Source organism: Rhinopithecus roxellana, chromosome 7 (assembly GCF_007565055.1).
Source record: "Rhinopithecus roxellana isolate Shanxi Qingling chromosome 7, ASM756505v1, whole genome shotgun sequence".
NCBI classification, from domain to species: domain Eukaryota; kingdom Metazoa; phylum Chordata; class Mammalia; order Primates; family Cercopithecidae; genus Rhinopithecus; species Rhinopithecus roxellana.
This window is the reverse complement of record NC_044555.1, coordinates 36729735-36873913: the sequence shown is the minus strand read 5'-3', so window position 1 is coordinate 36873913 and position 144179 is coordinate 36729735. Positions and strand designations below refer to the sequence as shown.

Genomic DNA, 144179 nt, shown 5'->3' with positions numbered 1-144179 from the left:
CTTTTGTATTATTAAAAATAATTCTTCTTAAAACATGTAAGATCAGCATCTGGAATCTTTGAAGTACAAATAGACAGCACAGATTTTACATGTGAAATCATGTAATCAGTCCTACTTACATCACTAGAATGTTGTGAGGAAAAATAAAATATTACATGCCTTCCTTATATCCTTTGGTAGTATTTTGGGCTGAGTTGTGCTCCACCCAAAATCATACATTGAAGCCCTAACCCCCAGTATGTTAGAATGTGACTATATCTGTAAATAAGTTCATTAAAGGAATGATTAGGTTAAAAATGAGGCCAGTAGAAAGGGTCCCTAACCCAATATAACTGGTGTTCTTATAAGAAGAGAAAGAGACATCGGGGAACCCACGCACAGAGGGACAACAATTGGTAGAGAAAGCAAGAAGGCAGCCATCTGCAACCCTCTGCCAGCACCTTGAACTTGGACTTCCTTCAGAAGTGTGAGAAAATAAACCTCTGTTGTTTAAGCCACCCAGTCACTGGTGTTTTGTTCTGGTAGTCCTAGCAAACTAATATTGATAGTAAATAAATATAAGAGGTGCATAATTATTGATTATGGTTCACTTTTTGATATTGGAGATTAAAAGCATGTGTCTTGCAGACTTTTCGTTTGGGAGGAAAGAGCAGAGGCCTTCTGAGAATGACAGCATTGTTTCTTCTGAAAGCAATATAAAGAACATTAAAAAAATTGTATAATTCCAAGTACAAAGATCTCATCTCTTTTACAGTATTTCTTACTCAGACACTATCCCTTACAAATTGATACATAGCAAGTTTATTAGCAAATCAAAGATTCCCATCAGTTATTAAATTTGAAATTAGTAAAAATTCTAACCAAAACCTTGAGCCCCTTAACTAAGTAAACCTATAAGAAAATCTGGTTTGAAACAAATATTTAACAAGCTTTTAAATTGAATGCAAACTTGCTGTGCCTAACTCTGCAAGGATTTTTAAATATAGAAATTACTAAATTGGGATAAGAGAGAAAGTGATGTTAGAGTGAGGAATCATTTATAACTTTCCTCAAAGTCCTATGTGTTTATAAAACTAGTAAACTGGGTATCGAAATTCCCACATAGTGATCTAAATTGTGTGTTCACTATAAATTCAGATTTATTCTGAGTCTCTAGATGGAAGATCAACCTGTCATTGTTCTTTCTTTGCAGAACAGAATACCAGGACGTGTTAAAGCAGAGAGTCTGTCCCTCAGAACTGTGATCTTTAAGCCTTTGGGGGAATAAAAACCGTCACTTGTTCCCCATCTTGTCTCCATTACAGGACATCTGATGGTGAAAGGAGTTTTCACTGAGGTGAGAGAGCATTAGAATACACAAACTTCATCCAAAAACAATGGTTTTTATTCCTTACACCCAGGAGTTCAAGGTTACAGTGAACTGTGACTGTGTCACTGCACTCCAGCCTTGGCAATAGAGTGAGACCCCAACTCTAAAAAACAAACACAACAAAAACAAAAACAATGTTTTCTGGACAGTGGGGAAATGTGACTTGGAGCATATCAGAGCTTGAGTTCTTCAGTTCATATGGGAGCTTGTTGTCAGACTAGAAGATGTGATGAGGCAATTAAAAAAAAAACTAGACAAAAAAGTATTGACCATTTGTGGCCTAATAATATTTTTTAATCTTTTTTTTTTTTTTTTTCTTTGCGTGGAGAACAGGGTCTCGCTATATTACCCAGGCAGGTCTCGAACTCCTGGGCTCAAGCTATCCTCCCGCCTCTGCCTCCCTGAGAGCTGGGATTACAGGCGTGAGCCACCGCGCCCGGCCTGTGGCCTAATAATATAAGAAATATTTTAACATAATAGCACAACTGTTTACCTACTGTTTACCAGATATCTAGAAAGGTGCCCTATATACCAAGATCAGCAATCTTCTGATCGAAAGCTTCTGAATTTATCACACGAAACAGATTTAACATTACTTTCCTTAAGATAAATTGAATAAAGATAGCTATGAAGTATCAAGTCCCTTAAATCTTTCTATCTATTGTACTAAGCCCTGGGCATTTAAGGAAGAATCCTACTTATTAACAAACAGCAAAGGAAGTAAGGAACCTATAAAGTTTCAGGGATCTTTGAAAAATGCATCCAAACTGCAATGATGAAACATTCTTTATTATGTATCCTGTTAATTCAAGCTACGTTTCGTATTCATTTATTCACTCAAACATCTATTGAGCTTCAGCTGCATGGTCAGGCATTGCGCTGGGCACTGAGAGAACCTAGTGAAGAACCTAATGGAGCTTGTAATCAAAAGAAGGGCAAAAAGCCAATGGCAACATGCCAAGTCCAAGGCATCATTTATATGCATATGCCAAATGGTAACCGTTGACCATAAAACTTTACATTTCAACTTTAAAATCTTATTATATTATCATCTGAATAGATTTTGTTTGAGGTGTCTTCTACAGAAATAGATGACTCATCTAAAGAGAAACACTTTGTAGCTGAAATCAGAAGTGTTAATTGCACCAGCTGTTACATAATCAAATTGTTCAAAATTATTATTTCCTCTTGTGTAACAGAGTTGTACATGCCCACACTAGCTATGCAATTTGCAATGCCTCCTCGTAAGTGAAATACACTTCCTCATTCAGTACTGGCCATATGAATTGCTTTGGTCAATGGGATGTGTGCAGACATGATTTATGTCATGTTCTAGAAGAGGCTTTAAATGTGATGGTGCATTTGGCTCTGTCTCTTGCCACTCCCCTTGTCATGAGAACAACCCATATCAGGTAAGGGCTCCTCATTTAAACAAGGTCTGAAAATTAGAAGCATATGCAGCAGAGCGAAGCAGAGCTGCAGATTGGAGCAGAGCCAAACCTGATCTATAGCCACTATACATCACAAGCAAGAAATAAACGAGCACTGTGATTTGAAGGCTGTTTATTACCATGGTAAAGCTTATGCTTGACTCTTACCAAATTTCACTTGACATAAATTAGTATTTTCAGAAATCAACACACTGAAGTAGAGGTGGAGAGGGATTAAAGCTCATTCTTCTTCCAAAAGAAACAGCAGACAAGAAAATCGATATTTAAAATGGCTATGTGAACCATGCTAATCAAGGTCTGTGAATGAGATTATTAATGGAAATAAACCATTACTTAATGATTTGATAGTTTGCCAAATTATACCAATCCATCTATTTTCTTCTTTTGTCCTTTTTTCTTTTTTTTTTTTTTTTTTTTTTTTTTGAGACGGAGTCTCGTTCTCTCGCCCAGGCTGGAGTGCAGTGGCACGATCTCAGCTCACTGCAACCTCTGCCTCCTGGGTTCAAGCTATTCTCCTGCCTCCGCCTCCTGAATAGCTGGGACTACAGTCACATGCCACCACGCCTGGCTAAATTTTTGTTTGTATTTTTAGTAGACATGGGGTTTCTCGGTGTTAGCCAGGAAGGTCTCGATCTCCTGACCTCATGATCCACCCTTCTCAGCCTCCCAAAGTGCTGGGATTACAGGCGTGAGCCACTGTGCCCAGCCCCATCTATTTTCTTTAAAGGTTTAATAAGTATATTGAAACCTCATGAGGTACATGTTAAATATATACAGTAAAAAATAAAAATTTGGTATGTAGATAGTTTGCTATGGATGATATAGATCCAGGTTTAAAAGTTTAATTTTGGGCCAGGCACGGTGGCTCACGCCTGTAATCCCAGCACTTTGGGAGGCCCAGGCGGGTGGATCACCTGAGGTTGGGAGTTTGAGACCACCCAGACCAATATGGAGAAACCCCGTCTCTACAAAAAAAAAAAATACAAAATTAGCCAGATGTGGTGGCACATGACTATAAGCCCAGCTATTTGGGAAGCTGAGGCAGGAGAATGGCTTGAACCCAGGAGGTGGAGGTTGCGGTAAGCCGAAGATCGTGCCATTGCACTCCAGCGTGGGCAACAAGAGTGAAACCCCATCTCAAAATAAATACATACATAAATAAATAAATACAAGTTTAATTTTGCTAGTTTAAAATTTACATGTTATTTTTTGAAAATAATTTTATACCCATTATCAAGAGCTCATAAATACATGTATGTCTAGGACAAACTAGATAGGAATTATTTGAGATGCTTATTAGAAATGCAACTTTACACCTATCCCTCCCCTTAGACTTGCTGAATCCGAATCTGGCAGTGAGTGGCAGAATGCTGTTTTTTTTTTTTTTTTTTTTTTTTTTTTTTTTTTTTTTTTTTTTTTTTTTTTTTTTGAGACGGAGTCTCGCTCTGTCATCCAGGCTGGAGTGCAGTGGCGCGATCTCAGCTCACTGTAAGCTCCGCCTCCCGGGTTCACGCCATTCTCCTGCCTCAGCCTCCCAAGTACCTGGGACTACAGGTACCCGCCACCACGCCCGGCTAAGTTTTTGCATTTTCAATAGAGACGGGGTTTCGCTGTGTTAGCCAGGATGGTCTCTATCTCCTGACCTCGTGATCTGCCCGCCTTGGCCTCACAAAGTGCTGGGATTACAGGCATGAGAAAGCTACATTTTTAAGAAAGCGTCCAACATTTTTTATGTAAACTATAGTATGAAAGTCACTGTTTTAATTTTCCTTTTATTGTTCAGATCAGTATTAATGAATCCAACTATTTCCTGACTTCAACCTAAGTGGCATGCAGTTGCAGTTGTTTTGACTAGAAAACATCTTCACAATTGAAGCAGCATGCAAAATATAAAGCAGAGAGTTCTGTTTATAGATAGAAAGTGTGAGGCTTGAAGTAGTTAATACTCACTTGAGACATGAAAAAAGGAACAGCTTTGGGAAGCTCGTTACAGAGGGAGAGACTTACAGTTCTTTGAACGGTGTTTGGAAAAGTGGAACCATTAAATTACCGAGATGTGCACATAAGGTTTCATTCATTTTAATGGCCTAGAAAAAGTGCACCATGAGCCCTGCCAAATAGAGTTCTCATTGCCTGAGAGTGCCTTCTTGTTCATTTGTGAGATACTCTGTTGTTTCTTTAACGATCAAATATAATTATTCTTCAAATGCACTGCCCTTCTAAACTATACTCAGGGACCAAGGCTTGCAGAATTTTGAAATTAGAAGGGACCTTAAAGATTATCTGGCTCAATGATCTAATCCAATAATGAACAAACTGAGATTTGGAGAGACAAGGTGCTAGCTAAACTGCAGACAAGATGCCAAATTATTCAGCACAATCTTATTAGTACTGATAATGTTTTTTGACAAGGAGCTTGAAGTAAGTGTTCAGGATCTCTAAACCACAGAATTGTAAAACGATTCATTTCTAGAAAAAAAAAAAATCTGGGAATTCTGAATTCATTAAAAAAAACAAAAAACAAAAACAAATATTGAGCTTCCAGTCTGTGCCTGGCAGTTTGTTAAACCCTTAGCTTATGAAGATAAAGAAAAGATAATCCCTGCCCTCAGAGCACTCATGATTGGTTGAAGAATAATAGCTGATACTCAATGAATGCTTTCTATGTGCCAGACACTATTTAAAAACCCTTAAGTGTATTAACTCATGTAATAATAATAACAACCTTATGTTGCAGGAACAAACCATTCTTTTTTTTTCAGATGAAGAAACTTAAGCACAGAGGGGTTATGCAATCTTCCTGAAGCTGTGCAGCTAGTATGAGTTTATATTAGTTTGTAGAGCTGCTATAATACAGTACTAAAAATTGGATGGCTTACAACAGAAATCTAGTCTCTCACAGTTCTGGAGGCTAGAAGTCCAAGATTAAGGAGTTTCCAGGCTTGGTTTCTTCTGAGGAATGTGAGGAAGAAAACGGATCCACTGCCTTGCTTTTAGCTTCTGGTGGTTTGCTGGGAGTCTTTGGCAGTATTCGGCTTACAAAAGATCACCTCGATCTCTGCCTTCATCTTTAAGTAGTGTTCTTCCTGCATGCATGCCTGTGTCCAAATTTCTCTTTTCTATAAGGACATCGATCACATTGGGTTAGAGGTCTACCCAACTTTAGTATGACCTCATTTTAAGTAATTATATCTGCAATGACCCTGTTTCCAAATAAGGTCATATTATCAGGTACTGAGAGTTGGAGTTTCAACATATGAATTTTGGGGAGACACAATTCAACCCACAGCAGGGTTAAAGACCAGATTTTATTTCAAACAATCTAGCTCCAGGGTTTGCACATTTAACCATTCTGCTAAGTATGTGCTGTGATACATTTCATGAAAAACACTATATGAACCCATAAAAAGGAGGAATTAATTCTGTCTGGTACACAGTGGTTGGGAATTGAAGAAGGCTTTCCAAAGATGTAATGGTTGTGTTGAGTTTTAAATTATGAATCACAGTTCACCAGAAAGAAAGAACTGCATGAGTGAAGGCACAGAAGCAAGAAGGTACTTGGTTTACCACCACTCCTCATCCATACTATTGCAACAGTCTGCAAACTGGTATCCTTGCTTTCCTCCTTACTCTCCTATGGCCAAATATCCATCAGCAGCCAGAATAATCTCTTTCAAAAAGGTAAGTTGGATCATAAATTTGTGTTGTTCTCAATCTTCCAAAGCTTCTCATCATATTTAGAAAATTACAAAGCATTTACCAGACCCACAAGTCCTACTTGATCTAACCTCTCCCTACATTTTAACCATCACTTCCTGTCTTTCTTACTCTGGCTTTTTTCTTTTCTTTTTTCTTTTTCTTTTTTTTTTTTCTTTTTTTTTCCGTCACTTTCATTCTGTCATACAGATTCAGGCTGGAGTGCAGTGGCAAAATCACAGCTCACTTCAGCCTCAATCTCCTAACTCAAGCGATCTTCCCACCTCAGCCTCCTGAGGAGCTGGAACCACAGGCATGTGCCACTATGCCCAGCTAATTTTTTAAAATATTTATTTATATTTTCTGTAGAGACAGGTTACGCTATTTGCCTACGCTGGTCTCAAACTTCCAGGCTCAAGCGATCCTCCTGCCTTGGCTTCCCAAAATGTTGGGATTACACCCTGGCTTTTTATACCATGATCACACGGTCTATTCCCCAAGCTGTTTCTCCTTTCAGAACACATTTTTCCAAGATTTCAGATGGCTAGCTCCTTTTCATCAGTCAGGGTTCAACTCAAATTCCACCTTCTCAAAGAAACCTTCTCTGATCACTCCATCTTACTAGCCCTTTCTCATTCTCTGTCACGTCATATGTTATTTTCCTTATAGGACTTGGCTGTGTCACACAAATTGTCATGCGTTTATTTTTTTACTTCTTTATTGTTGGTCTCCTTCCTCCAGAATGTAAACTCAATGAGAATAAGGACTTTGTCTCATTCATAGCTCTAACCCCAGTATCTCAACAGCGCCTAAAAGTATACAAAATTGTTAAAGATATGCCTTACTTCAAGGGCATTTTTGATGGAGTGATATGAGCAGAAACTATAACATAATAAGATGAGGAGTGGAGGGGCGTAAGGAAGTAGAGTCCTGGGTGTAGAGCTCTTTTTCAATAAATGGACTGCAAAAGATGACTAACAGCTAATTAGAGGTTAGGATTAAAGAAGGTTTATATAAATCGTGATTGTTACTGTCATTGCAAATGAGGGCATACACAGGTTGATTTGGAAAGAAAGGAATAGAGAGAAAGAAAGAGGAAGAAAAAAAGACAGAGATCAAGATCAAATATAGGGGAGAAGACGACAGTTGATGAAATAAAGTCTTAATGGGAATGGGAGGGCATGAGCTCAAGAGCACCATGGAGAGGTTATCTTTGGGATGGAGCAGGGACACATTTTCCTCGGAGGCATAATTAAGGCAAAAATAAGAAAAAAAACAGATGTACCTGAAGGCTGAGGGAAGGGACATTTGAAGAATATCAGTGAGGCAGGAGGTTAAACACTGCTGAGAGGAAAGCCTGTAAGGAGAGAGATTTTAATGAGATTTTAAAGTTTAGAACAGCTACTGTGGGGTACGAGAAAGGGATACAATTAGGGATCAGTAAAAAATTGTTGAGCTGTGCTGACAGCTGAGGTTGGAGATCATGAATTTGTAATAGATCCAATCTAAAAGGATATGTGCTTTTTCTCCAATAGAACTCTACTTCCCTGAAGCAGAAGTAGAGAAAAAAAAATGAATGTTGCAGAGCTGGTGATTGGGAGGGCAAGTTCAGCAGAAGATTAAGACAGCTGGAAGCAATAGAGTTGAAGTGTTTGACCATTTTCACTAGTCAGTGAAAGAAGTAGAGCAAGGAGGAAGCTAACAATCAGGAGAATTGTGAGATGGTATGCTGCAAGTAAAGGACTGCAAAGACAGTATGTTGTGGCCCAAGAGTTGGAATTTAGAGTTTGAAAAACCGAAACAAATGTGAGATGAAGGAGGGATAGATTAAAGAGAGTTAGCAGGAATGTGGGGAGGGGATGTTAGAAATGCTCTCTATCTTGATTTTGGTGGTAGTTTCATAACTTTATACAATTTTCAAAAGTTATTAAATTGTACATTTTTAATGGATGCAGTTTACTATACATAAGTTATTCTTTGATATCATTGATACAAATTTTTTTTTTTTTTTTTTTTTTTTTGGAGATAGAGTCTAGCTCTGTTACCCAGACTGCAGTGTAGTGGTGCGATCTCAGCTCACTACAACCTCCGCCTCCCAGGTTCAAGTGATTCTCCTGCCTCTGCCTCCTGAGTAGCTGGGATTACAGCCGCCCGCCACCACATCCTGCTAATTTTTGTATTTTCAGTAGAGACAGGGTTTCACTGTGTTAGCTAGGCTGGTCTTGAACCCCTGACCACGTGATCTGTCCGCCTTGGCCTCCCAAAGTGCTGGGATTACAAACGTGAGCCACTGAGCCCAGCCTTACAAAAGGATTTTTTTAAGTTGAAGGAAATTTAGAAAATGGCAGTGTTCAGATTGTAACCCTATTGCTAAAGTGTAATGTTGGAAAATCTCACCAGAAAAGAAATGGGAATTGTAGGGCCAGATCTTGGCAGTTACCAAAGATAAGAGAAGTACTGACTGAGTCAGATGTGGAGGTCTCGGTGTGTATTTTCTAACCTAGATGCTAATCAACAGGAGGTGGGGTTGTTGAAGAAAGCATTTTTAAATATTCACTTGTTATACAGGTTGAGCATAGGAAACCTGAAAATCTGAAACCCAAAATGCAGAATTTTCTGAGTGTCAAGATGACACTCAAAGGAAATGCTCTTTGGAGCATTTCAGATTTCAGATGACCAGATTTGGGATATTTATCTGGTAATTAAAATGTAAATGTTCCAAAATCCAGAAACATCCAAAATCCAAAACACTTCTGGTCCCAGGAATTTGAGATACGTGATGCTCAGACTGTATTTTATTTTGTTTTGCTTGTTTTTAGTTCCAATTAGCAAGTAACTTTTTATCAAGTACAGATTATATAGGTACAATACTGTCAAACTTATTTATAGGATTCCAAACATAGACTATAAAAGCCCAGGTTAAAAGTAAAGTACCAAAATCAAAATTAATAAAGTACATTGAGAAAAACAAAATAATTTTAAGAATCAACACCAAATACATGTATTTTGCAGGCTATTGCTGCTTTTAATAATGTTGCTATTTTAAGTCTTATCTTTTATGACCTACATTCATAACAAAATAAAAATGAAACATTCACTCTTATTACAGATTAAAACTAAATAGTTTAGGCCAGGCGCAGTGGCTCACACCTGTAATCCCAGCACTTTGGGAGACTGAGCCGGTCGGATCACAAGGTCAGGAAATCGAGACCATCCTGGCCGACGTGGTGAAACCCCATCTCTACTAAAAATACCAAAATTAGCTTGGTATGGTGGCGCGTGCCTGTAATCCCAGCTACTCGAGGGGCTGAGGCACGACAATCGCTTGAACCCAGGAGACAGAGGTTGCAGTGAGCCGAGACGGCACCACTGCACTCCAGTCTGGCGACGGAGCAAGACTTGTCTCAAAATAAATTAAATAAATAAATAAATAAATAAATAAAATAGTTTACACTTTGAAGTACAAAAAAGAAAAGGTAATTAGTTGCTGCAATAAAATGTGCTGGTTTTTATACCACATTTCTTGCCAGAAAACACCAGCTTTTTAATGCATGTTATAAAGATACATGTCTTGTAATTAGCAATATATCTTAAAATAATGATATCTCCCCTAGGAACAAAATGTTAAAGGATACCTTCAAGGTATAAAAATAAGATGTGGCCATTTTGATTTACACACATATTTCACAATGAAGAAATATCAGACCCAGTATCAAAAAGATAATGAAATTGTCATTTAATAATGATTAGTTAGAATTTGAATAAGAACCTCACTCCATTGTTGATTTAATTGTGTATCACATGGTTTAAATAATTACCTAGAGGATTTTCCCCTATTTCTTCTCTTCCTACCTACGTACACACACACACGCACACACGCACACACGCACACACACGCACATGCATGCACACATATTTTTTTAGAGCAGTTTACCAAACTACTCTGAAAGAAACCCTTTTGAAGGAAATCATCTGGACAGAAACATCTAGACATAAAAACTGTACTAAACTGGAATGCATCTTTAATACAAAAAAGTACAAATTCGCTTTCCATTATATACATGAACATAAAGAGAAAAAAACAATGGCCTGTAGAAAAATAAGATATTGAAATTTACTGGGATGATCTGACAACTCTTCCAGCAAATGTTAAGTCAGCCAGTTTTTACCTAAAAATATAAGATTTTAGAGAGAAAATATTTATTGGTAGCTTTAATGTTAGGTTAAAATGCTGTGAAACAATTATAGAAAATTAAACTCATCAGTAAAACCAGGCACAGTTTCCTATACCAGCCCTGCATTATCTGTTAAAAGAGGAAAAAAATGTTATTTGGAGATTCGTTATAATCTAATAATAAAAATAGAGCTCAATATTAAAATTGATCTTAATATTCATACAACAGTATTTGTATGCTCTACTAATCCATACAAATCCAAAATCCAGTGGGGCGGGACAAGTCAAGAAAAGAAACAATTGCAATAAAATATGATGTGTGGTAAAATATGAAGGTTTGTACACAGTTCGAAAACTCTGATTCATTCTAAGACAAAGAAAAAGAAACAAGACAGGTTTTAATATATTTTGAATACTATTTTCTGACTATGTTGTGTTTTTTAATACAGAAAAACACAATGAGGAAAAGTCACCTGTGTTACCACAACCCAGAGATAGTCGATGTTAATATTTTGTGTATATTTTTTCCATCATTTGATGAATTCAGAAGTCACTTCTTTTGAGATTCTGCTTTCTGCAATTTCAGATACATGCTGTCAACTGTGGTCAGAAAATTTTAAAAGGAAAAGTCCTGAAAAAAAGAAAAACAATGTATTAGATGGGTGCAAAAGTAATTGCAATTTTTGCCATTACCTTTAATGGCAAAATTTTAAATTGTGTGTGTTTCTGAGTAGTGTGATGAAATCTCACACAATCCCACTCCTACCTGTCCAAGACATGAAGAAAAGTGAAGAACACAGTACAATAAGATATTTTGAGAGAGAGAGAGGGACCACATTCAACTTTCATTAGAGCATATTGTTATAATTGTTCAATTTTATTATTAGTTATTATTGTTAAACCTTTTTATGTATTCAATTTTCCATATTTCCATGCTTCCTTATTATGAATAATTTATAAGAACTCTTCATACATTAAAATATATTAAGCTATTCACTATTGTTCTGTCATTTAAAAACTTGTCTGTCAATTATTTTACCACTTTTTTCATTTCACTTTTAATTCTATTCAAACTTAAAAAAATTATAGAAGTTTTAACTTTCATTATGTTAAATATATTAGTATTTTCCTTTAGGTTTTTTCTTTCGTTTTTTCAGTTTAACCTGCCATCAGATAAATATTCTTTCTTATTTCCAGATATCTTTATGGTTTAATTTATTGCAACTAATTAGTTAATGTATCTGGAATTTGTTTCTGTAAGTGGTGCGAAGTAGGGTTCCATTTATTTTTCCAAAATTATACAATCTCAATGCGTACTTATAAAATAATTCTTACCCTCTCATTAGCTTAAAATGTCTTCTTTATCATGTGTAAATTCTTAAAGCTTTCAGTTATTTGCCTGGTTTCCCTTTTCTAGTAAATCGTTCCAGTACTAGGACTATATCATTTAGTTATTGTAATGCTATAGTACATTTTATCTTGTTGAAGAGCAACGTCACCCATTACGTTTGATTTTTGAGATTTTTTCCTCATTATTTATATATCTTTATTCTTGCAGGTGAACTTACAGTAAATCATCTTGTTTTTATATCAACCAGTTTTTTGGGAAAGAGGCTTGAAAGACTCTTTGAAAGGTTGCCACTTTTTCTATTACAATGTTTTAACGTCAGAAATAAAATGTTGAGCAAAAAGAGCAAGCCACAGAATACATACAGTTTGAGCTCACTTACAAAAAGTTCAAAAAATGATATATTGTTCAGTGATATACATATATTTGCTAAATATGTATAAAAGAACTGACCCCAAGGATAATGATTTCCCCAGGGATAGGAACTAGATGCAATTCAGAATGGACACAGTAGGAATTCCAAAGTTATTGATAATGTCTTACTCCCAGAGCTATAGGAGTAGAATATGGATGTTTTTATTACTAACATTATTAATATTTTATTATTACTTTCTATTATAAATACTAATATCATTAATACCATGTACATAAGTTTATTAGGTATCATTAATATTATTCTGTTTAGTTGTATATTTCTGAAACCTCAAATATTTTCATAAAAGTTGTAATGCACAAAACTAAATAAAATTTTACAAATTGATACCTTATCTTCATAACACCATTCATGAGAAAAGCATGAATTAAAATCATTATAATAATAGGTTAACTAGTATATGACATTCCTGGAAATAAACTTAATGAGATACATACATATATAGAGAAACTACGTGAACTATATGAAGAAATTTGTATGCTCTCCTAAGTGAAGTTTTTAAAAATATTGCATTAATGAAAATATATAGCATGCTCTTCAAATTACTCTACCAACTTAATGCAATCTCAATTACGACCTCAACACAGTTTTTGAACTAAACAAAAATTACTCTAAACTTTTTTTGAGTAGGCAGACTGTACTAGTCCATTTTCATATGGCAATAAAGAACTGCCCAAGATTGCATAATTTATAAAGGGAAGAAGTTTAATTGACTCACTGTTCACCACGTCTGGGGAGGCCTTGGGAAACTTACAATCATGGCAGAAGGTGAAGAGGAAGAAAGACACCTTCTTCAGAAGGCAGCAGGAAGGAAAACTGCCGAGGGAAGGGGGGAAGAGTCCCTTATAAATACATCAGATCTCGTGAAAATTCACTCACTATCATGAAAACAGCATGGGGGAAAGTATCTCCATGATTCAGTCACCTCCACCTGGCCTCTCCCTTGACTTGTGGAGATTATGGAGATAATGGGGATTACAATTTAAGATGAGACTTGGATGCGGACACAAAGGCTAACTGTGGCAGGCTAGATCTAACTAACACCTGTACAGGCAGATGTCCATGACAACTGTTTAGCACTGCCTGAGTAGTTAGGTTAATTATTGAAAGCTGATAGAGCCAGTGCCCTTATACAAAGGCTTGAATGTAACAGAAGTCCACCAAGAGTCTTGCTTAGGCCTTTCCTGGGCCTTAAAGCTTGACAAGATAATGAAGGAATTCTTAACAAGACCCATTTAGCAATGAGCAAATTTATTGGAGGGTCTGAAAAGACTCCCTAGACCTCTACAAACATGTTTTATTAGGGGGGTTTAAAGAAACTCCCCAAACTTCCATGACTTAGTAGGAGACAAAATAAGGGTAATTATCCCCAGCACCTGGACCCATCTGGATTAAGTAAATTTACTGAAACTCCAGAGGAAGGTCTTCAGGACTTAGACCTTTGTTAAAGATTAGAAGAAGCTAATCACTTACATCTTTAGATGAATGCGCAGTTACACGTAGACACATAGCTTAGAAGGTATATAAGCTCTGTAAAACTTTGTAATTTTTAGTTGGTCTGGCAATGTTTCCCTGGTTTTCTCCCTGTACCTGGTTACAGAAATAAACCCTCTTATTTCCCAGTTCATCTGCATCTCATTATTGGGAAGCAAGAGTAATCAGCAAGAGTAAGCAAGAGGAATCTCCGGAGGGCTGTCCCTTGCATGAAACCGCATGTTCCCCCTCACTACTGGGGAAGAACAGAGATAAGGATCAGACATGCTCAAGGGGTAGATAAAATTGTATGATATGCAGAAAGCCTATTCTTTTTCTATCTGGATTTTTAAAGTCATTTGCCTGGTACCACCAGGGCAACAATAAGACTCGCTTATACACCCGCTTTGCCTTTGGTTAAAGTCAGGTTTTGAGTTGGTTTTGGGTCTTTCCTGCCTGAGTGCCTGTCGCTTTGTGTTTGTCCAAAATCTGTCTCCACTCGTTTGTGTATCTGTCTTGTCCCTTTTGATACCACATAAGCTTGAAAATCGGAGCTGTTGAGTCCATTCCTGCTGGGAGCCCTCTGGGAAGAATCCTGATGGATTGAAAACTATTTGGGTATCCTTCCATGGCTAAAAGGAAATTAGTTTACTATTGTAATAGGATTTGGCAAATGTACATTTTAGAATCTGACGGGAGATAGCCGATTTTTGGGACTCGAAACTATTCCATTATTTATGAGTTAGAGTCGTTCTGTAAGTGTTTGGGAAGATGGGAATAAATACCCTATCTTGAGACATGTGTGTTATTACATAATAAGGATGTCAAAGAGAAGGGAGATAAGCTAATGGTGCAGTGCTCAATCAAGGCTTTATCTGACTCTAAGAGAGAAGATAGGGACTTAGGAAGCCAATAATTGATAAATGTACTTAACTTGGTGGGAGCTAGCGGCCCACCTAATCCAGTGAGAGCTAATACCCAACCACCCAGCCAGGAAAGGGGAGAATCACCACCCTCAGAGTACAGGGAATTGGTACCCCCAGAGGATGGGGAAGCAGCAAAGCTGGTCTTTCCCTCTTGGATCAGACAAGGCACTACTTTTGGCCGGAGAACTATGGAACCAGGAGCAGGGCAATTTCCACTTTCACAATACCCTGTAGGAGTTAAACAGCAGGGGCTATGCAGGATATTACTGAGCCTACAGTCCTTTTATTACATCTGACCTGTTAAACTGGGAGAATTCTAATTTGCCCTGTAGGGAAGACATTCAGAAAATGAATGAGCTGTTTAGCACAATGTTTGCTATTCATCACCCTACATGGGCAGATATACAAGCCCTCATAAACATTATGCTCACTGCAGACAAGAGCTGGCTAGTATTGGATAAGGGAAAGGAGGAGGCAGAACACCTTCACTTGATCTTAGCCAAAAGGCAGAGAAGCAATGCAGAACACCTTCATAATGAAAACCCAGACAACACTCCAGACCCTGATGGAGCAGTACTCTATACTGACCCTAATTGGGATCCAAATGAGGCTAATGTGGGTTAAATGACCCACCTGGAGCATTACAGGAGTTGCAGCTCGGAGGGCATTAAGTCAGCGGTACCCAAGTCTAAAAGCTTAAACAAAGTGTAGGGGCTCCAGCAAAGGCCTAATGAAGATCCATCCGAGTTTATGGAATGTATTTGACAGACCTCTGGGAAGTATACAGATACGGACCCACAGGACCTTGAAAATGTCAGGATGGTGAACCTGACTTTTATAAGGCAAAGTTTCCCTAACATTGGGAAGAAGTTGCAGAAAGTAGAGGGGACCATTAGGATAAATGTCTCTCAACTGAGACATTGCATTTAAAGTTTACCAGACTAAGGAGGTGAAGAAAACTAAAGCCCTGTGGTAGGCAGCAATACTCATGGCCACAGCAAGAAAAAACCCAAGAGGGAAGGGACCTGAAAAGAGGAAAGGAAAAATAGAAAAGAATCAGTGTGCATAATGTGGAGAAATGGGGCATTGGAAAAAGCATTACCCAAAGTTAAGCCAAAAAGAACCAAAGCCAACTATGGCAATTAAGCCTGAGGATGAATCTGAAGAAGACTGAGGTGCCCAAGACTTCCAGCAGCTCCAATTCTATCTAACATCAAAATTTCCCCAGAGAAGCCTCAGGTAAAGTTAACAGAGGGGAAACAGCAATTGGACTTGTTAATCAACACTGGTGCTACTTATTTGATAGTTTATACACTGATCACTGAACTTTCTGACACAGTTGTTAATATAGTTGGAATGAGCAGGAAACAGATCAGAGCAGTTTCTGTGCCCCCTCTCATGTAAAGTGGACAATAATGTAACAACTCACCAATTCCGTTATGTGCCAGGATGCTCAATTTCTTTACTTGGCAGACATCTGCTATGCAAGTTGTAGGCTCAAATCATCTTCATCCCTGAGAAACATCAGATGCATCTCCAAGTGCCTCCAGAACGTGGACTGCAAGTGCAAGCACCTCTGATGAATGCTAAGACCTCATGTCCTAAGGTAGTGGCAGTTCCCTCAGGAAGTCTTTGACAGGTAAAACCAGAGGTCTGAGGAGGGCAATTAACATGGGAGGGACTGAGAGGGCAATTAATATAAGTTTGGTAAAAGTCAAATTGAAGGAAGGGGTTCAATCTATCTGAAGGAAACAATATTCCTTAAAGAGGGAAGCCTTGGAAGGCATCCAGCCGGATTTAGTCTAGTTCTTACTGTATGGACTCATAAAGCCTTTTCAGTCTTCTTACAATAACTCCCATCTTGCTGGTAAAGAAGCCTCACTCACATGAGTATAGATTTGTGGAAGATCTAACAACAATTGATGATATTGTGGAAGACAGTCACCCCACTGTAGCTAACCCATACACCATGTTTTCCTCACTACCTGGGAATCATGAATGGTTTATGGTGCTAGACTTGAAAAACTGCCTTCTTTTAGATACAAGTGAATATAGAGAGTCAGCTATCGTTTGCTTTTGAATGGACAGACCCTGAGACCACTGCACAGTTTCAGTATTGCTTGGCTGTACTCTCTCAAGGGCTTCAGAACTCACCAACTATATTCCAAGAGGCTTTGGTTCAGAACTTAAAAAACCTACAATTAAAAAATGGGGTATTGTTGCAATATGTGGATAATTTGCTAATCTCTAGCTCCTCTGAGCAAGAGTACCAGGATAACACCATTAAAACCTTAAACCATCAGGCAACTTGTGGGTACAAGGTCTCAAGCAAAAAAGCTCGAGGATGCAGGCAAACTGTGAAATATTTAGGGGTTCTTGTACAGAAAGAAACCAGAGCCCTGACCATGGGAAGGTGAAATGCAGTTGCTTCTATTGCCACGTCCACCACCAGAAAGCAGATAAGGGTCTCCTTAGGTATGGCCAGATTTTGTTAGATTTGGATCCCTATCTACAGACTAATAGGAAAGCCCTTATATGAACTGTTAAAAAGAGCCAACTGTAATTTTTTTGAGTGGGAAGTAAGGCACCAACATTCATTGGAGCAACTGAAGTATATGTTAATCTCCTCCCCTGCCTCAGGGCTTCCAAATTCTCATAAGCCTTTCCAACGTAATGTGCACTAGACACTGGGTTTAGCATTGGAGTTCTAATGCAAAGGTTAGGTGAAGTACTACAACTCATAGCATATGTTTCAGAGCAGCTTGACATGGTAACCAAGGGCTGGCACCCTTGTCTAGAGCAGTCTGCTACTACTTGACTACTACTTGAAGAAGGTGAAAAGCTGACCTTGGGGCAGCCTTTCACAATATATGTGCCCAATCAAGTGTTGGTGTTACTGCAACAAAAAAAGAGGCTACTGGCAGACAGCAGGTCAATTAAGCAGATTATCAAGCCACAGTTTTAGATGACCCCACAGTAAAGTTGCAAACTACAGGAACTTGAAACCTTGCAATACTATTACCTACCACTGAGGAGCTGGAAGAACCCACACATAATTGTCTAGAGGTCATAGACCAAGTGTTTTTCAGCCACCTGGACCTAAAGGAAGTGGCCCTCCCATGCTCAGACCGGACCTTGTTTGTAGACGGGAGCAGCCTGGTCCTTGACAGGAAGAGAAATGCTACATATGCTGTGGTGACCTCCTCAGAAGTAATAGAGGCAATAACTTTGCTGGCAGGAACCTTGGCAGAGAAGGCAGAGTTAAACGCCCTCAGGAGAGCCTTGCAACTGTCCCAAGGTAAGAGTGCCAACATATACATTGATTCCAAGTACCAAGCATTCATGATAATTCATGCACATGGAGTTATCTGGAGGGAAAGAGGGCTGCTAAAGGTGGATAACATCAAAGTTTGATATGCTAAACAAGTGTTAGAATTGTTAGAAGAGATAAAGGTCACATGGGAAATAGCTGTAATGCATTTCCCTGGCCATCAATGCAATAATTCTGAAATGGCAAGGAGCAATGCTTTTGCAGACCTTACCACAAGATATTTAGCTAGTGCCAGCATTGAAATCCAGGTGTCCTTAATTCCACAAATAAACTTAACAGCCTCCAAGCCCCAGTACACTTCTCAAGATAAGAAAGCCGCAGAAGATAAGGGATTCAAACTAAACAAGGAAGGGTAGAGAGTAAGCAGAGCAGGCCCAGTCTAGGAACCAGTGCATCTTGTCTACCCACTGTTAAAGTGCGTTCACAATAGTACGCATTTTGGGTGAGACACTTCACTGTCCTTTGTACAAAATTATTTGAAAAGGAAAGGACTAAAAGCCCACTTAGAGGATATAATTCAGCATTGTCATCTGTGTGCCAGGAATGAGCCTAATAATCACAGCCAAAGGCAGTCTAGGCAACAAAAAAGAGGAAGGCACCCCCTAGAAAACTGGCAAATAGATTTTACACAAAGGCCACCAGCCCCTGGGAGATACAAATACCTCCTAGTTCTAGTGGACACTTTCTCTGAAGCATACTCAGGTCACATCCAATAAGCAACCAATATGCTTAAAGTTTTACAGAAAAAAAAAAAAAATCATACACCATATGGGCTCTCTGATGTAATCCTAAGTGATAATTGACCTTCATTCAATTCTGAGATAACTCAACAAGTAAACAAAGCATTGGGAATAAAATGGAGACTGCACTCAGCATGGAGACCTCAATCTCCTGGACAAACTGAGAGAATGAACCACACCCTAAAAATAATAATTGCCAAGCTGTATCAGGATACTTAATTGAAGTGGATGCAGGTACTTATTATTGCACTGCTCTGGGTCAGGATAGCCCCCAGAAATGGAATTAAAATAAGTCTCTATGAAATTGTCTTCAGAGGACCCTTTGCAGCTAATCTCTCTGGTACTGAAGTGCCCCTAGATAGGGAGTCAGATATTAAGAATTAGGTTGCTCACTTAGGACCAACTCTTAGCATTTTGCATAAGTTTGCTTCCAACAGGAACACTGTGAATTCTGTAGAAGCCCCCCAACCTTTCCAACCTGGCAATCAAGTGCTGCTGAAGGAATGGAAGGACGCCAGTCCTGCTCAACTACTGCAGGAGAAATGAAAGGGTCCTTACGGTGTGCTAATGACCACAAGCACAGCACTGAAATTGGCAGGCATCAAGCCTTAGGTCCATAATGTGTGAGCAAAAAGATTCCCGCCAGCTGAGAACCCTGTGGCAGAGGAGAGTTCCAAGCCAGCAGATGGGATATAGAACGCTTAGAAGACCTGAAGTTTCTCTTCAGAAAACAATAAGACTTGCTCTTATAATGAATGCTCCTTCTTGCTGTGCCTCTCTTTGTTTCTGCTTTTACCTCTAATCATTTTTTACAATGAGCACAGAACTATGCAGATAATCTGCAACAAGGCTCCTGCTGGGTCTGTGGCCTATAACTCCTTTGTAGAACCACAGCATTGCCTTGGTGTTTGTCACCCATCCAAGGGAAGGACTGGATTTACCAGCAAACTTTTCTGGGAAATCTCAAATTTTGGACTGGGTCACATATGACAGGAGTAACCAGGGCAAATGTCTCAGAGTGGCCCATAAACAAAACTTTAGAAGGCCCAGGGCACAAAAAGCCATTCTAAGTAAACAAAACAAGGGATGACATAAAAGCTTTAGCTACTCCCTTGCTGAATGTGAAGATGTACAACTAGACTATATCACAAAACGTCCAGTATAAAAATGACTTTCTTCAAATTTAGGATACATTTGTTTGGCTGACTGCCTCCACATGAATAAACTAGTCCCTTCATGCTGGAAGCAATGCCGCCACTCCCTTGACATAACTCAAGTCATGGGATGAATTCCACATGAACAATGTTGACATATTACGGGGCTACAACAAATAGATTTGCTTGCCACCACTGGTCCCAACGAGCTGGCCTAAATTGGTATGCCCCTATGGGAATCCAGTGGCTTTGTGGTACCAATTTATGACCATGGCTGCCCTTGGACTGGTTAGGACCCTGCTCTCTAGGTCTCCCATGAGCACACGGACGCTGGATAAAAACCATCCAAAACCCAGCTAACCTCATGCATGCGCTTAACAGGTAGACCAGGTCAGTCTTTCACTGGTATAATCATCTGGCCATAATCTTTATTCCCTCAATAGGCTTAGAAACTGTCATACGACACACAGAGGCACTAGCTAATTTCATGCACTGAGCATTGAAGAACAGTCTCCAAAGTATTTCTCTTATGCTAAAATGTATCATATGCTAAAAGGTATCTTGCAAAATCAAAGGAGCCTAGACATTCTAACAGCGGCCCAGGGGGGATCCTGCACCCTTGTCAAAACCCAATGCTGTGTGTATATACCTGAAGATTCTGGGAGTGACTCTGGCATTAAAGGATATGCACCAACAGATTCAGGCAATCTCCAGGCCTAGGTTATCACTTAATGACTGGATTGCATCATGGTTTAGTGGAAGGCTTTCCTGGTGGCAGAAAATCCTCTCAGTCCTGGCCATCCTTGTAGGCATGGGCATAATTTTATGCTGTGGAATGTATTGCTGTTGCATATTGTTTCAAAACATCCCTTGAGCTCATACTATTATGTTTCAGCGGGCACTGTCTCTAAACCCCCAAAACAGAGAGTACTACCAGGAACAAATTGACCTCTTCCACTACAATGCTGTGTTTTGGGCCCCATAATGATGATCCCTCTCAGCAGGAAGTGACCAGAAAGATTATGACACCCCATCTCCCTACAATTCTCATGAGATATATATATATATATATATATACAAGCATAATGAAAACCATTCACAAATTGACAATGGGGATTGTGGCAGGCCAGGTTCCACTCACAAATGAGCAGGCAGGACTCCATGACAACTGCTTAAGCACTGAGTGATTAGATTAAATATTAAAACCTGAGGCTGGGCACAGTGGTTCAAGCCTGTAATCTCAGTAGTTTGAGAGGCCGAGGTGAGCGGATCACCTGAGGTGGGGAGTTCAAGACCAGCCTGACCAACACGGAGAAACCCCATCTCTACTAAAAATACAAAATTAGCTGGGCATGGTGGCGCATGCCTGTAATCCCAGTTACTCGGGAGGCTGAGGCAGGAGAATCACTTGAACCCGGGAGGTAGAGGTTGTGATGAGCCCAGATCGCTCCATTGCACTCCAGCCTGGGCAACAAGAGCGAAACTACGTCTTAAAAAAAAAAAAAGAAAGAAACAAAAAACCAGAAAAACAAAAACCTGAAAGAGCCAGTGCCCTTATACAAAGACTGGAATAACAAAAGCCCACCAAAAGTCTTCCCTAGGCATTTCCTGGGCCATGAAGATAACAAAGGAATTCTTAACAGGACCCGTTTAGGATTGAAAAAGTTTTGTTTTGTTTTGCTTTTGTTGTTTGAGGTGAAGTTTTATTCTTCTTGCCCAGGCTGGAGTGCAATGGCGCCATCTCGGCTCACTGCAATCTCCGCCTCCCGGGTTCAAGCAATTCTCCTGCCTCAGCCTCCAGAGTACCTGAGATTAAACGCATGCGCCACCACGCCTAGCTAATTTTGTATTTTTAGTAGAGGAGGGGTTTCTCTGTGTTAATCAGGCTGGTCTCGAACTCCTGACCTCAGGTGATCCACCTGCCTCGGCCTCCCAAAGTGCTGAGAATACAAGCGTGTGAGCCACTGTGCCCAGCTGGGATTGAATAAATTTTATTGGAGGTCTGAAGAAACTCCCAGGACATCTACAACAAGTTTTATTGGGGGGTCTAAAAGAAACCCCCAAAACTCCATGACTTAGCAGGAGACGAGATAAGGGTAATCATCCCTACAACCCATTAAAACAAAGATGAGGCCATGCTCAGACATGGTGGCTCACACCTGTAATCCCAGCACTTTTGTAGGCCGAGGCAGGCAGATCACTTAAGGTCAGGAGTTTGAGAGCAGCCTGGCCAACATGGTGAAACCTTGTCTCTACTAAAAATACAAAAATTATCTGGGTTTTGTGGTGTGCGCCTGTAATCCCAGCTACTCAGGAAACTGACGCAGGAGAATTGCTTGAAAACAGGAGGTGGAGATTGCAGTGAGTTGAGATTGTGCCACTGCACTCCAGCCTGGGTGACAGAGTGAGAATCCACCTTGAAAAAAAGAGAGAGAGAGATGATAACAGCCCTTTCCCACAACAACCCTCCTTCTTGCCTGGAGACTAGACTGCCTTTGTAGGACTAACCAATTAGCCACAAGATTGGAAATTATGGTTTAGAAGCCATGCAACTGTTGGTTACAAGATTCTGACCCTCCGTAAACTGCTCCTAAGATCACTGCTTGAAATATTTTGCAGACCCTGCACTTGATGGATCAGCTGGAACCACCCAGATTGATTAACTGGCTTATCTGATCTTGTGGCCCCTACCCAGGAATGAACTCAGTGCAAGAGGACAGCTTCTATTCTTTATGATTTCATTTCCTACCTAATCAACAAGCACTCCTGGCTCACTAGCTTCCCCCGCCCCCCCACCAAGTTATTCTTAAGAACTCTGATCCCTAAATGCTCAAGGAGACTTGATTTGAGTCATAGTAAAGGTCTGGTCTCCTGCACAGCCATCTCTGTGTATTACTCTTCCTCTATTGCAATACCCCTATCTTGAGAAATCAGCTCTGTCTAGGCAGGGAGCAAAGTGAACCTGTTGGTCAGTTACAAATTTGGGGTCTCATCCAGGATTGCCCTTGTGGCTACCTGTCCATGGTTCATTAGATCCCCTCCAGTGATAAATCCAGAGGCCAGCCCAGGTGCCTGCCTAGTTATCTTGGACTAGGGGCTGACTCTGGCACTCTCTCTACTAATGGGGTGCTGTGACCCAATGTGCAGGGATTTAATTGCAATAGAGAAATAGTCCTGGGGAGATGTCCTGTAACTGTAACCTTATCACAGGGTGTCTGTCTGTAGCCCCATTGCAGGCTGTCTGGATTGGTGAGTATCCTAGGCACTGCCAACACCTCCTTCCTTCTCCTGACTGGTTCTATAGCCCCATGGTAGGATGTCTGTCTGTAGTCCCATGGTAGGGTGTGTTTGTGGCCCCATTGTGGGGTATTTGTAGTTCCGCCATGGGGTGTCCGTCTCAGTTCAGCTCCTTTGGAAATCTCAGTTTGTCTGTAGCCCCACTGTGGGGTGTCTCTCTAGGTTTGGGTCCTGGGGATCTTGGTTGGCTCTCCCTAACTAATAGGAAGAGTCTTGGTGCAGGAGATTTTTCAATCAGGAAGATTTTGGGGAGATTTCTCAGATAGAGAACAGGAGGATAGTTTGGAAGGGATATTCTTGAAGTTCTTGGTTAGGAATCTAATTTGGAAGGCCTTCTGTCTGTCTTATCTTTGTGTGAGTTTGCAAATGTGAAGGGGATCTCAGAAAGAACTGCTGATAGAAGTCAAGCAGGCCTAATTCAGAGAACCCTCTTTATTTGTCTGGTCACATTCAGTGAGTCCTAAAGAAAACTCAACAGGCCTGTGTCGGGGTGATTATCTTCTCTTCGCCTTGCCTAGAGACCCCAATGTGAATTACCATCTGAAGGTCTTTTCTCCAAACCCAGAGTGGATCAAATACAACATGAACTAACAGGAGAAACTGTTTGCCTTGCTAGGTTGATATTGGGTGCTGATCGAGGTGACTAGTATCTGTTTTGTTATGTGTATTTTTCTGGGATGGAAAATGTTAATTCTGTTCCTTATGCAGCCCATTAGGCAACATCTTGCAAAATTGAGAATCTTTTGCCTATGGTTCCATAAAACAGAAAAGGTTAATTTTCTTTTGTAAAGTGGTGTGAACCCCACAGCTTTGGCAGAGCAAACAGGGTCATCAAAATCTGCTTGATTCTTCTGGAAGCTGAAGAGAAAGAGAACCCAGAAAACTGGTATGCCAGCCAGAAGGGTACAAAATTCTTACAAGCCACGTTTCTGGTTTCTCTCTTTCTCTCAATCTGTGTGTGTGTGTGTGTGCGCGCGCACATGTGTGCATGCATCTGTGTAAATGGAAAGCATCACTATTTGTCTTCCCTGCAAGGGTTTAATTAGTAGAAAAAAAGGATATATGATACTAATCTTAGGCTGTAGCAAATCTGGTGTACTTTGTGGTAAGAATTTGTATTTCTGTGTTCTTTTGTAATGGAGAGAGGGGTATCACAGGATAGAACTTAGGTTAGGGACCCCTATAAGCCTGCTTTTCAAGCCAGTTCAGCAGGCTGGTCAGTTACAACCTTTGCTATGGGTCCCTGAAACCAATACAGGGTTAAATTCATCTGTCTTGGTTTGTGTCCTTAAAAGCTTAACCTTGTGACCATGCGAGAATACTTTTTATTGGTTTCTACCACCCAGAGGACAGAAAAGTTGGGGTTCATATCAGAGTTAGCCCTAAAAATTATTTTGAGCAGTAAAGAGCTTTTGCAAGCTTGAAATTGGTTGCTCTAGACTTTTTCTGGGAAAAGCAGGAGAAATTGCTAAATGGTATGCAGGTCAGTTGCTAAGACTGTCTTTTCACAATGGTAGCCCACATTTAATTCTTGGATTGTGGAATAATTCCTTTCTGGTTTGTTATTTGTGTAACTTTGTCATTTATGAAGGGTTTATTTTCCCCCACGGATAGCTTCTGATTTGTTGCCTTGAAATTTCCTTTCTCTAAACTACCCTTGGGGAGATTCTAAATCTTGTAAAAAAAGACAAAGGAAAAAAAAAAAGAGAAACTGCTTACCATTGCTTTGAGACACCTTATGTGTCCGTGGTTAAGTTATAACCTTAGTTAAAACGCATTAATTTTATGTGGAAAGATACCTGTGGTAGAAATCAAAAGCCAGGTGGTGCCAAGATGGCCGAATAGGAACAGCTCCAGCCTCCAGCTCCCAGCGTGAGCAACACAGAAGACGGGTGATTTCTGCATTTCCAACTGAGAAACTCTACAAGCCAGAAGAGAGTGGGGGCCAATATTCAACATTCTTAAAGAAAAGAATTTTCAACCCAGAATTTCATATCCAGCCAAACTAAGTTTCATAAGTGAAGGAGAAATAAAGTCCTTTACAGACAAGCAAAAGCTGAGAGATTTTGTCACCACTAAGCCTGCCCTACAAGAGCTCCTGAAGGAAGCACTAAACATAGAAAGGAACAGATAAAAGCCACTGCAAAAACATGCCAAAATGTAATGACCATCGATGCTAGGAAGAAACTGCATCAACTAATCAGCAAAATAACCAGCTGACATCATAATGACAGGATCAAGTTCACACATAACAGTATTAACCTTAAATGTGAATGGACTAAATGGTCCAATTAAAAGACACAGACTGGCAAATTGGATAAAGAGTCAAGACCCATCAATTTGCTATATTCAGGAGACCCACCTCACATGCAGAGACATACATAGGCTCAAAATAAAGGGATGGAGGAAGATCTACCAAGCAAATGGAAAACAAAAAAAGGCAGGGGTTGCAATCCTGGTCTCTGATAAAACAGACTTTAAACCAACAAAGATCAAAAGAGACAAAGAAGGCCATTATATAATGGTAAAGGGATCAATACAACAGGAAGAGCTAACTATCCTAAATATATATGCACCCAATACAGGAGCACCCAGATTCATAAAGCAAGTCCTTAGAGACTTACAAAGAGACTTAGACTCCCATACAATAATAATGGGAGACTTTAACACCCCACTGTCAACATTAGACAGATCAACGAGACAGAAAGTTAACAAGGATATCCAGGAATTGAACTCAACTCTGCACCAAGTGGACCTAATAGACATCTACAGAACTCTCCACCACAGACCAACAGAATATACATTCTTCTCAGCACCACATCACACTTATTCCAAAATTGACCACATGGTTGGAAGTAAAGCACTCCTCAGCAAATGTAAAAGAACAGAAATTATAACAACCTTTCTCTCAGACCACAGTGCAATCAAACTAGAACTGAGGATTAAGAAACTCAATCAAAACCATTCAACTACATGGAAACTGCACAACCTGCTCCTGAATGACTACTGGGTACACAATGAAATGAAGGCAGAAATAAAAATGTTCTGTGAAACCAATGAGAAAAAGATACAGCATACCAGAATCTCTGGGACACATTTAAAGCAGTGTGTAGAGGGAAATTTATAGCACTAAATGCCCACAAGAGAAAACAGGAAAGATCTAAAATTGATACCCTAGCATCACAATTAAAAGAACTAGAGAATCAAGAGCAAACACATTCAAAAGCTAGCAGACAGCAAGAAGTAACTAAGATAAGAGCAGAACTGAAGGAGATAGAGACACAAAAAAAAAACCTTCAAAAAATCAATGAATCCAGGAGCTGGTTTTTTGAAAAGATCAACAAAATTGATAGACTGCTAACAGGACTAATGAAGAAAAAAAGAGAGAAGAAACAAATAGACACAATAAAAATTATAAAGGGGATATCACCACCGACCCCACAGAAATACAAACTTACAAACTACCATCAGAGAATACTATAAACACCTCTATGCAAATCAACTAGAAAATCTAGAAGAAATGGATAATATCCTGGACACATGTACTCTCCCAAGACTAAACCAGGAAGAAGTTGAATCTCTGAATAGCCAATAACAGACTCTGAAATTGGGCAACAATTAATAGCCTATCAACCAAAAAAAAGTCCAGGACCAAATGGATTCACAGTCAAATTCTACGAGAGGTACAAGGAGGAGCTGGTACCATTCCTTCTGAAATTATTCCAATCAATAGAAAAAGAGAGAATCCTCCCTAACACATTTTATGAGGCCAACATCATCCTGATACCAAAGCCTGGCAGAGACACAACAAAAAAAGAATTTTAGACCAATATCCCTGATGGACATCGATGTAAAAATCCTGCATAAAATACTGGCAAACCAAAACCAGCAGCACATCAAAAAGCTTATCCACCATGATCAAGTGGGTTTCATCCCTGGGATGCAAGGCTGGTTCAACATACACAAATCAATAAACGTAATCTAGCATATAAACAGAACCAAAGACAAAAACCACATGTTCATCTCAATAGATGCAAAAAAGGCCTTTGACAAAATTCAACAGCCCTTCATGCTATAAAAACTCTCAATAAATTCAGTATTGATGGAACATATCTCAAAATAATAAGAGCTATTTATGACAAACCCACAGCCAATATCATACTGAATGGGCAAAAACTGGAAGCATTCCCCTTGAAAACTGGCACAAGACAGGGATGCCCTCTCTCACCACTCCTATTCAACATAGGGTTGGAAGTTCTGGCCAGGGCAATCAGGCAAGAGAAAGAAATAAAGGGTATTCAAGTAGGAAAAGAGGAAGTCAAATTGTCCCTATTTGCAGATGACATGATTGTATATTTAGAAAACCCCATTGTCTCAGCCCAAAATCTCCTTAAGCTGATAAGCAACTTCAGCAAAGTCTCAGAATACAATATCAATGTGTAAAAAATCACAAGCATTCTTATACACCAATAACAGACAAACAGAGAGTCAAATCATGAGTTAACTCCCATTCACAATTGCTTCAAAGAGAATAAAATACCTAAGAATCCAACTTACAAGGGATATGAAGGAATTCTTCAAGGAGAACTACAAATCACTGCTCAATGAAATAAAAGAGGACACAAACAAATGGAAGAACATTCCATGCTCATGGATAGGAAGAATCAATATCGTGAAAATGGCCATACTGCCCAAGGTAATTTATAGATTCAATGTCATCCTTATTAAGCTACCAATGACTTTCTTCACAGAATTGGAAAAAACTACTTTAAAGTTCACATGAAACCAAAAAAGAGCCCACATTGCCAAGAAAATCCTAAGCCAAAAGAACAAACATGGAGGCATCACGCTACCTGACTTCAAACTATACTACAAGGCTACAGTAACCAAAACAGCATGGTACTGGTACCAAAACAGAGGTATAGACCAATGGAACAGAACAGAGCCCTCAGAAATAAGACCACACATCTACAACCATCTGATCTTTGACAAATCTGACAAAAACAAGAAATGGGGAAAAGATTCCCTATTTAATAAATGGTGCTGGGAAAACTGACTAGCCGTAACTAGAAAGCTGAAACTGGATCCCTTCCTTATTCCTTATACAAAAATTAATTCAAGATGGATTAGAGACTTAAATGTTAGACCTAAAACTGTAAAAACCCTAGAAGAAAACCTAGGTAATACCATTCAGGACATAGGCATGGGCAAGGACTTCACGTCTAAAACACCAAAAACAATGGCAACAAAAGTGAAAATTGACAAATGGGATCTAATTAAACTAAAGAGCTTCTGCACAGCAAAAGAAACTACCACCAGAGTGAACAGGCAACCTACAGAATGGGAGAAAGGTTTTGCAATCTACCCATCTGACAAAGGACTAATATCCAGAACCTACAGAGAACTCAAACAAATTGACAAGAAAAAAACAAACAACCCCATCAAAAAGTGGGCAAAGGATAAGAACACACACTTCTCAAAAGAAGACATTTATGCAGCCAACAGGCACATGAAAAAATGCTCATCATCACTGACCATCAGAGAAATGCAAATCAAAACCACAATGAGATACCATCTCACACCAGTTAGAATGGCAATCATTCAAAAGTCAGGAAAAAACAGGTGCTGGAGAGGATGTGGAGAAATAGGAACACTTTTACACTGTTGGTGGGATTGTAAACTGGTTCAACCATTGTGGAAAACAGTATGGTGATTCCTCAAGGATCTAGAACTAGAAATACCATATGACCCAGCCATTCTATTACTGAGTATATACCCAAAGGATTATAAATCATGCTGCTATAAAAACACATGCACACGTATGTTTATTGCAGCACTATTTACAATAGCAAAGACTTGGAATCAACCCAAATGTCCATCAGTGACAGACTGGATTAAGAAAATGTGGCACATATACACCATGGAATACTATGCAGCCATAAAAAAGGATGAGTGTGTGTCCTTTGTAGGGACATGGATGCAGCTGGAAACCATCATTTTCAGCAAACTATCGCAAGAACAGAAAACCAAACACCGCATGTTGTCACTCATAGGTGAGAATTGAACAATGAGATCACTTGGACTCAGGAAGGGGAACATCACACACCAGGACCTATTATGAGGAGGGGGGATGGGGGAGGGATGGCATTGGGAGTTATACCTGATGTAAATGATGAGTTGATGGGTGCAGCACACCAGCGTGGCACAAGTATACATATGTAACAAACCTGCACGTTGTGCACATGTACCCTAGAACTTAAAGTATAATAAAAAAAATAAAAAAACATTGTCTTCATTATTATTATTATTATTATTGTTCCATCAAATTTTTGTCTTTTATCAAATAGCTTCCCAAATTTCTCTTTTATCAATTGCATCATTGCTTGTCCTTTGCTGAATTTTACCACAGTCCATGTTGGTTCATAATGGACAAGCCACTTTCTTATGTTAAGGCTGATATACAATCAGCAGAGAACTCTATCTTTGTGCACAATTGCTCAAATGTTAGACCTTCATGAAATTTTTCCAACTCTCTGACTACTTCTATCCCTATTAGATAGTGCACAGATACATGTTTTGCTGGAGCTTAAGGTGAAGTGGCTTCCCTTCAATTAACACTCTGGGGAAAAAAAAAAAAAGGCTACAACTCTCCAGCAAAACCATTCCTCTGTGTCTGCTCCAGGTTCAGTGGAAAGAAGGAGTCTTATAGTATGCGCTGTATTTGACTGCATGCCACTCAAAAGCATTCATCCATTATTAAATGAAAAACTACTTCATGGTGCTCACTTCAGCAGCATATATACTATAATTGGAATAATTTAGAGAAGATTACCATGGCCTCTGCACAAAGATGACACATTGATTCTTGGATATATTTTATAAATTAGAAACAGGTACTTTCATATATTGTACTGAAAGTGAAAATGGTAAAACTCCATAAAAGTTAATCTAGCAATAGCTTCCAAAATTGCAAATGTGTTTACTTACCCCTTGATTCAGCAATCTCAAGTTCAGAATTCTGTCCATCAGATACAGCTATACACATATGAATAATGTATTTCCAAGGTTTTCACCAGGTGTTGTTTTTAATTGTAAAGTGTTAGAAAACTTTAAAAATCTATCAACAGAAGATTGATTAAATCAACTGTTTTGTATTCATACAATGGAATAGAATACAGACTGAAAAAAAAGAGAATGCTCTCTATGTATTGTATAGAAAGATATCCAAAATATACAATATAATCTATACTGTTTAAGGGTATAGAGCAGTGGTATATCTTAACTTTTGAATAAGAAATGTGACATGAGAATGTATAGTCATATTCTTGTATTTGCATATAAATAAACTGTTATGTACTGAACGTTCGTGACTTCCAGAAAATCATATGTTGAGATCTAATCCTAGATGGTAACTGCAAATGGGGCCTTTGGCGGGGATAATTAGATCATGAGGGTAGAGTCCTCATAAGTGGGATTAGTGTCTTTATATGAGACAAGAGAAATATCTGGCTGTCTTTTCCTCATGGGAGGATATAGTAGAAAGAAAAGTCAGCTGCCCACCACCTGGAAGAGAGCCCTCATCAGAACCCAATTATGCTGGCACTCTGATCTTGAACTTTCAGCCTCCAGAACTATGAGAAATAAATATTTGTTGTTTAAGCCACCCAGTCTATAGTAATTTACTACATCAGCCTGAAATAAGACATAAACTAATAAAATCTATTACTAACATCAAAGATAGAAAACTATGGCCAGCAGGCCTATTGCTTGTTTTCTTTTTTATTTTTTCCACATTCATGAATCTAATGCCTGTTTTTATAAAGTTTTATTGGAACACAGCCATACCCATTTGATTTTGTATTGTCTATGGCTGCTTTTTCACTACAACAGCAAAACTGAATAACCACAATAGAGAACATATGACCTGAAAGTCTAGCATATTTACTTCTTGCCCTTTACAGAAATATTTTGCCAACACCTGAGCTATAATGTGGGGAGAATGGGTAGGAAGACAGGGAAAGCAAGACTTCTTTATGTGGCCATACTTTTACATAATTTGGTTTTTGAACTTATAAACAGAAGTACTGTCTGTTTGCAAAATTAAAATCAAAACAAAACCAATAAAATCAAGTTTTAATCTTCTGTGTAAGAAACACTAACAAACCTAGAGCAGGGATTTGTGTGTGAGCTTATAGTAGTCCTATTTATTTCTTTAAAATTACTTGTGAAATTAAAATTAATCAACTAAACGGGCTGGAGCAAAATAGTGGAAGAGAAGATTTCATTGTTCATCCCCCGATGGAACACCAACTTTTAGCAACCATCTGCACACAAAATAAAGCACCATCATGAAAAACAAAAATCAGCCACAAAAATCAACCACAACCACAACCAACCACAACTCAACCACAGTGGGGCAGAGCAGCAAGAATGCTCCCGGGATGTCCAATTCTAGGACTTGACTCTAGGATGGCATTTCTTGACCTGCTCTAGGCCAAAGGGGAACCCACTGCCCTGAAGGGTGAGTCCCAGGACTGGCAGCATGCACCATAAGGTGTCAAAACAACATTTGAGCTTTAAGTGAACATCTGTGGTAGCCTGGCAGAACCCCCCCTAGGACCAGTGTTGTGGTGGCCACAGGCAGAGGCACCTGTGCCTGTGGTAATTGGAGGAAAGAGTGGGAAGGACTTTGTATTGTGATTTGTGTGCCAGCTTAGATGAAGTAGAATACAATATGAGGTAAATTGTTAAGGATTTTGACTCTAAGACAGCACCTCTGGACATGCCCAAGGCCTCGGGAAACTTGCCAGCCTGAAGGAAACATCCTTCGGCAAGGCCCAGTGTTGTGATGGCTTCAGGTCTGACTCAGCAAAATCCCAGGGTGGTGGCCAAAAGTATGCTCGCATCACCACACCTCCATTTTCAGGTAGGTCAGCAAAGTGAGAGACTCCATGTTTTTGGGAGAAAGCAATGACAAAGGACAAGAGTCTCTGCCTGGTAATGCAGGTAGTTCTTCTGTATCTTAAACAAAGTCATCAAGGTAGTTCCTCTACACGTATGCAGAAACCACAGTATTGTTGCGCTTGGGGCCCAAGTCCCTTCAAATGCTTGGGAAGCCTTCCCAAAAATGACTGGCATAAAGAAGCCCAGATTATAAAGACTACAAGAAATACCTAACTCTTCAATTCCTGTACATTGATGAATACCTACAGGCATCAACATCATCCAGGAAAATATGGCCTCACCAAATGAACTGCATAAGGCACAAAGGATTAGTCCTGCAGAGAGATGTGTGACCCTTCAGACAGAAAACAAAAGAAAACTATGTTGAGGAAATTCAAGTAAAACGAATAGAACATAGAGAAGGAATTCCTAATTCTATCAGATAACTTTAACTAAGAGACTAAAATAACTTCTAAAAACAAAGCAGATTTTTTTTACTTAAAAACTGCAACTGTCATACCGAAAAATGCATCAGAACCTCTTAGTAGCAGAATTCATAAAGCAGAAAAAAACAATTAGTGAGTTTGAAGACAGGGTATTTGGAAATATACAGTCAGAAAATTTTAAAAAAGGAAAAAAAGCATGGAAACATGCTTCCAAGGTGTAGAAAATAGCCTTAAAATGCAAAGGTAAGAGTTGTTGGCCTTAAAGAGGAGGTAGAGAAAGAGATAGAGGTAGAAAGATTATTCAAAGTTATAATATGAAATGAACTTGGAAAGAAGGGAGAATGAAACCAACTTGGAAAACATATTTCAGGATATCATCCATGAGAACTTCCCCAAGCTAGCTATAGAGGCCAACATTAAAATTCAGAAATTGCAGAGAACCCCAGTAAGATACTCCACGAGATCATCTTCAAGACACATAATTATCAGGTACTCCAAGGCCGAAATGAAAGAAAGAAATGCTAAAAGCAGGAGAGAGAAAGGCGAGGCCACCTCAAAAGGAAAGCCCACCAGTCTAACAGCAGACTTCTCAGCAGAAACTCTACAAACCAGAATAGATTGGGGGCCAATATTAAACATTCTTAAACAACAACAAAAAAATCCAACCCAGAATTTTATATCTGGTCAAACTAAGCTTCATAAGTAAAAGAGAAAAATTATTCTTTTCAGACAAACAAATGCTGAGTAAATTTGTTACCACCAGACGTGCCTTATAAGGGCTTCTGAAGGAAGCAATAAATATGGGAAAAAATAACCGTTACCAACCACTACAAAAACACACCGAAGTACACAGATTATTAACAATATAAAGGAACCACCTAAAGTTTGCAAAATAACTAACACTATGATGACAGAATAAAATTCACACATATCAATAACTTTGAATGCAAATGGGCTAAATGCCTCAATTAAAAGACACCAGACGCCAAGGTGGCTAAAGAACCAAGAACAATTGCTGTGCTGTCTTTAAGAGACTCATCTCACATGCGATGACACACACAGGCTCAAATAAAAGGACGAAGAAATACCTACAAAGCAAATGAAAAACGGAAAAAAGCAGGAGTTGTGATTCTACTTTCCGACAAAATAGACTTTAAACCAAGAAAGATCTAAAAAGACAAAAAGAATATGGAATAATGGTAAAGCGTTCAATTCAACAAGACGATCTAACAACCCTAAATGTATATGGACCCAACACAGGAGAAACCGGATTCATAAAGCAAGTTAGAGACCTTCAAAGAGACTGAAGCTCCCACACAATAATAGTAGGGGATTTTAACATGCCACTGACTGTATTAGATGAATTATTGAGACAGAAAATTAACAAAAGTAATCAGGATCTGAACTCAGCACTAACTCAAATGAACCTGATATCTACAGAACTCTCCATTCAAAAACAAGATATACATTCTTCTCATTGCTACATGGCACTTACTCTAAAATCAACGACATAATCAGAAGTAAAACACTCCTCTACAAATTCAGTGGAACTGAAATCATATCCAACAGTTTCACAGACCAGAGGGTAACAAAATCAGAGGCAGGAGAATGGCATGAACCCGGGGTGGGGGGAGAGGGGGGCGGAGCTTGCAGTGAGCGGAGATCGCGCCACTGCACTCCAGCTTGTGCCACAGGGCAAGACTCTGTCTCAAAACAAAATAAAATAAAATAAAATAAAATAAAATAAAATAAAATAAAATAAATACTAAGAAATTCACTCAAAACCATGGAAATACATGGAAATTAAATAACATGCTCCTGAGTGACTTTTGGAAAAATAATGAAATTTAAAAAGAAATCAAGAAATTCTTTGAAACTAATGAGGACAAAGATACAACATAGCAGAATCTTTGGGACACTGCTAAAGAAGTGTTAACAGAGAAATTTATAGCACTAAATCCCCACATCAAAAATATCTGAAAGATTTCAAATTAACAACCTAACATCACAGCAACAATAACTAAAGAACTAAGACCAAACAAATTCCAAAGCTAGTAAAAGACAAAAAATAGCCAAAATAAAAGCTTAACTGAAGGAAATAGACACTAAAAGCCCTTTAAAAGATCACTGAATCCAGGAGCTGGTTTTTGAGAAATATTAATACAATAGATAAATCACTAGTTAGACTAATGAAAAAAAATAGTAGATTCAAATAAATAGAATCAACAAGACGAATATTACCACTGACATTATAGAAATACAAACAAATATCAGAGAATATTATGAACAACTCTATGCACCTAAACTAGAAAATCTAGGAGAAATGGGTAAATTTTTGGACACACAAACCCTCCTAAGACTGAACCAGAAACAAATTGAATCCTTAAACAGACCAATAACAAACTCTAAAATTGAGGAAGTAATAAATGGCCTACCAAACAAAAAAAGCCAAGGACCAGACAGATTCACAGTTGAAGTCTATCGGAGGTACGAATAACAGCTGGTACCATTTCTGCTGAAACTATTCCAAAAATTGAGAAGGAGAGACTCTTTCCTAACTCATTCTACGAGGCCAGTGTCATCCTGGTACCAAAACCTGGAAGAGATAAAAAACAACAGCAACAACAACAACCAAAAAAAAAAAACAAACAAACAAAAAAACAATGAAAAACAAACAGGAAACTTTAGCTTCATACTTGTGATGAACATCGATGCCAAAATTCTCAACAAAATACTGGTAAACCAAATCCAGAAGCACAACAAAAAACGTATCCACCAAGATAAAGTGGGCTTTATTTCTGGGATGCAAGGTAAGTTCACCATATGCAAATCAATAAATGTGATTCATCACATAACATGAACTCAGGACAAATAAAAGGATGATTATCTCAATAGATGCAGAAAAGATTTTCAAGAAAATTCAACATGCATTTATGTGAAAAACTAGGTGTTGAAGAAACATACCTAAAATTAATAAGACCCATAAATGGCAAGCCTACAGTAAACATCATACTGAATGGGCAAATGCTAAAAGCATTCCCATTGAAAACCAGTGCAAGACAAGGATGTCTTCTCTCACCACTTTAATTCAACGTAATACTAGAAGTTCTGGCCAATGCAATCAGGCAAGATAACGAACTAAAGTACATCCAAATAGGAAGAGAGAAATTCAAACTATCCCTGTGTGAAGATGATATAATCTTATACCTGGAAAACCCCATACTGTTAGCCCAAAAGCCTCTTAAGCTGATCAACAACACCAGCAAAGTCTCAGGATACAAAATCAAAGTTGATACAAAAATCAACTGGAGAGGTGAAAGATTGCTACAAGAACTACAAACCACTGCTCGAAGAAATCAGAGAAGACATAAACAAATAGAAAATGTTTCATGCTCATGAATACAAAGAATCAATATCATTAAAATGTCCAAAGCAATTTATAGATCCGATGCTATGCCTATTAAACCACAATTGACTTTCTTCACAGTACTAGAAAAAGATAATTTTAAAATTCATATGGAATAAAAAAAGAGCCAGAATAGCCAAAGTAATCCTAAATAAAAAGAACACATCTGGAAGAATCACACTACCCAACTTCAAACTATACTATGGAACTACAGTAACCAAAACCGAATTGGTAGTATTACAAAAACAAACACATAGACCAATGGAACTAATAGAGAACCCAGAAATAAGGCTGCACGCCAATCATTATCTGATCTTTGACAAACTTAATGAAAATAAGCAATGGGGAAAGGATTTCCTTTTCAGTAGGGTGCTGAGAAAACTGGCTAGCCATATGCAGAAGATTAAAATTAGCCCCCTTCCTTACACTATATACAAAAATTAACTCAAGATTGATTAAAGACTTAAGTGTAAAACTCTAAACTATAAAAACCCTGGAAGACTACCTAGGCAATACAATTCAGGACATAGACACAAGAATAGGTTTTATAATAAAGATGCCAAAAACAATTGCAACAAAAGCAAAAATTGATATATGTGATTTAATTAAGCTAAAAATCTTCTGCACAGCAAAAGAAACTCCTAACAGAGTAAACAGACAAACTACAAAATGAGAGAAACTTTTGCAATGTATGCATTCAACAAAGGTCTAGTATCCAGCATCCATAATGAACTTAACCAATTTACAAAAACAAAACAAAAAACAAACAAACAAAAAAAAGTGGGTAAAGGATATGAACAGACACTTCAAAAGAAGACATACATGCAGTCAACAAGTATATGAAAAAAGCTCAACAGCACTGATCATTAGAGAAACACAAATCAAAACCACAATGAGACACTATCTCATGCCAGTCAGAATGGCTACTATTAAGTCAAAAAATAACAGATACTGGCGAGGTTGTGGAGAAAAAGGAATGCTTATACACTGTTGGTGGTAGTGTAAAATTTCACCATTGTGGAAGACAGCATGGCAGTTCCTTAAAGACCTGAAAGTAGAAATACCATTCAACCAAATATTTATATGACTGGGTATGTACCCAAAGAAATATACATCATTCTATTATAGAGACACGTGCACACACATGTTCATTGCAGCACTATTCACAATAGCAAAGACATGGAAACAACCTAAATGCCCATCGATGATAGACTAAATAAAGGATATGTGGTGCATATAAAACATGGAATACCACAGAGCCATAAGAAAAGAGCAAGATCATGTTTTTTGCAGGGATATGGATGGAACTGGACGCCATTATCCTTAGCAACTAACACAGGAACAAAAAACCAAATACTACATGGTCTCATTTATAAGTGGGAGCCAAATGGTGAGAACACATGGACACATAAAGAGGAACAATACACATGAGGGCCTATTGGATGGTGGAGAGTGGGAGGAGGGAGAGGATCAGAAAACATAATCAATGGGTACCAGGCTTAATATCTGGGTGATAAAATAATCTGTACAACGAACCCCCATGACACAAGTTTATCTATGTAACAAACCTGCACATCTACCCCTGAACTTAAAAAAATACACAAAATAATAAGAACAACAACAACAAAAACTCTTTACCCTAGAATAATTTATCCAGTAAAAATATCTTTTAAGCATGAAAGAGAAATAAAGGCAGTTCCAGGAAAATAAAAGCTGAGAGATCTCACCAACTCCAGCCCTGACCTATGAGAAATACTAAAAGGAAATCTTAAATCTGTAATAAAAGGATGACAATGAATTATAAGAAATTATCTGAAGGTACAAAAGTCACTGGTAATAATAAGCACAGAGAGAAACACACATTATAGTATGACATTGTAATTGTGGTGTGTAAACATCTCTTAGTAGAAAGATGAAATGATGAGCCAATCAAAAATAATAACTACAACAACTTTTCAAATAATAGACGATACGATAGGTTATAACAAGAAACAGCAAAAAGTTAAATAGTGGCAAAAAATAAATTGGAGAATTTTAATTTAGTTTTTTTTTTTTTGTATATTTGTTTCTGCAGTAAGTGTTGTCATCAGTTTTAAATAATGGGTTATATGAAAGTATTTGTTCGCCTCATGGTAACCTCAAATTGAAAAACACACAATAAAAAATGCATAAAAAACTAAAAAACAAAGTAATTAAAGCATACCACCAGAAAAAAAATCATCTTCACTACAAGGAAAACAAGAAGGAAGAAAAGAAGAAAGACAGATAATAAAACAATGAGAAAACAAATACCAACGTGACAGGAGTAAGTCCCTACTTATCAATTATAACATTGACTATGAATCACACTTTTCAATAAGAAGACATAGGTTGAATGAATGAAAGAACAAGACCTAATTATCTGTTGCCTACAAGAAAAACAGTTAGCATATAGACACACATAGACTGAAAAGAAAGGGATGCAAAGAATATTTCACGCCAATGGGTACCAGAAAATAGGAGTAGCTACTTACATCACACAAAACAGACTTCGAGACAAAAATTGTAATAAGAGACCAAAAGCAGTCATTATATAATGATAAATATGTCAATTCAACAAGAGGATAAAACAGTTTTAATGTATATACACCAAACACTGGAAGACTCAGATATATAAAGCAAATGTTAGACCTAAAGAGAAAGATGGACCTCAATAAAATAATAGCTAGAGACTTTAAAATCACACTTTTAGCACTGGACAGATCTTTCAGACAACCAATCAACAAAGAAACATCAGACTTAATCTGCGCTAAAGAACAAATGGACCTAGTATATATTTACAAGACATTTCATTTAACAGCTGCTGAATACACATTTTTGTCTTTAGCACATGGATCATTCTCAAGAATAGACCATATGTTAGATCCCAAAACAAGTTGTAAAACATTCAAAGCATTTGGAATATTATTGAGCATATTTTCTCTCCACAATGGAATAAAACTACAAATAAATAAGAGGAATTTTTAAAACTATGCGAGCATGTGGAAATTAAGCAATATGCTCCTAAATGACCAGTGAGTCAATCAGGAAATTAAGAAGAAAATTGAAAAATTTCTTGAAACAGATGATAATAAAAACACAACACAACAAAACCTATGGGATACAGCCAAAGCAGTACTAAAAGGAAATTTTATCGTTATAAGTGCCTATATCAAATAAGAGAGAAAAAACTTCAGATAAATAACCTAATTATGCATGTTAAGGAACTAGAAAATTTAGAGCAATCCAAACCCAAATTTAGAATAAGAAGAAAAAAAATAAAGATCAGAGCAAAAATAAATAAATTTAAAATGAAGAAAGCAATAAAAAAGGTGAAGGAAACAGAAAGTTGGTTCTTTGAAGATAAACAAAATTGACAAACCGTTAGCCAGACTAAAAAATAAAAGGTGGGGGAGAAATTTCAAATAAATAAAATAATAGATAAAAAAGAAGACATTACAACTGATATTGCAGAAACTCAAAGGGTCATTAGTGGCTACTATGAGCAACTATATGCCAATAAATTGGAAAATCTAGAAGAAGTTCATGAATTCTTAGAGACACACAACCTACCAAGGTTGAACTAGGAAGAAATCCAAAACCCGAATAGACCAATAACAAGGAATAATATTGACACTGTAATTAAGTCTCTTAGTAAAGAAAAGCCCAGGACCTGATGACTTCACCGCTGAATTCTGTCACACATTTGAAAAACTAGTACTAATATTACTCAAACTGTTCCAAAAAATAGATGAAATATTTCCAAACTTATTCTATGAGGCCAGTATTACCCAAATCCAAAACCAGACAAAGACACGTCAAAAAAGAACACTACAGGCCAATGTATCTGATGAAAATTGAAGCAAAAATCCTCAAGAAAATACTAGCAAACTGAATTTAATAATACATGCGATGACTACTATTAAGTGTCAACTGGATTGGATTGAAGAATGCAAAGTATTGTTAATGAGTGTGTCTGTGAGGGTGTTGCCAAAGGAGATTAACATTTGAGTCAATGGACTGGCAGAGGCAGACCACCCTCAACCTGGGTGGGCACCATCTAATCAGCAGCAAGGGCAGCTGGAGTAAAGCAGGCAGAAGAAAGTGGAATGAGCAGACTCTGAATCTGGCCTTCATCTTTCTCCCATCCTGGTGCTGGATGCTTCCTGCCCTGGAACATCAGACTCTACTTCCTTCTGCTTTTGGATTCTTGGAGTTACACCAGTTATTTTCCAAAGACTACACAAAAACTGTAATAACTGATGAACAAACTCAGGAAAGTTGCAGGATACAAAATCAACATACAAAAATCATTAGCATTTTTATATGTAAACAATGAACAATCTGAAAAAGAAATTTTAAAAAATTCAATTTAAAATAGCCACAAATGGCCGGGCACGCTGGCTCACGCCTGTAATCCCAGCACGTTGGGAGACCGAGGTGGGTGAATCACTGGAGGTCGGGAGTTTGAGACCAGCCTGACCAACGTGGAGAAATGCCGTGTCTACTAAAAATATAAAATTAGCCGGGCATGGTGGTGCATGCCTGTAATCTCAGCTACTCAGGAGACTGAGGCAGGAGAATCACTTGAACCCAGGAGGTGGAGGTTGCGGTGAGCCGACATGGTGCCATTGCACTCCAGCCTGGGCAGCAAGAGTGAAACTCCATCTCAAAAAATAAATAAATAAGCCACAAATAAAATTAAATGCCTAGTAATTAACCAAAAAATTGAAAGATTTCTACAATAAAAATTATAAAACACTGATGAAAGAAAATAAAGTGAATACAGAAAAATGCAAAGACATTCCATATTCATGGATTGGACAAATCAATATTGTTAAAGCATTCATACTACACAAAGCAATCTACAGATTCAATGCAATTACTATAATAAAACCAATGACATTCTTCACAGAAATAAGAATAACCATCCTAAAATTTATGTGGAATCACAAAGACTGAGAATAGCCAATGCTACCCTGAGCAGAAAGAGAAAAACTGGAGGAATCACACACACTGCCTGACTTTCAAATTATGCTACATGGGCTGGGCGCGGTGGCTCACACCTGTAATCCCAGCACTTTGGGAGGCCCAGGTGGGTGGATCACGAGGTCAGGAGATTAAGACTATCCTGGCTAACACAGCGAAACCCCATCTCTACTCGCGGTGGCTCAAGCCTGTAATCCCAGCACTTTGGGAGGCCGAGGCGGGCGGATCACAAGGTCAGGAGGTCGAGACCATCCTGGCTAACACAGTGAAACCCCGTCTCCACTTAAAAAATACAAAAAATTAGCCGGGCTAGATGGCGGGCGCCTGTAGTCCCAGCTACTCGGGAGGCTGAGGCCGGAGAATGGCGTGGACCCGGGAGGCGGAGCTTGCAGTGAGCCGAGATCCGGCCACTGCACTCCAGCCTGGGCGACAGAGCGAGACTCCATCTCAAAAACAAACAAACAAGCAACAACAAAAAAAACCCAAATTATACTACAGAGCTGTAGTAACCAAAGCACAATGGTACTGGCCTAAAAACAAACCTATAGACCAATGAAACAAAATAGATAACCCAGAAACAAATCCACATCCGTACAGTGAACTCATTTTTGAAAAAGGTGTCAAGAAAATATGTTGGGGAAAAGACAGTCTCTTCAATAAATTATGTTGGTAAAACTAAACATCCAAATGCAGAGGAATGAAACTTGATCCCCATCTCTCACTGTATTAGTCCGTTCTCAGACTTCTATAAAGAACTACTTGAGTCTGGGCAATTTATAGAGAAAAGAGGTTTAATTGACTCACAGTTCCACAAGCTGTACAGAAAGCATAGCTGGGGAGGCCCGAGGAAACTTAAAATTATGGCAGAAGGCAAAGGGAAGCACACATAACTTACATAGCCAGAGGAGAGAGAGTGAAGGGAGAGGTGCTATACACCTTTATAAACAACCAGATTTCATGAGAACTCACTTTCTATCCCAAGAACTGCAAGGGGGAAATCAATTTGCCTTCATGGTCCAATCACCTCCCACCAGGTCCCTCCTCCAACACTGGGAATTACAAATCGACGTGTGATTTGGGCAGGAACACAAATGTAAATCATATCACTTGCCTTATACAGAAGTCAAAGTAAAAAGAATTAAAGACTTAAATCTAAGACCTCAAACTATAAAACTCTTACAGGAAAATACTGGGAAAACCCTCCAGAACATTGGCCTGGGTGAAAATTACATGAGTAATACCCCACAAGCACAGGCAATCATAGCAAAAATGAACAAATTTGATTAAATCAAGTTAAAAAGCTTCTGCACAGGGAAGAAAACTATCAATAAAGCTAAGAGACATCCCACAAAATGGGAGAAAATATTTGCAAACTACTTAACTAACAAGGGATTAATAACCAGAATATATAAGGAGCTCAAACAATTCTATAGTAAAAAGTCTAATAATCCAATTTTTAAAATGGGCAAATGATTTGAATAGGCATTTCTCAAAATAAAACACAGAAATGGCAAAGAGGCATATGAAGTGTTTTTACCATCACTGATCATCAGAGAAATGCAAATCAAAACTTCAATAAGATATTACTTCACCCCAGTTAAAATGACTTTTATGCAAAAGTCAGGCAATAACAAATGCTGGTAAGGATGTGGAGAATAGGGAACCTTCATACAATGCCAGTGGAAATGTTCATTAGTACGACTACTATGGAGAACAGTTTACAGATTTCTCAAAAGGAAACAAAAATAAAGGTACCATATGATCCAGCAACCCCATTGCTGTGTCTATACCTAAAAGAAAAAAAAAGAAATCAGTATATCAAAGAGATATCTACCCTCCTATGTTTGTTGCAGCAGTGTTTACAATAGCTAAGATTTGAAAGCAACACAAATGTCCATCAATAGATGAATAGATAAAGAAAATGTGGTACATATATACAATGGAGTACTATTCGGCCCTAAAAAGGAATGACAAAGAGTTATTTGCAACAGTGTGGATGAAACTAAAGTTCACTATGTTAAATGAAGTAAGCTAGGCACAGAAAGAAAAACGTCACAAATTCTTACTTATTTATGGAATCTAAAATTAAGACAATTGAACTCATAAAGATAGAGAATAGAAGGATAGTTACCAGAGGAAGGGAAGGGTAGTAAACGGAGGTGGCATGGGAAAAAGATGCAAATGGTTAATGGGTATAAAAGAATAGTTAAAATGAATAAAATCTAGTATTTCATAGCACAACAGGAGGATTATCATCAATAATAATTAAGCTGTACATTTTAATATAGCTAAAATATTATAATTGAGTTGTCTGTAGCACAAAGGATAAATGCTGGAGGAGATGGATACCCAATTTTCCACAATGTGATTATTATACATTGCATCTCTATACCAAAATAGTTCATGTATCCCATAAATATATAAACTACTATATAGCCATAAAGACGAAAAAAATAATAAAAATTAAAAATATAAATGACCTGTTAATAAATTTGCATTTAAGTAAAAACATACATTATGGTTACTTCCTGTGTTGCACTCCCCAAAATCACCCATATATACCATAGTTTAAAATATTACTCTTTGGTTACTTCGTGTACATATATGACACCTAATAAGTACCAGTCACTGTGCTAGACAAGTAGTGGGAATTATAATTTTTGATGCTATAATGACACACTTTTAATCTAATATATATTGCGTTTTTATTATGAATCACATGTTGCTTTTAGTGCTTTACTCATGCTGTCTCATTTAATCCTCCTAACATTCCAAATTTATATCTTCAGCAAAATTTTTTTATCTGAACTCCAGATCCATTCAGCTGGCTGCCTACTGTACTTTGCCTTTGGATGTTCAGTAGAGATCTCAGACTCAATGCCTCCAAACTGAACTCTTGTTGTTTCTTTCCACACATACACCTGTTCCACCCATAACTTTCCCTATCTCATTTGATAGAAATTTCATCCTTCCCGTTGCTCAGATCAAAACACTCAGTGTCTTCTTCTGCCTATAAAAGTATCTATCATCTGACCACCTATAGTATCCACTACTACCAACCTGTTCCAATGTTATCAGCCACTATCATCTCTTACCTGTGTTAGGTCAATAGCCTCTTCACTGATTTCCTTATTACTCTTCCCTCTTACAATCTATACTCAACATAAGAGCCAGAATTAATTTTTTAAGGTAAAGTTGTCCATGTCACTCCCTTGCTCAGTACCAAACACTGGCTCACTTCTTTTTGTTTGTTTGTTTGAGACAGTCTCGCTTTGTCGCCCAGGCTGGAGTGCAGTGGTGCGATCTCGGCTCACTGCAAGCTCCGGCTCCCAGGTTCACGCCATTCTCCTGCCTCAGCCTCCCAAGTAGCTGGGACCACAGGCGTCCGCCACCACGCCCTGCTAATTTTTTGTATGTTTAGTAGAGATGGGGTTTCACCGTGTTATCCAGGATGGTCTCGATCTCCTGTTCGTGATCCGCCCACCTCGGCCTCCCAAAGTGCTGGGATTACAGGCATGAGCCTCCGTGCCTGGCCTCACTTTTTTCATTAAAAGTAAAGAACATAGCTTCTGTCTTTATTCGCCAAAGGCCCACCCTGACTTTCTTATTGTAAAGAAGAACTCTGTATTTCCAACTCCCACCCTAGCACTACCCATCTCTTACACTGTTCTATAATTTATTTTTCCATAGCAGTTTTCATCTCTTAATACACTATACAATTTATTTATCTTTCTGTTCTTCTGTGTATCTGGTACTGGGCAGAGTCTCAAATTTTTGTTGAATGAATGAACAATTTCTTGAGATGTAGGTGTTACTTCTTCCCCATTGTACACAAAAGGAACAAAGGCTCAGGTATGTCAAACAATTTGCCTCATGGTAATAAAGTAAATAAGGGATAGAGATGGGAATTAAACCTAGGTCTGGCAAACTCTAAAGCTTATGATCTAAGCTTTAGACACTAAATGACTTCATGGCGTTCGTAACATAGTACAAGCCATGCTAACCTGTGTATACATATCTCTTAGGCACAAAGGTAATTGTGACGCAAAATCAGTAACTGTCATGGAACTTGAATATAGCTCTCCTTAGAATAAGGCAGGCAAGTGGGAAAAGCAGCTGAGTGACAAAATTGTGCCATTCAGATTGTCAATTTCTCACATGGCCTTTCCTGGATAATGGGAGAAAGACATCCTTGAAGGATTTTACTGTCAACCTACACTTTCTTCTTCACTTACTCTGCACAATTGTGCTAATGATACTTAGGCCAAGTGAAATAAAATATTTCCAACTGCCTAAGGTACAGAGTCATTTCATTAATAAATATTTATTGAAGTTTCATGCCAAGCCATGATGAGAGTGTTTAGGCAGAGTCCTCTGGGCAAAAGAGCCCTGAGAAATGGAAACTGTGATAATATCAACTGAGACTAAGCCTTCAGCACGCCCTTCAGCTGGGTTCCACCTTCTATCACAGCCTAAGGGGCAGAGAGTATACTGAAAATATTCACAAAATTTCCACAAAATTACTGCGACCTAGTAATTCTGCTATAAATCCTTGCTAGATGTTTGTTTCATTCGGTAAAAGTATTTAGAGGATGGCAGCACTCAGAATATGCTTATAGTGCAGCTCTTCCCGGGATAGGGAGCTGGGGGCTCTAGAGAAATTTGCCTTTCAGAGTTTCACATAATTTACCATTGTCAGCTCAGTACCTCAAGGGTCTAAAATAGGCTTGGCTCTTGTAAACTGAGTGCCAGGGCCTCAAAGGAGTCTAATATATTATGTGTGATATTTTACAGGTGAACTTAGGACTGTGGATCCTTTTATACAAGTGCCAATTTTAAAAAATAATAACTGTTTTGATTGCCAATTCTGTACCCAGTCTTTCCCTCATCTCAATATTATTATATTCTTTTCTTTCCCTGTGGTTTAGAAAACTGATTCAAGAGTTAGATTGCCAAGCTTTCTATCTCTACTCAGACATCGACTAATTATCAGTTATTGGGCTTGGTAATTAACCTCATTAATCTCTCCACTCCTTGGTAAAATGAGTTATTTTAAGGATTCAGTGGGAACGTTTAGTACAATACTGGCATATAGTACTCTTATTTTCATATGCTCCCAACTATGACACTCTGTGATGAAGGCAGTACGTGTAGTTAGAATAAAATTAGACTTGGAGTCAGTAGGTCTAGAATTGTAGCTTTGTTATAAATGACTGTGCAATTTTAGGTAAGTAACTTATTCTACTACCCTCCACCAGTTCCTTTAATCATCAGATGAAAGGCTGGAACTAAGTAATCTCTAGTGTTTCTTTCAGCTCTAACATTGAATAACGCCTACAATATTCCACAATAAGGGCAAATTCAGAAAAATATTATTAATAAATAGTTTTAAATTCTAGGCCAAACTTAGATTTTACCCAATAAGGAGTACTGTGAAAAAAATTTTATCATGACAACCATAAAATCTATTGCTAATATTGCTCCCTTAATATCTTTATTCTCACTGCAGGTTATACCACCCTTCTGACATTTCTCATTGGTTACAAAACATGATAAATTTTGTCTTATGAAAATTTGTATCATAAAGAGACACACATCAAACTTCACCACTCATAGTTCAATGTCTTTTTCTCTTTATTGTAAATTAGGTTATTTCACTTCAAAAGCATAAAGAAATTCTTGAATTAGAAAACAAATGAATGCAAACAAATATCTTTTATAGATTCATGGAGATGACAAGCATTTACTTCTCACTTGCCTTACATGTTGGCTGCACGTTGACTGCAATTCTGCTTCTGTTCCACATGATTTCTTCCTTTCTGAATCCAGGCTAAGGAGCGGCCCTAACCAGGACCTACTACTCTCATGGCTAAGGAGCGGCCCCAACCAGGACCTACTACTCTCATGGTGGAAGGGAAAGGCAAGAGAACTGATGAAACCACATGCTGGCTTCTAGAGCTTTTATTTAAAATTTGGCAAACTGTCCGTACTACACATATTTCTTCAGCCACAGCAAATCACATAGCCTAAAGTGATGTCAATAGGGCAAGGAAGTGTACCTTCTTCACAGAAAGGTATTGAAAGTCATATGGAAATGAGAGGGCATATACACTCCTCTGAATGTTTATTTTCCTTTCTTCCACATGCAAAAAAATACTAATAAATCTAGTTCGAGTCTTCACTTTGCTAGCTTAGTATGCTCTAAGAAGATAAGGCAATGTGTGTCTTACTAGTTTGTCCTTGGCATCATGCTTTAAACATAGTAGCTGCTCAGAAATATTGTTTAATTAATGAATGAAGAAATAAACATAAATATGCTACATGCACAGCATATTTCCTTTTTGTTTGGAAAAGTATAAATAGAGGAACTTCGAATTGATGGAAGGCTCTATAAAGCTATAGCAGGGCTCAGATGTAAATTTAACAACCTGAGCCCCTGGAAAGTGGTTGGTTTTGCTTTGAGTTGACATGGCTGTGTTCTGTTGAACTGAGGAGAAATCAATCAGATTAAAATAAAACTTCTTGTTTCTAGTGGTATTTAGAGTTGGTGGAGATGACAGAACCAGGAGGGAAAAACTTTCTAGGCCAACGCCTCCCACATTATACTTTAGTACCAACCCACCAAAAGAAAATTTTGAAGGTAACACTTGAGAGTTTTATATTTCTTTTAACTTATAAACACTTGTAATTATATTTTTAATGGAAATAAAATGTTTCTATATGATTCTATTGATAAACAATCTCAGAACTATAACTATATCCCTGATAGAACATCAGTGAACTTAAATATAAAAGTTACTCTGCTTTTCCATTTATCCATTGACACGCTATTCTTATCAATACTTTCTAGCTTCTTTCCTCATTTCTAGTTCCTCCTCTGTATATTTCCTCCATACCTTACAATTATCTTTTTAAGGAAGCAACTTATTTTTTTTTATTTAATTTACTTTAAGTTCTAGGGTACAAGTTCAGAACATTTAGGTTTGTTACATAGGTATACATGTGCCATGGTGGTTTGCTGCACCCATCAACCCTCCTCTAGGTTTTAAGCCCCACATGCGTTAGCTATTTGTCCTAATATTCTCCCTTCTCTCATCCCTCACCCCCCAACTGGTTCGGATGTATGTCGTGTGCTCTCATTGTTCAACTCCCACTTACGAATGAAAACATGCAGTGTTTGCTTTTCTGTTTCTGGGTTAGTTTGCTGAAGATGATGGCTTCTGGCTTCATCCGTGTCCCTGCAAAGGACATGATCTCATTACTTTTTATGGCTGCATAGTATTCCATGGTGTATATGTACCACATCTTTTTTATCCAGTCTATCATTGATGGGCATTCACATTGGTTCCATGTCTTTGCTATTGTAAATAGTGCTGCAATAAATATACATGTGCATGTGCCTTTATAGTAAAATGATTTATATGCCTTTGGGTATATACCTAGTAATAGCATTGCTTGGTCAAATGGTATTTCTGGTTCTAGATTTTTGAGGAATTGCTACACTGTCTTTCACAATGGCTGAACAAATTTACATTCCCACCAACAGTGTAAAAGCGTTCCTATTTCTCCACAGCCTTGACAGCATCTATTGTTTCTTGAATTTTTAATAATCGGCATTCTAACTGGTGTAAGATAATATCTCATTGTGGTTTTGATTTGCATTTCTCTAATGATCAGTGATGCTGAGCTTATTTTCACATGTTTGTTGGCCACATACATGTCTTTTTTTGAGAAGTGTCTGTTTATATCCTTTGCCCACTTTTTTCATTTTTTTTTCTTGTAAATTTGTTGAAGTTCCTCGTAGATTTTGGATATTAGACCTTTGTCAGATGGGTATATTGCAAAACTTTTCCCCCATTCTGTAGGTTGCCTTTTCACTCTGATGACAGTTTCTTTTGTTGTGCTGAAGCTCTTTAGTTTAATTAGACACTATTTGTCAATTTTTGCTTTTGTTGCAATTGCTTTTGGCATTTTCATCATGAAGACTTTGCCCATGCTTATGTCCTGAATGGTTTTGCCTAGATTTTCTTCTAGGGTTTTTATGATTTGGGGTTTTACATTTAAGTCTTTAATCCATCTTGAGTTAATTTTTGTATAAGATGTAAAGAAGGGGTCCAGCTTCAGTTTTCTGCATATGACTAACCAGTTTTCCCAGCACCATTTTAAAATAGACAATTATTTCCCCATTGCTTGTTTTTGTCCAGTTTGTTAAACATCAGCTGGTTGTAGATGTGTGATGTTATTTCTGAGGTCTCTGTTCTGTTCCATTGGTCTATATGTCTTTTTAGGTACCAGTACCATGCTGTTTTGCTTACTGTAGCATTGTAGTATAGTTTGAAGTCAGGTGGCATGATGCCTCCAACTTTGTTCTTTTTGCCTCAGATTGACTTTGTTATACAGGCTCCTTTTGGGTTCCACATGAAATTTAGAGTAGTTTTTTTTATAATTCTGTACAGAATGTCAATGGTAGTTTGATGGGAATAGCATTGAGTCTATAAATTACTTTGGGCAGTATGGCCATTTCTATGATACTGATTTTTGCTATCCATTAGGATGAAAAGTTTTTCCATTTGTCTGTGTCCTCTCTTATTTCCTTGAGCAGTGGTTCATATTTCTCCTTGAAGAGGTCTTTCACATCCCTTGTTAGCTATATTCCTAGTTACTTTCTTCTCTTTAAGCAATTGTGAATTTGAATTCATTCATGATTTGGCTGTCTGCTTGTCTATTGTTGGTATATATAAATGCCTGTGATTTTTGGACATTTATTTTGTATCCTGAGACTCTTACACGACTTTAGCTGTGTCCCAGAGATTCTGGTACATTTTCTCTTTGTTCTCATTGGTTTCAAAGAATTCCTTGATAGTTGCATTAATTTTATTATTTACCCAGGAGTGATTCAGGAGCAGGCTATTCAATTTCCATGTAGTTGTATAGTTTTGAGTGAGTTTCTTAATCCTGAGTTCTAATTTGATTGCACTGTAGTCTGAGAGATTGTTATGAGTTCAGTTCTTTTGCATTTGCTGAGAAGTGTTTTACTTTCAATTATTTGGTCAATTTTAGAATAAACACCATGTAGCACTGAGAATAATGTATAATCTGTTGATTTGGGTTAGAAAGTTCTCTAGATGTCTGTCAGGTCCACTTGATCTAGAGCTGAGTTCAAATCCTGAATATCCTTGTTAATTTTCTGTCTTGTTGATCTGTCTAATATCGACAGTGGGGTGTGAAAATATCCCACTGTTATTGTGTGGGAGACTAAGTCTCTTTGTAGGTCTCTAAGTATCTGTTTTATGAGTCTGTGTGCTCCTGTATTGGGTGCATATACATTTAAGATAGTTAGCTCTTCTTGTTGAATTGATCTCTTTACCATTATGTAATGCCTTTCTTTGTCTTTTTTGATCTTTGTTGGTTTAAAGTCTGTTTTGTCACAGACTAGGATTGCAACCCTGGCATTTTGTTTTTGGTTTTTTGTTTTTTTTCTTTCTACTTGCTTGGTAAGTTTTCCTCCTTCCTTTCATTTTGAGCCTATGTGTGTCTTTGCACTTGAGATGAGTCTCCTAAATATAGTACCCAGATGGTTCTTGACCCTTTATCCAATTTGCCAGTCTGTGTCTTTTAATTGTGTCATTTAGCCCATTTGCATTTAAAGTTAGTATTGTTATGTGTGAATTTGATCCTGTCATCATGATGCTATCTGGTTATTTTACACACTAGTTAATGCAGTTTTTTCATGGTGTCATTGGTCTTTATATTTTGGTATGTTTTTGCAGTTGCCAGTACCATTTTTTTCCTTTGTGTATTTAGTGCTTTCTTCAGGAGCTCTTGCAAGGCAGGCCTGGTGATCACAAAATCCCTCAGCATTTGATTGTCTGGAAAAGATTATATTTCTCTTTCACTTATGAAGCTTAGTTTGGCTGGATATGTAATTCTGCTTTGAAAATAATTTTCTTTAAGAATGTTGAATATTGGCCTCCACTCTCTTCTGGCTTGTAGGGTTTCTTCTCAGAGGTCTGCTGTTAGTCTGATGGGCTTCCTTTGTAGATGAACAGGCCTTTCTCTCTGGCTGCCCTTAACATTTTTATCCTTTGTTTTGACCTTGGAGAATCTGATGATTATGTGTCTTGGGGTTATTCTGTTCGTGGAGTATCTTAGTAGTTTTCTCTTTATTTCCTGAATTTGAATGTTGGCCCATCTTGCTAGGTTGGGGAAGTTCTCCTGGATAATATCCTGAAGTGTATTTTCCAACTTGCTTCCATTCTCCCCATCTCTTTCAGGTAGTCCAATCAATTGTAGGTTTTGTCTTTTTACATAGTCCCATATTTCTCAGGGGTTTCGTTCATTCCTTTTTATTCTTTTTTCTCTAATCTTTTCTGCATGCCTTATTTCAGCAAAATGGTCTTCAAGCTCTGACATCCTTTCTTCCACTTGGTCGATTCATCTCTCGATACTTGTGTATGCTTCACAAAGTTATCATGCTGTGTTTTTCAGCTTCATCAGGTCATTTATGTTTCTTTCTAAACTGGTTATTCTAGTCAGCAGCTCCTGTAACATTTTATCAAGGTTCTTAGCTTCTTTGCACTGGGTTAAAACATGTTCCTTTAGCTCAGCAGAGTTTGCTGTCACCTACCTTCTGAAGCCTACTTCTGTCCATTCATCCACCTCATCCTTTGTCCAGCTCTGCACCCTTGCTGGAGAGGCATTGCAATCATTTGCCGGATCAGAGGGACTCTGGACTTTTGGGTTTTCAGCATTTTTTTCATTGATACTTTCTCATCTTCATGAGTTTGTGTAGTATCAATCTTTGAGGCTGCTGACCCTGGGTTGGGTTTTTATGGGGACTGTTTTTGTTGATGCTATTTTGTTGCTTTCTGTTATTGATTGATTGATTGATTGATTGATTGATTGCAATGGTCAGGTCCCTCTTCTGTAGGGCTGCTGCTGTTTTCTGGGAGTTTACTTCAGGCCCTATTCATCTGCTTCACTCCTGTACCTGGAGATGTCATTCAAGGGGGCTGGAGAATAGTCAAGATGAGCGCCTGCTCCTTCCTCTGGGATGTCTGACATCGAGGGGCACAGACATGATGCCAGTAGGTATGTTTCTGTATAGGGTGTCTGGCAACCCCTGTTGGAGGGTCTCACGCAGTTAGATGGCAGGGGGAAAGGACACATTTAACAAAGCACTTTGACTGTCCCTTGTTGGAGGGGGGTGTGCTTCACTGGGGGAACCCACTTGTCTGGGTTCCCTGGATTCCTCAGAACTAGCAGGAGGAAAGGCTAAGTCTGCTGGTTTGTGGAGACAGCAGCCGCCTCTCCGCCTATGGGCTCAGGCCCATGGAGATCAGAATTCTGTCCCTGATCCCCTGGCTGGAGTTGTTGGAGTTCCTGCAAAGAGGCCCCACCCAGTGAGGAGGGATGGGTCAAGGTCGGGCCTGAAGAGGCACTCTGTCTGCAGTCTGCCACAGCAGGTGTTTTAGACTGTGGGGGATACCTCTTAGGACCAAGCCATCCAGCATCCCCTGCTCCAGCAGAGGAAAAGCGCAGCCTGGAGCTATGGAGATGGCTGCTGCCCTGCCCGTGCCCTGGGAGATTAGAGTGTTGGGTGGCTATCAGTCCCAGGGTTGGCTGTCATCTCTCTTCCAAGAAGCTCAAACAACTTAGACAGCAGACAGCCACAGCTGTGGTGCTGGCCACTCTTCCCCCTGGGAGCTCAGCAGACTTAAGCAGATTCTAGCTTAGTGGCTGTTGAGAATCTGCATGGCTCCACAGTTGGGACCCCAGGCCCTGGTGGCATGGACTCACGAGTAGAATCTTCCAATGCATGGGTTACACAGTTCCGTGAAAAAAGCACATTATCCCAGGCTGGATAGCATGCTCACTCACCATCTCTCTTGGCTGGGATATGGGGGCTCCTCTGCCCCATGTGGCTCTCAGGTGGGCCATCACACCACACTGCTCTTCCTTCCTGTGCGTGGTTCATGCCAATCACCTAGTCAGTTCTGATGACAGAACCTGGATACCTTGGTTGCCGGTGCAGGATTTGCATGCTGTTATGGTTCTTTTCAATGGGAGTCTCTGATTGCTGCTGTTTCTAGTTGGCCATCTTGGCCCCGCCCCTGAGAGTTTTATGTTTCAATGGCTTGATGTCATTCCAGAAAACGGGGAATTTTATCCACTTGTCATCTGCCTAACATGAAAACAAACTGCTATAACAAAACAAAGCAAAACAAACAAACAAAAAACTTTAACTTTATTACCTTAAAGTATAAGGTATTTTTCTCTCACATTTTTAGAGCTTCTGAATATGTGTAAATTGTCAATATCTCTAAGAAGGCAGAAACCATCTTATTCTTTGTAATGATGATAATGCCAAGGGAGACAATGTGACTTGCTGAGGGCAGAGTGAGTCAGTGGATGAGTAAGAAACCAATTCCTGTCTTCCTAATTTAGCAGGCTGACATCTTATTTCCCAAGCTAATGGATTCATCTTGTGTCCCTGGCACTGCTGGGGCAGATTGGGTAAGGTGATATTATTCCTATTATAGTATTACTCTGCAGCTCCAGCGAGACCATTCTGTCTCAAAGTATTTGCTGATCATAATCACAGATTAGTAAGACTGAAAGCTAGCTGAAGGGAGAGTATGGATGAAGTCAGACAGCTGCATAGTCATATAATTATTTGCCATGTCATTAGAGCCCCTCTGAGCACACAGGCTCTGAATGCAGCATATAGACTGAGCACATATTTTGCAACTGCCAAGTAGTATGAAAAGCAAGTGTGTGAGGGATTTTCTTCTACTCTTTTCCACCTCTTTTTTAAAAACTTTATTCTCTCTTTCTACATGAGCACAGTTGAAATACAAACGAAATAGCTGTTGGCCATTTTGACCAGGCCAGAAGTGCACTTCTCCTATTAGTATTCTGTGGAAAACAGGCTCCTCTTGCATTCTTACTACAGCGGGGATAAATTAGTGTCATGTTTTTTGTGTCACCAATTTTTTGTCTCTCTACTAGAGCTTCCTAACTAATATTTAAACATGCTGCTATTTCTCTCAAAGGAAGAAAACATTTTCCTGATCTCACTTCTTACTCTATGTTTATTTTTTCTCTTTAATTTTACAAAAATCTATCCTCACCACCTAATACAATAATTGCACCTACAACCATCTAGGATATCAAATATTTTATTTTTTATGTTCTTTATTTTCTGCCTCTGTTCACAAGTCTCAGAATGATGAAGGTACTGTTTCAATTTTGCTTAGCACTCAATCCCAGTACATAAATATGTGACTAGTACATAAGAGATGTTTTTTTCACATTAGTCAAATAAGTGACTGGCTGAATGAGTAAATTCTGGGATAAAAACAAACTGATATTTTATACAGATGTAGCATATGGCTTATTCTGCATATTAAACCACCCCCAAACTTAGTGGTTTAAAATAACAACCATTTATTTAGTTTATGATTTTATGGATTAGCAATTTTGACTGAATTCAAACTAGACAGTTCTTCTGCCCTCGGCAGTCAACTATAAATCAGGTAGGTAGTTTTACTTTTTGCATTTGGCTGGCTCTCAGGGAAGAAAACAGGCAATTGGGTTATATGCCTGTCATCATCCAGAAAGCTGTCAAACTATTCACCAGATAGCTGAGCAGAGTTCTAAAAGAGTGCAAGATTGTTCAAGACCTCTCAAGATCAAGGCTGTGAAATGACACAGTATAATTTCAGCCACATCCTATTGATCAAAGTCCAAGAATTCGATGGAATGTTCACATTCAAGGGACAGGGAAATAAACTCCTCCTCCTGATGGAAAGAGTCACAAAGTCACCTTGCAAATGGGCATGGTTGCAGGGAAGGAAACAATTTCAGCCATTTTTATACAAATTTCTACAACTGTAGGTTACCAAAGGAAGACCAGAAATCTTCCAGGGATAGCTTTATTGAATACAAAGAGATAACCATCTCTCCTGAATGGTTAAACCTAAGAAAATAATCAATAATATTTTAGTATCCACAAATCTTTCAGTTAGACCATGATTTTCATTTAAGTCATCTAATCTTCCAGCTTTTATATCATTTGGGACTCAGGATCAATATTGTGAAACAACATAATTGAATAAAGTAAGAACAGTTATTTTTAACATACTGTATTCCATTTTTAGAGTCATCTTTTTCTAAACACATTTATGTTAGGAGACAATTTTCAATATAAGCATAAAAATCATTAAAACATAAATGTGTCATTTATGCACAAAACTCTTAGCAAACAAAGAATAAAAGATAACATTCTTAACTCAGTAATAATCCATATAAATTCTTCAGTAGCTATCATATTTAACATTGAATTAGTAAAAATTTCTCTCTGAGATTGAAAATGAGATAAAGATGTTTGTTGTTAACACATCCATTCTACTGAATCTCTTATTGCATGTTTCATACGTTCATCAGCAGTAAAGCAAGAGATAAAAATAAAGTTCTATGAAAAGAAATAAATAATACTGCTCCTATTCTCAGTGTGATGTTTTAGGGGTGTTAAAGAACATTGCTTTGTTATATTACCAGAACTCTTTTTCTGTTTTTTTTCTCATTTGGGTAGACTATGTCAGAGGGAAGATTTGAAGCTCAAGGTTGCTGTTCAGATTCTTTTGTACCACGGAGTGCTTCCTTGATGTGGTGTTCTCCCCATTCCCCTAGGGATGGGACATTACATAATGATAAAATAACTAGTCCAACAGGAAAATATCACAATCCTAAATATATATACACTTAACATTGGAGCTTCCAAATGTATAAAACAATTACTCTTAGAACTAAAAAAATGAGATAGACAACAACACAATAATATTGGGGGACTCTAATACTCTAATGACAGCACTGGATAGGTCTTTAAAGCAGAAAATCAACGAAGAAACAGTGGACTTAAATTATACCCTAGAATAAATCTATTTAACAGATATTTACAGAATATTCCACCCACCAACTGCAGAATGTACATTCTATTCATCAGCACATGGAACATTCTTCAAAATAGACTATATGATAGGTCACAAAACAAGTCTCAATAAATTCAAGAAAATAGAAATAATATCAAGTACTCTCTCAGATCACAGTGGAATAGAATTGGAAATCAAGGAAATCAACACCAACAGGAACCCTCAAAACTATGCAAATACAAGGAAATTAAATAACCTGCTTTTTAATGATCATTGAGTGAATAAGAAAATCAAGATGGAAATTTAAAAATCGTTTAAACTGAATGGTAATAGTAACACAACCTACCAAAACCTCTGGGATACGGCAAAAGAGGTGCTACGAGGAAAGTTCACAGTGTTAAACGCCTATATCAAAAAGTCTGAAGAAGCAGAAATAGACGATCTGAGGTAAAAACTCCAGGAACAAAGAAAAGAAGAACAAGCCAAACCCAAACCCAGCAGAAGAAAATAAATAACCAAGATCAGAGAAGAACTAAATGAAATTGAAACAAAAAAAAAAAAAATTTACAAAAGATAAATGAAACAAAAAGCAGCTTCTTTGAAAAGATAAATAAAATTGAAAGAGGATTATTGAAATTAACCAAGAGAAGACAGAAAATCCAAATAAGCTCGATTAGAAAAAAAATGGGAGATATTACAAGCAATACCACAGAAATACAAGAGATTATGCAAGGCTACTATGAACACCTTTACAAGCACAAAGTAAAAAACCTAGAGGAGATAGAAAAATTCGGGAAATATACAACTTTCATAGATTAAACCAGGAAGATATAGAATCTCTGAACAGACCAATAGCAAGCAGCAAGTTTGAAATGGTTATTTAAAAAATTACCAACAAAAAAAGTATAGGACCAGACAGATTCACAGCTGAATTCTATCAGACTTTCAAAAAATAATTGGCACCAAATATATTGATAATATTCCAAAGAATAGACAAAGAAGAAATCCTCCCTAAATTATTCTATGAAGCCAATATCATCCTAACACCAACACAAGGAAGAACATAACAACAACAAAAAAATCTACAGACTAATATCCCTGATAAACATAGATGCAAAAATTATCAAAAAAATACTAGTTAACTGAATTCAATAGCATATCAAAAAGATAATCCACCGTAATCAAGTGGGTTTCATACCAGAGATGCAGGGATGTTTTAACATCTGCAGGTCAACAAATGTGATACACTACATAAATGGAATTAGAAACAAAAATTACATAATTATCTCAATAGATGCAGAAAAAGCATTTGACAAAATCCAGCATCATTTTATCATTAAAACTCTCAGCAAAATTGAAATAGAAGGTGTGTAAAGAAAATATCTTGGGACCCCAAATCACTAAGAAAAACAAAAACTGGGAACTGCTTAGGGCAAACCTGCCTCTCATTCTATTTAAAGTCACCCTTCTGCTCACTGAGATAAACGCATATCTGATTGCCTCCTTTGGGAAGGCTAATCAGAAACTCAAAAGAACGTAACCATTTGTGTATCACCTCTCTGTTACCTGGAAACTCCCTCCAAGCTTTGTGTCTTCCTGCCTTTGCTTAAAGTTGTCCCGACTTTCCAGACTGAACCAATATACAGCTTGCATATATTGATTGATGTCTCATGTTTCCCTAAAATGTATAAAACCAAGCTGTGCCCTGACCACGTTGGGCACATATTGTCAGGAATTCCTGAGGCTGTGTCATGGGCACGTCTTCCACCTTGGCAAAACAAACTTTCTAAATTAACTGAGACCTGTCTCAGATTTTCTAGGATCACAAAGGAAAACACCTTACGATATTAAAAGTCATCTTTTAATGGATATCCAAGTCAAAAGAAGAAAACATGTCAACATTATACTAAACTAGGAAGTCGAAAGCGTTTCCCATGAGAAGGGGAACAAGACAAGGATGCCCACTTTCACTGCTTCTATTCAATATAGTACTGGAAGTCCTAACCAGAGCAATCAGACAAAGGAAATAAATAAAAGAAGAAGTAAAACTGATGCTGTTCACTATTATTCTCAGACATCAAAAGCACAAGCATTCTTCACAATAGCAAAGACCTGGAATCAACCCAAATGCCCATCCATGATAGACCGGATGAAGAAAATGTGGTACATATACACCATGAAATACTATGCAGCCATAAAAAGGGAATGAGATCATGTCCTTCACAAGGACATGGATGGAGCTGGAAGCCACTCTCTTCAGCAAACTAACACAGGAACAGAAAAACCAAACACCGCATGTTCTCACTTGTAAGTGGGAGCTGAACTATAAGAAAACATGGACACAGGGAGAGGAACAACACACACTTGGGCCTGTCAGGGGATGAGGTTGGGGGAGGGAGAGCATTAGAAAGAATAGCTAATGCATGCTGGGCTTAATACCCAGGTGATGGGTTGATATGTGCAGCAAACCACCATGGCACATGTTTATTACCTCTGTAACAAACCTGTACATCCTGCACATGTACCCTGGAACTTAAAATAAAAATAAAAATTAAAAAAACATAAATTTTAAAGAAGCATCAAATATAAAGGAAATAATAAATTAGATTATACAGAAATTAAAAAATGTTTTGTATCCAAAAAACTATTAATTACAGTGGAAATACTAGCTACAAAGTGGGAGAAGATATTTTCAACAGTATATTTTAAAAAAAAGAACTCACATATAGTATATAACAACAACAAAAAAAACAACTCCTAAAAATCTATCAAGGAAAAGCAGAGTTCAAAAGTAAAAAATTAACAATGTAGTTGGATAGATAGTTCAAAGATAGGATATCTAGGTTAAAAAAATATACACCCTATTTCATTAGACCTACGGATCATGTAAAACAAAATCACAATTTGATATCAATAAATATCTGTGAAGATAGCCATAAAAAAGACAAACCATACTAACTGTTTGTAAGGATTTAGAACAACCAGAACTTTTCATCTTTATCTGTGGGAGTATAAACTGGTGCAATAACTTTGAAAAGTGTTTACTAAAACTGAACATACATACACACTATAATGTATCAATTCTTCTCCTAGGTATGTATTATAGCATGAAAAATGCTTACATATTTTATTAGTCCATTTCACAGTGCTGATAAAGACATAACCAAGACTGTGCAATTTACATAAGAAAGAGGTTTATTGGACTTATGGATGGCAGCAGGCAGAGAGAACTTGTGCAGGGAAACTCCCATTCCTGAAACTATAAGATCTCATGAGATCCATTCACTATTATTAGAACAGCATGGGAAAGACCCGCTCCCATAATTCCATCATGTCTCACCAGTTCCCTCCCGCAACACATGGGAATTATGGGAGCTACAATATGAGATTTGGATGGGGAAACAGAGCTAAACCATATTACATATGTTCACCAAAAGACACATATGAGAATGTTCATAGCAGCACTATTTGTAATATCCCTAAACTGAAAATAACCCTTTGATTCTGATTTTCAGAGAACCAAACGTTGGTTAGAAATGTGACTGATTTATTCCTGTCCTGACATTACTTCCTGTTTACAACCTCCGTTTAACCCTGGATTTTTATTTTATTTTATTTCAATAGTTTTTTTTTGGGAACAGTTGTTTTTTGGTTGCATGGATAAGTTATTTAGCAGGGATTTCTGAGATTTTGGTGCACCCATCACCGGAGTAGTGTACACTGTACCTAATGTGTAGTCATTTATCCCTTGTTCCCCTTCCACAGTTCCCCCTGAGTCCCGCACATCCATTATATGATTTTTATGCCTTTGCATGCTCATATTAAAATGTCTCTGAACCCATTGTAAGAACCTTCTCTTAACCCAAATGAATAGTTTTTCAAAGGATAATCAGGGGAGCCCTTTGGGATGAATCAAACAGATTGACTTGTGGTGCTTGCTATAGACTGAATGCTTGTGACCCCTAAAATTAATACATTGAAATCCTAACCCCCAATGTGCTGGTATTAGGAGATGGAGACTTTGTTAGGTGATAGGTCGTGAGAGCAGAGCCCTCATGAATTGGATTAGTGCTGTTATGAATGAGACTACAGGGAGCTTCCTCACCCATTCCACCATCTGAGGACACAGTAAAAAAGGTGGCTATCAATTGGGAAGCAGATCCTCACCAGACACCAACCATGGCAGCATCTTTTCCTTGGACTTCCCTAGCCTTCACAACAGTGAGAAATACATTACTACTGTTTATAAGTCACCCAGTCTGTGGTATTCTGTTATTGCAACCTGAAAGGACTAAGACAGTGCCGTTGTAAGAAACAAGATCAATAGATTTCTTCAACCAAGTAGAAAATCATGGATGATGTCAGAGGTGAGAACAAAACAAATATAAATATTTTCTCTTTTAGAGAGCCTTTTTGCAAGACTAGGAATGTAAGATGAGCATTTGTTTTACACTTTCTTTAAGCATTGCTATACAGAGAGTAATGACAACATTAAGAACTCTAACACCACATAATGAAATATAGTGCTATGCATTCCCTTCATATATACTTGTCTATAATTCTACCAAATAACACAACATGAATTCAAAGAAACGGTTTTAACTTGCAGCGCAGTCGTAAGCAGTAAACAGCACATTTATGGCCACACTCTGTGGGACCTGACATGGAGAAAGAATAGGAAGAGAAAAAGGTTTTTCAGTGCCTACTATAGTGTCTGGCAGATAGCATGGTGTTGAAGAAATATGAGTCGAAAAAGGAGGATTGGAAGGATTGTCTTCCTATTTGAAAAGAAAGAGAAGAGACATCTGTTAAGAGTTCTTTCTTATGAGTGACTGCTGACTGTGGCTGATGGCTAGTCGCTTCAAGGTACATTCTTTTGCATAGATGAATCAATTATCTATAAAGTGGCACCCTGCTTATTCCCTCAAAAAGATGATTTTTTAAAACTTTCTCTTTTCGAGGTGTAATTATCTATAAACTGGCATCCTGCTTATTCGTTCAAAAGGATGATTTTTTAAAACTTTTTCTTTTCAAGATGTAATTATGTATAATTTTTCAAAACTATTCTGCAGCAGCTATGATTTATATCTTATATTTTTACTTTTATATTAAACTAATAAAAGTTGCTATTTAAAAATAATTTTTAAAGTATGTTAAAGGCATGAATGAATTTCTCTCTTCCTGTAAAATGTGTCATTAAGAAAAGGACATATTCAATATTGACTAGTAAATAGTTAATTGTCTTATACTTTTAGGGACTGTAACAGTGAATTTATCTGAAAATATGAGTTGAGAATATACTAATTGCATCTTGTTAAGATGCACAGAGTAATTTGGGGAGAAAATTACTCAATTATACATCTGGAAATTCAGTATTCTCATTTAATTTCTGTGATTGACCATACTCTTTAGGAATATTCATGCCAAAAGGAATTTTCTTCTAGGAGGCATATTTATATTGGACTCAGTAATACACTATTCAGCTGGTGAGTTTATTTTATGTATTTATTATTCTTATACCGCAACTCAACTGTGCATTATATCCATTGTCAAACGGTAGCAATTACTTGTCTGCCAAGTTTATTATAGAAGCATCTAAAATGCAAAAGAGACTAAATCATAAATTCATCTGTTTCCGTAGAACACAATGAAGCATAATCATCTTGCAAAGTTCGTTAAATGTTTGTCAGACATGATGACTTAGAATTAAGCTTGACATTTCTGTTCTTTATTTATTAAATTTCTGGCCATGCATTTCAGATGGTGTACACAATGAGTCACTATGAAGCACCAAGTTGAATATAAAATCTGTAATAGTCTTCTGAATTAAAGAAAATGCAATCTCCCATGGAAAAGAGTAAAACAGGATGCCCCCAAAATAGATAAGAGAGCCCACAACACAGATTATGATTAATTTGGTGCTCTGCCAAGTTCTGTGAGATAATTGATGGGGAAATTTCAAAAGTGCAAAAATAAAGAGAAGTATACAATAGATAGTGCTTTATTCTAAAGAATATGTCACATATGTTAACTTCAAAATAAAAAAATGTAGAAGTTAGGCTTACAAAATGTTTTTCTGTCACTCCACTGTTAACTAAATTTTGTGGAATAAATGATAATTTGAAATAAGGTAAATTCTATTGGAATCAAATCTAATAGTCACATTAAGAAAACAGTTCTGTATATTTAAGTTGTATTATTTATTTAGTTCTTCCTGTATTAATATAGGATATTCCCCTCAAAATCCAGGTTCACTTGGTTGTGCTAAGATCATGAATGATCAAAGCTGTAAATGTGCTTAATAAATTGAATATGTTAGAGAGCATCTTTTTTTTTTTCTAGATCTCAGTTTATTTCTGATATCATTAAGTGTCAAAGATGACAATAATGTAAAGCCACTTTACAATTCTGTGAGGAAAATAAGGCTAATTTTGAGTCAAACTTTCCTTAGGCAAAGAAAACGTCTGTTCACATGAGGTAAGAATAAAAAAATAAGGAGTTATTTTTTTTCCATTCCCTTGTACTAAAATAGTAGCAACTAGTATAACTACCACTACCAGTACATAAATTAGAAAAGTAAATTGAGGTTGATCCTTCTATTGCTGCTAAGGTGAGCTTTATGTGCTTACTTAGAATTGGCTTCCTATATTTTGAAATTTGTCTCCATGAGATACACACAAAAGCTTTGGGAAGGTTCCCCACTGGGCCATTATGAAAGTGATATTCTTACAGGGAGCCATATATAATGTTCATATCCCCAGGTTAAGGTATATGCTTCAGTGATGATGTCCAAAATGGAAATGTCTAGGGAAGGAAGTTTCTACTTTGGCAAAGTGTGTAAGTCAGTGAAAAGAGATGAGATAAACTTGCTATAAAGGAATAAATTAGAGAGAGAGAGAGAGAGAGAGAGGGAGAGAGAGAGAGAGAAATTAGTTTAATGTCTAAAATTTACGACTTTTAGCTTTTTCCTCATTAAATTAATATAATCTTTCCTGTAGTATCAGAATGTGACTAAAAACTCAATACAGAATTTTTTATTGTAAATCATTTCAATTTGCATACTAAGTCAGAGCAGCTGAGCTTTGATTCAAATTAGACTGTAAGACAGCTTAAAATACCATATCAACAGATTTCTGTCTGCACTGGTGTTATCTATTGCGCAGACATAGTCATTTGACCAATGAGATATGAAACATATTTACAGAATGATAATCTTCCAGATGAAAACTAGAAAAATTCAGTCTGACTCACAGATGTTTTGCCTATTTGGTGATACATGTCTAGATATTTGGAAATATCCAAATGATTAACTGCATTCTTTAGTTTCCTTGCAATTGGTTTGTGCCATATAAACAGTCTGTGAGCCTTCCTTTGAGCATTTCTTATAATTCACCAATATTATGCATATATCTCTGTATCTCTGTATCTCTGTATCTATCTATCTATCTATCTATCTATCTATCTATCTATCTATCTATCTATCTATCTACCTTTCTATCTATCACAGAAAAGCAGAAAGTGACCCCTCCCAGGGGACACATAGCTATGTCTGGAGACACTTTTGATCATCATACCTAAGAGATGCTACTGGCATTGAGTGAGTAGAGACCAGGGATGTTGCCAAACATCCTACAATGTACACGGCAGACTCCTCCTCAGCTAACAAAGAATATTAGCTGAGGAGCTAGTTACTTAAAACTAATTGATCAGTTTTGTCTAGATATTTACAGATTATGCATCAAAGCACAGAAATGAAGAGCAAACTGCAGTGTAGAGTATTGTTTGGTAGCTCCAGTATTAAGCTAATTAATTAGAAAGACCCAGATGAATTTAAGATCTAGTAGTGCCTGAATTTGTTAGAATCACTGATGTTCTGGAGCCAACTTATACCAGCTTGATATAACTTAAATTTTCAGGAATTTTGTGAGTCAGTTCATGCTATGTTGGTATTCTAAAATTGTCTATGTTGAGAATACGAAAATGGAGGAAATCAACAAACACTACAACCAGTACTTTGTTTCCCCATCCCCCAAAGAGGTAGTTGTTAATCATTTGCCAGCACACTACTGGTTAGACTACAGAGCATCAGAAATGTAGCAATATTATCTATCATCTACTTAATTCTGTTAAAAAATTGTTTTATGTAGATAACTGTAAACACCATTTATCACAATCATGTATTTTTTGAATAATATATTCTAATCATGCTTTATATTTACATAAAAACTCATTGTATTCCCTTTGACAAATGCCAACCTCCAAATATACCACAAATTCTACCATAAGTATTAATTGACTTTTGCAAAATAAGGTTAATGAAAATATTCTGCACTTTATTAGCCAAAAGTTAATTGCATAAATGTGTACCATTTACTGACAAAATGGGAATAATTGAAAAGTGAAGATATATTCTAGTTTAAGAAAAAGAAAAAGAAAGTGGGGAGGAGCCAAGATAACCAAATAAAAATAGTTCTGCTCTGTGGCTCCCACTGAGCAGTATGCAAATAGCAAGTGAATTTCACATCTTAAATTGAGGTACCAAGGTTTTCTAACTGGGACTGACTAGGTGGTTGGTGTCACCCACAGAGAGTGAAGAAAAGCAGGGTGGAGTGAGGGACCTCCCGGGAACTGTACAGGGCAAAGGTAGCCATCTCCCCCAGCCAGGAGAGGTGGTGAGAGATTGTGCTACCCCTCCCTGTAAACCACACTTTTACCATGGCTCTCTGAAACCCGTGGATCAGGAGGTCTCCTTATGAGCCCATACCATCAGGGCCTTAGGTACCAAGCACAGAGCTGTGCAAATTAATGACAGTTGCTAGGGCGGGTGGTCTCTCAAGCAGCCACTGAGACACAGGAGTTTTTGCATACTCTGGCTCTGGAAACTTTAGTGAGGCAGGAGATCTATCCATTCCTGTGGGAATGGGGCTGAAGCCAGAGAGTCAAGCAGCCTCGCTCAGCAGGCCCCACTTCCATGGAACTTTACAAGCAAAAATCCACTGACTTGGAATCCCCGCTAGCCAGGGCAGCAAGCTGGAGACTGCCTAAGAAGACTGAGTTTTGGGTGGGGAGGGGCAGGGGCCATCACTGCAGCTCCAGTCGGCCATTTTCCCCTGCCACTGGTGGCAGTGAAACTGGGCAGTTTGGATTGGGAGCAATTCCCAAAAATGCAGCATTGAAGTTGGGACAGTTCTTAGCCAGGCTGCTTCTTTAAGCAGGACTCCAATTCACTCCTCCTCCCTGGCCTCACATCAGGAATTTCTGCATCTTTAGCCTGGGGTTTGTGAACAGAGCACTGATATCCCTGAGAGGAACCCCTAAGAGGAGGAGTGGCTATGGTATCATGGATAAGTGGTCTTAGTCTTTTCTGCCTGCTAGCTCTGAAGAGTCAGGGCAGCCCAGACAAGAGGGATTCCCCCAAGTGCAGCACACTTGCTCCATTAAGAGGCAACCAGATTGCTTATTTAAGTGGGTCTCTTATCCCACGCCTCCTGATTGGGTAAGACCTCCCACAGGAGTATTTAAACACCTCATAGATGAATGTTCCAGCCAGCATCAGGTCAGTGTCCCTCTGGGACAGAACTCCCAAAGGAAAGAGCAGGCTGCCATCTTTGCTGTTCTGCAATTTGTACTGGTGATACCTTCAGGGGTGGAGGGACTCAGGAAAATAGGGTCTGGAGTGGACCCCCAGCAAACCGCAGCAGTCCTGTGGAAGAGGGGCCTGACTACTAAAAGAAAAACAAACAAAAACCAACAACAATATCAATAAAAAAGATCCCACAAAAACCCCATCCAAATGTCAGCAGCCTCAAAGATCAAAACAAGATAAACCCATGAATATGAGAAATAATCAATGCAAAAATGCTGAAAACTCAAGAAAGAAAACAGAATGCCCACCTCCCTCCAAATGATGGCAACATGGCTCCAGCAAAGGCACAGAACTGGGCTGAGGCTGAGATGCATGAATTGACAGAAGTAGACTTGAGAAGATGGATAATAATAAACTTTGCTCAGCTAAAGGAATATGTTCTAACCCATTGCAAGAAAGCTAAATATCATTTTAAAACATTATGGGAGCTGTTAACCAGAACAACCAGTTTACAGAGGAATCTAAATGACGTAATGGAGCTGAAAAACACAACACGATAACTTCACAATGCAAATATAAATATCAATAGCCAAATACATCAAGTGGAAGAAAGGATATTAGAGTTTGAACACTATCTTGCTGAAATAAGACAGCAGACAAGACTAGAGAAAAAAGAATAAAAAGAAACAAACAAAACCTCTGAGAGCTATGGAATTGTGTAAGAAGACCAAACCTATGATTGATAGGGGTACCTGAAAGAGATGGGGAGAACAGGACCAAGTTGGAAGACACATTTCAGGATATCATCCAGGAGAAGTTCCCCAACCTAGCAAGACAGGACAACATTCAAACTCAGAAAATCAGAAAACCTCAGTAAGACACTCCATGAGAAGATCAACCCAAAGACACAGTGATCAGATTCTCCAAGGTCAAAATGAAGGGAAAAATGTTAAAAGCATCCAAAGAGAAAGGCCAGGTCACCTACAAAAGGAAGCCCAGGAAACTAACAGCAGACCTCTCAGTGGAAACCCTATAAGCCAGAAGAAATTGGGGGTCAATACTCAACATTCTTAGAGTATTTCCAATTTAGAATTTTATATCTTGCCAAACTAAAGTTCATAAGTGAAGGAAACATTAAGTCTATTTCAGACAAGGAAATGCTGAGGAAATTTGTCATTACCAGGCCTACCTTGCAAGAGCTCCAGAAGGAAGAGCTAAATGTGGAAAGGAAAAATCATTACCAGCAAGTATAAAAGCATACTGATGTACACAGGCCAGTGACTCTATGAAGCAAATACATAAACAAGTCTGCTAAATAACCAGTTAACATTATGATTACAGGATTAAATTCATGCATAACAGTATTAACCTTAAATGTAAATGGTCTAAATGCCCTGTTAAAAGACACAGAATGGGAAGCTGATTAGAGTCAATATCCATTGATATGCTGTATTCAAGAGACCCATCTCACATGCAAAAACACAATAGAGTCAAAATAAAAAGATAGAGAAAAAAATTACCAAGCAAATGGAAAACAGAAAAAAGCAGGGGTTTCAATCTTAATTTCTGACAAAACAGACTTTAAACAAACAAAGATCAGTAAGACAAAAAAAGGGCATTATATAATGGTAAAGAGGTCAATTCAAGAAGAGGAGCTAACTTTTGTAGGTATATATGCAGTCAATACAGGAACACCCAGATTCATAAAACAAGTTCATAGAGACCTACAAAGAGACTTAGACTTTCACACAATAATAGTGAAAGACTTTAAAACCTCGCTGTCAATATTGGACAGATCACTGATACAGAAAATTAACAAACATATTCAGGACTTGAACTCAGTTCTGGATAATGTGGTTCTGATAGATATCTACAGAACTCTCCACCCCAAAACAACAGAATATACATTCTTCTTGGTGCTACCTGGGACTTACTCTAAAATTGATCACATAATTGAAAGTAAGTCATTCTTCAGCAAATACAAAAGAACTGAAATCATAACAAACAGTCTCTCAGACCACAGTGCAATCAAATTAGAACTCAAGATTAAGAAACTGTCTCAAAACCACCCAACTACATGGAAATGGAACAACTTGCTCCTGAATGACTCCTGGATAAATAATTAAATTTAAGTAAAATCAAGAAGTTCTCTGAAACTAATGAGAACAAAGAAACAGCATACCAGAATCTCTGGGATGCAGATGAAGCAGTGTTGAGGGAAATTTATAGCACTAAATGCCTACATCAAAAAGCTAGAAAGTGACACTAATACCACAACTAAAATAACTAGAGAAACAAGAGCAAACAAACCACAGAGCTAGAAGAAGACAAGAAATAACCAAGCTCAGAGTGAAACTGAATGAAATAGAGACCTAAGAAACCCTTCAAAAAAAGGATGAGTTTGCGTCCTTTGTAGGGACATGGATGCAGCTAGAAACCATCATTCTTAGCAAACTATCACAAGAACAGAAAACCAAACACCGCATGTTCTCACTCATAGGTGGGAACTGAACAATGAGATCACTTGGACTCGGGAAGGGGAACATCACACACTGGGGCCTATAATGGGGAGGGGGGAGGGGGGAAGGATTGCATTGGGAGTTATACCTGATATAAATGATGAATTGATGGGTGCTGACGAGTTGATGGGTGCAGCACACCAACATGGCACAAGTATACATATGTAACAAACCTGCACGTTATGCACATGTACCCTAGAACTTAAAGTATAATAAAAAAAAGAAAGAAAGAAAGAAAGAAAGAAAGAAAGAAAGAAAGAAAGAAAGAAAGAAAGAAAGAAAAAAGAAACCCTTCAGAAAAATCAACTAAGCCAGAAGATAGTTTTCTGAAAAAATTAATGGAATAGATATATCGCTAGTTAGACTAATAGAGAAGAAAAGAGACAATAATCAAATAGATACAATAAAAATGTTAAAGATATTACCACTGACCCCACAGAAATACAAACAACCATCAGTGAATAATATAAACACCTCTATGCAAATAAACTAGAAAATCTAGAAGAAATGAATAAATTTCTGGACATGCACACCCTCCCAAAACTGAACCAGAAAACAACTGAATCTCTGAATAGATCAATAACAAGTTCTGAAATTGATGCAGTAATAAATGCCCAGGACAAGATGAATTTACAGCTGAATTCTAACAGAAGTAGGACTCCCTTACTTCTGAAATTATTCTAAACAATTACAAAGAAGGGACTCTTCCCTAACATATTATATGAGTCCAGCATCATCCTGATACCAAAACCTGGTAAAGAAAAAAAATAAAATAAAAATACCTCAGGCCAATATCCCTGATAAGCATCAATGCAAAAATTCTCAATAAAATACTGGCAAACCAAATACAGCAGCACATTGAAATACTTATTCATCACGATCAAGTTGGCTTCATTTTGGGGATGCAAGGCTGGTTCAGCATACACAAATCAATAAACATAATTCATCACATAAACAGAATGGAAGACAAAAACCACATGATTATCTCAATAGACTCAGAAAAGGTCTTCAATAAAATTCAACATTCCTTCTTGTTAAAAACTCTCAATAAACTAGCTACTGAAGGAACATATCTCAACATAATAAGAGCCATTTATGACAAATCCACAGCCAATATCATACTGAATGGGCAAAGCTGGAGGCATTCTCTTTGAAAACAGGCATAAGACAAAGATACCTTCTCTCACCACTCCCATTCAATGTAGTATTGGAAATTCTGGGCAGGGCAATTACAGAAGGGATAGAAATAAAGGTATTTAAATAGAAAGAGAGGAAGTCAAATTGTCTTTGTTTGCAGATGACATAATCCTGTATCAAGAAAACTCCATTGTCTCAGCCCAAAAGCTTCTCAAGCTGATAAGCAACTTCAGCAAAGTCTCAGGATACAAAATCAATGTAGAGAAGTCAGAAGCATTCCTATACACCAACAACAGGCAAGTAGAGAGCCAAATCATTAATGAACAATTCACAATTGCTACAAAGAGAATAAAATATGTAGGAATACAGCTAACAAGGGAAGTGAAGAACCTCTTCAAGGAGAACTACAAATCACTTCTCAAGGAAATAAGAGAGGACACAAACAAATGGAAATACATTCTATGCTCATGGATAGAAAAAAGTCAATGTTGGGAAAATGGCCATATTTAGGTGTGGTGGCTCATGCCTGTAATCCCAGCACTTTGGGAGGGCAAGGCAGGCAAATTACTTGATGTCAGGAGTTCAAGATCAGCCTGGCCAATATAATGAAACCCCATCTCTACTTAAAATACAAAAAATTAGCTGGGTGTGGTGTAGGCACCTGTAATCCTAGCTACTAGGGAGCCGAGATCATGCCATTGCACTCCAGCCTGAGCAACAAGAGTGAAACTCCGTCTCAAAAAAAAAAAAAAAAAGAAAGAAAGAAAAAAGAAAATGTCCATACTGCACAAAGTAATTTATTGATTCAATGCTCTTCCCATTAAACTACCATTGGCATTCTTCACAGAGTTAGAAGAAACTATTTTAAAATTCATATGGAACCAAGAAAGAGCCTGTATAGCCAAAATCAAAGAACAGCTTTGTTCTTTTTGTACAGAAAAAAAAAAAAAAAAAAAGGAAAAGAAAACTATACAAAAAGAACAAAGCTGGAGGCATCAGGCTTCAAACTATACTACAAGGCTATAGTAACCGAAACAGCATGGTATTGATATAAAAATAGACACATAGAACAATGGAACAGAATAAATAATTCAGAAATAATACTGCACATCTACAGCCATCTGATCTTTGAAAAACCTGACAAAAACAAGTAATGGGGAAAGGATTCCCTATTTAATAAATGGTGCTGGGAGAACTGGCTAGCCATATGCTGAAAATGAAAACTGAACCCCCTTTTCACATCTTACACAAAAATTAACTCAAGATGGATTAAAGATGTAAATGTCAAACCCAAAAGTATAAGAATCCTAGGTTACTAAGTCCACAGATCCTCAATAGTAGGCCTTAAGAGGTAGACAGAGTTTGAGTATTTCTGCATTTGTCTACTACTGAAGCTCTACAGTGGTTAATTATATTGCCTACCACAAGAGAAGGGTAACTGATATCAAAATTAGAAATCAAGCAAGACAACTGTCAGCAGCATAGCAAAATGGTTAAAAGTTTGGTCACTTCTGCATGTATTTGCATACTATCATTGCCCCTTATCATATGCCATGATTATAAGATGCCAATTAATTTTAAGATTCATCATTTCTTTATGTACTACTAAGAGATACAAAAATAAAGTGGGCAATTATACTTGTTAGAAGCCAAAGACTTTAAAGATGCACCCCAATTGCAAAGATGTTAAGATGTGTTTTTTAAAAAGGCCTTTGAACCAGTGGAAAGAGTTTTTGCTATGTGGCCTTATGCATCGTTGAACTTGGCCTCAGTTTCATCATTTGTAAAATAGAGCAGGTAGTACTTAACCTTTTGTGATTGTCATGAAGATTAAATCACATAATATAAGGAAAATGCCTGCCAGCAAGTAGGAGCTCACTTTAACATGGCAAATAACTTGTTGCCTTGAAAGTTGTTTTCATATATTTCATTTGGTGCTGTAAATGTAAACACAAAATTATGAATTACATTGACGTCCACTGGAAGCGAAGATACTATTTGAGATATTAATGTCAACATGTCACTTTAAGCCAAAGGGTCTTCTTTTAGCAAGTATTGAACATCTATTACCAGTGAAAAACCATATAATATTGTGGTCTGTGTTTGAATTTTGGCTTATTTACTAGATATAAACTTTGCTTTCTTTTTCCTCTAAAGTGGAAATAATAATGGCTGTTTTAGGGATTAAATGAGTTAATCAAGGCAAACTGTTTAGCAAAGTACCTGACACACAGTAAGCACTCAATAAGTGATACATTTTATTTTAATATGTGCTAAACACTGTTTGGAAAAATGATAAGACAGGAGTGAAGAAAAAAGATATAATCCCTTTCCAGTGGATTATACAGTATAGTGAAGAAAGATTGTATATAAATAAATTTAATATGACAGGCAGTGTTATGTGCTATGAGGAAAATAAAGCAAAATAGGATTAGAGAATATTACAAATGTCATTTTTTGAAAGGGTAGTCAGAAAAGGAATCTTAGTAGTAGTGGATATTTGAGCAAGTACCTGAATGAAATGAAGGAGCAATCATAGGTGACCTCGGGACAGAGTGTGCCACCTAGAAAGAACAGTAAGTGCAAATTTGGGTATATAGGAAACAAGAAATTGGGCATGTTAGAGAAAGAGCAAAGTCAGTATAGCTGAGGTAGAGGAAACTAGATGGGGTGGGGTTTTCTGGATAGTCGAATATTTACCATTCTTTATGATTTTTAGTTGCAACTAGGTGTACATTTTTTCCCCAGAGATAATCTTTACATTATTCAGATAATGTTTAAACATTCCATTATGGAACTAGCATTAAAGCTATGCCACATTTAAATGCAAAGAGGCCTTAAATGACATTTCTTTTACTGAACACTTAACTTAGAAGAAGTAACCTTTCTAATGCGTAACCAGGGCTGAGCTAGCATATTTTAAATGAAAGCTCCAGAGCTATTCATGTTTATTGGGGAAGGAATGAAGCATTGAAGGGTGTCAACAGTTTTGTAAATTTTAATATAGCAAAAGTCTATGTAGCTTCTTTTGTTATGGTCTCACAGTCTAATTCAATTTTTATGTCATCATTACTTTAAACGCCCTGCTTTTCCTCTTATTTCTTCTATTCTCTCTGTCACTCCTTCACTCTTCTAGGCTTTCTCTTCCTTTCCTGGGTCTTATCAAAAGGTAAAATTCTCTGACAATGCTGGCAAAACTGAAAGTATTCTTTCGCAAATTGTTTTCCTTCCTTCCCCAAGAAACATTGTAAAGCTATATATATATATATTTTTTGGGGGGGGGTTATATATATGGTTTTATATATATGTGGGTTAAGGGGGAAACAAACAGCAAACTATGTTTTTTAGTGAAAGGGCTCATAAGCAATGAAGTATTCAGGAATTCAGAAACATTAGTAAACTAGAGAATATTAGAATCACAAAATTATTCCTGATAAGGCAAATATTTAACTATAAGTGTAGTGATTTACCAAGATTTCTGAAATAAGTATAAAAATACTAGATTAACTTATACTCATTCTTTTCTAGCACCTACACATGAGGCTTTTCTTTTTAATGCCTCAGCTCACAAATCTATTTCTTTTCTTTTCTTTATTTTTTAATTTTTTATTTTTTTACAGACAGTATCTGTCCTGATCAAAGCTCACTGCAGCCTTGAACTGGCCTCATGTAATTCTCCAGCCTCAGCCTCCCAAGTAGATAGGACTACTTGCAGGTGCACACCACCACATCCAGCTAATTTTTAAATGTATTTTTATTACTTTTTGTTGAAATGGAGTCTTACTATTTTGCCCAGGCTGTTATCAAACTTTTGGCCTTGAACAACCCTCCCAACTCAGCCTCCCAAAGCCCAGGGATTGTAAGCATGGCCCACCACACCCAGCCCAATTTTAAAAAATTTGTTCACATTTATGTGGTGCATGTGAAATTTTGTTACATGTATATAATGCATCGTGATCAAATCAGGACATTTAAGGTGTCCATCTTCTGAGTATGATACCTTTTTAACTATAGTCATCCTACACTGCTATCAAATATTGAATTTGCTTTTTCTATCTAACTATACGTTTTTGCCCTTTAACTCATTTTTATTCATTCTCTCACTATCTGCCCACTGATTCTTTCCAGTCTCTGTTCACTATCTTTTCACCCTCTATCTCCAGTGAGAATATGTGATATTTGTCTTTTTGTGCCTGGCTTATTTTACTTAAGATATTGACCTTCAGTTCTATCCACATTGTAGCAAATTACATGGTTTCATTCTTTTTCATGGCTGAATAGCATTTCATTGTGTATATATGCCACATTTTCTTTATTCATCCACTGATAGGCACTTAAATTAATTCCATGTATTTGCTATTGTAAATTGTGCTGCAACAAATATCTGAATTCAGGTATTTCTTTGACATATTGATTTCCTTGAGGTAGATATCCAGTAGTGAGATTGTTGGATAGAATGAGAGTTCTACTTTTAGTTTTCATAAATGTATTTGTTACTGCTCCCTTCTTGGCATAACCTCCTTCATCCAGATTTTACAACACTCAGAAGGACACTTCCAATACTAAGGCAAGATCCTTAGTAGAGGATCCAATAGTAAGGCAAGATCCTCAGAAGAGAACCTCCAGCCAAATGCATAGGCCAATTAGTATGGAGAGTCTCTAAAGCTACCTGGACCAATTATTTGCATTTTTGAGGTCTTTCATGATCTATTCTTAAAAAATTGATTTTACAATGAAGTTGGGAACCTACCTATTGTTCCATTTTCCTGATGGAACTACTATGTTTCTGTAAGATAGACATATTTTCAGAGTTTTAAGTAATGAAATTGTTCTTTTTTTCTGTTCTATTATAGTTAGAGCCTGTTTTAGCTTCTTTTAGATTTTTCTCATTCAAGATGTTTTGTAAGAAGATATTGGGCTCTAACGTTAAATTACCTGTATTTATGTATTTTGAAAACTTGTTTTGATGTAAATATTTCAAATAAGTTCATTCCACATTGATTCAGTTTTGGAAAAATCCTCCAGCTTTATCTCTCAGTCTAGGCATAGGATGATGGAGTTAATAACTGAAAGAAGTACTTTAGATAGCCTTAAACAATTGTTAAATATTTTCCAAAGTGTGAGTATTTAATTTAGTCAAATGTAGATACAATATATCTTATTATTATTTGTTTCTCAGTTAGTAGGTTTGTTTTCAGAAACACCTAAAATTGAATTTCCATGTGAAGAGTGTTCATTAAATCATAATTTGTACCAGTGAAACACTGACTCAAATGTTTGTCAGCAGGATGGAGGTTAAAGACAGGGTGTGGTAAGTCAACACAATGGAGTATAATGAAGCTATATAAAGCAGTGAAGTAGATCTCTATATATTCTTATAAAGCTATCTCTGGGATATAGTGTTGTATTTAAAAATAATAATTTTATATAGTATGCTAACCATTCCCCAAATGTCCTTAGATTCCATGCAGAACATTACACATTCTTACTGCTGCTAGCTGTTCCCCCTTTTGCATGTATTTCATTGTTGTTACTGGTTTTTGTTTTGCTTTAGTACAGGCAGCCTATCACAACCCACCCTCATATCAGCTTTTAGTCTCTCAGCATCTTTCCTCTTAGATTATGAGTATGTTATAATCATGAATTGATAAAATAAAGTATAAACAATATTGACCAACAAGTGTGGTCTACTATGTGCTAGATAATGTGATATATCCTGGGAAAACAAAGATAAATACAACACATATTCTGATACCAAGAAACTCATCAGGTTTTTACAAATTATTTTTTTCTTAAACTGTGGATTAGAGACTTTTATCATGTCTTCACCATTTGGAAATAGCAAAATAGCACATAAAGATCAACTCTATGAACCTTAATACAAGAAGGAAAATAATAATTTATTGGAATAGTGAGAACACCCCAGACCTTGGAGAGGAAAAGTTAATCAGGCAGTTCCCATAACAGAATTCAGCTGATAAAATTGAGTGACTCTCCAGTACATGAGAGAGCCACTCAGTCTCCCTATGTAGCTCAGCTTTCCAATAGGGATCTATGCAACTCAGGCCAAGGAAGAGCAACATGTTTCTCCCAAGCTCTGGGGCTAACTTGGGGAGAGGCTGAGAAAAAAAGAGAGGGAAAGACACTGGGAAAATCTGCAGAAATTTTCCCAGACCTGGGGCTGAGAGGCGAACACCATTTTTAATTGAGGCTCATACAAAGTTGGTCATTGTTTTGGCAGCCTTACAGTGGCAGCCACTGAAGGCATTCTAGCCTTGATTCAGAAATTAGACCATTTGCTTTGAGGTGAAGGAAGGGATTCCACAGCCAGAATTTAGTAGTGAGTGTGAAGAGCACCTATACTTAGCCACTAGAATTATGCTGTCTCCCATCACAGGACTGGAGTGGGAGGAGAGTTGTTGAAGCTGAGGTTTCCCCTGGGCAGCGAGACTTGCAGCCAGGGACAGTTTTGTAACCTGGAAGCCATCTGTGTGTGTCATCCTCTGTTGGGGTGATCAGACCTAACACCAGGTCATGGGGGTGACAAAGTCCAGCAGAGTCAAAGGAATCAGAAAAAGACAGTTTGAGAGAGAAAGTGGGGGCAATCGCAATTGTGCAGGCTGCAAAGGCCCCAAGCTCTGGGAGCCCACACTATTTATCGGTGCTCAAACCAACAAACAGGTGGTGAGGATGTGGGGGTTGAAAGGAAACAGTGTACCAAGTGGAGGAAAAACATATATACATATATATATATAGTGTATATATATGAGTTTATTAAATAGTATTAGCTCAAATGAACACAAGGTCCCACAACAGGCCTTCTGCAAGCTGAGCAGCAAGAAAAGCCAATCCAAATCTCAAAACTGAAGAACTTGGAGTCTGATGTTCGAGGGCAGGAAGCATCCAGGATGGAAGAAGGATTTAGCTTGGGCAGCTAAGCCAGTCTAACCTTTTCATATTTTCCTGCCTGCTTTATATCCTGGATTGGTGACAGGTGATTAGATGGTTCTCATCTAGATTAAGGGTGGGTCTGCCTTTCCCAGCCTACTGACTCAAATGTGAATCTCCTTTGACAACACCCTCACAGACACACCCGGAATCAATACTTTTCATCCTTCGATCCAATCAAGTTGACACTCGGTATTAACCATCACATCTTGTACCAGAAATTAAGAATTTAAAACAACAGTAAAAAAGGATGGAGAAGGACATTACATAACAATAAAGGGTTCAATTCAACAAGAAGATATAACTGTCCTAAATATATATGCATCCAATGTTGGAGCATTCAGTTTTATAAATTACTTTATAATTAATAATTAATAAATAATTAATTTAGAATTAATTTCTACTAGACCTAAGAGAAGATTTAGCCACACAATTATTATGGGGAAATTCAATACTTCACTGATAGCAGTAGATCACTGAGACAGAAAACTAATGAAGAAATTTTGGAATTAATTTCAACACTTGACAAAGTGGACCTAATATACATCTACAGAATACTTCACCCAACAACCACAAAATATCAAAATATACACTCTTCTCATCTGTGTATGGAACATACTCTAAGATTGACCACATGTTTTGTCATAAAGCAAGTCTCAAAAATTTCAAAGAAATTGAAATTATAGCAAGCACTTTCTCTGACCACAGTGGAATAAAAATAAAAATAAAACCAAGAGGAACTCTCAGATCACACAAATAGTAAATACTTGAGGGGACAGATACCCTATTTTCTATGATGTCATTACTTCACATTGCACACCTATAGCAAAATATCTCATGTACTTCATTAATATATGCATCTACTATGTACACACAAAAATATAAATAAAAATAAAACACAAATTTATGGAAGCTAAACTTGTTCCTGAATGACTTTTGGGGAAATAAGTCAATTAAGGCAGGAATCAGAAGTTTCAAAAGTCTTTTGAAACAAATGAAGTAGAGACACAATATACCAAACTTCTGGGATTAAGCAAAAGCAGTGTTAAGAAGAATGTTATTTGCAATAAACGTCTGCATTAAGAAGGTAGAAAGATCTCACATTGACAACCTAACATTTCACCTAAAGGGACTAGAAAAGCTAGAACAAGCTAAAACGAAAGCTAGCAAAATAAATGAAATAACTAAAATTAGAAGAGAACAACATGAAATTGGACCTAAGAAAAACATACAAAGGTTTAATAAAACTAAAAATTGGTTTTTTGAAGGTTAAACAAGATTTATAAAGTGCTAGCTAGATTAATAAAGACAAAGAGAGAGAAGATTCAAATAAGCATAATTGGAAATGACAAAGATGACATTACAACTGATCCCACAGGAATACAAAAGATCCTCAGAGATTACTTTTAAAAACTCTATGTACACTAAAAAGAACTGGATGAAATGGATACATTTCTAGTATATTAGTTTGCTCTCATGCTGCTAATAAAGGCATACCTGAGACTGGGTAATTTAAAAAGGAAAGACTGTCAATTGACTCACAGTTTTACATGGCTGGGAGGGCTCACAATCATGATGAAAGGCAAATGAGGAGCAAAGTCATGTCTAACATGCTGTCAGGCAAGAGAGCTTGTGTAGGGAAACTTCCCTTTATAAAACCATCAGATCTCATGAGACTTACTCACTATCATGAGAACAGCATGGAAGAGACCAACCCCCCATTATTCAATTACCTCCTACCAGTTCTCTCCCATGACACATGGGAATTATGGGAGCTAAAATTCAAGATGAGATTTGGGTGGGGACAGAGCCAAACCATATCATACCGCACCTGGCCCCTCCCAAATCTCATGTCCTCACATTTCAAAACCAATAATGCCTTTCCAACAGTCCCACAAAGTCTTAACTTATTTCATTGTTAACTCAAGAGTCCACAGTCCAAAGTTTTATCTGAGACAAGTCAAGTTTCTTCCACCTATGAGCCTATAAAATCAAAAGCAAGTTAATTACTTCTAGATACAATGGGAGTACAGGCATTGGGTAAATATACCCATTCCAAATGGGATAAATTGGCCAAAATGAAGGGGTTGAAAGTCCCGTGCAAGTCTGAAATCCAGTGGGGCGGTCAAATCTTAAAGCTCCAAAATGATCTCCTTTGACTCCATGTCTCACATCCAGGTCATGCTGATGCAAGACATGGGCTCCCATGATCTTGGGCAGCTCCACCCCTGTGGCTTTGCAGGGTACAATTCCCCTCCCTGCTGCTTTCATGGGTTGTCACTGAGTGTCTATGGCTTTTCCAGGCACACAGTGAAAGCTGTTGGTGGATCTAACATTCTGGGGTCTAAAGGACACTGTCCCTCTTCTCACAGCTCCACTAGACAGTGCCCCAGTGGGGACTCTATGTGGGGGCTTGCACCCCATATTTCTTTTCTGCACTGCCCTAGCAGAGGTTATCTATGAGCACTCCATTCCTGCAGTAGACCTCTGCCTGGACATCCAGAAGTTTTAATACATCCTCTGAAATCTAAGCAGACGTTCCCAAACTTCAATTCTTGAGTTCTGTGCACCCACAGGCCCAACACTGCGTGCAAGCCAACAATGCTTAAGGCTTGTACCCTGTGAAGCAATGGCCTGGGCTCTACATTACCCTTTTTTGGCCATAGCTGGAACACAGGGCACCAAGTCTTGAGACTGCAGAAAGCAGCAAGGCCCTGGACCAGGCCCATGAAACCATTTTTTTCTCATAGACTTTCTGACTCATGATGAGAGGGGCTGCCGTGAAGACCTCTGACAAGCCATGGAGATATTTTTCCCATTGTCTTGGCGATTAACATTGGCTCCTCATTACTTATGCAAATTTCTGCAGCTGGCTTGAGTTTCTCCTCAGAAAATGGGTTTTTCTTTCCTATGAAATCACCAGGCTGGAAATATTTTAAACTTTTATGCTCTGCTTCCCTTTTAAATATGAGTTCCTATTCCAATCCATATATTTGTAAATGCATAAAGCTAAATACTTTCAACAGTACCCAAGTCACCTCTTGAATGCTTTTATGCTTAGAGATTTCTTGTGCTAGATGCCCTAAATTATCTCTGTTAAGTTCAAAGCTCCACAAATCTTTATGGCAGGGGCCAAATGCCTCCAGTCTCTTTGCTAAAACATAGCAAATGTCACCTTTGCTCCATTTCCAAACAAGTTCCTCATCTTCATCTGAGACCACAATAGCCTGGACTTCATTGTCCATATCACTTTCAGCATTTTGGTCAAAGCCATTCAAAAAGTAAGTAGGAAGTTCCAAACTTTCCAACATCTTTCTTCTCCTGAGCCCTCCAAACTGTTTCAACTTCTGCCTGTTACCCATTTCCAAAGTTGTTTCCACATTTTTGGGGTATTTTTACAGCAGTACCCCACTCTATCAGTACCAATTTATTGCATTAGTCTGTTCTAATGCTGCTGATAACAACATACCTGAGACTGTGTAATTTATAAAGAAAAGAGGTTTAATTGACTCACTGTTTCACATGGCTGCAGAGGCCTAACAATCATGGTGGAAGACAAATAAGAATCAAAGTCACTTCTTGTATGGCAGAAAAAAAAAAAAACAAAAAAAAAACCTTGTGTAGGAAAACTCCCTTCGTAAAATTATCAGATTTCATGAGACTTATTCACTATCATAAGAACAGCACAGGAAAGACCCACTAGATCCCTCCCATGACACATGGGTATTATGGGAGCTACAATTCAAGATGAGATTTGGGTGGGGACACAATGAAACCACACCACCTGAAAATACACAGCCTTTCAAGATTGAACAAGAACAATATTGAAACTCTGAATAGACCAATATTGAGTCACAACATTGGGTCAGTAATTTAAAAAAATCTACCAATCCTAAAAAAAATCCCAAGAACCAGATAAATTTACAGCTGAATTCAACAAGATGTACAAAGAGCTGTTACTACTCCTTAAGAAAGTATTTCAACAAATCAAAGGAGGAGAGATTCCTTCCTAACTCACTCTATCAAACCAGTATTATTCTGATACTAAAGTCTGTCAAAGATACAACACAGAAAAAAAAAAAAAAACCAACTACAGGCCAATATCCTGGATGCATAAACATGGAAAAATCCTCAAAAAATACTACCAAAAGAAATTCAGCAGAACATCAAGAAGGTAATTCACTAAGATCAAGTGGGATTTATGCCCTGGATACACAAGTATAACCACTTAAACAGAATAAAAATCAAAAACCATATGATCACCTCAGTAGAAGCAAAGAAAGAATTCAGTAAAATTCAAAATTCCTTCATGATAAGAACCCTCAACAAACTTGGCATTGAAGCCACATACCTCAAAATAATAAGACCTATCTATGACAAACCCACAGCCAATATCGTGCTGAATAGGCAAAAGTTGGAAGCATTCTGCCTTAGAATTGTAACAGTCAAAGATGTCCACTCACATCCCTCTTAGTCAACATAGCACTGGAAGTCCTAGCCAGATCAATCAGGTAAGAGAAAGAAGGAAAAGGCATCCAAAGAAGAAACAATAAGTCAAATTATTTCTTTTCACGGACAATATGACCCTATACCTACAAAACCAAAAAGATCACGTCAAAAGAGCCTTAGGCCTAATAAACAACTTCAGTAAAGTTTCAGAATACAAAACTAATAGACAAAAATGAGTAGCATTTCTCTATACACGAATAAAATTCAAGCTGAGAAACAAATGGAGAATGCCTTGCCATTTAAAATAGCAGTAATAATAATAATAAAAGTTCTGGGAATATATTTAAACAGAGAGGTTAAAGATCTCTACAAGGAGAACTACAAAATACTGCGAAAGAAATTGGAGATGACACAAACAAATAGAAAAACGTTCCATCCTCATGGATTGGAAGAATCAAAATCATCAAAATGTCAATACTGCCCAAAGCAATCCACACAGGAAACACTATCTCACTCAAATTACCAATGTTGCTTTTTACAGAATTAGAAAAAACTTCTCTAAAATTAATATGGAACAAGGAAAAAAAATAGACAAAGCAAGCCTAAACAAACAGAGCAAAGCTGGATACATCGCAACACCTAACATGAAACTATACCACGGGGCTACAGCATGATAATAGTACAAAAATGGAACACAAACCAATGGAACTTAATAGAGAGCCCAGGAGTAAATCTCCACACCTACAACCAACTGATATTCAAAAATAGTAAGGGAATAACTCGCTATTCAGTTAATTGTTTTGGAAAGACTGGCTTCCTATATGTAGAAGAATGAAACTGGACACTTCTCACTATATACAAAAATTAACTAAAAATGAATTAAAGACTTAAATGGAGGACACGCATGGTGGCTCATGCCTATAATCCCAGCACTTTGGGAGGCCAAGGAGGGCAGATCACCTGAGGTCAGGTGTTCGAGACCAGCCTGGCCAACACAGCAAGACTTGGTCTCTATTAAAAACACAAAAATTAGCTAGCCATGATGGCATGTGCCTGTAATCTCTGCTACTGGGGAGGCTGAGACAGGAGAATCACTTGAACCTGGGAGGTGGAGTTTGTAGTGAGCTGAGATAGTAGCCACTGTACTCCAGCCTGGGTGATGGAGTTAGATTGCATCTCAAATAAATAAATAAATAATAACAAAATAACCACAACAAACACTTAAATGGAAAATCTCAAACTACAAAAATCCTAGAAGAAAACCAAATAAATACGCCTCTGAATATTGGACTACACAAAAAATCAATGACGAAGTCTTCAAAAGCAATTACAACAAAAACAAAAATTGACAATTGGTACCTAATTGAACCAAAGAATTTCTGCACTGAAAAAGAAACTATCAACAGCTTAAACAGACAGCCTATAAAATGGAAGAATATATTTGCATACTATGCATTTGACAAAGGACTAATATCCAGATACTGAAACAAATCAACAAAAAAACCAAATAACCCTATTAAAAAGGGGGCAAAGGGTGTGAACAGACACTTCTCAAAAGAAGACATACAAGCAGTGAACAAACATGAAAAAATTGTTCAACGTTACTAATCATCAGAGAAATGCCAATTAAAACCTCAATAAGATATCATCTCACACTAGTTAGAATGGCTATTATTAAAAAGTAAAACAACAACAATAACAACAGCAAACTGATATTGGTGAGGCTGTGGAGAAAAGGGAACACTTATACACTTTTGCTGGGAATGCAAATTAGTTCAGTCACTGTGCAAAGCATATTGGAGATTTCTCAAAGAACAAAATATGAAATTACCAATTGACCTAGCAAGTCTATTACTTGTATATACCCAGAGGAAAATAAATTATTCTACCAAAAAGACATCTGCAGTTTTATGTTTATTACGGCACTATTTATAAAAGAAAAACTAAACTAAACTTTTTTTTTATTCTAAAATTCATATGGAACCAGAAAAAGCACCTGAATAGCCAAACCAATCCTAAAAGAAAACAACAAAGCTGGAGGCATCACATTACCAATGTCACCTCATATGCCCACCAATGTTGGATTGGATAAAGAAAATATGATACATACACACCATGGAATACCACAAAACCATAAAAAGAATGACATGTTATTTGAAGCAATATAGATACAGCTGGAGGCCATTATTCTAAGTGAATTAATGCAGAAGCAGAAAACCAAATAACCCCACATTCTCACTTATAGGTTGGAGCTAAACTTTGGGTACACATGGACATAAAGATGGCAACAATAGACACTGGGGACTCCAAATCAGGAGTAAGGGAGTACAGAAAGAGTGGAAAAGTTACCAGTTGGGTACTATGGCAGGAAAAACTTGATGCCCCAAAATTACTAAGCTAAAAAGAAAAGTCAAGCTGGGAACTGCTCAGGGCAAAATCTGCCTCCCATTTTATTCAGTCATCCTTCTGTTCACTGAGATAGATGCATATTCTGAATGCCTCCTTTGGAAAGGATTATCAGAAACTCAAAATAATACAACCATTTGTCTATTACCTACCAGTGACCTGAAAACCCCCTCCCTGCTTTGAGTTGTCCCTGCCTTTCTGGACGGAACCAATGTACTTCTTACATCTATTCATTGATGTCTCATGTCTCTCTAAAATGTATAAAACTAAGCTGTGCCCTTACCAGCTTGTACACATGTCATCAGGACTTTCTGGCTGTGTCACAAGTATGTGTCCTGAACTTTGGCAAAATAAGCTTTCTAAATTAACTGAGACCTGTCTCAATTTTGGAGGGGTTTCACATGTGGTAACCACTGAGGGATTCTGAGTGGAGATACTCCTGACCTTTGACAAATCCTGTCAGTGCTTGGTACCAGCATGGGCTAACTTTAAGGTTCAAACCAATAGGACAATTTGCTGACATCTGAGAGCACCCTCTCCAGAGAATCCCTGATCTCCCAAAATTTGATTGAGATCAAAAGTTTATTATGCTGTCCAACTTCTATCTTTTTGGAGTTTTACTTGCTTCCAACAAAAGAAAGTCAATTTTCTCCTGCTTCTGTGATAATGGAAGACAAGAAACTCCTTTATGAAGTTTGAGCTCACTTCCAACAGGGAAGATGAGGATGATGATGATGATGATGATGATGATGATGATGATGATGATTTTGTTTGCTTCTGTGATGGTAGAGAGCAGTCTTCAGCATGAGACCCATCCCTAGGTTAAGTAACTGAATTGGGGTTTGTTTTGGCTCAAGTTACCGTTAATAACCAGCTGGTCTTAATTTCGCCTTACCATTAACAACCAGCTGGTCTTAATTTCTCCTTACCATTAGTGTACTCAGTTATCACATTGTCACCGTTTTTGTTGTTTGTTCCGGTCTTTCTCCCAATGGATTAGACAAACTACCTGACTTGGTCAAATCTGAGTTAGAATTCCAAATTATGGGTAACAAGGCCTCCCTAATTCAGCTAAAATTCCCCACAGCTGTAAAAGAAAAAAGAAAAGGAGAAAGCAAATGACCATGTGTTTGGTTTCTGTGTTTGCTTTCTGTCTTAAAAAAAAAAAAAAAATTGTTCTTTCTTTTACTCTTCTTCCACCCTATACCTCCTTCCCCCCTTTTGCCATCTGCAGTACCAAAAAATCTAGAGAAGACTGCTAATGACTTGAACCTCTTTTAAATAATTCAGAACAAAGGCACCCCAATCCCCTTTTGGAGTGTTCTGTTTTTATTTGTGGAGTTTCAAGAGTAATGGGCAGATTCTTTTTAGGTCTAGAGCTCTATTTTTCTGTATTTTATGACCTGACCTTTTTGGCTTTGAGGTACCAGACATGACTTTGCACTGTGAGAGGATTTGATCTTGGCATGCATAATGGCAGAAGAGAGCTATAAAGTTACCATGGCTGAGCACTAAGATAAAAACTACTGTTAGATCTAACAAGTTATTTTTGCAAGCGGGTGAATTTGTATTTATCTCATGGCTAAAAATTCTGAAGTAAAAGCCATAGAATTTGTGTGTGTATGTGTGTGTGTGTGTGTGTGTGTGTGTGTGTGTATTTGAAAGGGCTTTATAATTTTTATAATTTTATGTTTAATTAGCAATTAGATCCTTTAGTTTCCCTTTAGAGCACCAAGCTTTTTCTCTCCACACCTTATAATATAAATTTTTCTATTTCACCTGAGTTGTTTCCTTTAATATGCAGATTTAAGGTTATTTAGCTCACAACTGCTGAGGGCTGTGAAACAGGGTGTCAAGAATCTGAAAGTCCAAGATAGAACTTATGAATCTGTAAGATGTATTTCTGTCAGCATGCCTAATACATCTATCCATTTGTGTGTTGTAAATGAGAAAAGACTAGTCAAATGCTTTTTCAAGTTCATGTAACAAGTAATTACTTCAATAAATAAGCTAGCTTTAAAATTATTGGTAAAGTAATATTAGAAATGTCTCAAGAATTCCCAACATACATTTTTTGCATTTATTAATCAAGCAATATTATACTTATCCCTGCTAAATACTATAAAGTGTCAACATTTGACATGGGGTTACAAAACTATAAACCCAGTCCAAAACAGAATAATCTTTGATTGCATAATGTTTAATAAATAAGACACTGATATTGGTTCAATGAAAATAGTTGCATCTTGAAATTAGTAAGATTACCGTAACTTCTAATCCTGTGGCTTTAGGCAGTCTAGTCCACAGGCAGTAAGGAGGTTTGTTTTGGGAAAGGACTGTTCTTATTTTTGTTTCAAAGCTAAACTATAAACTAAGGTCCTCCCAAAATTAGTTGGAGAAACTGGTTATTTTACCAAGGCCTTGACTGGAATGGTGTGCTTTTCTTTAAGAAATCAAACTTGACTTATGGAGTCAATAAAAGCCCGTTGGGAAACTGGCCTCATACCTTTGACCACACAGCCCAGGTACAGGGTTCCTGACCTGTGGTAAGTAAAGAATGTCGCTTCTTGACAGATCCAGGAACCCCAAGTTTATGTTGGAACCTCAGCAGGAGAGGATCACCCAACTGATAAATATTTGATGGCATAAATGGCTTCACCCAACTGATACATATTTGATGACTGGGCTTGGCTTTAAAAAAGTCTTATCTGACATTCCTCCTATGGAACAAAGTTCCATTGAAGCCAATTTAAAACCTATGTAAAAAATAATTATCCTTGCTGCACTGTATACAATTAGGTCAAACATAATAAAGGAAACTAGTCATACCATAATTTGTCTTCAGTATAAAAGGAAAACTGGAGGGAGAAAAATTATGTTTCAAAGCTATAGTATATCTTTTTTTAGATTCTAGTCTTGCATAAAGTGTTTTTGATTTTTATTATTCTCTATAGTTTGGACCAAATTCTAATTTTCCTTGGCTATGAGTCTTCTTCAAAATAATGTTTTCAATTTTTTTCTTTTTTTCCCCATTTTTTCTAACTTGGATCACTAAAAACTAAGCTGTGCTTTCTAAAATCCCTGCAAACTGAAGTCAGACAACTTACACATCAGAAGAAAATAATAGTAACCTATTTATATACATAAACCACTTTCATACCGGCCTACCAATGTATGGACTTCAGAGTAATGTGGCCTATATCGATTTTTCCAGGATTGTTTTATGTTTGTTCTTATTTTTCTTCCCTTTTTCCCCCCATTTTCTCTTTATAAGTCATAAGATTTCACAACCTGCTAAAAATGAGCATTCGGGGCCTACTTGTCTTGTAATAAATCATCTTAGCTATGAGAGATCAGATGAAACCTGAGACCAGAGAGTCATTTTCTTCTAAAATGCTTTCTCCAAAAGTTTTTAACAAAGAAAAGAGGAGAAATGTGAAAGGAAAATCTTGAGGCCCCCAAATTACTAAGCTAAAAGGAAAAGTCAAGCTGGGAACTGCTCAGGGCAAAACCTGCCTCCCATTCTATTCAGTCATCCCTCTGCTGGCTGAGATAGATGCATATTCTGATGGCCTCATTTGGAAAGCCTTATCAAAAACTCAAAAAAATTGCAGCCATTTGTCTTTCACCTACCTGTGACCTGGAAACCCCTGCCTGCTTTGAATTGTCCCAGCCTTTCTGGACAGAACCAATGTACTTCTTACATATGTTGATTGATGTCTCATGTCTCCCTAAAGTGTATAAAAACAATCTGTGCCCTGACCACCTCGGGTACATGTCATCAGGACTTCCTGAGGCTGTGTCATGGGCATGAGTCCTTAACCTTGGAAAAATCAACTTTCTAAATTAACTGAGACCTGTCTCAATCTGGGGGGATGGGTTACAGTACCATGGCCACTATTTGGGTGATGGAATTAATAGAAGTCTAAACCTCAGCATTACACAATATACCTATTTAACAAATTTGATGGTGAGTGGCACTGAGAATGATTGTGAAAGTTCTCCTACAGATGACATTTCAGTTACAATTTATAAGATAAATACAGCATTGTGCTGGTGAACATTAAACAATTTACTTCTTGGGGGTGAGGGAAAGAAGATGACAAACAAATGATACGACTTGCACTTTTTGCCAATTTGTGTCTTTTAAATACTTCCACCATGACTGATTTCAAGCTACCACTGTGAAGTCACTGAGAAGAGATACACATAAGTAGCTCTTGACAGCCAGTGCAAGATAACTGAATCCCTCCTGGATGAATAAGATTTTCCTAATCAACTAGGGGATAAGGGCATTCCAGAACAAGGGGATGTAAAAAATATCAAGAGTTGGAATATACAATATGGAGACGCAATGGTAAGTAAAAAGTATGCAGAGTTAGTCTAGCAATTGATCTATGAGTTGCTAAAGAGTTTGGAATTTGTCTTCTGGAAGTAGTGGAGGGTTAATAAAGAATATCAAAAAGGTCAAAGACAAGCTCAGATATTTCTTGCAAAGATTAACAATAAAGAAAGAAGATTAAAAAGAAAAAATCTAATAGCTGGTAAATTAATTAAGATGCTATGTAATAGTGAGGTAGGAGACTGGCAGGTCTTATTTTCTGGTCACAACTCTGCTGACCAATGCAGGATGTGGTCCAGACAGAATAAAGTGAAGAAACCAGCAGGATCCAGCAGATAGCCATGAAAGCAATCCCTAGCGGCCCTCATTGTTCACTGGCATAAGACAATCCTACTAGTACCATGACAGTTTAGTAATGTCATGGCAATGACATGGAAGTTACTACTCCCATACACGGTAGCAATCTAGAAGTTACCACCCCTTTCCTAGAAAGTTTTAAATAACTTGCATTTGCCCACCTGTTCATTTCCATGTAATTGAAAGTGGGTTTGCTGAGTATAATACAGTTGCCAACTCTTGTTGCACTACTTATGTGTTAACCCTGGTCCACAAGGAGCAGTACTGTTCAATAAAAGATTGCTGATCAACACCACTGGTTTGTTTTGAATTCTTTCCTGGGCAAAACCAAGAGCCATACTTGGATAAGACTCAATTTTGGAGATCAGCTGTCCTGCAACAATAGTACTGGGAAAAAATGTGGAAGGCCATATCTAAGGGAGTAGTAGTGAGAATAAAGAGGAGGCAATCAATTGGAGAAACATTTAGAAGGTAGATTTAATAGGGTTTTATGACCCCCATGGATATGACAATAAGGGAGAACAAGGATTTGAGGATGTCCCTCTCACTTATGAGTGGATGATTACTTGTAATACTTTAATAGTGTTATATTTATTTGATTTAGCTTTATCTGACATGACCCAGGTTTTTTGACTTTTAATAATTTTACTGTATAATGATACACATACCAATCATTTAAAACCTAAATATGTAGGCAGTAATTGCTTCCTATATAATGAATGGATAGAAGGTAATATGACCCAATAGTTAGAGAAAATAAATAGGCTAAAACAATATTGTACAGGATTACATTCTACATGCACACCATTTGAAATTATAAAATTAGAAGAGATCTCTTTTAACAATTCTTCTGATAAGAAGTCTCTCACACTCGTTATAGATAAATATAATTTCCTTTTAAAGACAGGAAAAAAGGAGTCAGTAAACAACATATGAAAAATCAATTAATAAACTCACAGTATATAGCCTTAAACTGCTGATCTCTGACATGTACTTCTGTAGCTTAAGAAAAAAATAATATTAAAAAGCTACTTGGCAGTAAAATTTCCAATTAGTGTGATAGTAATTTTTCAATATCAAATTCTTAAGACTGTAGATTTTGAAAGTTTTATTTATTTCTGTTACTTAGAAAAGTTCTTATATAAATTCACAACTTATTGGCACATCTAAAACGTACAGCCATACTAAACATTTAAGTTTAACCAACATAAAACCTGAATATTTAAAATAAAACAAAATAGAATTTTTATTTAATTCTACTATAATTTGAAGATGCTAATGAAAAATTTAAAAATTACTAAATTGTAGTTTATTTTTTAATTTTGTTGAGTACAAAAAGAAAAACAATTTATTACTAATAAATTATGAGCTACAATCTGATAGACTACAACTAGCAAACTTAAAAAGTTGAGATTTATCTGCATTTTACACAGGGAAGATTATGACTCAAAAAAAATTACCTGTCTTACCCAAGGATAGCAATTTACAGTATAATGAAAATAGCCAAATACTGAGTTTCTTGCTCTATGTAAAGTAATTTTAAGTAATTCTAATTACTTATTTTTTATTTCCAACTTTTTATTTTTAAATATTTATTTATTTATTTATTTGAGATGGAGTTTCACTCCTGTTGCCCAGGCTGGAGTGCAATGGCGCAATCTTGGCTCACCACAACCTCAGCCTTGCAGCTTCAAGCGATACTCCTGCCTCAGCCTCCCGAGTAACTGGGATTACAGGCATGCGCCACCACTCCAAGCTAATGTTTTTGTATTTTTAATAGAGACGGGATTTCTCCATGTTGGTCAGGCTGGTCTCGAGCTCTCGACCTCAGGTTATCCGCCTGCCTCGGCCTCCCAAAATGCTTGGAATACAGGCGTGAGCCACCGCGCCTGGCTATTTCCAACTTTTAAGTTCACAGGTAAATGTGCAGGATGTGCAGGTTTGTTACATAGGTAAACGTGTAGCATGGTGCTTCCCTCACAGATTATCCCATTACCTAGGTATTAGGCTCAGCACCCGCTAGCTATTATTCCCAGTCCTCTCTCTCCTCCCACTCCCTGACCCTCTGATAGGCCCCAGTGTGTTTTATTCTTCCGGATGTGTCCATTTTTTCCTCATCAATTAGCTCCCACTTGTAAGTGAGAACATGTGGTATTTGGTTTTCTGTTCCTGTGTTAGTTTGCTAAGAATAATGACTTCCAGACCCATCTATGTTCCTGTAAAGGAAATTATATCCTTTCTTTTTGTAGCTGCACAGTATTTCATGGGGTATATGGACCACATTTTGATGTGACTCAGTTTGATCCAATTTTATTCAGATTAACATATCTAAATTGATTTTCCCCCATGTAAATCGGTAATTAGAAAGTGGTTAGTCTGTGATTTTGTAGCTCATCTTTCAACCAGAAGAGATTTTTCTATATTTGCTGCTTGCCTGAGGAATGCTAATATTTATCGGCAGTGCAAAACAGCCCAAAAAGGAGGATTTAGAGAGGTAGAAAGAGAACCAGGAAAGAGTAAAGTTGTGAAAATTAGCTGATGAAGAGAAAGTTTCAAGGAGCAGGGAGTAGTTAAGCAGGCAAAATGCTGTAATTGATTCAAGTAAATCAAAGAGTAAAAAGTGCTTAGTTTTGATTCAGAATCCAGGAATCATAGGTAACTGTAGAAAGAACAGTTACAGTTGAGTGAGAAAGGCAGAAGTCACACTGCTAACTTTTGGAGATAATAAAGAAGTGGAGACAGATGAGTTTTTTATTTTCAAATCATTTCAACTTTCATTTTAGATTCAAGAGGTAGACGTCCATGCCTGTTACCTGAGGGCATGATGTTGAGGTTTGCGGTATGATTGACGCCATCATGCAGGTACTGGGCATAGTACCCAACAGTTTTTCAGCCATCACCGCCTCCCTCCCTCTCCCATCTAGTCGTCCCCAGTGTCTTTTTTGTCATCTTTTATGTCCATTAGTACTCATTGTTTAGTTCACAAATATAAGTGAGAACATGCAGTATTTGTCGTTCTGTTCCTGTGTTAATTAACTTAGGAAAATGGCTTCCAGCTTTTTATGATGCCCCCAAAATACATGATTCAATGCTTTTATGGTTGCGTAGTATTCCATGTTGCACGTGTAACACATTTTCTTTATTCAGTCTACTGTTGATGAGCATCTTTGGTTGATTCCATGTCTTTGCTATTGTGAAGAGTGCTGTGATGAACATATGAGTACATATCTGCTTTTGACAGAACAATTTTTTTTTTTTGGATAGTTGCCCGGTTATGGTTTTACGAGTCACATGGTAGCTTTAAGATATTTGCGACATCTCCAAAGAGCTTTCCATAGTTGCTAAACTAATTTACATTTCCACCAACAGTGTATAAGCATTGCCTTTTCTCCGCAGCTTCACAAGCATCTGTCATTTTTTGATTTTTTAATAGCCATTCTGACTGGTGTGAGATCATATCTTATTGTGGGATGTTTTAAGCTTTTATTTTAGGTTCAGGTGTACATTTACAAGTTTGTTATCTAGGTAAACTTGTGTCAAAGTGGTTTGTTGTACACATAATTTTATCACCCTGGTTTTTAACCTAGTATTCAATAGTTTTGTGTGTGTGTGTGTGTGTGCTCCTCTCCCTCCTCCCACCCTCTACCTTCTTGGAGGCCCAAGTGTCCATTGTTCCCCTCTATGTATCCACATATTCCCCTTATTTTGCTCCCACTAATAAGTGAAAACATCCAGTGTTTGATTTTCTGTTCCTGCATTGGTTTGCTTAGGTTGATGACCTCCAGCTCATGTTGCCACAAAGGACATTATTTCATTCTTTTAGGGCTGCATAGTATTCCTCAGTATATATGGACCACATGTTTTTATGCAGTCTACCATGACAGGCGTTTAGGTTGATTCCATGTCTTGGCTATTGTGAATAGTGCTGCAATGAACATACGCCTGCATATGTTTGTTTCTGTCTTGTAAATTTGTTTAAGCTCCTTATAGATGATGGATATTAGACTTTAGTTAGATATATATTTTGCAGCTGTGTTCTCCCGTTCTGTAGGTTGGCTATTTACTCGCTTGATACTTTCTTCTGCTGTGCAGAAGCTCTTTAGTTTACTGAGATCTCATTTGTCATTTTTTGCTTTTGTTGCAGTTTCTTTTGGCTTCTTCATCAGAAAATCTTTTATACTTCCTATGACCAGAATGGTATTGTCTAGGTTGTCTTTTCAGAGTTTTCATAGTTTGAAGTCTTATATTTAAAATTTTAATTTATCTTGAGTTAATTTTTGTATATGGTGTAAGGAAGGGGTTCAGTTTCAATCTTCTGCATATAGCTAGCCAGTTATCGCAGCAACATTTATTATGTGGGGAATCCTTTCCCCATTGCTTCTTTCTGTCAGCTTTGTTGAAGATCAGATGATTGTAGGTATGCAGCCTTATTGCTAGGCTCTCTGTTCTGTTCTGTATGTCTAAGTGTCTGTATTTGTACCAGTATCCTGTTGTTTTGGTTACTGTAGCCCTGTAGTATAGTTTGAAGTTGTGTAGCATGATGCCTCCTAATTGTTCTTTTTTCTTAGGATTGCCTTGTCTATTCAGGTTCTTTTTTGGTTGTATACAAATTTTAAAATACTTGTTTTCTTTTTTTATGGAGAAAGTCATTGATAGATTGACAGGAATAGCATTAAATATGTACATTGCTTTGGGCAGTGTAACAATTTTAATGATACTGATACTTCCTATCCATGAGCATCGGTTGTTTTTCCATCTGTTTGTGTCATCTCTGATTTATTTGAGTTTTGTAATTCTTATTGTGGAGATCTTTCACCTCCCTGGTTAGCTATATTCCTAGGTATTTTATTCTTTTTGTGGCAATTGCAAATGTGATTGCATCCTGATTTGGCTCTCGGCTTGGCTATTGGCTATTGTTGGTGTGTAGGAATCCTAGTGGTTTTTTTATGTTAATTTTGTATCCTGAAACTGTGCTGAAGTTGTTCATCAGCTTAAGGGGTTTTTGGGCCGAGACTATGAGGTTTTTCTAGATATAGAATCATGTTGTTTGCTAACAGGGATAGTTTAAGTTTCTCTCTTCCTATTTGGATGCCCTTCATTTCTTTCTCTTGTCTGAATACTCTGGATAGGACTTCCAATAATCTGTTGAATAGGAGTGGTGAGAATTGCCTTTCGCCAGTTTTCAAGGGAAGTGGTTCCAGCTTTTGCTCATTCAGTGTGATGTTAGCTATGGGCTTGTCATATAAGGCTCTTATTATTTTTAGGTATGTTTCTTCAATACCTAGTTTATTGAGAGTTTTTAACATGAAGAGATGTTTAATTTTGTTGAAACCCTTTTCTTCATCTGCTGAGATGATCATGTGGATTCTTTTTTGAATTACATTAATTAATTTATATTTGTTGAACCAACTTTGCATCCAGGGATAAACCCTGCTTGATCATGGTGGACTAGCTTTTTGATGTGCTGCTGGGTTTGGTTTGCCAGTATTTTGTTGAGAATTTTTGCATCAATGGTAATCAAGGATATGGTTCTAAAGTTTTTGTTTATGGATGTGTCTCTGCCATGTTTCGGTATTACAATGATGCTGGCCTCACAAAATGAGTAAGTTGGGAAGGAACCACTCCTCCTTAATTTTTTGGAATGGTTGTAATGGTGCCATCTCTTCTTTGTACATCTGGTAGAATTCAGCTATGAATCTGAGTGGTCTGGGACTTATTTTGGTTGGTAGGCTATTTATTATTGATCTAATTTTGGAGTTCATTTTGATCTGTTCAGTGATTACATTTCTTCCTGGTTTAATCTTGGGAGGGTGTACATGTCCAGGATTTTATGCATTTGATTTGCATTTATCTGATGATGAATGATGTTGAGCATTTTTTACATGCTTGTTGGCCACTTTTATGTCTTCCTTTGAGAGGTACCTGTTCTACTATTAATAACACTATAGTGGCCAGATAGTAAATTTAAGGGGTCTTGGAACTTTGGTAAACTCACTCTCAGTATTTCAATTGTGTGATAGTTTCATAATTCCTTCATGGCTTTCTTTTGTTCCTATCAATTGAAGTAAAATGTCTACAGTAGGCATTGGAAAAAATATTTGCTTAGAGTAAGTTATAGCACCTTCCACCCCACCAATACAACACACACATACACAAACACACACACACACACACACACACACACAGAGAGAGAGAGAGAGAGAGAGAGAGAAAGAGAGAGAGAGAGAGACACTGAGGACACCATTGGGGAAAGTGAAGAAGAATAATTTTTGCTTATATGATACATATAAGTTGTTGTTGTTGTTGTTGTTGTTGTTGTTGTTGTTTGGTTCAGCCTCAAGCACTAAGGAGTTTGGTTATAGTCAACTTGCATTAGGGAAGAATAGGGCAAGGCAAAGATAACATCAGAGACTCCTAGTGAGAGGTGAAGTCAACTGGACTTCTGGGTAGGATGGGGAGTTGGAGAACTTTTGTGTCTGGCTAAAGGATTGTAAATGCACCAATCAGCATTCTGTGTCTAGCTAAAGGTTTGTAAACGCACCAATCAGCACTCTGTCAAAGCAGATCGATCAGCTCTCTGTAAAATGGACCAATCAGCAGGATGTGGGCAGGGCCAGATAAGGGAATAAAAGCAGGCCACCCGAGCCAGCAACAACAACCCTGGAGTCATCTTCCTCTGTGTGGAAGCTTTGTTCTTTTGCTCTTCACAATAAATCTTGCTGCTGCTCACTCTTTGGGTCAGTATCGCCTCTACGAGCTTTAACACTCATGGTGAAGGTCTGCAGCTTCACTCCTGACATCAGCGAGACCACGAATCCACCAGAAGGCAGAAACTTCGGACATGTTGGAATATCAGAAGGAACACACTCTGGACACAGCATCTTTAAGAACTGTAACACTCAACGTGGGGGTCCACGGCTTCATTATTGAAGTCAGCCCAGGAACCCACCAATTCTGGACACACTGGGGACTAAAGGCAGACATTGTTTGTAGCAAGGATCTAAATTTTCTGTCTAAAATGCTTCATGCTCTCCTTCTATCTTCTCATGGCTGGTCTAAGAGGTACTGTTCAAAGTGTGAAATATGGAAATAAAATTATAAGAATTTATTGGAGCATGTATAATCTATAAGAATGCCTCTCTCTCAGTCAGATCTGCCTTAGTACATTTCCTAACTACCATGGCATAGGCCTCTGCTGTATGTCAAATAAGACAGAAAATTCTACTTGCCAAACAATCACTGTTTTACTATGCATTGCTTGAGGCCCCTAGGAGCCAATGTGAAGAAGAGGGAATGGATCCTGGCAGTGGTCAAAATATAGTGGAGGTCAGTGGGCAGACAGTAATGCACCAGTACTAGAAATGGGCTAAGAAGCTGGGCTAAATCTGTGGTGTCAGTGAGTGGCCTTAATGTATCGTGAACACCCATAGATGGTACCTGCAGAATGCTTCCCTTAACTCTGGTCTGTTTTAGAATTGCCCTATTGAAGAGTAATTTTAATTGCTGAAGGAAGGGTTCTGTCAGGTTTCCCAGGATGGATAGAGGGAATCTGAAGGATTTTTGACTCTAAATTCCAAATGCTCACAACCAAAAAGGCGTTGATGAATCAGACCAGCCTTGAAGTGTCTGTTCCTGTGTGTGCCTGTGCTTGTGTAGGTGTGTTTTTCTTGGGAAAATGTGTTCATCTTTTGCATATAAGAATAAGCCAAAATTCTTACTCTTCACTTTCCCCAATTATGGTGAATTGTCTTTTAAGATCAGTGTGGAGAGGGGTCCCATTCCAAACAAAACAAGTGAACTGGAATAGGTTGTGAAACAATTACACCAATTGTATTATCACCTGCAATAAGTTCATAGGGCAATCTTTTACCCTGGGGAATAAAAGAAAACAGACTCTGTGTACAAATGCATTAATTAAAGAGACAGGGCTTTGGGGAGTTCTGGGAACCTCAGTTTGGCTGAAAGACTGGCGAGTTGATTGACACAGGGTTGGAGATACACCAAAGTGAGTGTTGTTTTTGGATCTGGATTTTGAAGAACTGCTGTGATCACTAGAGAGTAGAAACAATGCCCTGGGCCTGTGCCTCGTGAATCTGGCTGGTCCCAGGCTTTAGACTGAGTCTATAAACATATGTCAAACTTTTCTTCTTTACAAATTGTAGAGAAACCTTGAAAAATCTTCCCAGGAGGTGGGGGAGGGAGACATAGTATAAACTTCCATTTGTATTTGGCTACAAGGTAAAGATATATTCTATCTTTGGGCATTTAAAATGGTTTATTTGTAGAATTAATCCCTCTCTTATACAAATGTCGTTAAATTGGACAAAGCCGTTCTAATTTGTAAACCTCCAGAAACACGTATGTTTATTTCAAAGGTGAAGTTAGTTCTAATATTTTCTTTAATCAATACCCATCTTAATATTTCAAGATTATGATATGTGCTATTTGAATATTGTGGAGTATGTCTCTATCAGGCTGAAAAGCTATTACTACATTTTTTTATGGTATACAAATGAATGTGAAAAAGACATAGGCTTGAGTGGGAAATATTCAGTCCCATGTAGATTTGCCTTAAATCGTTTCTAAAGAAACATTGTTACTTTTAAAGTTTATTTTGTGTTTAAATGGGCTATTTTTCTTCTGTCAAAAGCAAAAAAATTCTTCCCTCTCACCAGTTCTCAGAGAAAGGGTCACACCCACTAACTTATTACTAACTGATGAAAGGGATGTGGAATTGAAACTGCTGCCAGGGAATCTGCAGAAGGACTAAATGGCTTTTAAGCTCAGAAAGGCTAAATGGCCTTTAAGCACCTGCTGATCTGTACTTTCTGGAGAATAATTGCTTCAAAATCTATTTCATGAGAATGTCTACCCTTCAATAAGGGTGAGAACAATGTGATACCTGTGTCGGAAAATCTCTTTAAAAGATTTCCTTTTACTTTGAGGAATTCTTCCTGAGAACTTTTTCTCCAAATGTGTTTGTATGCATCAAAAACGTAATTAGAGGCATGATTGAGGCAAACCACAAAAATAGATGTCAACAATCTAACGGGGTCTGTGAAGCAAGAGAGAGCCCACACCTGAAGTATGAATTTTCTTGGGACTGTCTCTGCCTAACTTTTGAACTGTGGCTACTAATTCACTTGGGAAAGAAAACACTTGAAGGCCAAACAAAATGTATTTTCTAGCCATATTTACTAATCTAGCTACCATCTTGTAACCTAATGTTTAAGGTTAAGGAAAAGCTACTAAAAACTGCCTAAAGACTAAGATGAGAAAAGCAATATTTAGTTTTTAAAAGATAAATAATAGTTAAACATATTTATGGGTTTGATATGATGTGTTGATACATGCATGCAATTTGTAACCATGAAGTCCGGGCATTTGGGATACCCATCACCTAAAATATTTATCATTTGTATTGAGAACAATCTGAGGTTTCCTTTCCAGGTATTTTGAAATATACAATAAATTATTGCTAGCTATATTTGCCCTACTGTGGTCAAAACTTAGAACTTATTCCTTCTATTTAACTGTATCTTTGCACACATTAACCACCTCTTTTTATCCCGCCCTCCCTACTGCCATTTCCAGTCTCTGGTGACCACAATTTTACTCTCTACCTCCATGAAATTGTTTTTTAGCTCCCATATATGAATGAGAATATGTGACATTTGTCATTCTTTCTCTGGATTATTTCACTTCGATTACATTCTTCAGTTTCATCCATGTTGCTGCAAATGACAGGATTTTTTTAACGGCTAAATAATATTCCCTTGTGTACCTATACCACGTTTTCTTTTCTGATCGTCTGTTGATGACAAAAAACCAGACACATAAACTAATGGAACAGAATACAGAATACAGAAATAAACCACACATTTGCGGTCAACTCATTTTTGACAAAGGTGCCAAAAATATACATTGGGGAAAGGACAGGTCTTCAGTAAATGGTGCTGGGAAAACTGGGTATCCATGTGCAGAAGAAAAAAATTAGACCCCTATCTCTCACCATATACAAAAATCGACTGAAAATGGGATTAAAGACTTAAATGTAGCAATGGAAACTGTAAAACTAGAAGAAAATATTGGAGAAATCCTTCAGGACATTGGTCTCAGCTAAGTTTTATGGTAATGACCTTAAAAGCACAGGCAACAAAAACAAAAATAGACAAATAAGATTACATCGAGCTAAAAGGCTTCCACACAAACAAAGGAAACAATAAGCAGAGTGAAAAGACAACCTGCAGAATGTCAGAAAATATTTGCAAACTGTCCATCTGACAAGGGATTAATAGTGGGAATGTATAAGGAACTCAAACAACTCAATAGTAATAAAAGGCAATTAATTTGATTTAAATATGGACAAAAGATCTAAACAGGCATTTTTCAAAAGAAGACATGCAGATGACCAACGGGTATATGAAACAATGCTCAACATCACTAATCATCAGAGAAATGCAAATCAAAATCACAAGAAGATAACATCTTCAGTTAAAATGGCTATCATCAAAAAGGCAGAAAATAATAGATGCTGACAAGAATGTGGAAACAATGGAATTTTTAAAAACTGTTGATTCGAATGTAAACTATTACAACCACTATAGGAAATGCTATGGAGGTTCCCCAAAAAACTAAAAATAGACCTACCATATGATCCAACAGTCTTACTGCTGGGTGTTTATCCGAAGGAAAGAAAATCAGTATGTCTAAGAGATATCTTTTCCCATGTTTACTGCAACACGATTCAGAATTGTAATGTTTAGATTTTTAAGTCTAAATTAAAGCACCAATATTTGGTTGACACTTTGGAGACTGTGAATTAAATTTTTCATTTGTGAACAAATGCACAAAGTAGTGAAGGTGAATATGTAGTATAATATTAAATTTAATATTTGTCAATAGTTGGAGCTTTTTTTAAAAACTTTGCAATCTTAATTAAAATAGGGAGAAACTTTTATTGGGTTATTTTAATTATTGGTATTTTAATTTGGCAAGCTTAAATCATTAAAGGTAGCTGGTTGTCAATCTCTCATATGCTTTAATTCAGAAAAAATTTAGATATTTGCACTGAATCAGAAATGTCTAAAATTTTCTGAATTTCCAGTGTTATTTTTATTTGGAAAAACTGAGGTTGAACCAAAATGATTGGAAATACATTACAAAGATATGGAGATAAGGATGACTATGGATTGAAAATTTGATTCCTTGTAATTAACAAGACACAGCACAAGAACTGACTTGAGATGAGCAGACTCAAAACCTAAAATATGTAAAAGAAGGAAATAAATTCTAAGATTAGGATTCAAATACAGGAGCTTAGGTCTGGAATCTGGTTAAGTGGAAAGAGTCCTGGAATTTTATACAAAACTTCAAGAACCAAATAGGAGTCAGAGTTTATGAGGGGCTCAAATTCTGTGGGCTTAAACTACTTCTTAATGACTTTGAACTTCTGATATTGCCATACAGCAATATTGGTTTTTGTTTCTTTCAGATATTCAGTACTGTGCTAAGATGATACACATGAGGCATCTAGACCCAGTTCTAGAAAATTTTGACCAACAGTCAAAAAAAGGTAATGTGAAGTCACCACACTGTCTGAGTTCTACCTTACCTATAAACTACTCTTGATGATAAAGCACGCTAATACATTAGTCTTCACGGAAGCATGGAGTAGGGTAGGGGGAACAACTAACACAGGAAAATACTTGGATCTCAGTGAGGCTATCTGTTAACAAAGATGAGGAAAAGGGATTATCTACTATGAGAAACATAAGCAATATAAGATAATAAGAGGTTGGAGTAAAAATATTACCAATACTTAGAGTATTAAATGTTTGTTGACATTTAAGATAGAAGAATTCTTAAATAGACAGACATCTGTATAATGGATGTCCTTTATGTCTTTTATTTCGGTAAACAAAGTTACCTCTTGTGAAATTCTTAATAAAAATGAAACATTATATTAAAACTTCCAGTTATATGCCCCAATACAATACAACACACACACACACACACACACAGAGAGAGAGAGAGAGAGAGAGAGAGAGAGAGAGAGAGAGAGAGAGAATATAATTACAGAAATTTTGAGATTTGGCTCAAGGCGCCAAGGAGTAGAATCCGAGAATGAGGCAAGACAGAAGATATGCGCTGTGGAATCCCTCAGGACAGAAGGCATAGGTTGCAGCAACAAACTCATTTGTTATATTTTGTCTATTCTGTATTTTCCTCTATTGCTTCCTCTGCAAGTGGTTAAGCTATATTACTGTGAGTGGGAGGAACTGGGATAAAATTAAATAAGGTATGTATATTTAGAGCTTTCTATAATGTTTGTCAACGTGCCTCTCTCTGCAGCTGTCATGAAACAGAACATTGCTGGGTTCCCATGGCTTATGGTTTGCCTAGTGCAAATAAAATTTCCTCGTGTTCTTTCAGGCAAACTGTCTATCTTAAATTACCCTGGTACACATTGAAACAGGGAAGAACTGGATGACTCAAACCACTGAGACAATATAGTATAGAGATAAAATAATGACTACGATAATACTACCTATGTTGTGTTTAGAACAATCCCGGCACTTAATAAGCACTATGTATGTGTCTGATAAATTTAAAATATACTTAATGGATACCTTAAGTACAGATTATTACTTCTAGAAATTTAGCTAGGGAGAAAAGAAGAGAGTTAGTGTTTGCATGGGTAGGGTAAAGGGGAATACAGGAATTATTTATTTATATATTGTTTGATTTTATTTCAAGGTAGGAGACATAAACATGTTTATAAACCAAGGTGAATAATTCAATGGAAGGGATACAGATTCTGAGGTCCCGCTCACAGATACTGAATTTGAAATTCTGAACATGGGTGCAAAATTCATCTATCTATCTATATACATCTACATATTTGTATTATATATTACATACTCATATATACACACACACACATATATATATATATATATCTTTCTACAATATTATGATGACTTAATAAGGCCTACCTTGACTATATTGCTCACCCACCACAGTCCCAACTCCTCTTGTCCTCTTATTTTATTTTTTCCATAGCATTTATCATGTTCTAACATCCTATGTAGTTTATCCATTTATTGTTTTTAGTTTATTGTCTTTCTTTTCCCACTAGTACTTAAGTACCAAGAAGGCACTTTTGTTCACTGCTATATTCTCCACACCTAGAATAGTTCCTAGCTATAGTAGATTCTCAATAAACATTTCTTAAATACGTAAAGCAGGAAAGTGTGGGAACCACTTTCCCAGTGGATGTAGAAACATAAGAGCCTAAACTGGGGCTAGGAAGGAGGAAATGGTGAATAGGACTCTGGCCATATCATAAATCATCCCTGTGCCTCAGGGAAGTAGTTTTCTAGTTTTCTGGCTAGTGGAACAACCCTGGATTTCTAATCAAGGCTGACAATGACAGAAAAAGCCTTTTCTTATCTTCTTTCTACCTTAATGGGTCATAGTGCTTCCAAAAGGAGAGATAGTTTTTTTTTTCAACCCCATTTGTCATGTATCCATCATAATTTTTCCTCATGGTTATTTCATTCAACGCTTTGATCTCTGAATCTCATGCTTTGGTTTCTGAGTCTCTTCCTCAAAATATTATTGGAGAGTAGGAGGAGGGCATACAGACACTGATATTATGCTATAATGTTAACCTGGAAGTACAGGAGGCTAATTTAAAAAAAAACATGTTTTGTAAGTGCAATTGTTGGCAAGCCCATTTTGGATTCTTAAAGATATCTTCATCACTTTAAGTAGTTTAACATACTTCACATATTATCTTTTTTCTAAATTGCATCTAATTCAAATGTGTGCAATTTCAGAAAATGGTAAAGAACTGTAAACTGGTAAAAAAAAAAAAAAAAAAAAAAAAAAATTCTGGGTCAAACCAGAAAGAGCAAATGGAATGGCAATAATCAAATCTCAGTGGTGTAATCTGGGCAAAACAAGCAATATTATGAAGAATATCCACTTACTATTCTGTTTTAAATAAGAGGAAAACCAGCTTGTAGTTTTTTCTATACTACTGAAAATTTAGCCATAACACCTAAATAAGGTATTTTACTGAATGCATAGAGAAAGTGAAATTAGAAGCATGAGTAAATTAGAACATGTACTTAGAGAACACATCCATGAAGAGTGTAATTGATGTTTTGCAATAAATCTGTTTTGAAATAGAGCTTTTACTAAATTATCCATATTATCCAGGCATCCTAGAACATTATTATTGTAACAGGTAGGCATCTATGATGCTTAATTTTATGTGTCTACTTAGCTAGGCTATGATGAACAGTTGTTTGGTCAAAGACTAGTTTAGTTGTTACAAAAGTATTTCATAGACGTGATTAACATTTACAATCAGTTGACTTTAGGTAGAGCAGATTTACTCCCTATAATGTCAACGGACCTCAGACAATCAGTTGAATGCCTTAAGAACAACGGTTTCCTGTAAAAAGAATTCTGCCTCCTGACTGCAACATAGAAATTCTGAGTTTTGAGTGGTTGAGTTTTACACTGTTACATCAACTCTTACCTGAATCTCCAGCTTTCCAGTTGTCCTATGAATCTAAAACTTGCCTGCTCTCACAATCCTGTGACCCACCCTTAAAATGTCTCTCTTAATAGATGATAGATAAATAGATCAATCAATAGATAGATAGATAGATAGATAGATAGATAGATAGATAGACAGACAGTTGATAGACTGGTGAAGATGAATCCATATCTATCTATCTATCTATCTATCTATCTATCTATCTATCTATCTATCGATCTATCTATCTACCTACCTACCTACCTACATACATACAAAGGGAAGGAAAGAGAGAGACAGAATAAACTTTAATACATAGCATCTTAATTTCATTCAAAAAAACTTGACAGAATATGACTATGTACCAGATACTGAACTATATTCTTGAGATGTAGTGATGATGAATAAAAATATAAGTTTCATGAAGGCAGGACTATTGGTTTGTTTTGTCCCCAATACCTATAATGGTACTTCAAACAGAGTAGGTATGTAATAGCAATTTGCTGAAAATATAAATAAGCATAGTTCTTGCCTTCAGAAGCCAGGGCATAAATTAAAAACCGAAGAAGTAAACCAAAAATCATACTGCATGTTACGTGCAACAGAAGGTCAAAATATAATTCTGCTTCTCTTTTAAAAATAATCACAAAAATATTTACAGATCTCTGGATGCAACCATGACTCCACCTGCTCTCCTAAGGGGAGGACCTAAAAGGCTGGGCATTAGGGATGAAAGGGAAATATTTCAGTTAAAAACCTTTTGTCTCCTTTGACCACAAGTAAGTATTACTTTTTCCAAAAATATTTTATTGAATTATACAAGCAATTGTTCAAGATTAAAGATTTCTATAACAATATTTTACAAAGAAAAAACATAAATAATGTAACAATATATAACTAAAGTAATTCACAATAGCTGAAAGTAAAGGGGATTTATTATTGTATTTCTTAAAATAAAAATCATTTAGTTAGATGCCACACAATTTCAGAGGCCAATGTGATTGAACATTTTCTTCTTAATAATTGTTCTACTCATGTTGAATGGGAAAACTGAAAGCCACTAACAGATGTACTGATTTATGCCTAGTTGTTTCTCATCATTTACAGCATAAAAATTGAATTCCCAGATTCATCATTATTTAGTAAACTTGAAAAACTAAACTGAAGTATACTATATTTATGAATGGATATAAATTGAGAATATCAATGTTACTTCAGTTTTGCCACATTCTGAAACCATCCCACTGAATACCATATTATTTTCTCCCACTCAAGCATGCACTTTTTTTTACTAAATATTATGCAAATATGCAGTAGAACCTATCACATTAAATAAATAGTTTTCTACTCCATATTAACATTTCACTTTTTCAATGTCATTAAGAATAAGCTGGGTGCAAATTGTCACTGATAACTGGCTCTCATTAATTATTTTTCACCAATGGTTAGGATTAGAATTATTTTCTCCTATTGACTAACTCTAGCTTTTCATGATAACCCATTAAAAAAGACTGATGATTTGGGGAATTTAAAATAGAATCAAGCACATCAGATGGAAGAAAATGTAGCATCAATATTAAGTCATTAATAATGATATCTAATTGACTTCTTTGGGCTCCCCAAAAATTTAGAATTCTGAACGATTATCTATGAAGTATTGGTTGTTCAATATCGGCTCACACTAGTTTTGTATGATGCCAAAGGATAAGAAGTAAATGAGCCCTCAAAGTGATGGAGACGTAGATAATGCAGTACTCGGGATTCTGTCCAACGATTACTTTTTGCCAATTGTACAAGCATTCTAATCTCCTACATGAAGATTCATGGATATCATTTAGAAAATGTTCATTTCTTAGTGAATGGAAAAAAAATTCTGTTCCATTTGGGTATGAGATTTAAACAGACTCAGGATTTAACGCTGTTGTTTTTTTTGTTTTTTTTTTTTTTTTTTTTTCTTTTTCCACTGTTCCTCTGCTACCTAAGAAAAGAGACCTAAATAGTAGGTGGCTGACTGACTGGTTTGACTGGCTTCCAGCTGTAGTGTCCCTAAAGTAGTTGGAGGAGATGAAGAAAGCCAAAGCTTGCCCCATCAGTGATCCAACCAGGAAAGCTATGATTTTCTGGCTCAAAAATCATTTAAAGACGTGAAAAACGAAAAAAAAAAAAAAAAAAAAAAAAAAGCCAAACCTTATTTGTCATCAAGTAAATGCCCCTTGAACGAAAAATAGATACTACAGCTGTCAAATTCCTACACTTTCTAAAGAAAACTGCCTAATGGTGAGATGTGAGAAGGCCGTCACTCTAATTTACTGCTGGCAAAAGTGGAAAATTGGATAATCTTCCTGGAAAGTAATTTGTCAAAATATTTTGTCTTAATAATATTCATATTATTTGACTCAATTTCTGGAAAATTTAGAGATGTAATCAAGGGTTATCTAAAACATCTAGGATAAAATATGTTCATAATTATATCAGTAACAGGAAAGAAAAAAGTTTTCTTTCTTTCTGGTTCAAATTTTGCTGTCTTTTCCAAATATGATATGATGAGTAGATATTACTATGAGATTTTGCGCAAGTACACACGAGCTAAAAAAAGTCTTTCAGATTCATTACGTTGTAAGTTCTCTCTGAAAAAAATATTTGTACTGCTCTTAATCAGAAGAGAGTGATATGATAGTACTACACAACTGAAGTAAAGAAAGTACCAAAATATCCTCATTGTACTCATCAACAAAGCTTCAGCCCTCTACAGCACATTCTCAATGAAAGGATATATTGGACTGAAACAAAGCATACTTTCCAAAGGAACCTCCTTTTCTCACACTCAATTATTTTAAAGTGTAGGTATTACACTGAATACATAAGAAACTCGTATATTCTATTTTGCAAAAAGTATATGTTTAGTCTTGTGCACACACTAATACAGCTACCCACAAGTCACTTCTGTCAGATCTAATCCTTTCCCATATTACTAAATGATTGTTTATCAACCACTGCCTATTAAAGTTACTCAGAAGTCCTGCAGTAAAAAAAGAAACAAAAGCCTGCTTGATGCTAGTACTCAGTTCGGCAAACTTTAACAGTGTACCATGTCACTGAAAAACATCAGTAGTCCTACAGATTCATTTTATGTGAAATATATTTTGAGAAACATGGCATTTGGCTAATGATTCAAGCTCCTATCTACAGTACACGTACCTTGACTGCATCTCTATAATGCATGTTTTCAAACAAACTCTTCATTTAAAATAGATCATGGCTTTAAAAAAAACGTATTAAACAAAGAAAGTGAACTTCCTTCTACTAATGGCATTTCCCTAAAGCATTTTGATGATTCACAGAGAATTAAGAACTATAACCCAAACATGAAGTAATAGATACTATGTTTATTTTGAGAAGATGAGAATAACCTCTTTGGAACATTAAATCTCCATTTAGACCAATCCTGGAAGATGAAAAAAAGATATAACCACCGTGCAGTTTCAAAAAATAAATGGCAAAGTTTGTCTTTATTTCATGATGTTTTAAAAGCCCATTTTTACTTCAAATATTTGGAGACCTTTTGAAGATATAGCAAACAGATGATTCACAGAGCTCTTCAGGAACACATATAAACATGAAATTCAAACAAAAACAACAAAGAATAATAAATTGTACAGCTTATTCTGGACCTATTCTCAATCTCATTAAGCCTGACCTAATTTCTTTTTTGGTCTGGGCTCCTGGGCCTGTGTTTGTTTCTCTATCTTACATAGTAGCTTCTTTTATTTAGACTATTGGGAGCCATTAATAAATGCTCTTAAGTCTATTTTAAGAATATGTATGTACAAGAATTTGTATTCTTGCCAGAGAATAAATGTGTGGTGCTCTGGTCAACAGTCCTAGATTCCAGTCACCCTCACCAAACCCCAGACATGTGAGTGAAGCCATCTCAAACCCTCCATTTCAATTCATCTACCTGCTGAATGCCACTAAGTGATTCCCATTAACATGTGCAATGAAAGAATCACCCAGCCGAGCCCTGTCCAAATTCCTGACCCACAAAACTGTGAGAATTTAATAAAATGGCTAATTCAAAAAGTGAATTATTATAAGAAGAACTTGCTGTACTGTACACATTCTAAAACCAAATTAGAAAATAATCTGGTAAATTAGCAGATAATGCAACTCCTTCTTTCACTCTCTCTTTTCCTTCATCCTTCCTTCCTTTCTTCTGTGAGAGAGTACTAGCGATTTCTTAGATGATATTTTGTTGTTCTTTTTATTTTTGAATACAATTTTAAAAATTCAAAATACAGCATTAAATTTAGACACAATTAATACATATGATTGCTTTTTTTCTTTTCAGATGATTTTAGCACGTGTACTACAATTTCTCAAAATGTATTCGGTGACATATTAGTTTTGTGAGATGCTCCTGAGCAACACTACCCTACCCTTTTTGGAGATTCACAATGCACATGAGCACTTGAAAAGCTCTAGAATGCCCTACAGTTTAAAAAAGAAAAAAATTTTAAAAACCTATCTAACCCAGCTTCTCTCAAATAAATTCGGTCATGAACCTTTAACCCCCTTTCTTCTTCTAAATCTAACTAAACATATCTCATCTAACTAACCTGGAAAGAAATGACTGTTCCACAAACTATACTTTGAGAAACATTAATATGCATTGTTTTCTCTAGAAATCTTGAAAATAACAGATCTGCTTTCCAGTGAATCATCACTAGAAAATAATTCACTGTATAATCTTAGGATATCTTTTTCTTTTTTTTTTTTTTGTTTGAGACAGAGTCTCGCTCTGCCGCCCAAACTGGAGTGCAGTGGGGTGACCTCGGCTCATTGTAAGCTCCGCCTCCCGGATTCACACCATTCTCCTGCCTCAGCCTCCCAAGTAACTGGGACTACAGGCGCCTGCCACCACGACTGGCTAATTTTTTTTTCTGTATTTTTATTAGAGACAGAGTTTCACCGTGTTAGCCAGGATGGTCTCAGTCTCCTGATCTCGTGATCCACTCGCCTCTGCCTCCCAAAGTGCTGCGATTACAGGCGTGAGCCACCACACCCGGCCCAGAATATCTTTTATAAATATTTAAAATAACTGTCTTTTCAGATACAGTCATGTGGTGCATAAAGACATTTTTGTCAAGGAAAGATTGCATATAAATTATAGTCCCATAAGATTTTAATGGAAATGAAACTCTGAATCACCTAGTGACATCCTAGTTGTCCTAACTTTGTAGTACAACACATTACTCACATGTTGGTGGTGATGTTGGTGCAAACAAAACTTCTGTGCCGCCAGTCATACACAAGTATAGGTCATATGGTTATGTACAGTACATAATACTTGATAATGATAATAAGTAACAACGTTCCTGGTTTATGTATTTACTATACTATATTTTCATTATTATTTTAGAGTATCCTCCTTATACTCACAAAAAGTTAACTGTAAAACAGCCTTAGCCAGTCCTTCAGGAGACATCTCCTAAGAAGGAATTGTTGTTATAGGAGATGACAGCCCCGTGAATGTTACTGCCCCTAAAAAGACCTTCCAATGAGACAAGATGTGGAGGTGGGTGACAGTGATACTGATGATCCAGACTCTGGGTAGGCTTAGTCTAATGTTTGTGTTTGTGACTTAGTTTTTAAGAAAAAAAGTTTTTAAAGTAAGTAAAAAAATTTTTTAAACTGAAAAGAATATTAAATAAGGACACAAAGAAAGAAAATATTTTTGTTCAGTTGTACAATGTGTTTGTGTTTTAAGCTAAGTGTTATTACAAAACTGTCAAAAGGTTTCTTAAAATTAAAAATCTATAAAGTATAAAACTTACACTTATCAAAGGTGAATTTATTATTGAAGAAAGATTTTTAAAATAAATTTATGGTAACCTATATGTACAATGTTTAAGCCCACAGTAGTTTAGAATAATGTCCTCGGTCTTCACGTTCACTCACCATTCACTTATTCACCCAGAGTGACTTCCTGTCCTGAAAAATCCATTCATACCTTATACAGATGTACCATATTTTTACCTTTTATACCATACTTTTGCTGCACCTTCTCTAGGTTTAGATATATTTAGATACACAAATACGTTGTGTTACAATTGCCTGCAGTATTCAGTACAGTCACATGCTTTACAGGCTTATAGGGTAGGAATAAAGGTTATACCATATAGCCTAGGTGTGCAGTAAGCTATAGCATTTAGGTTTATGTAAGAATTTAGGTTAGTGCAGTAATGGCAAACACCTCGATGACTTTTGTATCAACCTAATACACTCTATAACGGTTGCACAATATCAAAATTGCCTAACAATGCGTTTCTCAGAATGCATCCCTGTTATTAAGTGACGCATGACTGTATATCCACGTCTACTAAATTTCTCCAATTTAAAATAGAAATTCTGAGATTTGAAATTTACACGGTTATATCCAATTATCAAATCCCTACTCAGCTAATCTGATTACTTAATTAGTGCCTCCAGAACGAACTCATTTGATAAAATGCCCAAAAAACTGATTCCAAAGAAAAGTATTGCAATATCTTTAGGAGAAAAAATTGTTGCGTAAGTTTGGCACATGCACATGATCATATAATAAAAAGAGCTATGAGTAAAGCTGCTGTGAAGTATGAAAGTTCAAAGATATTTGACCTTGTCAAATTGCATGCTCCTGATGATCCTCAGTCACTAAAATTTTTCATATTTCATTTGGATATTTGAAATGATCTCACTTTCCAACTAGATGTACTTGTAGGACATTTTTAATTGCCTAGAAAAGAAATAATGAATAAATTGGACATTACTATCATCAAGATCCTACAAGTAGCTGAGATTATTTTAGGTGCCACAATTTTTTGAAATTATTTGAAAATTGACAGAAAATTTGTTGAAATTAATGAACAGATTTTAATGAAAATGGCTATAAATTATGAAAGCCTGCTTACAGTTTCTGTTAATGTATGTACAATAAAAATAGAACATTCTGATGCTTAAGTTTTGCTCAAATTTCAACATATAAAAATATAAAAATTTGCAATCTTTGGACATCTTTAGCAGATAATTAAATAATTCCCAGCTTAGATATTCCCATGAATACTGAATTTCTAGATTCTTGTGTGCTAAGATAGCATTCATCACTCATCCTTGTAAAGAACAAAGACAAATATTTCTGGCAGTGCTCTACAATAAAAATGTTTGCATTGATTGATATTATTTTATATATGTACTGTTTAAGTAATCAACAGATACATGTGTTTACTGAGCATTTGAAATGTAGATAATGTTAGTAAGAAAAAATATTTAAATTGTATTTTTTATTATTATTATTATTATTTTGAGACAGGGTCTCTCTGCTGTACAGTCTGGAGTACTGTGGGATGATCTCAGCTCACTTCAATCTCTGCCTCTCCGGCTCAAGAGAACTACCCATCTTAGCCTCCCAAGTAGCTGGGACTACAGGGGCACACCAAGATTCCTGGCTAATTTTTTTTTTTTTTTTTTTTTTTTTTCAGAGACAGGTTTTTGCCATGTTGCCCAGGTTGTTCTCAAACTCCTGGGCTCAAGCAATCCAACTGCCTTGGTCCCCCAAAGTTCTGGGATTACAGGCATGATCCACTGTGCCCAGCTAAATTTTAATTAATTTAAATTTAAATATTCACCTGTGACTACTGGCAAACTTATTAGACAGCCAACCTTCAGAACCAAACAACTTAATTTTGTACTGTTACAAACTAGAACTGTAATTTAGAAGTTTAAACCAATTGAGGCAAAAACTATGAAATTAGATATCCTTTAGGAAATTAATTCAATGTTTGCTTTTTAAATACTCCACAGAAGCAACATGCTGATGCTAAATGCAAAATGCTTACTCCCCAATTTGGGTTGTTGTAACTTGTAGACCAGTGATGTCTTTTATAAGGAAGTGAGAATCTGTGTATTCATTTTTCATCCTACAATAGAGAATAGTAAAGAGTAAGATTTTTATTCCTTTAGCTGAAAAAAAAGACATAAGATGGTCACTCTTAACACTCTCAGGAACCAGAACACAGGCCACATTTTTACAGTAACATAGAGAAGCAGTGTGAAGAAGGAAAACCTCTTTTTTTTTTTTACACATAAGATGCAATATATACCTCTCATAAGCTTACACGACACAGTAGATACTTTGGAAATGCGTTATTTTTGAGTTCAAGTGGTCTTTATTATTTTTGTACTTCTGAATTTTTGCACTGGGTCTGTCTCAGATTTTATTCTCCTTGATTTAATTATAGCATTTGACAGTGTTTAGCAACCTCTTCCTCCTTAAAGTCATTCACTTGGCCTCTATGGCACTGGGCTTTTTTCATTTTTATTTTTTAAATTATAATATTTTATTTATTTATTTATTTGTTTATTTATTTATTTATTATTTATTTTTGAGACGGAGTTTCTCTTTTATTGCCCAGGCTGGAGAGCAATGGCACGATCTCAGCTCACTATAACCTCCACCTCCCGGGTTCAAGTGAGTCTCCTGTCTCAGCCTCCTGAGTAGCTGGGACTACAGGCACACGCCACCACGCCTGACTAATTTTGTATTTTTAGTAGAGAGGGTTTCACAATGTTGGTCAGGCTGGTCTCAAACTCCTGACCTCAGGTGATCCACCCACCTCGGCCTCCCCAAGTGCTGGGATTACAGGTGTGAGCCACCACACATGGTCAAAATATTTTATTTTTTAGAGCAGTTTTAATTTCACAGAAAAATTGAGAGGAAGGTACATAGATATCCCATATACCACGTGTCCCCACACATCAATAAGTTTCCCAATTATCAAATCCCCTACCAAAGTGATACATTTGTTACAGTTAATGAACCTACATTGACAAACCATTATCACTCAAAGTTCACATTTTACATTTGGGTTCAGTCTTGGTGTTGAACATTTGTCTTAGGAATAACAGAGAAACCATAGGTAATTGCTGCCTAGGCCTAGACCAGGATGACCAAGAGAGATCAGAAATCCCTCTGCAGAGCCCTGTTTTAACTCCAGCTTTGTGCCAAACTGTTCAACTACCCTTTCCACCAGTAAAATGTCACCCTGTGAAATAAGTACACCTCACCACAGATGACCCGTAAATAGGAGAAACTCCATCCTGTATCTGTGAGGTTGCTTTGGCTACACAAGACCTGAAATGGAGGGCGACTCTTTGCCCCTATCTGGTCGCCCTGCTGGACCTAGTTTGATGATCCATAAGTAATTAAAAGTAAATAAAAGTAAATAAACCCACTCAAACTTTCACGTTATGGGTATGTAATTGAAGCTGCATCTGCAATTCAACCCCTCATGGTGAGGCCACCCCAAAGGGACCCATGCTGGTGGATCCCTTACAGTTCTCTTCTGTGTGAACCTCTGATGGCTGCTAGGAATAGTAGCTACAAGCTAAGTTAATAGAAAAAACTTGAAGAGCTTCATTCAAAATGGCATTCTATGGGTTTGGACAAATAATAACATGTATCCACCATTATAGTATCATAGACAGTATTTTCACTGCCTTAAAAATCCCCTGTTCTATCCCTTTATCTCTTCCATTCCTCAACCCTTGGCAGCCAATAATCTTTTTATTGTCTCCATAGTTTTGCTTTTTCCACTATGTCATATAATTGGAATCCTATAGTACGTAACCTTTTTCTAATTGGCTTCTTTTATTTAACAATACGCACTTAAGTTTTCTATCTGTCTTTTCATGACTTATTAGCTCATTTCCTTTTAGCACTGAATAATAATCCATTATTCATTCACACATTTAGTATCCTACTGATCACAGGCCATATTTTCCCAAGGTCTATTAGTTATGAATAAAGCTTCTATAAACATTCATATGCAGGAGTTTTTTTTATACTTATAGAAAATATTTTGCATATTTATGAAGTGCATTTGAGCTTTTGTTATATGCATGGAATGTGTAATAATAAAGTTAGGGTATTGGGGTATCCATTAACTTGAGAACTGATCATTTCTATGTGTAACATTTCATGCCCTCTCTTCTAGCTAAATTGAAACATACAACATTTCATCTTTTTGGGGGGTAAATACCAAGGACCATGATTGCTAGGTCATACGTTAAGAGTAGGTTTAGCTTTGTGAGAAACTGCCATACTGTCTTGCAAAGTGGCTATACCATTTTTCATTCTCACCAGCAACAAATGAGAGTTTCTATTCCTCTATATCCTCGCCAGCTTTGGGTGTTGTCAGTGTTCTGGTTTTTGACCATTCTAATAGGTGTGTAGCGGTATCTCATTGCTGTTTTAGTTTGCATTTCCCTAATGACATATAATGTAAAACATCTCTTTGTATGCTTATTTGTCATCTTCTTGGTGAAGTGTCTGTTAATAATTTGGTGCATTTTAAAATCAGTTTTTTTTTTATTATTGTTGAGATTTAACAGATCTTCTTATACTTTGGATAACAGTCTTTTATTGAGTTATGTCTTTTGCAAATACTTTCTCCCATTCTTTGATTTGCCTTTTAAAACTGTTGACAGTGTCTTCACAAAACAGGATTTTTAATTTTAATAACGTCTAGCTGATGATTTTTTTCTTTCATGGATTCTGTCTTTGGTGATGTATCTAAAGTCATTTCCATATCAAAGGTCAGGTAGATATTTTTCATATGTTATCTTCTAGGATTTTTGTACTTTTCTGTTTTACATTAGATCTCTGATCCATTTTGAGTCAATTTTGTAAAGGATGTTAGGACTATGTTTAGATCCACTATTTTACATGTAAATTTCCAGTTGTTCCAGCAAGATTTTTTGGAAAGACTATGTTTTCTCCATTCTATTGCCTTTCTTACTTTGTCAAAGAGGTCAGTTTCTGGGCTCTCTATTCTGGTCCATTGATCTAAGTCTATTCTTTTACTAATACTACACTGTTTTAATTACTATAGCTTTACAATATGTCTTGAAGTCAGATAATGTTAGTTCACCAACTTTGTTGTGCTGTCCTTCAATATTGTGTTGGCTATTACGGGTCTTCCACCTCCACATTTAAACTTTAGAATTTCCGGGGATTTTGACTGAGATTGCTAAATATTGAGCACAAATTCTCATAAACATGGAAACAATAGACATTGATTTACTAGAATGGGGAGGGAAGGAGGGAGACAAAGATTGAAAAATTACCTATCAGGTACTATGCTCCCTACCCGAGTGATTGGATCCATACCCCAAACCTCAATATCACACAATATTCCCATGTAACAAACATGCACATGTACTTTCATATCTAAAATAAAAATTGAAAGTAAAAGAGGAGTTGCTAAACTTCAGAAGTAATCAAAGAAATGCAACCAAAAGCAATGAAACATCACTCTCTAACCATCCTATAAAAAATAAAAATTCCAGTAGTATTTAGTGTTGGTGAATATGTGAGTGGTGTGAATCTTTTATAAACTGATGGTGGAAGTATATATTGATAAAGCCATTCTTGGGAGCCATTTGTAAGCATTTAGAACAACTAAGCATGAACATATCAATTTTGGATATGTATCAAAGAGATACATACATGTAGAGAGAGGCAACAGTGAGAATGTTTATCATAACTATACTTAAAATAACAAAGAGTTTGAAACAACTGGATTGCTTATCGACATACAATAAAATGTGGAACAAGTGCGATACAATTTCTACTGATTTATGGCCTCCAATTATATTTTCTTTTTACTTTTACTGTTCATTTCTCACAATCAATTCTAGGTAATATCCTTTTGGCCCTCTGGGCCCTCTATTTTCTGTACACTATTTTCATGAGGAATTTCATTTATTTGTCCATATCTTGGACAAAAATACACAATGGAATCAGGCAGCTTGAGGCACAGCCCCAGTATTTTCTGCAAGATCTATACACTTCAAAACTAAAAAATGCACCCAGACATAGGCATAAAATTATGCCTATGCAGTGCTCAAAGAGTGCTTTACAGCAGTATAACTCTATACGAATACAGAATTACCACTCTTACTAAATCAATAGAAATGGCAGGTACTCTTGCTAAAAAGTAAGAACTTTGTTTTTTACTTATTTCTGTGTGTGTGTGTGTGTGTGTGTGTGTGTGTGTGTGTGTGTGTGTGTGTGTATTTTGTTTTTTTCTGGGTTTTTGACAGATTGCTAAACTCAGATTATCACTGGAAAGAGACAAAATCATCTGCACAGGCTGGCTATCTATCACAATAAGGTTGCTTTAAAACCATTTCCAAACTCAATATTTTAGAAAAAAATTTATTTCTATGGTTCTGCAAGTCATCGTAGGTGGCTTTGCTTCAGGCTGCAATGACTGAGACAGTTCTGCTGATCTCAGATAGACTTACATGTGGCTGGGGTTCACCTGGGAGTTAGTTGATCTAGGCTTGGATTGGCTGTTGAAGCTATGTGGCTGTTCGTCAAGCTGCAGTTTACCAAGTCCCTTGGGAAACTCTAATCCAAGTGTCCCTCATCTTCCTTGGATAAATAGATTAAGTGGGGAATGTTCTCTTCGTGATGTTAACAGATATAAGAGTGTATGCTGAATCATGCAAGCAATTCCAAGCCCTTGTGTTGCATTATGCCCTATAGTACCCTTATTGGTCAAAGCAAGTTACAAAGCCAAGCCCCAATCCAGGGTCAGGGAAATACATTAAAGTGATAGCCAAGCTGAAGATGCAGAAGCAGGTGAAGACTTGGACCAAATATTTATTTTCTATTTGTATTCCTTTTTAAAATTTTTTCAACTATCATTTTAGATCTAGGGGGTACATGTGCACCTTATTTGCATGGTTATATTGCACCCAGATAGTGAGAAATAGTACCCAATAGGAGGTCGCCAACCTGCACGCCTATCCCTCCCTCCCCCAGGAGTCTGCAGTGTATATTGTTCCTATGTTTATGTTCATGTGTGTCCAATGTTTAGCTCTCACTTATAAGTGAGAACATGTGGTTCTTGGTTTCCAGTTCCTGTGTAAATTTTCTTAGGATAGTGGCCTCCATCTGCATCCAGATTGCTAGAAAGGACATTATTTTATTACTTTTTGTGGCTGCATAGTGTTCCATTGTGTATATGTACCACATTTTCTTTACCCAATCCACCATAGATTGATACCTAAGTTGATTCCATGTCTTTGTTATTATAAACAACATAGAAATGAGCATATAAGTGAATGTATCTTTTCGGTAGAATGATCTCTTTTCTTTGAGGTATATATCAAGTAATGGGATTACTGCGTTGAATGGTAGCCCTCTCTGAAGATCTTTGAGGTTAATGGCTGAACTAATTTACATTCCCATCAACAGTGTATAAACGTTGCTTTTCTCCACAGCCTTGCCAGCATCTGTGTTTTTTTGTTTTTTTGTTTTTTAACAATAATATCAAATCTTTGTAAGTCCATTCTTTCTAAGTGGTATGATATAGTATCACATTGTGGTTTTGATTTGCATTTCTCTGATGATTAGCGATGCTGAGAACTGTTTCATATGTTTGTTGGCTGCTTGTATGTCTTCTTTTGAAAAGCATCTGTTCATGCCCTTTGCTCATTTTTTAATCGGGTTGTTTTTTCTCTTGTTGATTTATTTTAGTTTCTTACAGAATCTGGATATTAGACGTTTGTTAGATGCATAAGTTGCAAATATTTTCTACCATTCTGTAGGTTATCTGTTTACTCTGTGGATTTTTTTTTTTTTTTTTTTTTTTTTTTTTTTCTGTGCAGAACCTTTTTATTTAGGTCTCACTTTTTAAGCTATGTTTCTGCTGCAATTGCTTTTGGGGACTTAGACCAAAATTATTTGTCAAGGCTGATGTTGAGAAGGTTATTTCTTATGTTTCCTTCTGAGGTTTTTATAGTTTGATGTCTTACATTTACATCTTTATTTCATCTTGAGTTAATTTTTGTATATGGTAAAGGATCCAGTTTCATTCTTCTGCCTATGACTAGCCGGTTAGCTCAGCACCATTTACTGAATACGAAGTTCTTCCTTATTGCTTCTTTTTGTCAACCTTGTTGAAGATCCGATGATTGTTAAGTGTGTGGCTTTACTTCTGAGTTTTCTGTTATGTTCTATTGGTCTATATGTCTGGTTTTGTACCAGTATCATGCTGTTTTGGTTACTATAGCCTTAGAGTATAGTCTAAAGTCAGGCACTGTGATGCCTCCACCTTTGCTCTTTTTGCTTGGGATTGCTTTGACTATTTGAGTTTTCTTGTTGGAGCCATGTGAATTTTATAACAGTTTTTTTTTTTTCTATTTCTGTGAACAATGACATAGATAGTTTGATAGATACAGGGTTGAATCTATAAATTTCTTTGAGCAGTAAGGCAATTTTAATGATATTGATTATTGCAATCCATGAACATGGAATACTTTTCCATTTATTTGTGCTGTCTCTGATATCTTTTAGCAGTGTTTTGTAATTCTCTTTAGAGATATCTTTCGCCTCCTTGGTTTTCTATATTCCTAGGCATTTCATTTTCTTTATGGCTATTGTAAATGGATTTGTGTTCTTGATTTGACTCTCAGCCTGGAAGTTATTGGTGTATAGAAATACTACTGATATTTGTACATTGATTTTTTTTTCCTAAAACTTTTCTAAAAGTGTTTATCAGTTCTAGTAGTTGTTTGGTTGAGGTTTTAAGATTTTCTATGTATAGAATATTATCATCAGCAAAGAGAAATAGTTTGACTTCTTGTTTTATTTGGATGCCTTTTATTTCTTTATTTTTCCTGATCGCTCTGGCTAAGACTTCCTGGACCCAATATTTCAATTCAACTGCAGCATCTCATATCTGACAAGCCAAAAAATGGTTTAGAAACAAATGGTAGGCCGGGCGCGGTGGCTCAAGCCTGTAATCCCAGCACTTTGGGAGGCCGAGACGGGTGGATCACGAGGTCAGGAGATCGAGACCATCCTGGCTAACACGGTGAAACCCCGTCTCTACTAAAAATACAAAAAAAAACTAGCCGGGCGAGGTGGCGGGCGCCTGTAGTCCCAGCTACTTCGGAGGCTGAGGCAGGAGAATGGCGTAAACCCAGGAGGCAGAGCTTGCAGTGAGCTGAGGTCCGGCCACTGCACTCCAGCCCGGGCGACAGAGCAAGACTCCGTCTCAAAAAAAAAAAAAAAAAAAAAAAAAAAAAAAAAAAAAAAAAAAAAAAAAAAAAAAAAAGAAACAAATGGTAATACAAAACAGCTAACAGTTCTGGTGTAACTATTAATTTTTAACACTTTATACAAATACTAAATGTTCAACTCTTTTCACAAGAACCATGCAGGATAGATATTATTATATCTATTTTACGTTGGGAGTTGAATCCAGGTCTGTCTGGCACCAAAACCCACAAAAGTTCTTCACTATCATACTGCTTTCGTAATACACAACACAGTAATAGTATTAAACACATGAATTCAGTTGCTTGGAAGTGTTATTAGGTGCATGGACACTCGTATTGTAGGGTATTTATTGGATGTGTTTTTCTAGGCTGATTAAATAGAATAGACAATATGTTCTTAAACCTTGCTATACATGAAAATCACCTGGAGTGGCATTTTTATTTGTCTCTCTCTCTCTCTTTTTACTTGCCCAGGCTGTACTTAAACTCCTGAGCTCAAGCAATCCTTCTGTCTTAGCCTCCCAAGTAGCTGGGACTACAGGCACACACCATTACACTAAGTACATTTCTCTTTCTTTTAAAACAGGGTTCCCTGATTCAACTATAGATCCACCAAATTAAAATATCTGAGTGTGGAGCCCATGAATGTACTTATAAGTTTTAGTTGATCTTGATGCAGCCCTCTCAGCATCTCCACTTGAGAAGAGTTGCAACGGGTTATTTCAAAATGCTAACTACTTAGGAAGGGTTTATATCTGCATCTATAGTGCTTTCACTCCAGCCCAAGAAGTCGTGCAATATGGAAACCTAAGAATAAGAGATACCTAAACAGTTTATTTCTCAAAAGTTTCCAGAGAATTAGGAGGAAAAGGCAGGTTGAAGAGTTAGGACTTGATTCTCAGATGAGAAGGGGGCCAAGGCCTAAGTAGTGATGAAAAGGAAAACATCAAATACATAGAGACAGACTGGAGTATGGGACAGTATGATGTGAGTAAGGAAGGAAAAGGTGGAATATTATAGGATAATAATCAAGTTCCTCAAAAATAACAGTAGCTACAATGTCTTCAGTGTCTACTACAAGTGCACATATTATCTCATTTTATTCCTTATGACAATCCTATGTGGTGACTAATAGTATCCTTAATTTACAAGTGGAGAAGCAGAGGCTCACAAAGGTTCTCTAACTTGCCCAAGATCACAATGCCAGTAAAAACTGGAATTTGAAATCAGGCCTTTCTGGCTAAAAACCTTGTGTACTTAATTGGTGGTCAAGGTCACTTAAATGAAGAAAACAATAATAATATATTCAGAAGATGTCATGAGAGAATGAAACACCACTGCTTCAAGTAGCTATTTCACTCAAATATGATTAATTTTTCCTACTATTCGTCCGACTCATACAACCATTTACTTTGTACTGGTGTACTTTATACTCATATTGGAATAAAAATATTGCTTTTGCCTCACTTCAATACTATCTCATATGCTTAAATGGTTTTCCCAAGAATCATTTCTGAAAATAGCATTTAAGTTTCTCTTATGACCTTACCTGCAGTGATTTATCCATGCATGCATTCACTTTAGAACACATTCCTTTATGCATTCCAAAATATCTGTATCACTTACTATGAGCCAGAAACTGCAATGCCAATCTTTTTCTAACAGAATATCACATCATAAAATCAAAGGTAACACTGGTACTTTTTCAAATCTAGCAGGGCACACATTACTGAAGAAAACAGAGTCTAAAATGTGCTTCCTCAAAATATTGACCATAAAAAGCAAGAATAAAAGCTTTTATAATACAGTAAAAACTGTAAAGTGATATCCAGCACTGCAACCATATTACAAAATATTGAAATGTACAGAATAAGATCATTAAAGTCAGGAAAGAAAAGCTTAAAAAGAAAAATAATTCACTAAGTTCTTTTAGATGCATTCCATTTCCTGAAATGTATATTTATTTATACATACTTTGACAAATTTTGCCACACTTGCTAACTTTCTCATGTTTTTGTCTTCTTATTTTAAAATAATACAAGCTATTTTAATGGTTTTACAGTTTTAGATTTAAGAACCACAATGAAAAATATGTCCTGAACTATCTTTTCAATGCAATCTTTTTCAGAAACTATGTAGGATATTTCTACAATTTCCTCTGTAAAGTAAATTTAAACCAGGTGATGAATAATGGTCCTATGACTCAAACGTTATATAAATTTAAGCCACTTGTGTTTGTGTGTGTGTTCTTGATATTTAATGTTAATAAAACTAATATGACTTTCTCTGGCCTATCTGAAATATATAAAATGATCTTAGTTTAGCTCAATAAAATCTGATGTAAAGAGTCAAACAAAAGCAACTTTGAGAAATAGCATTAAATATGTGTTTTAAAATGCGTCATTTTTTATCCTCTTCTGGGGATGCTTATGCTTTCAGAGCCTTCCTCTGTGGCCATGCAGACAAGTTCCATTTGTATCATCTGGAGTAGTTCTGTGCTCCATTAGATTGCACAGAAAAAAAGAGGATCCATCAAGGACAGTTTCATATAGTGCTGTTCTTGAGAAACTGTTATTTTATTGTTTGGATTTGTTTTTTCTGAATACAAATGTAATAGTCTACCACAGAAAACAGATGCTCTTGCTTTTGGAGATAATCAATGTGTTGTATTTTATAAGTCCATTTTTACGAATGGTAGAATTGCTATGGTGATAAACACATATTCTCAACTCAGCTTTATTCTATGAAGAATAAAAACCGTGAAATAGTAGCTTACCAAATGTCAGTGCTTATGATTTTTGTCACTCAGAACCTTTTAAATATGTTTTTTCAGAGGCATTATTTCAAAGCCACACAGATGTACCCAGTTCTTAAATACTATGCTGTGGTTATTTTTTTGTGGTGCTACCCTTGAGGCCTTTGTTAGTCTTTCAAAATATGGCACTTCATGATTCAATTTCAGTGACTTGCAACAGTAAAAACATCATAACCATCTGATAACATGACCTTTACTCCAAGCATTTCCAATTGACATTCATTTTTTATTTTTTATTTTTATTTTTTCAACTTTTATTTTAAGTTCCTGGGTACATGTGCAGGATGGTGCAGGTTTGTTACAAAAGGTAAATGTGTGGTGCTGTGGTGGTTCATTGAACAGATCAACTGATCATCTAGGTATTAAACCCGAAATCTATTAGTTATTCTGTCTGATGTTCTTCCTCCCCCACCTTGAGAGGCACCAGTGTGCGTTGTTCCCCTCAATGTGTCCATTTGACATTTATTAATAAAGATATCTCACATGTGAAAACTTTTAAATAGTTAAGGCTATATCAAACAACAGGGGGAAAAATAGGAGTCTTTAGTATAGCACTTGACTTATGACCCATAAAATGGTTGTTCTATGTTGATGTTTGTTCTTAAAGATGGTGATATTCAAGAATGCTTTCTTTAGCGACTGATGCCCATTTTTCATTTGTTAGAGTATATAAAAGGTATGGACATAAGGAGAATGAGGTAAAACACTAAAATTCAAAACTGAATTAAGTCATTAGGGAAATTCATATGAAAACTACAATGAACTTATATATAAAAGCTATACTTTAAAAAATTTAGTAATAAGAAAACAACCCCACTGAGAAATGTTTAAAAGATCTGAACACTTTACGAAAGATATACAGATTGCAAAAATTTTCTCCCATTCTGTAGATTGCCTGTTCACTCTGATGGTAGTTTCTTTTGCTGTGCAGAAGCTCTTTAGTTTAATTAGATCCCATTTGTCAATTTTGGCTTTTGTTGCCATTGCTTTTGGTGTTTTAGACATGAAGTCCTTGCCCATGCCTATGTCCTGAATGGTATTGGCTAAGTTTTTTTCTAGGGTTTTTATGGTTTTAGGTCTAACATTTAAGTCTCTAATCCATCTTGAATTAATTTTTGTATAAGGTGTAAGGAAGGGATCCAGCTTCAGCATTCTCCATATGGCTAGCCAGTTTTCCCAGCACAATGTCTTAAATAGAGAATCCTTTCCCCATTTCTTGTTTTTGTCAGGTTTGTCAAAGATCTGATGGTTGTAGATGTGTGCTATTATTTCTGAGGGCTCTGTTCTGTTCCGTTGCTCTATATCTCTCTTTTGGTACCAGTCCCATGCTGTTTAGGCTACTGTAGCCTTTTAGCATAGTTTGAAGTCAGGTAGTGTGATGCCTCCAGCTACTTATCTGACAAAAGGCTAATATCTGGAACCTACAAAGAGCTCAAACAAATTTACAAGAAAAAAACAAACAAACCCATCAAAAAGTGGGCAAAGGATATGAACAGACACTTCTCAAAAGACATTTATGCAGCCAACAGACACATGAAAAAATGCTCATCATCACTGGTCATCAGAGAAATGCAAATCCAAACCACAATGAGATAGCATCACACACCAGTTAGAATGGCAATCATTAAAAAGTCAGGAAACAACAGATGATGGAGGGGATGTGGAGAAATGGGAACACTTTTACACCGTTGGTGGGCCTGTAAACTAGTTCAACCATTGTGGAAAACAGTATGGCGATTCCTCAAGGATCTACAACTAGAAATACCATTTGACCCAGTCATCCCATTACTAGGCATATTTCCAAAGGATTATAAATCATGCTGCTATAAAGACACATGCACATGTACGTTTATTGTGGCACTATTCACAATAGCAAAGACTTGGAACCAACCCAAATGTCCATCAACGACAGACTGGATTAAGAAAATGTGGCACATATACCCCATGGAATACTATGCAGCCATAAAAAAGGATGAATTCATGTCCTTTGTAGGGACATGGATGCAGCTGGAAATCATCATTCTCAGCAAATTATCACAAGAACAGAAAACGAAACAGCGTATGTTCTCACTCATAGGTGGAAATTGAACAATGAGGACACTTGGACACAGGAAGGGGAACATCACACACCGGGGCCTGTTGTGGGATTGGGGGAGGGGGAGGGATAGTATTAGGAGATACACCTAATGTAAATGACGAGTTAATGGGTACAGCACACCAACATGGCACATGTATACATATGTAACAAACCTGCACATTGTGCACATGTACCCTAGAACATAAATTATAAAAAAAAAAAAGTTCTCTAAACAAGAAAAAAAAAGAAAAATTGTTGAGCTTAATAAAAAAATGATATACAGATAACAAATAAGAACATATAAAGGTGATCAAAAGCATGTGTTTTTAGGGAATTAAACATTAAAACAACAACTTGATACAACTAAAGACTGATCAGAATGACTAAAATACAAATCACTGGCAACACCAAATACTGTTTAAGATGTGGGACAACGGAAATGTGCATTCATTGTTGGTGGGAATACAAAACAGTACAGCCACTTTGGAAGACAGTTTGGATTTAGCAATCACACTCCTTGGTATTTTCCCAAATGAGTTGCAATGTTATGTCCACAGACGCATGAAAAAAATACACACACAAATGTTTACAGCAGCTTTGTTTGTATTTGGCAGAACTTTGAAGCAACCAAGCTGTCCTTCAATAGATGAATTGATAAACAAGGTGTGGCATATCCATACAATGGCCTATTTTTCAATAATAAAATATGCACTAGTAAGACATGAAAACACTTTGAATAATGTCAAAAGCATATTGCCAAGTGAAAAATGCCAATCTGAAAAAGCTATATACTGTATGATTCCAACCAGATAATATTCACATAATATTCTCAAAAAGGTAAAAACATGGAGATCAGTGGTTGCCAGGGATATGTGGGGAGAAAGGGAGGAATGAATAGATGAAACACAGAAGAGTTTTAGGGCAGCGGTACTATTCTGTATGTCACAGTAATGGTGACACATATCACTTATTTGTCAATACACAGAGGATATACAAAACAAAGAGTGAACTCTAATGTAGATTATGGACTTCAATAATAATGAATAAATATTGATTCATGTAGTATAACAATTATTCCACACTAATGAAAATGTAAGTAATGCCAATCTTTTTCTAACAGTGTATCACAGGGAAAACCACAGGAAAAACGGGGTAAGTGGCAACTCTCTGTACTTTTTTTTTTTTTTTTTTGAGACAGAGTCTCGCTCTGTTGCCCAGGTTGGAGTGCAGTGGTGTGATCTCAACTCACTGCAAGCTCTGCCTCCAAGGTTCACTCCATTCTCCTGCCTCAGCTTCCCAAGTAGCTGGGACTACAGGCGCCTGCAACCACACCTGGCTAATTTTTTGTATGTTTTGTAGAGACAGGGTTTTATCATGTTAGCCAGGATGGTCTCGATCTCCTGACCTCGTGATCTGCCCCTCTTGGCCTCCCAAAGTGCTGGGATTACAGGCATGAGCCACTGTGCCCAGCCAACTCTCTGTACTTTTAAATTAATTTTTATGTAAACATAAAACATTTTAAAAAGTAGCTAATCAGTATTTATAAAAAGTATGGTAGAGCAAAATGAATACAAAATTAAAATCTAGAGATTCTGTTCAAATCATAATAACAAGCTATATGATGTTAAGAAAGTACTGATCTCCATGAGCTTGGGTTTCCTCATCTCCAAAATAAGAGACTTTTCTACCAAGCAGATTTAACCCAAATAAGACTACCTCAAGACATGTAATAATCAACCAAAGGTCAAAGATTTAAAATCACCCTTAAAGAAGCAAGAGAGGGCCGGGCGCGGTGGCTCAAGCCTGTAATCCCAGCACTTTGGGAGGCCGAGACGGGCAGATCACGAGGTCAGCAGATCGAGACCATCCTGGCTAATACGGTGAAACCCTGTCTCTACTTAAAAATACAAAAAACTAGCCGGGCTAGATGGCGGGCGCCTGTAGTCCCAGCTACTCGGGAGGCTGAGGCAGGAGAATGGCGTGAACCCGGGAGGCGGAGCTTGCAGTGAGCTGAGATCCGGCCACTGCACTCCAGCCTGGGTGGCAGAGCAAGACTCCGTCTCAAAAAAAAAAAAAAAAAAAAAAGAAGCAAGAGAAAGGAAACAAATAACATACAAAGGAGCTTCAATATATCTGACAGCAGACTTCTCAGTGAAAACCTTATGAGCAAAGAGAAAGTGGCATGACATATTTAAAGTACTGAAGAAAAACCTTTTATCCCAGAATAGTGTATTCAGTGAATATATCCTTCAAACATTAAGGAGAGAAAAAGACTTTTCCAGACAAATAAAAGCCAAACAATTTCACCAACACCAAAATTATACTACAAGAAATGCTAAAGAGAGTTCTTCAGCATAAAAGAAAAGGATATTAATGAGTAGTAAGAAATTATCTAAAGGTAAAAAGAATTCACTGGTGATGGTAAGTATAGAACATTATGACACTGTAATTGAGGTGTGTAAACTACTTATATCTTGAGTAAGAACAAAAAAAGATGAACCTATCAAAAATAATAACTACAACAACTTTTCAAGACAGACAGTATAACAAGACATAAATAAAAACAAAAAGTTAGAAAGCAGAGAGGATTAAGTTAAAGTGTATAATTTTTATTAGTTTTCTCTATGGTTCTTGGGTAGGTATTATAGTTTTTTTCATTTTTGCAATCAGTCTTAAATTGTGATCAATTTAAAATAATGAGTTATAAGATGTTATATGCAAGCTTCATGGTAACTTCATATCAAAAAATATTCAATAGATGCAGAAAAAATTAAAAACAAGAAATTAAAACATACTACCATAAAAAATATCACCTTCATTAAAAAGAAGACAGGAAGGAAGGAAAGAAGGAAGAGAATACTACAAAACAACCAGAAGGCAAATAAAATAATGGCAGGAAAAAGTCCTTATTTATCAATAATAGCATTGAATGTAAATGGACTAAACTCTGCAATGAAATGGCATAGAATGGCTGAATGGATTAAAAAAAAAAAATAAGAAAACAAGACTCATTGATCTGTTGCCTACAAGAAACATACATTACCTGTAAAGACACACACAGGCTGAAAATTAAGGGATGGAAAAGACATCTCATGCTAATGGAAACCAAAGAAAAAAAGCAGGATTAGCTAAACTTATGTCAGACAAAATAAATTTCAACACAAAAACTATAAAAAAAGACAAAGAATGTCTGTATATGATGATAAAGGAGTCAATTCAGCACAAGAATATAACAAACATAAATATGTACACACTCAATAATAAAGCATCCTGATATATAAAGCACTTATTATTAGACCTAAAGAGAGAGAGAGACCTCAATACAATAGTAGCTAGAGGCATCCGACTTTCAGTATCAGACAGAACATTTGGACAGGAAATCAATAAAGAAACATGGGATTTAATCTGCACTATAGACCAAATGGACCTAACAGATATTTACAGAACATTTTATCCATTAGTTGCAAAATACACACTCTTTTCCACAGCACATGAATCATTCCCAAAAAGAGACCACATTTTAGGTCACAAAACAAGTCTTAAAACATTCAAAAAATTGAAATAATATCAAGCATCTTTTCTGACCACAATGAAATAAAACTGGAAATCAATAATGACAGAAACTTTGCAAAGTATACAAACACATGGAAATTAAACAATATGTTGTTGAATGATCAGTGGGCCAAGGGAGAAATTAAAAAGAAAAGAGAAAAATTTCTTGAAACAAATAAAAATTAAACCAAAACATACTAAAACCAAAGGAATACAGTAAAAGCAGTACTAAGATAAAAGTTTATAGCAATAAGTGACTACATTTAAAAAGTAGAAATACTTCAAATAAACAACCTACTGATGGGTCTTAAAGAACTAGAGAAGAACGAGCAAGCCAAATAAATATAAGTAGAAGAAAAGAACTAATAACTATCAGATAAAAAATTAGTGACATTATAACAAAAGAATAGTACAAAAAATTAATGAGACAACAAGTTCAATTTTTGAAAAGATAACCAAAATGGCAAACCTTTACCTAGACTAAGAAAAAACTAGAAGACTCAAAGTCAGAGATTAAAAGGTTACATTGCAAGTAATACTCTACTAATTCAAAAGATTATTTGAGACTAATATAAACAATTATATGCCAATAAATTAGAAAACCTAGAAGAAATGAATTCCTGGGAACATACAACCTATCAAGATTGAACCATGAAGAAATTCAAAACCTGAAGAGACCAATAACAAGCAATGAGACAAAAACCATAATAAAAAGTATCCCATTAAAGAAAAGCCTAAGACTCAATGGCTTCACTGCTGCATTTTACCAGACTTTTGAAGAAGAACCAACACAAATCTTACTCAAACTATTCTAAAAACTAAATGCAGAGGGAACACTTCAAAACTCATTCTGAGGCCAGTATTACCCTGATACCAAAAGCAGATAAAGACAAATCAAAAACGGAAACTACAGGCCAATATCCCTAATGAACATTGATGCAAAAATCCTCACCAAAATACTAGTAAACTGAATTCAACAACATATTAAAGAGATTATTCATCTTGAGCAAGTTGGATTTATCCCAGGGATAAAAGTATGGTTCAGTCAATGTGATACATTATATAAACAGAAAGAAGGAGAAAAACATATGATCATTTCAACTGATGTTTTAAAAAAAAAAGCATTTGATATAATTCAACATCCATTCATGAACAAACTCTTCAAAAAATTGGGTATAGAATGAACATGCCTCAACACAATAAAAGCCATAAGTGACAGACTGGCAGCTATTTTCACACTAAGTATGGAAAAACTGAAAGACTTTAAGATCTGGAACAAGTCAAGCATGCCCACTTTTACTACTGTTATTCAACATAGTACTGGAGTCCAAGCTAGAGCAATCAGACAAGAGAAAGAAATAAATGGCAACAAAATTGGAAAGAAAAAAGAAAATAATTTTAATCCCCCTTCTATTACTGCAGCTTGAAAGCATGACCTCCTGGCAGGAGGCCAACCCATTCAAGCGATTACAGCAACACATAACAGAACAAACTGCTCCAAAGAAGAAGAAAATAACAACTAATTCCACCACCTGCAACACCCTGGCTAACCAGAGGTCCTGAGTCTGTCCACATGACAACTTCACTGCTAACATAACCAGTATTCAAGAAAACCAGCACACTGAACAAAACTATAACCAAGGGCTCCCACAGAGTCCACTTCACTCCCTTGCCACCTCCACCAGAGCAGGTGCTGAGAGATGTGAAGATGGATTACATCAAAGGACTCTTTGTAGACATTCTTTGGCACCAGCCTAGAGTCTTGTAGCCTCACTGGGTGGCTGTATCCAGAAGGGCAATAACAATCACTGGCATTTTGGCTGTCAGGAAGCCCCATCCCTAGGGTGAGGGGGTAGCACCAAATCAAGGGACAAAATTCTGAACAGCGGCTCTTGAGTTTCAGATCTTTCCACTGAAATAGTCTACCTAAATTAGAACTAAAGTAATTCTGGTAATATGGCAAAACAAGTTTTTATAGCACTCCCAAAATATTACACTAGCTCTTCAGCAATGGTTCCAAACCAAAAATATTTCTGAATTGCCAGATAAAAAATTACCAGAATGTTGATTATTAAGCTACTCAAAGAGATACCTGAAAAAGGTGAAAACCAAATGAAATATATTTTTTTAAAATTACAGGGTATGGATAAAAAGTATCTAGAGAAGTATATATCACCAAGAAAAGACCATCGCAACTTCTGGAAACAAAAGACACACTTAGAAAAATGCAAAATATACTGAAGAGTTTTAGTAATAGAATCTAACCAGTAGAAGATAAAACTTCAGAGCTTAAATACAAGGCTTCCAAAGCAACCCAATCAACAAAGACATAGAAAAAATAATTTAAAAATTAACAAAGTCTCCAAGAAGCTTGGGATTATGTTATATAACCAAACCGAAGAATAATTGGTGTTCCTGAAAAAGAAGAGAAAGCTAAAAGTTTGAAAAACTTATTTTAGGGAATAATCAAGGAAAGCTACCCTGACATTGCTAGAGATCTAGACTTCCAAATACAAGAAGCTCAAATAATACCTGGGAAATTCATCATAAAGAGATCATCACCTAGGCACGTACTCATCAGGTTATCTAAAGTCAAGATGAAAAAAAGAATTTTAAGAGCTGTGAGGCAAAAGCATCAGGTAACCTATAAAGGAAAACCTATAAGATTAACAGCAGATGTTTCAGCAGAAAACTTACAAGCCAGAAGGAATTAGGGTCCTATCTTTAGTCTCCTTAAACAAAATAATTATTAGCCAAGAATTTTGTATCCATTGGAACTAAGCTTCATAAATAAAGAAGAGATTAAGTCTCTTTCAGACAAATAAATGTTGAGACAATTTACCACTACCAAGCCAGCACTGCAAGAAATGCTGAAACAAGTTTTAAATCTTGAAACAAAACCTCAAAATAGAACCTCCTTAAAGCATAAATCACACAAGGCCTAAAAACACAACAACAACAACAACAACAAAAAGAATTCAGGTAGAAACTAGCATGATGAATAGATCAATACCTCACATCTCAATACTAACTTTGAATGTAAATGGCCTAAATCTCCATTTATAAAATACAGAATAACAGAATGGATAAAAAACCCACCAATCAAGTATCTTCTGTCTTTAAGAGACTCAACTAATATACCAGAACTCACATAAACTTAAGGTTAAGGGGTAAGAAGAGATATTCCATGCAAATATAAACCAAAACCTGGCAAGAGTAGCTATTCTTATATCAGACAAAACAGACTTTAAGGCAACAACAGTTAACAAAGGAGTAATATTATATAGTGATAAAAGGATTAGTTCAATAGGAAAATATCACAATCCTAAATATATATGCACTTAACACTGTAGCTCACAAATTTATAAAGCAATTACTACTAGACCTAAGGAATCAGATAGACAACAACACAATAATAGTGAGGAACTTCAATACTCCACTGACAATACTAGATAGGTCATTAAGAGCAAAAATCAATAAAGAAACAATAGACAAACTATACCCTAGAATAAATGGACTTGACATACGTTTACAGAACATTCTACCCAACAACTTCAGAATATACATTATTTCCATCAGTACATGGAACATTCTCCAAGATAGACCATATAGTAGGCCACAAAACAAGTCTCAATAAATGTAAGAAAATATAAATTATGTCAAGTACTCTCTCAGACCATGTTGGAATAAAATTGGAAATTAACTCAAAAAGGAACTCTCGAAACTATGCAAACACATGGAAACTAAATAAGCTGCTCTGGAATGATCTTTAGGTCAACAATAAAATCAAGATGGACATTAAAAAATTCTTTGAACTGAATGATAATAGTGACACAACCTATCAAAACTTCTGGGATACACCAAAAGTGGTGCTAAAAGGACAGTTCATAGCATTACATGTTTACATCAAAGAGTCTGAGACAGCACAAATAGACAATCTAAGCTCACACATCAATGAGTTAGAGAAAGAAGAACAAACCAAACTCAAACACAGCAGAAAAAAAGGGAAATAACAGAGATCAGAGCAGAACTAAATAAAATTAAAACAAAAATACACAAAATAAATAAAACAAAATATTGGTTCTTTGAAAGAATAAACAAAATCAATAGACCATTAGCAAGACAAACCATGAAGAAAAGAGAGAAGATCCAAATAAGCTCAATTAGAAATAAAAAGGGTGATATTACAACCAATACCACAGAAATACAATAGATTATTCAAGACTACTATGAAGACATTTATGTGTACAAACTAGAAAACCTAAAAGAGATGAACAAATTCCTGGAAATGTACAACCTTCCTAAATTAAACCATGAAGAAATAGAAACTCTGAATAGACAAATAACAAGCAGTAATAATGAAACAGTAATAAAAAGGAAATTGCCAACAAAAAAAGTCCAGGACTGGATGGACTCACAGCTGAATTATATCAGACATTGAAATAATGGGTACTAAGTAGCAATTCTACTGAAATTTTTGCAAAAGACAGGGAAATAAGGAATTATCCCTAAATTATTCTCTGAATCCAGGATCACCCTAATACTGAAAACAGGAAAAAAAACATAACAACAACAACAAAAAATACAAATCAATATTCCTTATGAGCATAGATGCAAAAATTCGCAACAAAGTACAACTTAACCAAGTCCAACAGCATATCAAAAGTATAATCGACCATGATTAAGTGGGTTTTATATCAGGGATGCAGGATTGATTTAACATGCATGAGTCAATAGATATGATACACCACATAAACAGAATTAAAAACAAATATCATGTGATCATCTCAATAGATGCAGAAAAAGCATTTGACAAAATCCACCATCCCTTTATTATTAAAGCCCTCAGCAAATCAGCATAGAAGTGACGTATCTTAAGATATGTCATCTTTGACGAATCCAAAGCCAACATTATACTGAACGGGGAAAAATTGAAAGCATTCCTCCTGAAAACTAACAAGATAAGAGGCCCACTCTCACAACATCTATTCAACATAGTACTGGAAGTTCTAGCCAGAGCAATCAGATGAAAGAAAGAAATAAAGGACATCCAAATAGTTAAAAAGGCAGTCAAACTGTTACTCTTTGCCAAAGATATGACTGTATACCTAGAAAACCCTAAGGACATGTTCAAAAAGCTCCTAGATCTGAAAAATAAATTTAGTAAAGTCTCAGGTTACAAAATCAATGTACACTAATCAGTAGCACTTCTATACATCAGCAATGACCAAGCTGAGAATCCAATCAATAACTCAATTCCTTTTACAAAGGCTGCAAAAAAATACTTAAGAATATGCCTAACTAAGGAGGTAAAAGATCTCTACAGGAAAAACTACAAAACACTGCTGAAAGAAATAATAGATGACACAAACAAATAGAAACACATCCCATGCTCACTGATAGGTAGAATCAATAGTGTGAAAATGACCATACTGCCAAAAGCAATCTATAAATTCTATGCAATTATTTCCATCAAAATACTCTCATTATTCTTCACAGAACTAGAAAAGAAATTCTAAAATTTATATAGAAACAAAAAAGAGTCTACATAGCAAAAGCAAGACTAAGCTAGAAGAACAAACTTGAAGGCATCACATTACCCAACTTAAAACTACACTAGAAGGCTCTAGTTACCAAAACAGCATGGTGCTGGTATAAAAATAAGCATGTAGTCCAATGGAATAGAAAAGATATTCCAAAAATAATGCCAAATACTTACAGCCAGCTGATCTGCAACAAAGGAAACAAAAACATATAATGGGGTGTATTAGTATATTTCACCCTGCTATAAAGTACTACCCAATACTGGATAATTTACAAGAAAAGTGGTTTAACTAACTCATAGTTCCATATGGCTTGGGAGGCCTCTGGAAACTTACAATCATGGCAGAAGGCAAAGAAGAAACAAAGCATGTTTTTAGTTGGTGGCAGAAAAGAGAAAGAGTGAAGGGTGAAGTGCCACTTTTAAACAATCAGATATTGTGAGAACTCCCTCACTATCATAAGAATAGCATGAGGGAAACAGCCCCCAAGATGCAATCACTTCCCACCAGGTCCCTCCCTTGATGCATGGGTATTACAACTTGAGATGAGATTTGTGTGGGAACACGGAACCTAACCATATCATTCTACCCTTGGCCCCTCCCAAATCTCATGTCCTTCTGACATTTCAAAACCAATCATGCCTTCCCAAAAGTCCTCCAAAGTCTTAACTCATTCCAGCATTAACTCAAAAGTTTAAGTCTGAAGTCTCATTTGATACAAGGCCAAAACCCTTCCACCTACGAGCCTGTTACAAAATAAAAAATAAAAAATAAAAAATAAAAAAAAAAGTTAGTTACTTTCAAGATACAATGGGGGTACAGGCATTGGGTAAATGTTTCCATTCCAACCTGGAGAAATTGGACAAAACAAAAGGGTCATAGACCCCATGCAAGTCTGAAACTTGACAGCGCGCTCATTAAATCATAAATCTCCAAAAGAATCCCCTTCAATTCCATGTCTCACATCCAGGGCATGGTGATGCAAAGGGTGGGCTTCCACGGTCTTGGGCAGCTCCACTTCTGTGATTCTGCAGGGTACAGACCCTGAGGCTGCTTTCACCAGCTGGCATTGAGTGCCAGCAACTCTCTAGCATATTACCAGTTTCCTTTCTTTTTAGTCTTTACGTCAAGCTTAATTTATCTTACACATTTGCTTACATTATCTCCCCACACTAGAATATAAGTTCCTTAAAGAAACAAAAAGGTCATATCTACTTGATTGTATCCACTGTACCCAGAGCAATGTGTGCTGCAGAGTAAGCACTCAATGAATACCTGTTAAATTTATTAATAGAGTCATTATCTAACAAATTTTGGAGGAGGGTACCATTAAATTCCCATTTTGCAATTGCAGAAACAAAGGTTCAGGCAGGTCAAGTAACTCGCCTAAGCTTATCAAACTTTTAAGTGGTAGAGCCAAGATATTAATGCAGATTTATCTTGATATTAATGTCAAAACGGTTGGAGAAACAGAACCCTTCAAGAAAAATGGATAATAACTAGCAAAACAGAAAATGTGTCAGAAAAGAGTAGTTTAACGTAAACCAAGAAAAGAGAACTAGAGGAGTTTCAAAAAGAAAAGGGATTAATAGTTTGGAGCATCACAGCAAGGTCAAGAAAGGGGAGGAACAATAATAGCTGACAGAAATTGTGCCAGAAACTGTGTGAAGTCCCAGACATACATTATCATATTTAATCTTACATTAAGGCTGTGATCACACCTGTAATCCCAGCACTTTGGGAGACTGAGACAGGTGGTTTGCTTGAGCCCAGGAGTTTGAGACCTGCCTGGGCAAGATGGCAACGAGACCCTACCTCTAAAAAAATTTAAAAGTTAGCTGGGCAGGGTGGCATATGCCTGTAATCTCTGCTGCTTGGGAGGCGGATGTGAATGGATCTCTTGAGCCCAGGAATTTGAGGCAGCAGTGAGCTGTGATTACACAACTAACAGTGCCTCGAATAATCGCACCGCTATTATTGGACATGCCAGCCTGGGCAACAAAGTGACACCTGTATCTAAAAACAAACAAACAACAACAACAGCTGTGAGTAGGTACCATTGTCATTCCCATTTTACAGAAAATAAAACTAAGGCACAAAAAACTAAATTGCCAAAGATCATAAAGCTAATGCATGATGGAGCAGCGCTCAAATCCAGATGTCACTTCAACTATCAATTACGTGGTCACTAGTGAACTTTATAGTGAGAGCGGTTTCACGGGAGCAAGAGCTGGACCGCATTGGGTTAAATAATGGCTGGTAAAAAAAAAAAAGTATAGACAGCAGGTTGTACACTATTCTTTCTCGTTTACTGACTTTCAGGGAAAGGCAGGATAACAGACACAAGGTAAAGGGTAATGGACACAAGGTAAAAACTGGTTCTGTCTATTTACAATATTGAAGAAACTAGAGCACATGATAGCTAAGTCATATGTGGGCTTAAATTTCCTAACACTATGCTTTTAATTATTACTTCCATAGTTTATACATTTTGATGTTCATCTTCATAAATTGTAAAGAGAATACTTAGTATATTGTGTTAATCATTACAAAACCAATCTTAAAGAAACCCAACCCATCAAAGATTCCCCACACTAAACATTCATATATTTTCATACTATGAACAGCAGAGACTCTCCAAGCAATGAAGGTGAATCATTCTATCTTCCTTGATTGACGATCATTATGAGCTGGTATTACAAAAGGACATTTTACTCTCTTCTTTCTTAGAGATACCAAGGATTTTTATTTGTTTTACTTGCAGGTACTGTAACATATGAAAATGAAGTCAAAATAAAGCAAATAGAACACCAAAATCAAGAAAATAATTATCTTAAATATACCACCGAATATTACCAAAAATGCTCAACAAAATGCTACCTATTTGGCTACCCCTGGTTTGTAAGGAAAAAAAAAATCAGCATGATTTTCTCAGTGGGAAAAAAGATCTGAGGCTCACCTTATTCTTCACTGTGAGGGTCCATCAACTTTAACCTTGTCCCAAGTTCCCATATCACAAGTTGGGAGGGTGGTAAAGTGGGGCTGAAACTTTTGACAGAAAAAAGAAAGGATAATGAAAGTAGCGTCATAAAAAAACAGGAGCGGCTTGGTAGATTGCTGTGGGGAAACAGGAGATTAAAGACCTTTAACTCAAATAACCTAGATGGTAGGTTCTAGAGGAGATCGGTTGGGGTATAAAGAGAAAACAGGAAGTTGCTTAGTCACCACTTTTTTTAGGCTCTCAGCACAGCGCAAAGAAATAAGTTGTGACATTTAGGTTTTCCTCTAGGTAGTTTCAACCAGATCACCAGGCAAATACAGTAGGAAAGATTTTCATTCATGAATAGTAAGGAAAGCACAATGGATGCTTTGCTGCTGACTTTTTTATAAGAGATCATACATTTTAGGAGTTCAGTAATCAAGTAGAGAGCATTACTCACATAGAGAATCTATATAATCTTCTGGTTAAACAAACTCAATTTGAATATTGAAATGATAAAATTTATAATGAAAAGCTAATATGCATTTTAAATATTTCATAGATAATCTCTTCACTTTATATTTAAATAGCAAAAGTCATATCACTATTTCTAGTAAGAAGATGATGAACAGATATGGGGAGTCTGTGGTACACTAATTTTGGCTTTTAAAAATGAGTTAATATTATTTGAAACAAAAATACATGGAGAATTTTGAAAACATGGTTCCTCAAAAAAGCTTAAATTCTCAATTCTTTAAAATTGTTATTTTGAAAGATCAAAATCTATAATTATTTGCATGATTCTGGAAACTAGATTACCACATTATTACAGGAAGAGTATGTAACATAAGCAAAACACTATAAAATTCCAAGTATAATTTGAGCAAGTTTGAAGCAATAGCTGAACACATGACTCAAAAATGTCAATAATCTAGTTATTACTACCTGCTTCAATGATTAAAACTAATATAGGATCTGTCACACCTAACATGCTCATTTAAGATTAAGTGCTATCTTCACAAGAGTAAAACAAGTATTGAGAAAAAATTAACGAGTATATGCAGTTACACGCATCCATATTTTAACATGGAGTTTTCTTTAGTTAAACAGAATATCTCATCAAAAGTTTACATTTTCCATATTGATACAGTGCGTGTGTTCTTAATTCTAGTTGGCAGACATGGTCTCACCAAGTTCAGATTGATCTTTGGTCTTCTTCACCTCTTCATGGCTCAAGTGTATATATGCTATATAATGAAATGAACAGCTTAGTACTAAATATTTAGGAGCTCTGTCAATGACCAGGCTCTTGGGCTCAGTCTGCAACAAAGTTTATGACACAGTTTGCCTCTAGGGGCTGGAAACCCTGGCTTCTCCTAGGAGTGTAACGAAGCTAACTAGCCCTCCCGGGGAATGAATCCTCCTCTTTTATTTCATCGAAACAAAACTCAAACCAAGTGAACTAAACCCTATAAAACGTTCAGCCTCAATGAACGAATTCATTTTAAATTCAGAAAATGCCAGCAGTCTGCATGTGAAATCCACAGACGAGCTTAAATCAAAGCTGTTCTGAAGCAGTCAAGAGAGAATCTCAAAGGAGTTTAAGAGGTTAGAAATCTGGTCAGAAAATGAGTAAACTACATCCTGAACCAAGGGCAGTTAACTGCATATATCCACAGCCAAATGCTCCCAAACAGAGGCAATTAAGAAATGGAAGGCTTTGGGGAAACAGCAAAATCCAGGGAGACAAAGAGTAAGAAGTATTAAGCTAATATCGTAGAGTATGTATTAACTTAGAGCATGCTCTATCATTTGGGGATGAGTGTAGAAGGATAGTACATTGGTCTGAGGGATCGCAGGATTTGAGTAAAAGCAAAGTTCATGTTAAAAAGGAATAAAGTAAATGATATTGCATCGTCAAAGAGGCACTAAGTAAACTATCCAGCCAAATTATTATTGTTATAAAAGTTACAATAATGAGGAATTGCTGTGTGCCAGGCACTTCAATAAAGCTTTGCCTGAATCAGTCCTTGAAACAATCCTGTGAAGTAGGTACTCAAAGGATTAAGTAATCCCATTTTACTGATAAAACGTAAGCACAGAGAGATGAAACAGAGAAAATGAAAATGGCTATTTGTTTTTAGTATAAAAAGAAATTTACCCTTAGTGAAGCATTTATTCAAATTAAGTAAATTGATTCACTTACCATAAGAAATGTCTTTCTTAAATGTTTGTGTGCTGCAAGGGCACTGAGGATATCTGTGAATCCAGACTTCTCTTTCTACTGCTCAATAATTGTTTCGAAAGCATCAAAACTTCTAAAACAACCAAAAATGTCAAAGTGAGTCTAAAAGCAGAGAGGAAGAGAAATCAAATACAGGCTCGGAAGATAGATTAAGTTGGCTTCATTTATGGGCATGAAATTTCCCTCACTGACAATGAATACTTGAAACTTTTAAAAGTTTCTTCAAAGCACTCCTATTCCCGATCACCCGCACCACACTGGACCTCTCATTATACCTCTGGAGGTGCCTATTCTCCCATTTGTAAAATGTGGCTTTCAGAAGTATTCAGCAAACTGAATAAAGAAAATACGCTCCCAAAGTTTTCCATTCCAACTTCTATCTTGTAACATTTTTGATATTCATAAAAAATTCTACTATCACCTGATTTCTCATGCTGTTGAATATGTAACATGTTGATATGGAAAATAACATATGACTTCTAAAGAACACTAATAAAATATCCCATTTTATTTAGCTGTAAATATAGCTGCAATTTTTTATTAGGATGATGCAATTACCAAAGATGATGCTTTTTCACTGAAGAATATTCAACACTGACAATACACATTTCTGTACTTATTTTCATAATTTTATTTGAATGCCATTGATTTAGTATCCAGTGTATTTGAAAAAATAAAGACAAAAGACATACTCATAAAAGAATTAGTTATTTCTGTCACTACCTAAGGTCAAGTATGGTACTTAATTAGGCCTTACCTAAACTGCAATGCCTTGAAATGTGTTTTACGCTATATAGTGTCAATTAAATAATCTATGGAGAAATCATCAAAGGTCAGAATATATCCCTACTGAAAACAATGTTTACATATAAATAACAGAGGTAGTTTGCTTTATCGATTAACACGAATGAGATAAAGGCCAATTATAAAAGAAATACTAAAAATAAAATGCCAAGTACATACTGAAAAAACTTTAATTCAGAGGTATGCAGCTCCTATTCACTTGAATGGATTACACATGAGTATATAACAAAGAATACATCTTTTCAATGTAGTCACATTTCTACAAGAAATAAGTCAAATGTGCAGTGCTTATCTAGAGGAACACAAACAGCCTCACCAGGATCTAATTTACAATTTTACTTCTTGGTATTTCATCATTTTTAAACTGGTAATAATAATAGGGCCTACGTAACAGAAATTTGGTAAGAATAAGTAAAATAATCCATGTAAAGTTCTCAATCCACTGCTTGGCACACACTGATTGCTCAATAAATGTTACCTATTATTGTTCTGATTCTATATAGTGAAGTAACACAAACACATTACAAGGTAAAACGTGATAAGTGCTGTTAAAAATATACAAACGTCTAGGAGACTTGAGGAAAAATAGTTGAGCATGTTTGTAAGATTTGATAAAAAATATTGTTTTATATTTCTTATATAAAATTTATTTCAATTTTATATAATAATTTAGGGATGTAGAGAGGTCTGACAGGTGACAATGAAAAAGTTTATGGCCATTTCCAAACAAGAGTGATGAGAGTTTCAGAAGTGAAAATGTACACAGTATAAGTGAGTAGTAATACATATTCTATTTTGGTTGGATTCTTAGCAATTAATGAGAGTAGAAAAAGTCAAGGTAGAGGAATTAGAATGGATCAATATCATGCAAAGATGTGAATTTGAGTGCCAGGTATCTACACTTAATTGAGGATGCAATGGGAGATCTACAGAAGAATGTTGAACAAGGGAGTTCCATAATCGATACATAAATAGGTAAGACACATAAATAAAAACTAGAAAACCAACAAGAAAACTGTTGCAATGATCTACCAAAAAAAAAAAAAAAGGTTACAGATCGGGAGGCAGAGCAAGATGGTAAGAATGCAGAATAGAAAGCCCCACCCATCATCCTCTCTGCAAGGACACCAAGTTAACAACTGTCTACACAGAAAAAAAAAAAAAAAAAAAAAATCATTAGAACCAAAAATCAGGTGAGCCAGGTGAGCACTCACAGTATTTGGTTTTAACTTCATATCTTTGAAAGAGGCACTGAAGAGGTAGCAGAAAACAGTCCTGAATCACTAACACCATCTCCTTCATCCCCTGCAGAAGTGGTATGTTACAGAGAGCATTTCTGGGCGCTGGGGGAGAAAAAAACACAATTGTGAGGCACTGAGTTCTGTGCTGTTCTGTTAGAGCAGAAAGAAAAACAAGATCAAACTCAGCTGATGCCTGCCCACAGGGGAAACATTTAAACCAGCCCTAGTCAGAGGAAAATCATTAATCTCAGTGGTTCAAAATTAAGTGTGTGCAAAACTTGTCACTGAGGGGCAAAGTGCTCTCATTCTCTAAGTAAACTTGAGAGGCAGTCTAGGCCGTAAGGACTGCAACTCTTAGGCGAGTCCTAGGGCTGAACAATACTCAGAGACACTGGACTGGGGGTTGGGGGAAATGAGATACACTGAGACACCAAATAGGGCAGCCAAGGGGGTGCGGGTATTTCCCAGGCTTCAGAGCTTGTAGCTCCAAAAGAGACCCCTTTATTACACATGAGGAGAGGAGGGAGAAGAGTTGGGAGAACTTTGTCTTGCATCTTAGATAGCTGCTCAGCCACATCAGGATAGGGCACTAGTCAGAGCCATGATGCACCCATTGCAGGCTTTAGCTCCCAGCTGACATTTCTAGACACACCCTGGGCCAGAAGTAAACTGGCTCCTTTAAGGGAAGGACACAGTCCTGACAGCTTTTATCACCTGCCAACTCAAGAGCCTTTAGGTCCTGAAGAGCCAGCAGCCATACCCAGGTACTACATGGAGGGCTTTGGTGACCCTCTGAGGGTTGTTGGTTTCAGATGAGACTCAGGACACTACCAGCTATGGTGGCTATGGGGCAAAAGTCTTTCTGCTTGAGAAAAGCAGAGGAAAGAGTAAAAGGGACTTTGTCTTTTACCTCAGGTACAAACATCACCATATGGGAGTACAGCATCATGTGGACTCCTGAGGTCCCTGACTCTAAAACTTCACTCTTGAACAGCATTTCTGCACCTGCCCAAGACCAGAGGGGAGCCCACTGTCCGGAAGGATGAATCCCAGGCCAAAATGCATTCACCACAAGCTGACTTAAGAGATCTTGGGCCTTAAGGGAACATTTGTAATAGTCTGACAGTACTCCTTATGGCCTGGGTTAGCAGTGGCTATAGAGTGAGGCTCCTCTGAGTTGGGAAGGCCTGCGACTTGTGGTTTGAGTGTCAGCTCAGCCACAATACAATAGAACGCCAGATAGACTTCTAAGGTTTTTGTCTGTAGTCTCTGACTCCCCGGCAGCACCCCTGGACCAACCTGGGGCCTAGGGGAACTCACTACCCTAAAGTGAAGGACACAGGCCTGATTGGCTTTGCCACCTGCTTATTGTAGAGTCACAGGGCCTTGAGTAAACATAGGCAGTGATGAGGGAGTGATTAGAGCAGGCCTTAGATGAGACTCAGTGCTGTGCCGGCTTCAAGTCTGACCCAGTGCACTCAGAGTGGTGGTAGTCACTGGGTTCTTGTGTAGATCCATCCCCAGCTTTAGGTGTCTCTGAACAGAGAGAGGGATACTATTTGTTTTGGAGAAAGTGAGGAAAGAGAAGAAGTGTGTCTACTTGGTATCCAGAAAATTCTCCCACATCTTGCCCAAGACCATCAAGATGGTACATCTATGTATCTGCAAGAACCACAGCATTACTGAGCTTGGGTATCCTCTAAAGCAAAAGCAGCTTAGATAACAATACCCAAGTCCTTTCAAATATCTGGAAAGCCTTCCAATGAAGGACAGCTCCAAATAAGCCCAGATAGTGAAGACTACAGTAAATACCTAACTCTTCGATGCCCAGACATCAAAGAACATCTACTAGCATTAAGATTTTCCAGGAAAACATGACCTCACCAATGAATTAAATAAGGCACCAGAGACCAATACTGGAGAAACATAGATATGTGGCACAGATGATTCAAAATAGTTATGTTGAGGAAACTCAAAGAAATTCAAGATAACACAGAGTAGGAATTCAGGATCCTATCAGATAAATTTAACAACAAGATTAAAATAATGAAAAAGAATCAATCAGAAACTCTGGAGATAAAAGATACACCAAGAAGAATAATTATGCAGATTGAAGAAAGACTATTTGAAAATACACAGAGAAGACAAAAGACAAAAGAATAGAAAACAGTGAAGCACAACTACAGGATTTAGAAAATAATCTCAAAAGGGAAAATCAGCCTTAAAAAGGGCTTGGAGAAAGGGATAGAGGCAGAAAGTTTATTCAAAGGGATAATAACAGACAACTTTATAAATCCAGAGAAAGATATCAATACCCAAGTATAAGAAGGTTATAGAACACCAAGCAGTTTTAACCCAAAGAAGACTACCTCAAGGCATTTAATAATCAATTTCCCCAAAGTCAAGGATACAGAAAGGATCCTAAAAGCAGCAAGAGAAAAGAAAGGAATAATATATAGTGGAGCTTGAATATATCCAGCATCAAAGTTTTCACTAGAAACCTTACAGGCCAGAAGGGAGTGGCATGATATATTTAAACTGATATATATCTGGCAAAAACCTCCTTCAAACATGAAGGAGAAAAATTGACTATTCCAGACAAACAGAAACTGAGGGATTTCATCAATACGAAAGCTGTCCTAAAATAAATGCTAAAACAAGTACTTCAATCAGAAGGAAAAAGACATTTATGAACAATAAATAATTGCCTAAAGGTAAAAAAAAAAACTTACTGGCAATCGTAAGTACACAGAAAAACACAATGGTATTATATTACTGCAACTGTGGTGTGTAAACTACTCTTATCCAAAATAGCAACACTAAACAAGAAACCGATCAAAAATAACAACTACAATAACTTTTCTAGTCATAGTCAGTAATAGATATAAATAGAAACGGAAACAACAAGAATTTAAAAGGCATAGGTATGAAGTTAAGGTGTAGAGTCTTTATTTTCCTTCTGCTCATTTGTTTATGTAAATAGGTTTAAGTTTGTTATCTTGTTAAAATAATGGTTTATAAGGTAGTACTTGCAAGTCTCGTGGTAACTGAAAACCTTACACAAAAAATAAAAAGCAATAGACTAAATCGTATCACCAGAGAAAACCGTCTTCACCAGGGGAAGACAAGAATAAAAATAAAAAGTAAGAGAAGACCACAAAACAACCAGAAAACAAAATAACAAAATGGCATGAGTAGGCCCTTACTTATTGATGATAATAATGAATGTAAATGAACTAAACTTATCAATTAAAAGTCATAGCCTAGCTGAAAGGATGAAGAAAATAAGACCCATTGATCTGTTGTCTACAAAGAACACATTTTTACCTATAAAGACACACATCAACTGAAAATAAAGGGATAAAAAAAATCCATGCCAAAGGAAACCAAAGAAGAGCAGGAGTCACCATATTTATATCAGACAAAATAGATTTCAAGACAAAAACTATCAGAAGAGACAAAAAAGTCACTATGTAATGATAAAGGGGTCAATTTTCCAAGAGAATATAACAATGTGAATACCTATGTACCCAACAGTGGAGCACTCTGATATATAAAGGAAATATTATCAGAGATAAAGAGAGAAATAGACCACAATATAGTAATAGCTGGAGACTTTAACACCCCACATTCAGCATTGGATAGATCTGCCAGACAGAAAATCAACAAAGAATCATCAGACTTAATATGAGGTATAGACCAAATGGATCTAATAGATATTTACAGAACATTTCATACAATGGCTTCAGAATACACATCTTTTCCTCAGCACATGGATTGTTCTTAATTCTAGACCACATGTTTTGTCATGTTAAAAAACTGAAATTATATCAAGCATCTTTTCTGACCACAAAGGAATAAAACTATAAATTAATAACAAGAGGAATTTTGGAAACCATACAAATACATGGTAATTAAAAAATATGCTATTTAATTACTAATGGGTCAATGAAGAAATTAAGAAGGAAATTGAATAGTTTCTAATGGAAACATAATGTACCAAATCCTAAAGGATACAGCAAAAAGCAGTACTAAGAGGAAATTTTATGGCCATAAGTGCCTACATCAAAAAAGGAAAAACTTTAGTAAATCTGATAATACATCCTAAAGAATTAGAAAAACCAAGAGCAAACCAAATCCATAATTAGTAGAAGTAGAAGAAAGTAAATAATAAAGATCAGAACATAAATAAATGACATTGAAATAAAAAAATACACATGATCAAGGAAAGAAAAAGTTAGTTTTTTGAAAATTTCAACAAAGTAGACAAACATTTAACCAGACTAAGGAAAAAAAGAGAGACTATCCAATTATATGAAATCAGAAATGAAAAAGGAGACATTACAAGTGATACTGCAGAAACTCAAAGGATCATTAGTGGCTACTATAAGTAACTTTATGTCAATAAATTGGAAAATCTGGAAGAAATGGACGAATTCCTAAATACATACAACCTACCAAGATTTAGCCAGGAAGAAATACAAAACCTGAACAAACACCACATAACGAGATTAAAGAGATGCCTGCATTCCAGTGTTTGTTGCAGTGCTGTTTACAATAGCTAAGATTTGGAAGCTACTTAAGTGTTCATCAGCAGATGAATGATTTTTTAAAATGTGGTAGATATATACAATGAAGTACTATTTAGCCATAAAAAAGAATGATATTTGGTCATTTGCAACAACAGGGATGGAACTGGAGATTATCATGCTAAGCGAATTAAGCCAGGCACAGAAAGACAATCATTGCATGTTTTCATTTATTTGTGTGATTCGAAAACCAAATCAATTGAACTCATAGATATCGAGAGTAGAAAGATGATTACCAGAGGCTGGGAGGAGTAGTAGTGAGCTGGAGAGGCAGTGGCGATCAAGGGGTACAGAAAAGTAGAAAGAATAAGACCTACTATTTGACAGCACAGCAGGGTGACAGTAGTCCATAATAGCTGTACGTTTTAAAATAACTTTAATAGTATAACTGGATTGTTTGAAACTCAATGGATGAATTACTGGGAGGATGGATACCCCGTTCTTCAATAATGTGCTTATTTCACATTGCATGCCTGTGTCAAAACATCTCATGTACTCCATACATATATACACCTATGATGACCACAAAGTTGGCAGTGGGAATGAAAAGTACAAAAAGTTAAGACAAACGTTTTAAATGAAAATTCCATAAAAATGGCTAAAATAAGTTTGACATGAAGCAAAATGCTAAGAGGGAGAAATTTAAACATTTCTCCATATGGGGCCAGTAGTTATGCTCGAGGTTGTTGTCAGTACCAAGAAGACTACTTGGGAGGAGTCTTAGTCAAGTTCTGCAGAGCATGACATGAAAATAGAAACCTAGCACAAAGATAAAAAATGCAGCCTATTAGATAGGA

The 144179-nt window shown here is 36.7% G+C and overlaps 1 non-coding gene across 1 annotated transcript; it reads left to right on the top strand.

The window, feature by feature from the left end:
- Positions 1–30170: 30170 nt before the first annotated feature.
- Positions 30171–30278, top strand: LOC115898842. Its single transcript, XR_004058507.1, has one exon. It is a non-coding gene; the product is annotated as a U6 spliceosomal RNA (small nuclear RNA).
- The last annotated feature ends 113901 nt before the right edge of the window (positions 30279–144179 follow it).